At 37.7% G+C, this 144,179-nt stretch overlaps 1 protein-coding gene across 1 annotated transcript; it reads left to right on the plus strand.

Annotated features, from left to right (window-relative positions):
- The first annotated feature begins 10,531 nt into the window (after positions 1–10,531).
- On the plus strand, positions 10,532–117,590 carry LOC113099071 (NACHT, LRR and PYD domains-containing protein 3-like). The gene is made up of 15 exons (XM_026264149.1): positions 10,532–10,582; positions 10,684–12,514; positions 25,129–25,299; positions 27,563–27,730; positions 27,903–28,073; positions 28,290–28,457; positions 28,608–28,781; positions 29,481–29,654; positions 29,784–29,954; positions 42,625–42,798; positions 95,114–95,287; positions 103,710–103,883; positions 104,000–104,173; positions 112,944–113,117; positions 117,425–117,590. Exons 1-15 carry the CDS (start codon positions 10,549–10,551, stop codon positions 117,588–117,590), a joined length of 4,098 nt encoding a protein of 1,365 aa, XP_026119934.1. The 5' UTR covers positions 10,532–10,548.
- The last annotated feature ends 26,589 nt before the right edge of the window (positions 117,591–144,179 follow it).

The raw sequence follows: 144,179 nt of genomic DNA on the forward strand, positions 1-144,179 counted from the left end.
TTTCTGTGCTATGGTGGGGCCTAAAAGCTGACTGAAATTCTTCATACAAATCATTTTTGTGCAGGAAGGTGCTCAATTGAGCAGACACAACTTTTTCTAAAATTTTAGACATAAATGGAAGATTTGAAATAGGCCTATAATTTGCCAGTACACTAGGATCTAGTTTTGGTTTCTTAATAAGAGGCTTAATAACTGCCAGCTTGAATGGTTTTGAGACGTGACCTAAAGATAACAACGAGTTAATAATATTGAGAAGCAGTTCTTCGGCTACAGGTAACAACTCTTTCAGTAATTTAGTGGGTACAGGATCTAATAAACATGTTGTTGGTTTAGATACAGTGATAAGTTTATTTAGCTCTTCCTGTCCTATAGTTGTAAAGCACTGCAGTTTATCTTTGGGTGCGATGGATGAAACTGAAGTGTTAGTCGCTGTAGAATCTACATTCGCTATTGTATTTCTAATGTTATCTATTTTATCAGTGAAGAAATTCATAAAGTCATTACTATTTAACGTTGGTGGAATATTTGAATCGGGTGGCGTCTGGTAATTTGTTAATTTAGCCACTGTGCTAAACCAAAACAATCCAAGGTTTTTATTATTTTCAATGAGTTTGTGGATATGCTCTGCCCTAGCAGTTTTTAGAGCCTGTCTATAGCTGGACATACTGTCTAACTTCCAAGTTAGTTTTTCTCCATTTGCGTTCAAGACTACGAGTTTCTTTCTTGAGAGAGTGAGTATTACTGTTATACCATGGCACAGTACCTTTTTCTCTAACCTTTTTCAATTTGATGGGGGCAACAGTTTCTAATGTATCTAATGTATTAACTTTATGTAAACAATATGGAAACAAAAATACACAAATATACAATTAACCATCATAAATTGTGCAGGGCTTTTACTTTGAGGTTGATATACAGGGGGATGAATTCTCTTAAGAGTTCTCTCTCTCTCTCACACACACACACACACACACACAGAGAGAGAGAGAGAGAGAGCGAGAGAGATAGAGAACTCTGAAGAGAAGAGAGGGAGAGACTGAGTGAGTGAAGAATAATGCACAGTGCATGTGGACTGTATTTATGATAATACACCAGTGCAGGCAATTTGAGACTCCATGTTTTTGCCGTTTTAGGCGCGCCACCGAAGACAAGAAGAACATAAGAAGTGTTCAACTCAGAACTCGCACGCAGACAACATCCAGTCAGAAGCAGATTGAGTTCTGTTTTGCGGCTTTGAGTTTAATTAATTCTGTCTGTCCTTTTAATATCAAGCATGTTCTGCTCTTTACTGTATCATTCATAATGGCCCTACCCGCTGAAAGCTGTATGGAAAAAGTGAAAGTAACTGGCTAAATGTTTCATACTGGCTCTTTAAGTATATGTTTTCAGTCCTGTCTCTTTTTTTTCTGCTGTTAAAAACAATATTTTTTTCCTGCTATTACCACAAACTTACAAGCTACCTGGCAGCTTGAGTTTATCAGCTCTATGTTATCATAGATAAGTCAGTGGTTTGCTATCGTGACTCTCGCAAACAGCACTGAAGGCGCACTGAAATTTAATCGCTGATCTCTAGTGATGTATTATGTTTTTGTAATGGATCATTTGTTGGTAAAAGGTGAGAGATCTTGCGAGCCACATGATTTTTGTCAAAGAGCCAGGTGCAGCTCACGAGCCATAGGTTCCCAAACCCCGGGCTAGGGCTTATATTTGAGACCTGTGCAAGGCTCTAATCTACTTTATCCAACACCGTTTTGTTCTCTGTTGTTTTCTGTGAGCATGCTCTTAACATAAGCATTTATGTAACTTTCACTATCAAAAAAAGTGCAGTGTACTTTGCAGTCAATAGGACATTCACAAACCACATAAGAAGAAACCATCAGCGCTGTTTTACAACAGGGTCTGCAGCTTATACTAAACCTCTGTTTGTTTAGTTAAATGTGCGATACTTGCATTGCCTTGGTCATTGTACGAGTGTCTGGATGCAGTCTCAGATGAAAGTCTTGATGGTTGAAGGGTTTAGTGGTTTTGGGCTTGCAATCATGTTCTTCTGGGTTTAAAGAGTGATTTGTAAGTTTTTATTCAAACTTGTTGGGGATTGAGAAAGTTTTCTCCCAGATGAATGTGATGAGAGAAGAGCGCAGAGCTAGAGAGACATCAGCTGAAATATGAGGATTTTTGCTGAATGGAAAGACAAGGCACAACTTAGGGGTCCTTAGAAGACTTCTAGCTCAGCATTCTCATCTTCTCAAAAAAAAACAAAAAAACAGAAGAATCAAAGAACCATTGGAGATCTACACTTTTGGATGGAAATCTTACAACTCTTTGTCTTTGAGCAACTGGATTAGCTGTTGATGTACAAACTATTAACGATTCTTAGAACACTTTGTTGCATTGGTATCAACATATAATGTACACTCTCATTTATATAATAAAAAATATGAATTCAAAGAGAACAAACATGGTAGGGTAGATTACATGAACGAGTGGTTCGATCATAAGCATGCATAAAACAGTATACAATACAAAAGACAATATACAAGAACAGTAATAATATACACAATTACCTGGGGATATACATGATAGGAGGGTAAAATAATGGATTGTCTGTGAATGAATACGGGGGAGTCCATTTCTATGAGCATTATGTGTCTTTCATATCAAGTCAAGTCAAGTCACCTTTATGTAGCGCTTTAAACAAAACAGATTGTGTTAAAGCAACTGAACAACATTAATTAGGAAAACAGTGTGTCAATAATGTAAAAAGGACACTTAAAGGCAGTTCATCATTGAATTCAGTGATGTCATCATGCAGCTCAGTTCAGTTTAAATAGTATCTGTGCAATCATTTGCAATCCTATGGGTAAAGGAAGTGAGCATTGCTCTGCTCACATTCCTTTGAGCAATAAACCCATTGTTATCAGATGGTGGCCCTGGTAACTGAGCCTTTTGAGGTGTTATTTTCTTACGGGGGTTTGTCCACAGAACCCTAACACATAGCTGGCTTTTCTTTGAGTAAGGGGGTTTGCTGGACTATTAATTAAATATAATGCATCAATGTATGGCTGACTGGTCCAAATGCTACATGGAGTAGAATACAACAAGTGTAATTGTTTTTGGTTTTGACTAAACTTTTTGTGTAGCCCCATTCCAGACACGTATAATAAGTGACATAATAGTGATGCAGCAATTACGCCACCTTTTTGCTTGTAACTTCATAAAGCATGCACAGATTGTATACAATCACTCCATATTCCTCATGGGGTTATAACATAAAACCTCACAAATGCCCATGTAGCTAAGTAAAAAAAAAAAAAGGTTGCTTTCATGTAGCGTTTTTGCTCGTAACTTGAAGAAACGTGCTCAGATCTATATAAAAATGACACATAATTTGTGATGAGTGGGGCGGGGCTGAGAGCCATGGGAACGGGGCGGGAGCAGGCCGGTGGAGTGATTGGAAATGAGCGACACCTGCTCGACCCACCAGTCTCGAGTCCCACTGAGGAGATGGAAGGATATAAAAGAGGAGTGACGACAGTGAAGGACGAGAGAGGACCAGGCCTGGATTTTAGTTTGTGTTTTGGTTTTGGTTTTGTTTGTGTGCGCGGCGGTCATCCGTGAGGGGCTGTCATGCTGTTTTGTCTTTATTTTATTATTCAAGTCTTATTTGATTATCTGTCGATTCCTGTCTCCTCCTTCCCGTGAATATGAAGTTTGTACTGCATTACATAATTGTTTACAGCAGATTTTATGATTAGAAAGAGCCCAAGCTCAACATAATTCATCACTCAGATCTAATGATTTTCATTATGGAGTTTTATTACACGGCTCTGTGGAATATTTGATTCTGATTGGTCAGTCACCACAGTCACTTCCTTTGTGGAAGCTTTGCATTTGGTTTGCTAATAAAATATTACAAACCCGATTCCAAAAATTTTGGGACACTGAAGAAATTGTGAATAAAAAAGGAATGGAATAATTTACAAAACTCATAAACTTATATTTTATTCACAATAGACTATAGATAACATATCAAATGTTGAAAGTGAGACATTTTGAAATGTCATGACAAATATTGGCCTATTTTGGATTTCATGAGAGCAACATTCCAGAAAGTTGGGACAGGTTGCAATAAGAGGCCGGAAAAGTTAAATGTACATATAAGGAACAGCTGGAGGACCAATTTGCAACTTATTAGGTCAATTGGAAACATGATTGGGTATAAAAAGAGCCTCTCAGAGAAGCACTGTCTCTCAGAAGTCAAGAAGGGCAGAGGATCACCAATTTCCCCAATGCTGTGGTGAAAAATAGTTGAGCAATATCAGAAAGGGGTTTTTCAGAGAAATATTATAGAGTTTGAAGTTATCATCATCTACAGTGCATAATATCATCCAAAGATTCAGAGAATTTGGGACAGTCTCTGTGCGTAAGGGTCAAGGCCGGAAAACCATACTGAATGCCTGTGATCTTCGGGCCCTTAGACAGCACTGCATCACATACAGGAATGCTACTGTAATGGAAATCACAACATGGGCTCAGGAATACTTCCAGAAAACATTGTCGGTGAACACAATCCACCATGCCATTCACCCGTTGCCGGCTAAAAGTCTATAGGTCAAAAAAGAAACCATATCTAAACATGAACAGAAGCGCAGGCCTTTTCTCTGGGCCAAGGCTCATTTAAAATGGACTGTGGCAAAGTGGAAAATTGTTCTGTGGTCAGACGAATCAAAATTTGAAGTTCTTTTTGGAAAACATGTCAGCCAGACTGAAGAGAACAAGGATAACCCAAGTTGTTATCTGCTCTCAGTTCAGAAGCCTGCATCTCTGCATCTCAGACGTTTGCAGACTGTTATAAAAAGAAAAGGGGATGCCACACAGTGGTAAACATGGCCTTGTCCCAACTTTTTTGAGATGTGTTGATGCCATGAAATTGCCGGGCTTTATTCTGCGATAACAACCATTTGGATGTACATTATCCCTTACATAACAGGGCTGGTGACTAACAAAATACATGTAACGGCATTATGTATTTAAAATAAAAAATATAAGTAACTTTATTTTGTAATTACATTTTAAATAGGTGGTAATCAAATTACAGAAACATCTGAAAAGTATTTTAGATTACAATAGTGATTACTTGAATTTTTATGTAATTTCTTAATTTAATATTTAAGTAAGCAGTCTGAGGATTTTAACCAATAAGTCAACTGATTCTCAGTTTAAAAAAAAAAGAAATAAATACTGTGCGCAGATGGCTGTTAATTTGTTAATTTAGCAACTCCTACACTCTAAAAAACTTTCAACCCAACTTTGGGTCAGATATGGACAAACCCAATCATTGGGTTACATTTTTCATTTAAACTTTTAACTCAAAAGTTGGGTTAGTCCATATATGACCCAAAGTTGACCCAACCCAAAACTATTTATTAGAGCGCATACATGCTCGTCATCATGACACAAAAATGAACGACACAAAAGAAAGCTATTCGCATTATGCATTTCTCTCGTGAAAATACAAAGACTATTTTATTTATAAATTCGAAAAGGAATTTATGGCACATTTTCAATCTGAGTATGAACAGTTAACACAAACTATGGAGCATATAGTAAAAACAATTGCACAAATTGTCTTCAACAATACAGTGCAAAAACTGTGCAAATGATTCACAAACTGCACACAAAATGAGTGAGAAATATTCAGAGTGCAACAGTGCAACTATCTTTATGAACTGTATAATTATATAATGATTTACTTAGTATACATAATGTACATAATATAAATGATCGATCCGTTGGCTGTAATCTGTGTCAGAATCAATTTTACCGAGACATCGCCTAGCGACCCATGACATAAATCCAAGTGCTTTATCAGATATGTAATACTGTTTCATCCTTGTTTTTAATTTGTTTTATGTCAAAGTACTCTGTCGAGTGTTTTTTCTCATGCAAATGTGTTATTGTGTGTTTGTATTCATGCACTCAGGACAGTCTTTACTTTCACTTTGTTTTCATTCATTTTCTAAAGCAATATGTTTAGTAGTTCAAAAGACTACTTATTGGTTTAATATGGGACAGTTTGAACCAATCTGGCCACGGGGTGGGACTAAGCATCAACAATCATTTCTGTTTGGCTCAGAGGAACGAAAGCATTGGTTTCAGTGTTGTCAAAATACAATGACGTAATCACATACACTACATCGCCTCTGAATATCCAAAATTAGAGAAATAGGATATCTCTGAAACAAATCTCTGCTTTACATCACTTTTTAAAGCATTCAGATTGGATTAGTGATTCAAAAGTTATTTAACATTAAAGAATAACAGTTATTTTTAGCTGCGGGCGGCTGTCTCGGTCTTTGAGGTTTAAGCGCTAAGGTCAATTGTTATCGGGAAAGCCGGCCCAGAACTTTACACACAGGCAAACACGGCATGTGTAACGCAGGAAAGCACGTTCCTATAGCCTAATAAAGTATTGTAGTTACCAATATTATTAGTGTTATGCGTTACTTGACTTCATTACCCAAAAAAGTAATATAAATACTGTAATCCATTACTTTGTAACTCGTTACCCCCAACACTGTTACTTGCTTTGGCAAATGAGCCCTGTCAATATTGACTTCTGTGTAGATAGCTTCTCCATAGAGAGGATTATCAGTGAAGCAATCTCTTTAAGTTTGGTCCATTCTTTAAACAAATCTATTATATAACTTGATGAACTGTGCCAGTTGTTTTGGCTACTTTTATGATATGTTTGGTGTGTTTGGATCAGTGGCTTAGCCAGGATTTTATTTTTGGGCGGGCCTGGGTAAAAGTGAGCAGGGACTATGCTAACTAATGAACAGAGCCCCGAACTGCGAACTCAAGGGTGGATGGGGGCTGGTTATGTTGCAATATTGTAAATATTTGTTTTAAACAAGGAAGGCGAGCCAATGGATACCACACAAGCAATGTCCAAACTTTGCTCAAGTGTTAGGCTACACGACGATCTCAGTCCATTCACTAGAAAGTGAAAGTAAAAACTGATGGAGCTTTTGGCATCTAACGCTGTATTAATGCCGTATATTCTCTCAGAGACAACAAGAGACAAATCTCCTTCATATGCTGATAATGGTATAACCTATAGCTCAATGTTTTAATTTACTCCCCTAATATTTCTCTTATGTCTCGGAGTTAGGTTAGTGGGAAAAATAAAATAAATAAATAAAGAGAGAAGATACATGTTTCTGTTAACCAGGTTGTTTTTCTTTTTAAAAAAGTTGGTGCTTGAAATAAAAGTTGGTGCATGAACACATGAACACAAGGCAAGGGCACGACTGAATGACAGACATGAATTCACAAGGACTCCGTGACACATACAAAGACAGACTGGGTTAAATACACAGGGAGAGACAAACGCTATTGGAAAATTGACAGAGTGTAATGATAGATAACCAGTGACAGCTGGGTGCAATGATTTAGGCAGGGACGTGAGGAATGTGGTTAATGAAGTGACAGACACCGTGGGAAAGGAGGACATCTAGTGGAAACCCAGGAAACACAGCCCAGGCACTTTGACAATGAGGAGTAAGCTATCCTAATCATTTTTAAGTTTTTTTTTTTAATGAATAGGCCTGCAAGTTAGCAAACAGGTGCAGTTAATCGCCAGTGTCAGTCACAAAATTTATATAGACCTAGGCTATATATATCGTTATCCAGGCTGTTCCAGGCATGCATATATATATATATATATATATATATATATATATACACACACATATAAAATATTAGGGGTTGAAAGACTTTAGAATTTTTAAAGTCGACCTTTATGTGACGAAATTCGAGTCGAAGTCGACTAGTCGGTGATGGCGTCACTAATGAACAAATAAGTCTGGAGACAAACCCCTTGTGCACAGCTGTGGCATATGATACAGTGCTGCCCACATGGCTATTGCTCCTATAAGAACAAATTTTTATCAGTTCTTTTGCCTTCAGGTCATTTTATTTCTCACAGATTTCTGCTCATTATAAATCAGATATAGATAAAGTAGCACAGTAAAGATTACATTTATATGAATGCATTAATGTGATAGATATTGTGTGTGAATTAATTATACATTGCAGTGTCTCTATAGTAGCAGAGATGCTGTGGGATTAGGTATGCTTGAACTTTAAATTTCTATGTTATTTTATTGAGAAATCACAGAACAGTGTTGACAGATCATTTCCGCACTGAATGATTCTGTGTGTGCGTGATCTGCATGTGACGTACAATCTACTGTCTGTAGCCTATGTGTGTGCATTACAGTGCAGCAGTGCATTAGATTAGAACCGCGATTAACTTACCTCTACAATAAGCTGTTTAGAATGTGTATTCTCCTGTTCAATTTCCAGCTTCCAGTAATATAATCACACATGTCTTGTGGGGCTTTCGGAGTATACATTTATTTGTCATCTTAACTGTTTGGAAATGGAGCATAAATGTGGAAGTCCTTCAAAGATTTATTATCCTGTTAGCACTCCATAGGACCAGCAACTAGTCAATTAGTCTGTGTAACCAACCCCTAATATAAATACTACTTTGTGAGGATGACTGACAAGAGCTAGCCTGGTCTTAAATTCCTTAGACACCGCATACCAAACGAATATGAACACCGACTGAAAACATGCCTTCAAACGAGCCTTCAAAATGGTCTCTCAGTTTGATTCACTAGTCTACACAATCATGGGAAAGACTGCTGATCTGACAGTTGTCCGGAAGACAATCACTGACACCCTTCACAAGGAGGGTAAGCCACAAACATTCATTGCTAATAAAGCTGACTGTTCACAGTGCTGTATCCAAGCATGATAACAGACAGTTGATATTACAGATTCTTTCGAATCTGTAAAGACTACTTTTATTTGTGTGCACTCACAATAAGAACAAAAATGTGAATGTGCAAACAAAACGTGCTTTTATAAAATAATGAAAGCAAACAGGATGAAACAACTACTAGTCGACCAGAAAAATCTTCAGTTGAGGTAAGACCTAGAAGCTCTAACAATGAATTTTTGAGTCTATCAACACACAGTTTGATCCAGATGCAGTTCAAATGTAGGGGAAATTTATCAAAAATAATTTCCCTCCTACCTTATTTACTTCCTGAGAAAATTAAATTTCAATTAAATAAACAATTAATTTCAAGTTATTTTATATAACTCTTTTCATGATACAAATCCTGAAGCTTGTGTAATTCCTAGTTACCACGGGATGTCAAATGGCGCTTTTCCATTGCATGATATGGCACGGTACGGCTCACGGTACAGTTCACTTTTGAGGGGTTTTCCATTGGGTACAGTACCACGTACCTGGTACTTTTTTTAGAACCACCTCTGTTGAGGTTCCAAGTGAACCGTACCATTACCAAACCGTGACGTGTAAACTCAGCTGATCACTGATTGTCCGGAGAGAAACGTCACTACCTGCGTCACTTTTAGCTGTGTAATAAACGGGATAATATACATCCAGCCACTTTGCGTCTGGGTCCTGTTGGGTTTATTCTGAGATAACTGGCTGGATGTACATTATCTCTTATGTATGTCACGCAGAAAAACACAACTCTATAAAATGTCCTCAAACTTGCTTGAAAGTGTAGATTTAAGCTCTTGCAAAAGTGTTGCAATGTCCATTTTCAATGAACCAAGAAGTCTGGCATGTTGTTCTGAAAATTCACCTTGCTTACTTTTAATTTTTGGGTTGTAGTACTGTTAGCCACATCCTTCCAATAGTAGGCATATTGATGTAATCTTCTAGCTATTGACTGTAACTTGTAAGCTTGTGTAACTTGACGAAAAAGTGAAAACAAATATAACCAATGTATGTTGCTCTATATAGTGATCACACTGCCAAAAAGAAAAAATCACAAATATCACAAAATATTTTGATATACATTTCATACTAGCACCCCAAAACCTATGCCTCCCCACTGATAGCTACTGCTTTTTTCCTCCTTTTTTATGAAATGTTTCCATGTGATTTGTGTAGTATTATGTTTGAAAATGCATTATTCTATTTTATTTTATTTGCCAACAGGCTTCAATACGAGAAATCAGATTCAGATTTCCAGACTCCTCTGAACCACAGTAATTTCATTGACAATCTCTTAGGGATCTTCCAGGTAGGAAAAGCACATTTTCATAAATGTTATAACAAACACATATACTGAAAAGGAGTACCACTTTACATTTCCTTTTAAGAGCATAAAATAAATAAAATAATAAAAATGGAAGAAGAAATCTGTTTTTGTGTACATTTAGTGAAAATTTTGTTTGTTTTTATCTTGTTTCTTTTTCAAATATTTTACCAAATATGGATGTGGATTTGGTTACATTTTATTATTTCTCGTTTTTTTCTTACTTCATTTGTAGGACCTTGAGAGCAAAATATTTAAATTTCTGAAGAATGAGCTGGAAAGGTTTAAGAAAATATTAAAAAAAAATAACACACACAACTTTGTGAAGGAGTTTAATGAAAACAGATGCAGTATCAAAGAAGCAGCTCTTGATCTCGCACTCTACTTCCTGAGAGAGATGAAGCAAAATGAAGCTGCTGATACTCTAGAAGGTATGACCACCTGTCACATTGTTACTTATAAATGTAGGAAAAAAATAAAGACAGTTTTTTTGTTTGTTTGTTGCTGTTTGTTTGTTTGTTCCTGTGTTTAGATGAGCTCGTCTTCATTCACCACTTAAAATGTAATCTGAAGAAGAAGTATCAGTGTGTATTTGAAGGAATTGCAAAGCAAGGTGACTCCATACTTCTGAATAACATCTACACAGATCTCTATATCACTCAGGGTTGTAGTGAACAGGTCAATACTGAACATGAGGTAAGACAGATTGAAGTTGCTTCCAGGCGTCACAAATCACAAGAGATACCAATTGAGTGCAAAAATTTGTTTGAAACATCTGAAGAAGACAAGCAGATCAGAACTGTACTAACAAAAGGAGTTGCTGGCATTGGAAAATCAGTCTCTGTGCAAAAGTTTATTCTGGATTGGGCTGAAGGAAAAGAAAATCAGGATATCAGCTTCATATTTCCTCTTCCTTTTCGGGAGATGAACTTAAAGGATGAAGAAAAACAAAGTTTGATGGACCTTATAACTCAGTTTTTCCCTGAGACAAAAAGACTGAACCTTACAAGAAGAAATAAATTCAAAGTCCTGTTCATTCTTGATGGATTGGACGAATGTCGTCTTCCTCTAAACTTTGAGGGTAATGAAACATGGCGTGATGTATCGTCACCAGCCTCTCTGGATGTTCTCCTGACAAACCTCATCAAGGGAAATCTGCTTCCTTCTGCTCTCATCTGGATCACCACCAGACCAGCAGCTGCCAGTAAGATTCCTCCTGACTGTATCAACCAGGTGACAGAGATACGAGGATTCAATGATGCACAAAAGGAGGAGTACTTCAGAAAAAGATTCACAGATGAGAATCTGGGCAACAAAGTCATTGATCATGTTAAAAAATCTAAGAGTCTCTTTATCATGTGCCACATCCCAGTCTTCTGCTGGATTTCAGCCACTGTTCTCCAGAATATTTTAGAGAAGAAAATAAATAATGATCCTAAAAATAATCAGACTGATGAAGTCTCCAAAACACTGCAAGAATCAAACACCGAAGACACTCCCAAGACTCTGACACAAATGTACACACACTTTCTCCGCTTTCAGATCCAGCAGAGCAGACGAAAGTATGATGGAAAATACACACCAGATGTTTCGTGGGATAAAGATGCCATCCTTTCACTGGGAAAACTGGCATTTCATCAGTTGGAAAGAAACAACCTGCTTTTCTATGACACCGACCTGGAAGATTGTGGTATTGACATATCTAAAGCATCAGTGTATTCAGGCATGTGTACCCAGATCTTTAAGGAGGAAACGGGGATTATTCTTGGTACCATGTACTGCTTTGTTCACTTAAGCATTCAAGAGTTCATTGCAGCCCTTTATGCACATCTGTTTCTAGACATCAACAAGAAAAGTGTGTTTGTTCAGGACTGTAGAAAACAGGGAAACAAAAATAAAACCATGATTGATTTGCTCAAGACTGCAGTGGATAAGGCACTTGAGAGTGACAATGGACACCTGGACCTTTTCCTTCGCTTCCTTCTCGGTCTGTCACTCCAGTCCAATCGACAACTCTTACAAGGACTGTTGACCCAAAAAGATGTCAGTGACCAGAGCAAAAAGGAAATAGTTCAGTACATCAAGCAGAAATTTGAAGCTAATCTGTCTCCAGAGAGATCCATCAATCTGTTTTACTGTCTGAATGAACTGAATGACCAAACTCTGGTGAAAGAGATTCAGACTCACCTTAGCAATGGAAGTCTGTCATCTTCTGATCTTTCACCTGCCCAGTGGTCTGCTTTGACCTTTGTGTTGTTGACATCAGAGAAGGAGCTGGAGGAGTTTGAGCTTCAGAAATTCAAGAAATCAGATGAGTGTCTCATTAGATTATCAGCAGTCATCAAAACCTCCAAAAGAGCTCTGTAAGTAATTTAAGATTTTTAGTCATGTTTTTTATTTTTATTTATTTTATTTTTTTTTCATCAAAAAATAAATTTATTCACATTGATCTATGGTGATTCTTTATTTTACATTGAGGAGGTAACTTTTTGTAATGGTATTTTTTAATCTTTATCTTTTTTTTATAGAATGCAGTAAAGTGGATTTAAAGTGTAATGCTAATAATTGTTAGCATTTATATTAAGTGTTATTGATTTTTAATTTTAAACCTTCCTTGTTTACTAAGCTTGTAATATAAAAAAATTGAGTTTTTATAACAGCGAAGCAGATTACTTAAAATGCATTTGTAAAACAGATAGATCTTGTCATTTATTCTGGTTGGTTGAGCTGCATTTATAAATTACTCTACAAACATAAACCTTTGACCACTGTTCCATGTTTTATGTATCTCAGCATAAATTGACTGTTTGCTTGTTATTTAATTAATGAAGTATGAGTGACCCCTACCGACATTATGTTGCATACTTCACCTTTAATTTTAAAACCATACCCTTCCCCATCAAAGACACTTCTAATTGTGATAACTGATTTTTTGCTTATTCGGTTCTTTTGTGCATTGGTCCTTGTGTGCATTGTAAAGGCCAGATATATGAAAACTTGAAACCATCAGCAATGCAGCAACTGGCTGTCATCAAGACAGGAATGTAATGACATTATATAATTAAAACTGAAAATCATACACCTGACAAAAATGTAACAAATTTCTACGTTTTTATTAGGAAACAGACAAGCAACTAAAATGACAAGTTATAATATCGTCCCTGTGGAATTATAAGGTTCTACAGTAGCTGCATTCCGAGTAGTTTTGGAGATATTGAGCTTCAAAATGTATGTGTTCCATTCGACTGTGTATATAGAACCTTATTGTTTTTTAAATAAAAAGTCCTATAATGTACACAACATTAAACAATCTAACACCTAATGTAAATACGTTGACACAGAATGAGAATATGTGTATAACTCAATTTTGACAAAAATGCCATCAGATAGAACATTATAATTCCAAGGGGACAATATATAAATGAAATGTGTACTGCTTTTCTTTTTTTCTTTTTCTTTTTTTTTTACATGATTCATATTAAAAATTTTATTTGAATGTTGTAATTAGGAATTAATTTATTTAAATTTACCTGGGAAGCAGATTTGTTACGTTTTTCTGGTCTTGTCAACTTACGTACTTACCTGCCATTATCATTGGTCTGCTTCAGCCAGCTCCTCGATCTGCTCCTTCTGTGGATGTTCACCACCAAACTCTAAAGAAAATCCCAGTTATCTCAGCTAAATTGCCATTATACAAATCTCACCTACTTACCATCTTTTTCCCTTGCTCATTTTTCACAGTTTACAGTATTCAATAAACCTTGATATGTGGATTTTGCCTGTGTTGTCTCCTTCTGCTGACAGAAGACCAGACTAAAATGCAAAGCCCTGCAGAGGCCCACACCTTCTGTAACCCAGATCCTTTCACTGAACTTGTGGAAGCACTTCGGCACTCACTACTCGCATCGACCTCATTCACGTTACTCTGCCTCTGCCACTCCCATTTCCCGATCACCATTCAGGTGAGGTGGAACAATGCAGTGGGTATTTGCTTCAATGTTCCCTTTACTTTATAATGCAGTCCAAACTTTTCTCCAACGATCATGCAAAATTGCTTACATCATCTTGCTACTATCTGGGCACACCTTACAATGGGAAAGATCTATCTGGGATGCCAACGGCCCAGTTATCTGATCACTATCTGCCTTTTTCAGCCATTTTAAAGAGGTCTTTGGCCAAGCCACTACATCATAATATGTCCATGACCAACTCTTCAGGCTGTGCCATGGAAAATTCTCCATGAATACATGTGCTCTTAAGTTTTGCATGTTAGCGAAAAGGTCACCACCTGGAATAAGATGGCGCTCTTCACCACTTTTCGCCAGGGTCTCAATGTGACAATATGTAAACAAATGATTACTTATGAAAAATTAATCCAGAAAGCCATCCAAATTTCACAGCGTCTAACAGTCTGTTCCGTTTGACCAACCCACAATGATTCTTCCATCCACTTCACCATCTTTCGCCCCTCTAGCACCAAAACCCATTCACTCATTTGGAGCATAATCGAAGGATTATTAATCACCTTTGTCTCTATTGAGTTGAGGGAAATCTTTTACCTGCCTATCCAGTACTGCCACCATGACCAGTAGTGAGTGCTATACAACTTCCACCTATAATCTCATCTTAGACAAGAATTGTGGTAGTAGTAAATTCCAATCATCAATCTGTATCAGCACAAGCCATACTCGATTCCGGATCTGCATGGAGCTTCATATCCCTCAACCTCCATCAAAGACTCCAACTTAAGAAAAAGTACTGGTCCCAACCATTAAATATCCACACGATTCTTGGGACACAGTGGGGCAGTTGGCTCATTCGCGTTTGCTAACTTGTGCTGGAGGGATCCACTGGTGATATCATCCTGGGACGCCCTTGGCTCTCACAACATTTGCTGGTGGTAAACTAGATTACTGGGGAAATCCTTCAGTGGAGTGAGTACTGCACACAAAATTGTCTTCTATTCAAAAGCCATTATCTACCCACCTCAGTGAACCTTAATCATCAACCTCCATCATTAATGTTAACTCCACCACTTATTTGAGAACCCAGAGACCAACAATGCTCCTGAGATACCCGTTGAATAAAGGGCATTCCAGAATGTCTTTAGCAAGCAGTCAGCCACCCAACTACTACCTCACCAGCCATGGGACTACACTATTGACCTGCTGCATGGGGCTACCCTGCCAAAGGGAAAGCTCTATCTGCTGTCTGTCCCCGAACAATACTGCCATGCTGTGCTCTTTCACTGTTTGGAACACTCAAATGGATTTTAATTACGGTGAAGACAAACTAATTAGATAGAGCCCGATCTACCAAACAACTCCATACAACAAAGCACTGTAAAGACTAGATACCTTGGCAGCAATACATAATCGTGAATAACCTTTAAATATTTTTTTTTCTTTTTGTAAAGCAGATTATTCATTGGGCTGTCACTTCTTGTTGGATGCGTGTGGACTCGAATGCCGTAGCTAGCATGAATAATCCTAAAATCAGTAGCCTACTAACAGTTCGCAATTAAATCCATATCCTACCTTTCCTTGTTACCTGATAAAATCAATCCATGGCGATGAACATCATTGGAGATGTTTAATCCACAAGCATTCTGAACATTATTCCCATAAATTGTAGTTCACATCAATCCACAAGTCATTATTTTAGGTTAGGCTATTTTATACAAAATCAATATAAAAGCAATTATGCTATGTCTACCATTCTTTTACGTTACTGAGCATAGCAAATAAATTGGTATCCACGGTATCCACTCATGTTTAACTTTTAGTTTGCATTTTATGATAAAAATAAAAATAAAAATAAATAAATACTCAATACAGTCACATTACTTTATGCAATATCCTATATGAGACAGCCCATGATCACTAAATTTTATATGGATGTTACTATAATGATTTTGTAAAAGGTGATCAGCAGCCAAATATTGATTGGAAGTTATTGCCTTTTGCCTTGGTGTGACTTCTCATGTTTTGCAGACAATGCAAAGGCAGAGTACATTAACTTCAAAATACCTCACAATTTTTTAACCCCTTAACTGTCACTCACGTTTTTGAAGATAGATTTGAATGTGCATGATACAAACCTAAATTTTTATAATTCATGACTGAAAACATTTTGTAACATGATATTGATGTACCATCTACAGTAGGTAGAAAAAGGCCCCTTTTACCGCCGCACGTACCGCTGCCGCGGCGTCTGTAAAGCGCATTTGCAGCTTTTGACCACTAAGTGGCGCTTTAACCACAAGTTATCAAACAAGCACATCAAAACACATTTTCGCAAATAGACGTCAGTTTTGCCTCGAAATGGAAAATGAAAGAAAAACACTATAGTTAAAATATTTAATATTTAATATTCACAGATGAAAGTTTGGTACTTATGAAGTTATGCATTTCTTAGAATGAATTCAAGCAGGATAAATGTCAAGCCTGTGCCTGAGCCTGTGCTTATATTTTAAACTACATGGTATTAAACCATATTTTAGATTTGACACATTTAAAAGGTGTGCAGTGTTATTTATATTATATTAATTATGTGTTATTCAAAAGAAATTGTGGTTTACTTTGCATTGGAGCATTAAAAGTGGTAGCCTATTTTAGGGGGGTAGGCTACATGGATTAATATGCAAAATGACAATATTTTTATATATTATGCCTATATTTTAATTTATATTTTAAAATTCCTTTAATAAAACAACATGCATTTTTGTTATTCGTTACCTGTCCTTTATTTTGACATAACGTATTGGGAAATAGACATTTGTCTGTAAACTGATTAAGAAATTGTTGCATGTTTAGTAAAACGTGAAGCACTGTATAATTTCATTCCCATTATTTAGGCCTAATTAGCCTAAAACAAGAAACAAATTAATTAAACCTGCACAATTTAGCTAAATCTTTGAAACTCTTAAGAATGGACGGATTAATAAAACCTTCTTTACTTGCTTTTAGGGCTGGGTAATAGCATATGGCCTAAAAAAAATCCATTTTATTTTTATTTTATTTTTCAGAAAAAAAATCTGATTCATGATTTAAACCAATTTTTAAATCAATATTCAAATGACAAAGAAATTTGACAAAACAAGTTTTAATATAGTTCTTTATCATTCATTTAGCAGTCAAATTTATAACTGCAAAAAAAAAAACAGTAATGTTATTACCTTAATGCTGGAAAGACCTTTCTTTTTATTTATTTATTTATTTATTTATTTATTTAATACTAGCCCATCATGCATCTAACCATCCACTCGGCGTTAAGAGCTGTTCAGATTAAAACTACAGCTCCGCAGTGAGTCTATGTCATGGACGGAGGACAGAGCAAGTAAATATATTTTCTAGTCTATATTTCCATCTCGTTATGCCGCTGGTTTATTTATTTATTTATTTTTTTATTATTTAACTTATTTGTAAATAGAGCAGTCACTGTCTGTGTCTACACCGAACACGAAAGTTGTCATCTATGCCCCACTGCACTAAAAGTGTGTCTAAACTTGATGACATCACACTATAGTGTCAAATCATCTCTCAGTTCACTGATGGGGATCGTGTCCAGTGTATCCATCACTGTATTCTGTTGTCTTTTGTTGGATCATGCCACTCGTGCCGGTGTAGACCTGGCGTGCGTTTTTTAATGGGTTATGTTACAGTCCTGCTTGTTTTTAATGTTTTTATTAAATATCTGTATTGACTGAATGGTAATATTATCGTATTATTTACTGCCATGCGACCTACAAAAGTAAAGCTTGGCGAGTCGATCAACAAGCATTGCTGCAGGTTGATTTTTGGCGGATCTGCTGTGCTTGTGCTGCTGCGGTCGTCTTAATTTTGTCGGGTAAAACATCTCTCACTCGCAGCAGAGTCTGTGAGCAGCAACAACTTCCCCTCTGCGCTTAGAGCATCAGCTCCGCGTGCAGTAATACCAGAAACACCTCTCGTCTTCACTCAGTGGATAAACTATTTCAGTATGTTTGAAATGTTATGTTCATAACGTTAATAATAAAAATAACAGGAGAGTTTCAAAGTGGCTTAGGCTATTTTGTGTAAACTTTTTTCCATATCACATGCCAAACTAATAACATTGTAAGCATTGAATCTTTTATTGCTGCTTTCTGCTGTGCAAATTTTGTTTGTGATGAAAATAACAGTACATTTTTGTCAATTATTTTATCTAAACAGATCGATTCATTTCTTCAAGATTTCAAAATCAGATAGCCTACTGATAATGTAGTGCTGTATCTGTTTAAATCATGCTTTAACCCGAAAATAATCAGTAAAAGAAACAGACAAACTCTTATAGCCTGTAACATCCCACTCGACTATTGCAGTCATTGTAACCTTCTGATCAAGCTATATAGCTAAATATTTTTAACATTAATTCTTGCTGAATATGCAGTTATATTATGGGCTGTTGGCATGAATTGTACTCGTGATGGAGGCTCTTGGAGCGAGTGAAATCAACGGCGCTCAGACTCTTAATATCCGCTCCTTGCTCCAGTCAGAATCACTCCGCTCTGCTCATCCTCTGCTTGTCAGCGTGTCTCTGTCAGACTCGCAGGGTGGGTTGTGCCCTGAGTGGGGCGTCGTGGATGTTAAAAAGAAAACCGATTTTCCTACAAACAAACCGATGTAAATTACACATTCGAGTTAATCTATAAAATCGATTTATCACCCAGCCCTACTTACTTTTATATAATTTAATAAGAAAAAAAAATTGCAGCAGTTGTGTAAAATATGTGCAAAATTTGCACTGCGCGTGTGATGCCGGATGTGCAGCATTTATTCTTATTTGTTTTATCTTCATTACAAATATTGTTTGGTTTTATTTGGGATAATTGAATGTAAAAATAATTTACGTTGTAATGCATATGAAAAATGTGAATTAATATTCATATTCAAGTGTTTGTTGCAGCCGACAAGAAAACATTTGTTTATTAATAAATAATTAAAATGTCTAATTTTTCACAATTATTAGGCTACTTGTGCATGTGCTTTTTTTGCAAACTTAATGCATGTGCTTGAGTGTGGAATATATTAAGATTTGATTATGTAAATTTAATCTAAACCTCTGATTATTTGAATATAACAAATTAACAAACTAGAATCTTACGTGGGGGCAGACCATTTTTTAGTCTATAACCAAAACAACAGTCCTATATAAACCCTTCAGCAAGTTTGAAAGCCTCATAAGACACTGTCCATATGAAAGAGCAAGAGATTCACACCTTTATCTCGACCCCCACAAGCCTTACATAACTACCCCACAAAAACCCAACCCCCTCCAGCTGAACAGAATTTGGTCTGTTTTTTGGCTCTGAGGAATGGTGTGTTTCTCACAGCCCATATTATTATTTTCACAAGACCATAATGATAATAACAAATTATCAATTGATAATGCATCATTATTTTACTAAAATCATTGTTATTTGTGATCGTAGATATTTGCAGAAGGCTTTAAGACCAAGCGGAACTGATGCAGCTTCACCGTCTGCGGTTTGACTTTACTAAATCAGATTTAGGCGAATACAACTTATTGATCATGAGCCCAACATTTAGCAAGGCAGGAAAACAATCATTTTACCTGAAGGAAGACGTATTTCATTGAGCTAATGCTGTTAGAGAGAGAGAGAGAGAGAGAGAGAGAGAGAGAGAGAGAAATAGGGCTATTATTAAACTTGGAGCTCATTATATTGAAGTACAAATCCAAACACCAGAAACGTTATGCATTTTATGAATAATGAAATGTTATGAAAAGTATGCATTTTATTTTTGTATGGTTGAAATAATATTTTTAGAATTTAACTTCAAATTCCATTGTTTAAAAAAATGCTTTATTGGCTAACGTTTCATAAACCTTCAGTTCAAAATCCATGCCATTTGTAATTTCACAGTATTTTCACCTCCTAAATCACTAACCTTTAAAGTCACAATTCTATAATGGTCAAATTTACTCAGGCTGATGGTATTTTTTAATGACTTTATTTATTTATTTATTTATTTAGAATAATTGTAGCCTACATAAATAGGTGAAGCAAAACAAATATTTGGATCGTCCCTTATTTTTTCCCTTATTTTCTTAAAGAATAAACATTTTCTACAAGAATCAACATGATTAAATATTAATACATAGAAATAATTTAAGCAATTAAAACTTTTTTTTTAAACTTGAATTTAAATACTACAAAAATGTCACAGTGCATGTTAAATAGCCTAAATTAACTTGTGTTAACAATATAATTAGAACTAACAATATAATTATATTTTTTTTTTAAATGAACAATTCCTGTATAAAAGGGGACAGCAACCTTTATATCAAACATTTTTAAATCGTCCACAGCTGAGCAAAGTGAGAGGCAAATCTGCTCCAGAGCACGTGAAGTGAATGTGATGCACAAAGTCATTTTCAGATGCAAAAAAAAAAAAAAAAAACCCTGTATAGCCTAGATTAGGCCCAGGCTCTGTTCTGAAGTATATAATAATTATAATTACTGTTAACCCAGAGTAACAAATTTTAATGGATTAATCGCCTATTTTCATTTGCTGCATTTTTTCTTTATTTTTTCTTTTTTAAACACGCTAAAAAATAAATTACGTTTGTCAGAGGAGAAAAAATATAAGTTGTGTATAGGTTGCATTTTAATGGATTAATCACCTATTTTTGTTTGCTGCATGTTCTTTTTTTAAACACGCTAAAAAATAAATCAAGTTTGTGAGAGGAAAAAATATAAGTCATTTATAAGTTGCATTTTATTACATTTAGAAATAATAAAGGCTGGCCTAATAATGTTATAATGTACCAACAGGATATTTTTAGTTCCCTTCACTTTACAACAAATCCTTTAAATGTAACAAATTTATCAGAACAAAACAATAATTAAACATATATAATTCTAATGGATAAATATAATTGCAATATATAATAATATATGCTTAGCTATAATAATAATAATAATAATAATAATAATAATAATTTAAAGCTAAGCATAAGGTAAGGTTGGGCTTTCTCATTCAGGAGAAAACAAAACGTGTCCATATTCGTGATGTTTCCCATTTAAAGCTTAACTATTATTCATGAGGTAAAATAGGCTGTGTAGTTCACTCGTGTTTCAGTATCGATGGAAAAAAATCAGAATTAACAATATGTCAAAGTGCTCATGCCGAATGGCTGGTGATCGAATGCTGTTTCCAGTGAATATGTGCGCGAGGCACCAGCGCGATCTAACAGCTGAAACAAATAATACTTAATTTTTGGTCACACATAAGGCATAATTCAAAAATGCAAAGTGTTGGTAGTTTGAAAAATCAAGAATAATAACAGAGTTAATAATAATTATTGCTAAATGCTGGACAGTTCTCATTTCGCTCTGCATATGAAACTTGAAGATTTTTTTTAAACCAAGAATGAATCGAAATGAAAATGAAATCATTTAGCTATATATATATACCGTACAGACCAAAAGTTTGGACACACCTTCTCATTCAAAGAGTTTTCTTTATTTTCATGACTATGAAAATTGTAGATTCACACTGAAGGCATCAAAACTATGAATTAACACATGTGGAATTATATACATAACAAAAAAGTGTGAATCAACAAAGACCTCAACATATTCTAGGTTCTTCAAAGTAGCCACCTTTTGCTTTGATTACTGCTTTGCACACTCTTGGCATTCTCTTGATGAGCTTCGAGAGGTAGTCACCCGAAATGGTCTTCCAACAGTCTTGAAGGAGTTCCCAGAGATGCTTAGCACTTGTTGGCCCTTTTGCCTTCTGTCTGCGGTCCAGCTCACCCCTAAACCATCTCGATTGGGTTCAGGTCCGGTGACTGTGGAGGCCAGGTCATTAGTTGGACCATAAATTATGGTCCAACTAAACTCAACACGGATGGAATAGCATGCCGCTGCAAGATGCTGTGGTAGCCATGCTGGTTCAGTATGCCTTAAATTTTGAATAAATCCCCAACAGTGTCACCCACAAAGCACCCCCACACCATCACACCTCCTCCTCCATGCTTCAAGGTGGGAACCAGTCATGTAGAGTCCATCCGTTCACCTTTTCTGCGTCGCACAAAGACACGGTAGTTGGAACCAAAGATCTCAAATTTGGACTCATCAGACCAAAGCACAGATTTCCACTGGTCTAATGTCCATTCCTTGTGTTCTTTAGCCCAAACAAGTCTCTTCTGCTTGTTGCCTTTCTTTAACAGTGGTTTCCTAGCAGATTTTCTACCATGAAGGCCTGATTCACACAGTCTCCTCTTAACAGATGTTCTAGAGATGTGTCTGCTGCCAGAACTCCGTGTGCCATTGACCTGGTCTCTAATCTGAGCTGCTGTTAACCTGCGATTTCTGAGGCTTGTGACTCGGATGAACTTATCCTCCGCAGCAGAGGTGACTCTTGGTCTCCCTTTCCTGGGGCGGTCCGCATGTGAGCCAGTTTCTTTGTAGCGCTTGATGGTTTTTGTGACTGCACTTGGGGACACTTTCAAAGTTTTCCCCATTTTTCGGGCTGGCTGACCTTCATTTCTTAAAGTAATAATGTCCACTCGTTTTCCTGTACTTAGCTGCTTTTTTCTTGCCATAATTCTAACAGTCTATTCAGTAGGACTATCAGCTGTGTATCCAGCTGACTTCTGCACAACACAACTGATGGTCCCAACCCCATTTATAAGGCAAGAAATCACACTTATTAAACCTGACAGGGCACACCTGTGAAGTGAAAACAATAGCATGCATGTGATCCTTTGTGTAAGTTTCTGTCTAGTGTTTTATAATTGAGTGGTATGTTTACTGACTAAATAGTTTGTAGAAGCCTTCAATACTATTGGGAAATATATTTTCTTATATTTGGGGGGTGGGCAGTCTAGACATAGTCTCAGAAAAATATTGGCAGGAGTCTCATTTTTCATGATATCTTATTTAGGTTTGAAATAGAAACTCCTCAGACATGTGGCTTTCAACCCATTACTTTTCTAGATTGCTCCAGGAATCATTTCATGTATTTTTATATAAAATAAAAAATATTTAAGTGTGGTAAAAAAAATTCAAGGCACTTCAGTGTCTATAACTTTTAATATTTTTGAGCATTATCAAATCTGGTTGATAAAAAGTAAAGCCCAAAGTGTCTTCTTTCCAAAGACACCAAAATTATGTTTGTAACACACTGAAGTAGGAAACTGTTACAATTATAAGTTAGGTAGAGCACTTTCAGCTGTGAGTCCCATAATGGGGGGTGCTGGCTAACAGGTTAACAAAAAAACATTTTTAAGGGGTTAATGTAGATCATTTTCACTACTAAAACATCTAATTTTTACATTTCCAGTATCATACCTATAATTTAGCTGGACAAGTAAAACATTTTAAAGTTGTTTTTCTCTGTTTCACACCCTAGCGAGTTAAGGTCTTTTGCTTTTGTAGGGCAGAATAGGCCATAGAGGATTATATTGAAGAGGCTATCAAACAACAATTAATCTGTACATCTACATCCCCTGCTGCATCAAGTTTCTTATTTGTCAGCGAGAAGGACAGGGGCTTGTGGTCATGCATCGACTGCCGGGTCCTCAACTCCCAACTCCTAAACTTTCAATAAACCTTGCTGTATTGTCACTGATGGAGTATTTTTTTTTTTTTTTTTATTGGAAGGATGGTATTTCGTCCTCTTGGAATTATAAGGTTCTATCTGACATTTTTTTTTATCTACACAGTCGATTGGAACACAAAAACTTTGAAGCTCATCACTCAAAACTACTCGGAATACAGATAGAACCTTATAATTCCAAGGGGACAATTTGACTTTAAAAATATAACAACATTTATTTTGCATTTAGCATATGTATTGTGTGGAAACTGTTTTATTACTGAAGCTGTGGTTTACAGTGAATTTCTTTGTTGTGCATAACATACATTAACATACATTAATTATAATTAAACCACAGTATCCACAGTTGAAACGAAAACAGACGCGTCTGCACCGCATCGAGTTAAAGACATCTCAACTTTTCAGAATGCCACAAGCGCACCGTGGATCATGTGACAAGAACTAACCAATCAGTTTCATCCTTTCCCGTAACAACGTTGAAAGCTCAGCTAAGATGAAGGAAAAGCTGATCATAGCTGTATATGGATTGCCATTTTGAAATAAATTTAGTAACAGAGCTACTGCAAGCGATTTTTAGTGCTGCAAATCCATTTATCCTTTGCTGAAATTTCCGCGTCTTCATGGAGAGAGCACATCAGGGTTGCTTAGCAAAGGCAGATGCCCCAGGTGCGCAAGTGCCCGAGCGCCATGGAAAGGAGAAAGCAGCGCGACTAGCGTTTTCCACGCGTTTTCAGGCGCGATATGTGAACGGCCCCTAATGCGTCTTCGAAACCTGCGCCAACACAGACTTTATTTTTATTTCATCCTCACTTCAGCCGCTACGGGTGATCATACCAATAACTTGTCATCTTTACAAGAATAACAGAATCATGCAATGAGCAAGATTGCGTTTATTAGACACTTATTAATATCACACCAGTTTATAATTTTAGAATCGCCGAATCTGCTGCAGTCGTTCCATCACATCTGCAGCAGAGACCTGAACCAGGAAGTTGGTCACCAGATCACACGGTAACCAGTTAAACCGTAACACCGGAGACCGCCAGGATGTTTTCCTCTGAGGTGCTTGTGCATCGCAGTTGTGCTGCCGTGGTACACCATATCGGTTTTTCAAAGGGAACAAATGGCCATTTTATTTGGCCTCTGTTTGAAGTATTCCCATACTTTTGATAACAGTGGTCTCTGTTTTTGTGATAGAATGCAACTTTCTCCATTCCCAGTATGCCATTACGCGAGTTGTAAACAGTGTGACGCGTCGATGCATTTCACGCACGATGACGTCGACGCGTCGTTGCAGCACTAATATATATATATATATATATAGTAAATGTTCTAGTTAATTTTGTGATGTTTAATTTCTTTTGCAGACTAAATGATTGTAGCTTATCAGACAGAAGCTGTTCAGCTTTGGCTACAGTTATCAGATCAGATACCAATCTAAAAGACCTGAACATGAACAATAATAATCTGCAAGATTCAGGATTGATTAATCTCTGCATTGGACTAAGGGATATAAAGTGTAAATTGGAGATATTGAGGTAAGTTTTGTGACAACAAACAGATGATTTAGATGTTCTTTTCAAAGTGTGTGTATAACCAATGTGTTGAAATACCATATGTAAATGTTATGACTGATTACTGTTTAACTATACTATCTCATATGTTCAGAAACATGATAAATTGGCATCATTTTGCTTGACTGAGAGAAGAGTTTAATACTATTTCAGTATGATAAATTCATGATGATGATTTCCACTCCTTGAAGATTAACGCATTTGACAAAAAAAAAAGAAAAGAAAGAAAAATCAAATAAATTATACAATAATATAAAAATATATTATTTTTACTGCCTGTTGTAATATCTGATTGGCTTGTTGTTGTGGATTTGTCTGTTCTTTGCTTTTCTTTTATTGTGGAAAATACATTATATATCAAATGTTTTGTGGCAAAGCTCATATTGAGAGAAACAATGTATGAGAATCAGAAAACATTACCATACCCAACTAGGTTTATGTTAGCCAATCTTAAGGAGAGGCAAGCTATGAGACCATTAAAGACAATTGGAATAGAAAGTTAGTTGTTAGCACTAATATAGTTAGATATAGCATCTGCTTTGTGGTCTACTCGCTGATCAGATCACAGAGACAGAACCACAACAACCGGACTGTGTTTTAATCATTCTTGGGGATTTTAATAAAGCCAATCTCTCCCGAGAACTGCCAAAATACAGACAAACCATGGTTTACAGCAAAAGACTTTGAGGCCAAAGAGGATGTCTACAGAAATGGGGACAGAGTCTTATATAATCAGGCCAGGAACACACTGAACAAAGAGATTAGAGTGGCTAAAAGGACCCACGCTAAAAAGTTGGAAGACCAGTTCACTTCCAACAACTCAACTTCAGTGTGGAAAGGGCTGAGAGCCATCACAAACTACAAGATACATTCCCCCTGCACTGAGGCTAATCAACGACTTGCTAACGACCTGAATGAGTTTTACTGTAGATTTGAAACCCCCCACACCCATTCTGACCAGCTCCCTACACAACCGTTAACACCTCCTGCAATTCCCCTCTACCCCCTCCTGCACTTCAAATCAGTGAAAACGATGTGTGCCAGCTCTTCAGGAAGAACAAAAGAAGAAAAGCACCAGGCCCAGATGGTGTCACTCCAGCCTGTCTGAAAACCTGTGCTGACCAGCTGGCCCCCATCTTTTCACAGATATTCAACAGATCTCTGGAGTTGTGTGAAGTGCCTTCCTGTTTCAAACACTCCACCATCATCCCTGTTTCAAAGAAACCCAAGATAACAGGACTTAACGACCACAGACCTGTGGCTCTAACATCTGTCATCATGAAGTCATTTGAAAAACTGGTTCTGGCTTATTTGAAGGACATCACTGGACCCTAACTGGACCCCCTGCAGTTTGCTTACCGAGCAAACAGGTCCATGGACGATTCAATCAACATGGGATTGCACTTCATCCTGCAATATCTGGAAAAAACAGAGACTTATGTGAGGATCCTGTTTGTGGACTTTAGTTCGGCTTTGACCTGAAGTGGGACAATCGCATTGACTCCATTGTTATAAAGGCCAAACAAAGTATGTACTTCCTTCGCCAGCTGAGGAAGTTTACCCTGCCACAAGAGCTGCTGAAACAGTTCTACTCAGCCGTCATTGAGTCTGTCCTATGCACTTCAATAACTGTCTGGTTTGGCTCAGCTACAAAATCAGACATCAGCAGACTTCAGAGAACTGTTCAGACTGCTGAAATAATTATTGGTGCTCCCCTGTCCACCCTTCAATGACTGTATACATCCAGAATGAGGAACAGGGCTCAGAAAATCACTCTGGATCCCTCAAATTGAACTTTTGCCATCTGGCCGGCACTTCAGAGCCGCAAATACCAGGACAGTCAGGCACAAGAACAGTTTCTTCCCCCAGGCAATCTACCTCATGAACAGTTAAATGAAATATTCCTTATATTTATTTGTTACCCCTCCATCCAAGTACATCTCTACATCTTACTCTATTCTATTCCATTATCATCTATAGCACAACTGTTCATACAATTTATTTACATTTTTTTCTGTGTGTTGTTGTTGTCGCTGTGTACTGGAAACTTATGTCACTAAAACAAATTCCTTGTATGCAAAACCATACTTGGTCATAAAGCTCTTTCTGATTCTGGTTCTGATATCTGCAGAAAATGACCATTTAATCTGTCATTAAGCATTACAGCTGCATTACCACTACAGTAAACTTTTGAATTTGTAGTCATTGACAAGCTGTTTGTTTTCAGCCTTAGAAAGTGTGATTTAACAAAGGAAAGCTGTTCAGCTCTCGCTTCAGTTCTCAGCTCAGACTCCAGTCTGAAGGATCTTGACCTGAGCAATAATAATCTACAGGATTCAGGAGTGAAGCTGCTTTCTGATGGACTGAAAGAGAGCTGTAAACTGGAGATACTCAAGTGAGACAGTGTCTAACATTAAAGATCTCAGGATTTTAAGTTTGAGAATAAATGTTCAATATGTGAAAACAAAATAATTCACAAGTTGATACATTTTTGGGATATAATATTCAACATATTTTTAGAATAATTGATAAATCAGCTAAATGTTACATTTTTCTGTCTGGTCTAGACTTTCATTTTGCAGTATCACTGAAGAAGGTTATAAAGCTCTGGCTTCAGCTCTGAGATCAAACCCTTCACACCTGAAAGAGCTGGATCTCACAGGAAATGATCCTGGACAATCAGGAGTGAAAGAGCTCAGTGATTTACTGCAATATCAAAACTGCCAACTAAAACTGAGGTTGGTGAAACATGCTGAAAAAGTAAATACTACAAAAAAAGTGCTTAAGGAAATTACATGCAGTCTAATTATTTTTAGGTAAAAAAAATCCTGCTGGGATCTTTTGCTTTAAAGTAAATGCAAGATTAACTATTTCACACTTTTTTCTAAATTAGAGTCAGTTGCTACATCGAGTTTTGAAATCAAATTTAACTTACTTCATCTTTCCTTCTGCAGGTTGTTGGATCATGCTGCAGATGAAGCCTGTCAGTATGTGACTGGGGTTGTGGGTAAAAACCTGTTACTCCTGAGAGAGTTGAATCTGAGTGAACACAAACTAGACTCAAAATTAAAGCAGCTTGCTGCTCTATTGGCAGATAAACACTGCAAATTGAACAAACTGATGTAAGCTATTTATTGTGATGAAACCTTATAGCACTTTTGAACCTGCCCTAGGTCTCCTTTAAAGAGAGTAATGACTGAATCGCATACAGTGCTTTTGTTGCATAGTGAATGAAGTATCTAAAACTGAAAATTTGTTTTGTCTTTACACAGCCTGAATAATAGTGTTATCACAGAAGAAAATTGTTGTTCTCTGGTATCAGCTTTAAATTCAAACCCTTCAAATCTGAAAGAACTGGATTTGAGCGGAAGTAATCTCAGAGACTCAGGAATAAAGATAATCTCAACTCTGTTTGAGAATGGACAGTGTAGACTGGTAAAGCTGAAGTAAGTAATTATATATATATATATATATATATATATATATATATATATATATATATATGCAAGATAACCAATTGATGCAAAATGCAAATCTCATTAGTGAGTAAAAGTTATGTGCATAACTCAGATTTCGATTTTTTTTATCTCTCTTTTTTCTACAGGTCTAACTGCATCTATATAACAGCAGATGGTTGTGCTGCTCTGGCTAAAGCTTTCAATTCAAATCCCTCAAACCTCAGGGAGCTGGATCTGAGTGGAAACCCACTAAGAGACTCAGGAGTAATGAATGTATCCACTTTTCTGGCAAATTCACAATGTACACTGCAGATACTCAGGTTTGAATTTGATTTATCTAAGCATATACAATGTTATGTTAAAGCCACAGCTTTGCCTTTAAACAGGGTCTGAAATGAACACCCTCCAGTCTCAATGTGGATAAATGTATTATTTGTCCATATGATTATTTTTTGTTGGTTATACATTCTGTGGCAGCACACAAATCCAATTGTGTCAGTAACATCGCTTAGAATAGTTATACATAATTTGTGTAGAAACATACATTTATTGAAGAGCATTGTTTTAATGGTTTTGGGCATTATGAATACCAGTGTTGTAATTCTGATAATACATTTTAATTCATAAGTAGTGAATTACTTTATTTTGTATTTGTCTTTGTATGTATGTGTCTGTGTGTTCCTCTAGACTTTCAGACTGCTGTATCACTGAAGAAGGTTATAAAGCTCTGGCTTCAGCTCTGAGATCAAACCCTTCACACCTGATAGAGCTGGATCTCACAGGAAATGATCCTGGACTATCAGGAGTGAAGGAGATCAATGATTTACTACAGGATCAAAACTGTCAGCTGAAGACAATGAGGTATATATATATATATATATATATATATATAATATAAATTAATGCATATTATTTATATTATTATTTTTATTATTAATAGAAATACATACTACATTGAATTTAAATCCTGCTTAATCTTCCCCTCTGCAGGTTTTTGGGTCCTGTTGCATATCAAGCCTGTCGGTATGTGAATAGAGTTGTGGGTAAAAACCTGTTACTCCTAAGAGAGCTGAATCTGAGTGGACGTGAACTAGGAGACACACGAGTGAATCAGATCGCTGCTCTACTGCAGGATAAACACTGTAAACTAAACAAACTTATGTGAGTACTGGTTATTTAAAATGTTAAATTAATTTTAATCATAATACTACTGTAGCTGATAATTGGGCTACAGAGCACAATATATTGAAATAAAATCGATATTGTGATGTCACATCACACAGGCTGTGATTTAAATATATGCTGTGGAATTTACACACATGTAGTTCATAAATGATACAGTGATTCAGAGTCTGACAATAGGTTAGTGAATGGAGCTGTTGTAAGATGCTAATATCACAGCAGGACTTGACAGTATGGCCTGTGTTAACATAAAAGATCATCGTGAGAGCTTACTGGGATAGTGATGAGTTGTCACAAAAGTTAATCCTTTGCATGTGTTTTTCAGTCTTGTTAATGTAAACTTTCAAGTGGAAGAAGGCATGAAAAAGAATTGTATTCTGTTCCTGCATGCTGTTTTTTTGCACACACACTCAAAGTGCACATACAGAGAGTGGATGTGTATCAATACATTTAATCTGTGCATTAGTTTTTAAAGCAGTGGTTCTCAACTTTTTTTCTTTTTTTCACTGGGCCATACTATGGTTCAAGTGCAAGTCTCAAAGGTCATATTTCATTTACATATTACATCATCAACACAAACCAACCATATTTAATATGATTGTATAAGCAGATAATATCTTAAAAATGACATCTAAACAATTTCATTTATTCATATCAATAAATCTACTCACCATTAATGGGAGACACGAATTTGGTGAAATTCGGCTTGAAAGGAGTAATAACATAATGAAGTTGTGACTGTAAAATGGCAGCATCCTTTGTGGTAGGGCTGCTTCGGCTCCCAATAGCAATTTGCAAATCTTGTTAAATATATTATGCAACAAGATCCAGAGGTCTACACAGCAGCTTCCTACCACCACTAATCGACGCAGGGCGAGACACAAGCAGTCCGAAAGATGACCAAAATGTGGCACTTATGCTGGGATTAGCATCGGGCTAAAGCCTTACCCCTACAAGCCTGCGCTCCCATCTATTCTGTTGGCAAATGTCCACTCTCTGGAAAACAAAACCTATCACCTGAAATGTAGTCTAACTACTCAAGGCAAGGTAAGAGACTGGTTGATCCTTATTTTCACAGAGGCATGGCTAAACTCCGCTGTTCCCTATAGTGCTATTTGGGTTGATGGATCAGCAATATTCAAGTCTGCTTACAGACAGGAGGTTAAAGAGCTGGCTGTCTGGTGCAGTCTCAACAACCTGGAGTTCAACAGGCTCAAAACAGTAAAGATGATAGTGGACTTCAGGAGAATGGTTCAGGTTCCTGGGCACCACAATCTCTCAGGACCTGAAGTGGGACATTCACATTGGCTCCATTGTGAAAAAGCCCAGCAGAGGTTGTACTTCCTTCGCCAGCTGAGGAAATTCAATCTTCCACAAGAGCTGCTAAAACAATTCTTCTCCGCCATCAGCTACCAAATCTGACCTCAGAAGACTACAGAGGGTAGTCCGGACTGCTGAGCGAGTCATTGGTATAACCCTAGCTTCTATTCAAGAATTGTACTCATCCAGAGAGAGCAAAAGGGCTGGCAAAATCACTCTGGACCCCTCACATCCAGCACACTTCCACACTTCCACACTTCCTCCACTTCCACACTTCCGGCGCATCAAGATGGCGCCGCCGAGTCCGGTTGCCGTCCAGGTCGCTCCGCTTAGATTATGTTTTTATTTACTTTTTACCTACTTTTGCTTTCTCTTTTTACACACATTACCTCTGCAATGATCATATACGAAAAGGAAACACTTTTGGACATTGGACACCGCTTCACTGACCTGTTTCAGGACACTTTATCCTCCAACCCATCGTGGCCATCTGAGATTCTCCGGAACGCCGAGATGAACAATGGCCAACTGAATAACCAACCGAGGCGACGGATCAAGAAACACCGCGGGAAACGTGCTGGGATTCGCAACAGACTGAGGAAAAGAGCACACAGCCCTCCTTTACCGAGCATTTTGCTCGCCAATGTCCAGTCTCTGGAGAATAAGATGGACGATCTTAGAGCCAGGATAAGTTTCCAACGGGACATTAGGGACTGTAACATCCTTTGTTTGTCTGAAACGTGGCTCACGCCCTTGGTCCCGGACGCTGCTGTAACGCCGTCTGAAAACTTCTCTGTTTTACGGATGGACAGGACAGCCGAGGCCGGCAAATCCAAAGGCGGAGGAGTCTGTTTCATGATTAACAAGAAATGGTGCGACCCCAGGAATATCTCCACTCTGTCGCGCTCCTGCTCGCCTCATCTGGAACATTTATCCATTATTTGCCGCCCATTCTATCTGCCTCGGGAGTTTTCATCGATCATCATAACTGTTGTTTACATCCCTCCACAAGCAGACACTGGCTTGGCTTTGTCTGAGCTTCACGATGCGCTCAGCGGCAACATCAACAAACATCCTGACGCGGCTATTATCATCGCTGGGGACTTTAACAAAGCCAAACTCAGGCAAGTCATGCCTAATTTTTATCAACATGTATCCTGTCCAACCAGAGGACCGAATACACTGGATCATTGCTACACTCAGTTTAAGAATGCCTACAAAGCACGCTCACTACCGGCTTTCGGCAAATCGGACCATGCCGCCATTTTCCTCACACCGGAATATAAACAACGGCTCGTTCAAGATCCCCCGGTGAAGAGGGTGGTGACGCGATGGTCCGACCAATCAGAAGCAACGTTACAGGCGGCTCTTGATGACGTAGACTGGGACATGTTTCGCGCAAGTTCATCTGACGTCAGCGAGTTCACGGATGTAGCGTTAAGCTTTGTAAACACACTAGCCGAACAAGCTACAGATACAATAACTATAAGGACATTCTCAAATCAGAAACCATGGGTGGACAGATCAATCCGTGCAGCAGTAAACAAACGCACTGCTGCTTACAACGCCGGTCTTCTATCGGGAAACATGAGCGAGTACAAAGCATCGTGCTATGCTCTCCGGCACGCAGTAAGAGCCGCCAAACACAGACACAGGGAACGCATAGAGTCACATTTCCAGCTAAATGACTCCCGACGCATGTGGCAAGGACTAAGGACCATCTGTGACTTTGGAAATAAATCCTCTGCAGAGGCGAGAGCAGATCCGTCGCTGGCTGACGAGCTAAACACTTTCTACGGCTGCTTTGAAAGCAATCGAAGCAGTGCGAGTCTGCCGATCAGCGCGTCAGGAAGCAGCAGTCAGATCAGCGATCATCATGCGATCACCGTGTCGGAGGACGAGGTTCGGAGGGCACTAAAGAGAGTGAATGTAAGGAAAGCAGCTGGACCTGATGGGATTTCTGGCCGTGTTCTGCGGTCCTGCGCTGATCAGCTCGCTGGTTTGTTTACATCCATTTTTAATGAGTCTCTTGCTACATCGGTGGTTCCCACCTCATTCAAAAAATCAGTCATCATCCCTGTGCCTAAAAACAATAAACCCTCTTGTCTGAATGACTATCGTCCAGTTGCCCTCACATCAATAGTCATGAAGGTCTTTGAGGGACTGGTTAAAAACGTCATCTGCTCCTCCATCCCGGATACTTTGGACCCTCTTCAGTTTGCTTATCGCCCAAACAGATCAACAGATGATGCCATCTCTCACATCCTGCACTCTTCTCTCACACACATCGACAGCAATAACAGGAACTATGTAAGGCTGCTATTTATTGACTATAGCTCAGCTTTTAATACTATAGTCCCCATAAAGCTAGCTTCCAAACTCATAGACCTCGGACTGAATTCTTCACTCTGCGACTGGATCCTTGATTTCCTCACCGGCAGACCTCAAGTGGTGAAACTAGGCCAGTACACCTCCAGCTCCATCACCCTGAACGTAGGAGCCCCGCAGGGATGTGTCCTGAGTCCCCTGCTCTACTCTCTCTACATGCATGACTGCGTGTCTTTCCACAGCTCCACATCCATTATAAAATTTGCTGATGATACTGTGGTTCTGGGCCTCATTCACAACAATAATGAGACCGCATACTTGGATGAGATAGAGAAATTGACATCATGGTGCCAGGACAACTGTCTCTCTCTGAATGTGAGCAAAACTAAAGAACTGATTGTGGACTTCAGGAAGAGACAGCAGCAGCCCTATACTCCTCTTATGATCAGCGGGACCCCTGTGGAGAGGGTGAGCAGCTTCAAGTACCTTGGTGTAAACATCTCGGAGGACCTCACTTGGACTACTCACATTCAAACACAGGTTAATAAAGCCAGGCAAAGACTGTACCATCTGCGACAGCTGAGGAAATTCAGGGTCTCACCAGCAATCCTGAAAACTTTCTATTCTGGGGCTATAGAAAGCGTATTGACTCAGTGTATCTCAGTGTGGTATGGGAACAGCTCCAGCCAAGACTGCAAAGCCCTGCAGAGAGTTGTGCGCTTAGCTGAGCGCATTTCAGGGTCTGCTCTCTCCTCTCTGCAGGACATCTACCTCAAACGCTGCAGAAGTAGATCTGCAAAAATCATCAAAGACTCCACCCACCCCAGTAATCATTTTTTCACTTTGCTGCCATCTGGTAAGCGCTTCCGTAGCCTGATGGCAAAAACTGAGAGACTCAGGAGGAGTTTCTTCCCCCAGGCCATCAGGCTCTTAAACTCTAAACCAGCTTCTTAACATCCTCATGCCTCCACTTAATGTTCACTTTATCTTTTTACTATATTCACTACCTCACATAGACACACTGACAGTGTCGCCCTGTTTTGCACATTTGCTTCTTGTACATTCCTGGGTATCTTAATATTTAAGACTACAGTAAAATGCATATATGCACATTGTACATCCCTGTACATCTTAATATTTAAGACTACAGTTTACACTCATGCACATTATTTTGCGTTCTATATTTAATTCTACAATATACATTTTTTATATTTTATTCTTATATTTTTATTGTTTACTTTTATTTCATTCTTACATAGTTTTATTTATGTATATTTTCATCTGTGTTGTTTTCTTTAATAATTGCACTGTCCATGGAGCGGACCTGACTCACATTTCACTGCTGGTTATATATGCTATATATAATTTTGTATGTGACGAATAAAAATCTTGAATCTTGAATCTTGAATCTTTGAACTATTGCCATCTGGTCGACGCTACAGAGCTCTGAGCACCAGAATGACCAGACACAGGAACAGTTTCTTCACCCAGGCAATCCATCTAATGAACACTTGAAAATAACTTTGGAACGCACAACACTATTTATACACACATACACTTATGTTGTATGTATGAGGCTGCCACTGTCAATCAGCACATCAATCTAGGGGAGTTGGCTGAGTCGGTGATGGGATTTATATGTAAGTATGTGGCGGATGTTACTGTTGTTAAGAATATTACCACATGTGCCACCCAGAAATCCTGGTTTACTTGAGAGTAACATGATAACATCCTGAAGGCACGTAATACTGTCCTTTGTTTTTGGGATAAAGATTCACTGAATTGGCTAGGACCAACTTGAATCGGTGTGTGAGAGCAGCAAATCGTAATTATGGACAGAAAACCAAGAATCACTTTTCTGATAGGAAAAATTCCAGCTGCATGCTGCAAGGCACCAAGTCTATTACAGACTACAAGTACTCCCAAACATTCTGCACTGACAAAACACACTTCCTTAATACATTTAATACCTACTTCAGCAGGTTTGAGAAAAAAACGACACAGTTTAAATGATTTAATTTTGTAAGACGTATTGTGATAGTCACGCTTTATTGTGAGTAACTATAGGAATTATAGTTTAGGAAAAACCCAACTAGTAAATGTGTTCAAGTTTATGTGACACTAATAAAAAAAAAAAACATTACTTACTCATCAAATTGATCGCCTCTACTGGATGAAGCAGCACATCGCATCTGGTTCTTTTTCTGTGGTAAATTCTGTCTTATTCCTCTCATTGTGTAGTCTTCTGAGGTAAATTGTGTTATTCCTCTCAGCGCATTTACATGTGCGTTCGTCTCATTTGGATATTTACATATGAAGGGTGTGAGCCATGCGTAGGGGGTATCACATTAGAGATGATGGGTTTAGACGGAAAAGACTGAACATCTTGTTGGTTTCATACCATTACTTTATCACAGAATATTTGTTTTCGGACTTACTTCATTTAAAAGTAGACACTCCAAGCTTTCTGTAGATATGTCTCTCATATCTCTGTATAAAGTATTCATTTGAGTTCATTTTAATGACGTGTTTCAGATTAATATTTGCGGAGACAGAGAATGCATCATGTTTGTTTTCTTTATTTTACAAAAGCACAGTTTTCTTGTTTTTGTGAGATTAAAAGTAGACACTTAACAGTTTTGAATGATTTATAACACTTGTTTGTGTGACCAAAATCAACAGAGCATTTAGAGTGTCTTTCGCACTGATCTTAAAAAAGTGAGCTAGTCGGGCCGGCACAGCCGTTGACCCCTGGGAGTTTATTGGTGAGGTGATGGCAAAAAAATTTGTCTTTAGATGTCTTCCTCAAGGCTCAGTGCTTGGACCACTTTTTTTCTCCATCTAAATGTCATCTTTAGGATCCATCATTCAGAAGCAAAACTTTTCCTAACATTACTGTGCTGATGACACTCAATTCTACTTTTTATTCCAACTGGATGATCTTATAGTACCTGTTCACATTGCAGCCTGTCTGAAAAACATTTCTGGCTAGTTAATGGATCATTAACTTCAACTCAACCTTACTAAGACAGAACTGTTCGTGGTCTCAGCCAACCCATCACTTCATCACAACTTCTCTATACAGCTAGGTTCGTCAACCATAACTCCTACCAGGACAGCCAGGAACCTTGGAGTCATGATTAATAATCAGTTAAGTTTCACAGACCATATTGCTATGGCTCAGTCATGCAGATTTGCCTTATACAACATTATGAAGATCAGACCATTCCTATCAGAGCAGGATGCACAACTCCTTTTCCAAGCTCTTATTCTCTCCAGAATGGCCTATTGTAATGCTCTTTTGGCAGGCCTTCCCACTATCAAGTCTCTGCAACTGATCCAGAATGCAGCAGCGAGAGTGGTCTTCAACATTTAGCCAAATAAAGCTCAATTCACACCTCTTTTCATCAGCTTGCACTGGCTGCCAAAAGCTGCTCGCATCAAATTCAAGGTACTGATGTTTGCCTGCATGAATATACCTAAACTCGCTAGTTCAGACTTATGCGCCCTCCAGAAGCTTGCGTTCTGCAAGTGAATGACACCTTGTGGTGCCATCCCAAAGAGGCACAAAATCACTCTCACTGAACTTTTCCTGGACTGTTCCAAGCTTTCAAAAAAACGTCTAAAGAAATCTTTTTCATCAGCACCTGACCAAAGAACACTACCACTTACTGTACCTATTCTATTCTATTCATTTGGTGTAAATTAAAAAAAAAAAAAACTTGCTATATGTACTGTGCTAGACTAACTGAGACTTGTCAAAGCACTCATATACTGTTTCTTTCTCGTTTGTCTCATTGCTTCTATTGTTCTCATTTGTAAGTTGCTTTGGATAAAAGTGTCTGCTAAATTATTAAATGTAAATGTGATTTGTGAGACTAAAGTGATTTATGACAATAGTAAATAGACAATACTATTGTACAATTAGTCAAGCCAAGTCACCTTTATTTATATAGCTCTTTAAACAAAATACATTGCGTCCAAGCAACTGAACAACATTCATTAGGAAAACAGTGGGTCAATAATGCAAAATGACAGTTAAAGGCAGTTCATCATTGAATTCAGTGATGTCATCAGTTTAAATAGTGTCTGTGCAATCATTTGCAATCAAGTCAATGATATCGCTGTAGATGAAGTGACCCCAACTAAGCAATCCAGAGGCAACAGCGGCAAGGAACCAAAACTCCATCGGTGAAAGAATGGAGAAAAAAAAACCTTGGGAGGAAACCAGGCTCAGTTGGGGGGCCAGTTCTCCTCTGACCAGACGAAACCAGCAGTTCAATTCCAGGTTGCAGCAAAGTCAGATTGTGCAGAAGAAGACCACATTTTTCTGTGGTTTTGTCCTGGTGGTCGTCTGAGACAAGGTCTTTACAGGGGATCTGTATCTGGGGCTCTATTTGTCCTGGTCTCCGCTGTCTTTCAGGGCTGTAGAGGTCCTTTCTAGGTGCCGATCCACCATCTGGTCTGGATACGTACTGGATCCGGTTGACTGCAGTGACCCTGTGATCTGGATACAGACTGGATCTGGTGGCTACGGTGACCTCGGAATAAGAGAAAAACAGACTAATATTAGCGTAGATGCCATTCTTCTAATGATGTAGCAAGTACATTAGGTGTTATGGGAAGTGTTCCCGGTTTCGGTTTACCTAATTAATGCAGCCTAAAAAGGCTTTGTGGGAAATCTAGTGCCTGCGGTGAGGTGCCTATGGGGAAGTGAGACCACTAGAAGACCACCACAGCCGTGCGGTCGAGACAGAAGCCCATCAAGGCGGCGCAGAAGACCACCACAGCCGTGCGGTCGAGACAGAAGCCCACCAGGGCGGCGGAGAAGACCACCACAGCCGTGCGGTCGTGACAGAAGCCCACCAGGGCGGCGCAGAAGACCACCACAGCCGTGCGGTCGGGACAGAAGCCCACCAGGGCGGCGCAGAAGACCACCACAGCCGTGCGGTCGAGACAGAAGCCCACCAGGGCGGCGCAGAAGACCACCACAGCCGTGCGGTCAAGACAGAAGCCCACCAGGGCGGCGCAAAAGACCACCACAGCCGTGCGGTCGGGACAGAAGCCCACCAGGGCGGCGCAGAAGACCACCACAGCCGTGCGGTCGGGACAGGAGTCCACCAGGGCGGCGCCAAATACCACCACAATGGGATCGATGACACAGGAGAGCAAGTCTGGTTAGGCAAGTCTGAAACAGAAAGCATGAACAGGTTAAGGGTGGCCTCCGTGGTCTCTGCTCTGTAGTTCAGCAGAGACATGGAGAGGCTCTGGTAGTTCAGCAGTGACATGGAGAGAATCTGGTAGTTCAGCAGAGACGTGGAGAGACTCTGGTAGTTCAGCAGAGACGTGGAGAGACTCTGGTAGTTCAGCAGAGACGTGGAGACACTCTGGTAGATCCGTGGTGTTTTGACTGGATTCAGGAAGATCAATGGTGACTTGACCCTGCTCATGAAGATCAATGGTGACTTGCCTTTGCCCATGAAGAACACTGGTGACTTGCCTTTGCCCATGAAGAACACTGGTGACTTGACTTTGCCCATGAAGAACACTGTTGACTTGACTTTGCCCATGAAGAACACTGGTGACTTGACTAGACTCCTGAGGTCTAACTGTGGTAGTGCTTAACTCATGGGTGTTAATGGTGACTTGACCCGACTCTGGAGTGTTAACGGTGACCTGACTCGACTCTGGAGGGTCAACGGGAGCCTGACTCGACTCTGGAGGGTCACCTGTGGCTGTCATCTTGTGCAGTGGCACTGGACCGGCGGCCACCTTGTGCAGTGGTGCTGGGCTGGCGGCCATCTTGCGCAGTGTTGCTGGGCCTTGACTACAATGTTGAAGGTAACTGGTGAACCCCCAAAAGTCCAGGATCTCCAGCCCCTTCATCTCCCACCCAGGCAAAGGGTCATCGAGGCACCCATTAAATAGGTCCTTCAGGGCCTCATCATTATACCCCAATCCTACCACCAAAGTCCAGAACTCTTGTGCCACACCACCCACCTCATTCCCCCTTTGACGTTGGGTGGTTAATCTACTAAATCTTCTCCTCCGCTCCTCCATGCTGGCTGGGGAACAGAGACAAAATCCCACACCGCTGGATCTGATATGATGGAGTCCTTCTGTTACGACCGGACACAGGAGACAAGAGATCCAAGAGCAGTGTATTTATTAGGGAAATCCAAAAATCAAAATCCAGTAAGCAAAGGTCAGTATCCAGGTAAGCAGTCAGAACATGAACAAACAAGAAACAAGAAACTAGAACCACAAGGGAACGCAAGGAAACTGGGTGACGGAAACAAAGGACTCCATGACACAGACAGAAAACAGACTGGTTTATATAGACAGGGTAATGACGATGAAAGTGAAGACACCTGAGTGCAATTACCGTGATGAAGGGACAAGGCTTTTTGGGAAATGTAGTGCCTGCGGTGAGGTGCCTATGGGAAAGTGAGACCACTAGTGGACACCCAGGGAAACACAGACCAGACACCGTGACACTTTCTAAGGAAAGACTGCTATCAGATAGCACACCTAGGTTCCTAACTGATGACGAAGAATTGACAGAGCAGCCATCAAGTCTTAGACAGTGTTCTAGTTTATTACATGCAGAGTTTTAGGTCCTATAATTAACACCTCTGTTTTGTCAGAATTAAGCAGTAAGAAATTACTCGTCATCCAGTTTTTTATAATGACTATGCATTCCATTAGTTTTTCTTTAGTTTTTAATTAGTTTTTCTAGCTACTGAATAAATTAGTACTACAGTACAATTATTAGTGGTGCTTGCCGGAGGCAAAGCATCAATATCATTATCTCACATACTTATTATTCTTCTGCTTCTTCTTATAGATCCTTACAAATTTCAGCGTGAACTAGTCCCGCAGTTTTTGTCACAGACCAATGAAACAGGCATCAAATCGTGGGGCCTATTCAGGAATGGTGTGCTATGACTTTTATAAGCGACTGTACGATGTTCGCACACCGGGCGAAATATTGGGCGATAAATCGCATAGACAATGCATTGCGGCCAACTTTGACGAATCGTAGCTCTGAGAGAGAATTTCGCAGAAACATGTGAATCACCACATTTGGAGAGGCTATCAGGCTGTGCGAGAAAATACCCCGCAGAGTGGTATAAGTTGTATCCCTGGGGTGCTAGAGCCCCCCAAAATTTGCCCCATACTAAAACTATGGTGAGGGATCGCCCATGAAACAGTGTGTTTTTCCTACTATGGGGAATTACATAGGGATTTTGTGTTGAACATAACTCTGGATCACAATGTCATAGAGACAAGGCTCATTTTACTCAGCCAACCAATCAGTCTCTCTGGATCATTATGAAGCTATCAAGCCACGCCCTAGCAACCATATAGAGCACCATAGCAACAAGTTCTAACGACTTCCATTGAAAAATATCAAATTAATATCTTTGGATAGAAGTGTTATAAAAACATGAGGGTGGGCTCCTTTGACCCGGGCAGCAAACAGCCAATCACAAATCACCCAAATCCAAAGAGGCATATCTTAACACCTCAAAGACATAGAAGTATGGGGGTTGGTTTATATCATTCATATTGGCAAGTAGCCTTTGTTGTATCATCATTGGCAGCTGCCAGGGCACTCCCTAGCAACCAAACAGAGTACCCTAGCAATCGTTTTGCAAGAACTGTATCTTTGCATCAGAACATCTTACAAACATGGGCTTTGGTTTATATTGGCAAGCAGCCTTTGGAGTATCATCAGTGGCAGCTGCCAAGCCACTCCCTAGCAACCAAACAGAGTACCCTAGCAGCCAAATAGTAAGTCTTATATCTTTTCAACAGAAAATCATATAGACATGGGAGTTGGTTATTTTAACCCATGCTCGTAAACAGGAATTTCAACATGCTAGTCATGCTAGTAGTGTATAGCTACATGCTAATAGTGATTAGCCAAGTGCTATCTCAGGCTTAAAACATGTGATGAACTTCATAAAAACTACATAGTAACTATCTGTGACAACTACCAACCACCTAGTAACACAATAGCATCCACCCAGGTTACCATAGCAACCGCCTAGCAACCAGCCAGAACACCATAGCCACTACCCAAAGTACCCTAGCAACCTCATAGAAACACCCTAGCAACCACCCTAAGTACCTTAGCAACTGCCCTAGCAAACATCCCATGTACCCTAGCAACCACAACGAATACCCTAGCAACCACCCTGGGTTCCCTACCAATGGCCCTAGCAACCATCCTGGGGACCATAGCAACCACCCCGGGTATCCTAGCAACCACATAGCAACACCCCACCAACCACCCTGATTACCCTAGCAACCACCCTGGGTACCCTAGCAACCGCCCTAGCTACCATCCAGGGTACCCTAGCAACCTCATATCAACCACCCTGAGTACCCTAGCAACCACATGGCAACACCCTAGCAACCGCCTTAGCAACCATCCTGGGGACCATAGCAACCACCCTAGCAACCACCCCGATTACCCTAGCGACCACACTGGGGATCCTAACTACAGCCCTAGCAACCATCCTGGGGACTCTAGGAACCGCCCTAGCAACCACAAAAAGTAACCTAGAAACATCATAGCAACACCCTATTAACCACCCTGGGTACCCTAGCAATGGCCCTAGCAACCTCACCTTAGTAACCAAGGGGCGAGTTTTGCCACTGCAAGCACCACTCACATTTTCTTCAGGAAATGTACATTCTAGTTGTACAATTATTGTACATTGTTGATTCATTTTAATGCAATTAACCAATTTTAATTAATGCATTGCAAAAAGTTAGTGTGTAAAATGTGCCTGAGAACAACAGACCTAAACACATTTGACCCATTGAGCAAAACAAGTGTGATACTGACACAATATGCAGTCTTTATCCATGTTACCTGTACTCAGATATTCCTGTTTATTTGTCAACAAAAGTCTGCTGGATGACACAAAACATCTTAGTTAGTTGATCATGAATCTGAGCTATTGTCTTTTTCTCTTTCTGTCTTCAGTCTGTGTGATTGTAGCATTGCAGAGAAACAGTGTCTCACCCTGACTTCAGCTCTGAAATCAAACCCATCACACCTGAGAGAACTGGACCTCAGTGGGAATGAACTAAGGAACACTGGAGTGAATCACTTATGTGATGTACTGAAGGATTCACACTGTAAACTAGAGAGATTGAGGTCAGTAACATTCTTTTACAAAAATAAAAATGCTTAAAATCACTTTAACGGTTTAAACCAAAACACTTTATACTCAATTTTAGGGATGTGCACAAAGCTGAATACCAGAGGCAGACAGAGTACACAGCTTCATTACTTGAGTAAAAGTACAGATACCCCTTGCTAAATTTTACTCAAGTACAAGTACTACAGTCAGATGTCTACATAAGTAAAAGTACTGAAGTACTTGTTTTTAAAAGTACTTGAATATCAAGAGTACAAGAGTACATTTTCTAAATATTGCATTACTACTGTCACAGTGCTTACATTTATGTACAGAAATGTCCTACATGGAGTTATGAAAAATGTTAATAATAATACCTTGGAGAATGTAAAAGGAATTGAAAGTAAAATTAAGTCATTTTCATCTTTTTACCATGTTGCTTTATTTAACATTTCTCACTTGCCCACAATACAATAGCACAATGGCAATGCTCTGACAAACCTCTGCTAGAGTTTTAAATTGATTTTTTTGCACCCACATTTGAACCTGACTCTGTTAAACACACAGCATACTCAAGAACATCAAAGCAAATGCTCAGCTTACATTAATGTGTAATATCAGAAAAGAAAATTCAGCTAACAGTTGTGTGTAAATGTGAGTTTCTCTGTTTTTTCATCAATCAAATCAATAAACCTATACAAGCAAAGAAGGCAATATAGTAATGTTCTGACACACCTCTGAACCTGACCATGTTATACACGTAGCATAGAAGAGAGTGAATAAATTTGAAAACGCAGCCTTGGTGTTTTCGTCGGGACGGCGAATCCGTGTATTTTCTGAAATGATGACGTCATCAGCCCGTCTCACCCCGCTACATCACGTAACAGCAACAAAAACATGAACATACACCGAACGATTGTCTTTTTATTAACTAACATTAACACAGATTAATAAATGTGTTGTTCCATGTTGTGTACCACGCGTAAGGTTTATGAGCATAATCCATGTCTTCTCCGTTTTAAGTGCATCTCTGTGGCAGAATTACAGCACCACATGCACATGGTCTGGCATGTATACTACATTGTTTTGTGGTTTCGTGTGGATTTGGATATTTCTTGAGACGAGGAAAAAAAAAGATCGGAAGATTTATGGAAGCATATGGGTAGCAATATTCAATTTTGAATGTAATATGCAAAATGACTTATGGAATATTTAAAATGGCAATGCATATCTGTATTTACATTTACATTTTCCAATACATTTGTGCAACATTTGGTGCAAAACTAAAATTAAATTACATAATTTTAATTTGCCATTTCATACACTAGTTTTAATATGTAAAATTAATAGTACTTTTAACGATTTATAAGTTAAATAATGATTTTAAAATTAAAATCCTCTTGAGTCTTGAGTCTCTTGACTTTCTGCAAGCCTTGTTTGTTCATGCAGTGATTGACATGGCACTAGGGGGCGGAGACGCGATCAGCTCGCAATGCGTTTTCAATGTGCACATTGAATTTTGTACTTGAGTAAAGTCATGAGTACTCCCCAAAAATGAAACTCGAGTAAAGTACAGAAGAGAGAGTCCTGTGCACCTTGTCTCAAAAAATTTGATTGATGAGGGTCATAAAAGCCATCTGTTCTGGACACCTGTTTATACAAACCAGAAAAGTTGGTGTCGTCGCGATGTTAGAAAAAGTTAAAGCACAAGAAAAAAGAGGTATGCATTTACGCTGATCTCAAACAAAATACATCAGAACCCGTCTTTAAAACACCAGCACATGATACTTGTCAAAACTATGCTGTACTTTACCACTAACTACCATTTTAAAAATTGAGACTGTTACTGACAGAGAGTTAAACAAAATAAAAAAAGGTGTTACGATGTCTCCAGTAGATCGACTCAAACTAAAAAACAAGAAGCTAACGTAAAGCAGTGTTACAAACCAAGAAAGTTGGCGTTTGTCACGCGGGGTGAAAAGTTAAAACAAAAGAAAAATGAGGTACGCATTTATGCTGATCTCGAAGAAAATACATCAGACCCTGACTTTAAAACACCAGCACGAGATACTTGTCAAAACTATGTCGTACTCTACCACTAACTACCATTTTAAAAATCGAGACTTTTAGTGACAGAGAGTTAAACAAAAGAAAAAAAGACCCCCCAGCAGAGTTTGCGAAGCCTCCGGTAAAACAACCTCACAGCACCGCTGACACACTCAGAATGCTTACGTCCGGTCCCACTCAAATCACTTCTTCGTCTTCTTGACGCAAAGCTTTAGGTGCATTTATCGCCACCTACAGGGCAGGAGTGTGGAGCATTGACGTTAATGAAAACTAACTCAAACATAAGAGATAAAAGAAATAAAAAAATAAAATTAATAATAATAATAAACTTAGTAGTGATTCTTTAAATACTGTTTATCAACTCTTTGAGATACTTAATCATTGAAACATTTCTATAGTCACATCTTTATTTAACAATTTCTAAAATTAGATCTGGTTTATTTCTATATTAAGTGTAAGTAAATTGTAAACTTTCGTTGTCATATCTTTTACATTTTATTAAAATAGGTTGAACTGTTTCAGCAAGATCACATTTAACACAAAGTCCAGACACATGTTTTTCCTCTTATAAATAATGATTGATTAAGTGCAATGTGTCCAATTCTATGACGAGATCTTCCTTTCTATCCCCCAAATATCCCCTTTCATTTCCAATTGTTCTTTGAATATTTTATAAATGCCGTCCTTTATTCTCACCATCCCATTTAATTTGTCACGTATCTTTTTATTTATTTATTTTTTAATTAGCCCTTTTATTTCTAATTTACTCATTGGAGTATAAAATACGATGTCTGACATTTTAATGTTTTTATCTGATCCACTATTCATTTCCTTATATTCCTATATGTGCTGGTATCCATACAAAAAAAAATATTTGTTTTTATTTGTATTCTGAACAAACTCTGCAAAATTACTGACAAAATGTCTTGTCTAGTTGAAGATTCGCCACTCTTTAAACTTGATAGTGCTGAAAATGAGTCTGAACATATGACTACTTTAGGTATATTAATGTGTTCAACCCACTTAAGAGCCAAAACTATGGCAATCATTTCTGTAGTAAAAACTGACGGATGATTAGATGTTTTTTTCTGGTATTCTATACCTTACCCTTGGAACAGTTAAGAGTGCAACTAATGGAAACACTAAACACTGTTATGGTGACACACATTAAAGTTAAACCTTTGTTAATTCTAAATAAAAACTTATGTAGATGTCTAACAGAAATAAAGTCAGTCTGGTTAGTAATAAGTGAAGCTGGTAATGCAGTTTGTGGAGTTGTTTAATCCTCCTCTGGTGAGATCTCCAGACATTTAATGTCTTCTTGTATCATCAATTGATTTCATCTAAGGTTGTGGCTGAAGTCAGTTGTAGTTCTCTTTTCTGTTCTCTTCTTTCCTTCAGTGATTCTGATTGTTAACAGGCTTATTAAGGCTGAAATTACTTAATATTTAACATGTACACCAATTCTGTGGCTCAGATAAGGTCCAGTTGTGGTTAATTTCTTTACTCTTGGCTGACATCTGGCATTGCTATGGCCTGCTTGTGGCTCAAATCTGGCAAACAGGAGCAGTCCGCCCAAGTGCCATCATTCCATGCTGCATGTGGGCCAGATCATCTTTCCACGGGTGCCAGATGTGGGCCGGATCTGGGCCGATACAATAGCCGCATTTCCACTGTCGGGCCAGTGCGAGCCAGGGCTTAAAGCGGGCCGGGCGGGGCTCATAGCCTCGGGCCAGTAGCGCCGAGGCCAGAGTAGCGCAGGGTTTCCACAGGGGAGCTTGAAGCTCCGCTGCTCGTCACTAAAACACGCCCTTGACACGCCTCTCAGAACAACGTCATGCAACCTCATTATTTCACTAACAAAGAGAAGTTATCAGAAAACTAAGAAATAAGTCACTGGAACATGCGCGATCACAAAACGAACATGATAAAAGCGGCCGTTTGTTTGCATGCTTTGTTATTCAAATTCAAAAGCATGGATGTTTTAACTATAGAATAAGTGATACATTGATCATAATGATTTAATTTGTCAAGACTCAAAATTAATCGCACATAAATACACTTTATATTTTATTTATTTATTTTAACGCTTATGAAAATAGCCTGCTTATTCAGTAGAGTCTGTTTTTGTTTATTTGTAGTCACAGTGGCCTATACGTCACATTAAGAATGAATGATATCTTTATTTTTATAAAGGATCCTGAACAAAAACATTATTATATTTTTATAATAGGCAACATGAGCTAAACTCTCGAGACGAGGCTTGTGATAGATAAGTTAGTAAATACACGATTGTGATAGAGAATAAGAAGCTGACGTCTGATTTCTTCAAGCGGTCATATTTACCATGTTTAATGTTAATGCCCAGCGTGCATAGTCTTTTACATCGCTTATAAATATTTCTGCCCTGTATGGTGATTATAATCCACATTGGATCAAGTTATTTCAAACACTCGCTGCTGACTGAAAGTGAGTTTTGAGCTCAACTTATTTAAATAAAGTGTTTAATGCTGGCGTTATAGCGGCTATCTTTCTGAAATGATCCACAGCGCAGACTCTCTATTTTTATAAAAGCTCCCGAACAAAAATCATTATTATATTTTGATGATATGCAACATGGAGCTAAACTCACGAAACAAGACGACAGATAAAATGTTACTTAATAAATACACAATTGTGATAGAGAATAAGATGCTGACGTCTGATTTCTCCAAGCGGTCATATTTACCATGGTAATGTTAATGTTTATCGTGCATAGTCTTTTACATCGCTTATAAATATTTCTGCCTTGTTTAGTGATTGTAATCCACATCGGATCAAGTTATTTCAAACACTCGCTGCTGACTAAGAGTGAGTTTTGAGCACAACTGATTTTAAAAAGTCTTTAATGCTGGTGTTAAAGTTGTTTTCTTTCTGAAATGATCCGCGCTGACGCTCTCCACACACGGAGAAACTCCGCCTTTGTTCGTAACCCCTCCTCTAGCCCCAGCTGGCCCGCTTTGGCCCAAGGATTTCGTCGGGCCGAAAAAACCTGGCCGTTGCCCCCAAGGAAGCCCCGGCGAGGCACGATCAAGCCCCGGAAGTGACAGTGGAAACGCGACTGGCCCTGGCACGCACTAGCACGCCCGGTCCTAGCTCGATAGTGGAAACACGGCTAATGTTGCTATGTGGGATGTGTTTTTATTAAAAACGTTACTTTGTTTAATTATTTTAACATACATTTAAACTTTTGCGGCCAACGTTATTAGGGAGGTGTTAGGGGGAAGTGTTAGTGGGTGTTTTTTATTTTATTTTTATTTTTTTCAATGCTTTGAACATTAACACAGATGTACTGGTAGATATAGCATACAGTACTGGTAGATTTACAAATATGGTCTGAGATTACACTCAATTTTCGTTCACACTCTGTACATCATAAAACAAAATAAATGTAAAATAAATAAATAAAACAACACTGAAGAAAAAATAAAAATAAAATATATATATAAAGATAAGGAACGAAAACGTAGGGGAGTAACAGATTTTCACATTAAGAAAACAAAGTCCTCTAATGAAGGATACAAAAGTCTTGCTTTGGGACTTTTAACGTCTCCAAATACATCACAAATTCCTCTTGAAGTACCACTAAATGTGGGGGAATTTTGAAAAACATATATTTATGAATGTAGAATTTCATGCCAGAAGTTAATATTAACAAAATAAAAGACATATTCAAGGATTTAGGCTACTAAAGTAAGTGTGAGTGGCTTATTAAAATAAAATAAAACAACAAGGACTTTTGTTAAGATGAAAACAAAGAGCATATAGGCTAACCTAGTTTTAAAGTAACTCATATACAAAGATGTATCTAAAGATCCTGAAACAGTCCATACAGCAGCAGCAGCTATATATGTTCCAAGGGTTAGGTATAGAATACCAGAAAGAACATCTAATCATCCGTCAGTTTATACTACAGAAATGATTGCCATATTTTTGGCTCTTGAGTGGGTTGAACACATTAATATACCTAAAGTAGTCATATATTCACACTCATTTTCAGCACTATCAAGTTTAAAGAGTGGCGAATCTTAAACTAGACAAGACATTTTTTCAGTCATTTTACAGAGTTTGTTCAGAATACAAATAAAAACAAATATTTGTTTTGTATGGATACCCGCACATATAGGAATATAAGGAAATGAATAGTGGATCAGATAAAAACATTAAAATGTCAGACATCGTATTTAATACTCTAATGAGTAAATTAGAAATAAAAGGGCTTATTAAAAAATAAATAAATAAAAAGATACGTGACAAATTAAATGGGATGGTGAGAATAAAGGCATTTAATATTCAAAGAACAATTGGAAATGAAAGGAGAATTTTGGGGATAGAAAGGAAGATCTCGTCATAGAATTGGATACATTGCACTTAATCAATCATTATTTATAAGAGGAAAAACATGTGTCTGGACTTTGTGTTAAATGTGATCTTCCTGAAACAGTTGAACCTATTTTAATAAAATGTAAAAGATATGACAACGAAAGATTACAACTTACACTTAATATAGAAATAAACCAGATCTAATTTTAGAAATTGTTAAATAAAGATGTGACTATAAAAATGTTTCAATGATTAAGTATCTCAAAGAGTTGATAAACAGTATTTAAAGAATCACTACTAAGTTTATTATTATCATTAATTTTATTTTTGTATTTCTTTTATCTCTTATGTTTGAGTTAGTTTTCATTAACATCAATTCTCCACACTCCTGCCCTGTAGGTGGCGATAAATGCACCTAAAGCTTTGCATCAAGAAGATGAAGAAGTGGTTTGAGTGGGACCGGACGTAAGCATTCTGAGTGTGTTGGCTGTGCTGTGAGGTTGTTTTACCAGAGGCTTCGCAAATTCTGCTGGGGGGTCTTTTTTTTTTCTTTTGTTTAACTCTCTGTCAGTAACAGTCTCAATTTTTAAAATGGTAGTTAGTGGTAAAGTACAGCATAGTTTTGACAAGTATCTTGTGTTGGTGTTTTAAAGATGGGTTCTAAAGTATTTTCTTCGAGATCACATAAATGCATACCTCTTTTTTCTTTTGTTTTAACTTTTTCTAACATTGTGACAACACCAACTTTTCTTGGTTTGTATCGTTGCTTTACATTCGCTTCTTTTTTTAGTTTGAGGTAAGGTACAAATGCTTTAAAACTCTCTAACCTAGTTTTTTAACTGGTAACAAAACACCTTTTTAAATTGTAATACTACAAGCTCGAAACGTATCTGATAGTTTTTTGGCTTGTTTGGTTGTTTTAGATAAATAACCAGTAACCTAGTTTTCTTTTTATTTCATTTGTAACAACGTTTTCACACTTTTCCAACTACAAAAATGATCATTACATTGTTTCCATTTCGTCTATGTTCATAACCTTTTCCTTGAAATGCACTGTGTACTTAAAACATTAATAAAAACTTCCCTTATACCATTTTCACGATTTCACATTTTAATGTTTAAAAAAAAAGCACATACTTCCCAACACAGACACACACACACACACAAAAAAACATTTCCCTCCCACCAAAATTCCTCCTTAGGGTCATAAGTTCATATTTAGGTCTCTGGGCTTTACAGGGAGGGGAGGGGGGGGGGGTGTACAAACAGGTGTCCAGAACAGAAGGCTTTTATGACCCTCATCAAGAAATTTTTCGAGACAAGAAGCACAGGACTCTCTCTTATAGATCTCTCAAAATTGTACTTAAGTACTGTACTCAAGTAAATGTACTCTGTTACTGTCCAGCTCTGCTGAATACCATGCTCAGAAAATAAATTATGCATACAACAGGGCCCCAAAAAGGCTGAGGTGATGGAAAAAAAATTAAATGGGAGAGAAAAAAATATATATATTTCAAGGCTTTTGCTTTCTCTCCCAATTATATAGTTGAGTAATTATGTATATATTTTGCAGGCATCATGGAGCCACTATCAATATGCTTGGTACTGAACTTGCTTTTGAATGCACACTTGCTTTTTACGAATTCGAATTTTGATTTCGCCATCATACATTCTGTATGTATGGGGAGCAGCGGTACTAAATTTACAAGATAAGATGTTCATCAGTGACGCTCAGGATCTGTTGCACTTTAATTTGAATTCATCCTGTCAGTCATCTCTCCTTACTATCTTAAAATGAAATCTGATGTGCTGTAATATAGCCAACTACCTCAGCCAGCCTAACCATATCCCTTTAGGGGCTGCCTTTCTGAGTTTTTAATAAGGCTTCAGGCATATCCCTACTCAATATCTCATGAAGAGTTGAGTTCACATTATATTTCGGGAAAATTATTCATCTTAATATTTTGTAATTTGGTCAAGTAAAGATGATTTTCTATTTTTGTTGTCTGTCCTATTTGCTTATGAAGATAATGTGAATTCATAGCAAAAATAGTTATTTTATCTTCTGTCTTATTTTCTGCTTAATCTGTTTATCTCAATGTAGGCTAAGAATCTGTTTAATGACAGATAAAGGATGCTCTGCTCTGACTTCAGCTCTGAAAACAAACCCATCACACCTGAGAGAACTGGACCTCAGTGAGAATAAACTAGGAGACCCAGGAGTGAAAAACCTCAGTGATCTACTCAGGAAACCACAATGCAAGCTGGAGAAATTACAGTTAGTAATATGCAACATACAACAGTAATCAACAGTGATTAAAGGTCATTTTAAGACCGCAGGGCTTAAGTCACATCTTTGCGTTTCTCCATCAGAAGTAACAGAAATCTATTATTATTTTATGGGTTTGTACAACCTCAATTCCGAGAAATTAGGACATTTTGTAAAATGCAATAAAATCTGGAATCTGTGATTTATTAATTCTCTTCAACTTTTATTTAATTGAAGTATAAAGAAAATATTTCCAAAGTTTTCACTGACCGACGTAAATGTATTTTGTAAATATGAACAATTTTTTTTTTTTTATGGCTGCAGCACACTCCAAAAAGTGGGGCATAGACTAAATAAAAGTGAAACATTATAGAATATCCACGTTAAACTGTTTTGAAACAGTTCACAGTAAGCTGGTGAATTGGCAATAGGTCAAGGTATCATGTTTGGGTATAAAAGTATGGAAGCATATGGGTAGGAATATTCAATTTGGAATGTAATATGCAAAATGACAATGCAATATGTAAAATGGCAATGCATTTCTGTATTTACATTTACATTTTCCAATACAATTGTATAACGTTTGGTGCAAAATGAAAATTAAATTACATAATTTTAATTTGACATTTCATACACTAGTTTTAATATGTAAAATTAATACAAATTTTAATGCTTTATAAGTTGCAAAATTAAAATGAAAATATATTACATAAATTATTAGATATGTATAACATGTTCAAGCAAAAACTGTCAAAATTATCATTCAAATGCTATTTTTCTTAATTAACACTCACGGTCAAGACACTTACGATTGCATTTTCATTCAATGTCCCGCAATGAATGTAGCAAAATTCAATGTGCACATTGAAAATGCATTCCGAGCCGATCACGTCTCCGCCCCCTCGCGCCATGTCAATCACTGCGTGAACAAGGCGGGGCTTGCAGTGCTGAAACGCTGCTTTCATCTGATTGGTCAAATTGCTCCACCTTCAGCTCGGTCTTTGCATTCTTTCAGGCAGAATAAGAGTCAGTGCGAGTGCGGCACTGTAATGTCTGAAACCACCGTTCACTGTTAATTAGCATAATATTTGAACCAGATGTAGCTGGGCACATAATTCGTGCTGCTGCGACTTGCAAGAGACCCCGTTAAATTATTTCTAGGTTATAGTATTGCATAAATATTGTCCCAATGATAAAAACAGTGCAAATAGTTCTGTCTCATTGGATAACAGTGAAGTGGAAATAAATATAGTTAAATTTATGAAATGATTTTTATGATTTTTTGGGAAGGTAAGTCTGGCCATACAGCAACGCGAGTCAGACGAGTTATGTGCCCAGCTACATCTGGTTCAAATATTATGCTAATTAACAGTGAGCGGTGGTTTCAGACATTGCAGTGCCGCACTCGCACTGACTCTTGTTCTGCCTGAAAGAATGAAAAGAGCTGAAGGCGGAGCGATTCAACCAATCAGATGAAAGCAGCGTTTCAGCTCCACCCACAAGTGCGAATGAAATATTGAAGCCATAATTCGAAATGATCAAAACGTACGCGGACCAACTGTCTTGTCCATGTTCTCTAACTTGAATCCTCTCGAATCTTGAGTCTCTTGACCTTCTGCAAGCCCCGCCTTGTTCACGCAATGATTGACATGGCGCGAGAGGGTGGAGACGTGATCGGCTCGGAATGCATTTTCAATGTGCACATTGAATTTTGCTACATTCATTGCGGGACATTGAATGAAAATGCAGTCGTAAGTATCTTGACTGTGAGTGTTAATGCAATTAGGAAAAATAGCATTTGAATGATAATTTTGCCACAGTTTTTGTTTGAACATGTTATACATATCTAATCATTTATGTAATATATTTTCATTTTAAATTTGCAACTTATAAAGCGTTGAAATTCGTATTCATTTTACATATTGAAACTAGTGTGTGAAATGGCACATGGAAATTATGTAATTTAATTTTTATTTTGCACCAAACGTCACACAAATGTATTGGAAAATGTAAATGTAAATACAGAAATGCATTGCCATTTTACATATTGCATTGTAATTTTGCATATTACATTCCAAATTGAATATTGCTACCCATATGCTTCCATATAAAAGAAGCATCTCAGTCTTTGCAAACAAAGCTGTATTTATGCACTTTGTGCCAAATTTCACAAGATAAGTGTCAAACAAATAAAAAATAAAAAAATGCATATAGTTTAGGTCTCTCACCAAGTAACATACATAATATTGTGAAAAGATTCAGGGAATCCAGAGAAATCACAGTCCGTGTATAGAAAGGCAGGAAACATCAGTTGAATGTTGTTGATCTTTGAACCCTCAGATGGCATTGCATAAGAAACCATCACGATGCAGTGCTAAATATACAGTAGTCAAATTGAATGAGGAGTACTTCAGAAAACCACTGTCATTTACCACAGTCTGCTGCTGCATCAAATGCAACTTAAATCTCTGTTACTTTAGGAGAAAGCTAAACATCATTTTGCCGGGTTCTCTTTGCCAGAGTTCATCTCAGATATTCAAAAAGACAGTGGAAAGCTGTGTTCTACTCTGATGAGTCCACATTTCAACTTGTTTCAGTGAAAAATGGATTTTGAGTTCTCAGTCCAAAATACCAAAGAGACCATCCAGACTTTCATTAGCAACAGAAGCAAAAGCCAATGTCTGTCATGGTATGGGGTGCAGCAGAGCAGACGACATGGATGACCTACCTGCAGTCCACATCTGTCTCCAATTGAAAATGTATGACCAGTCATGAAAAGGAGAATCAGACAATGACAATCACAGACTGCTGAGCATCTGAAGTCTTGCATAAAGTGAGACTGGACAAAAATTTTGCTTGCAAAACATTAAAGGGATAGTTCACCCAAAAATCATAGTTATGTTATTAATAACTCACCCTCATGTCGTTCCAAACCAGTAAGACCTCCATTTATCTTCGGAACACAGATTAAGATATTTTAGATTTAGTCCTAGAGCTCTTAGTCCCTCCATTGAAACTGTGTGTATGGTATACTGTCCATGTTCAGAAAAGTATGAAAAACATCATCAAAGTAGTCCATTTGACATCAGAGGGTCAGTTAGAATTTTTTGAAGCATCGAAAATACATTTTGGTCCAAAAATAGCAAAAACTACGACTTTATTCATCATTGTCTTCTCTTCCGTGTCTGTTGTGAGAGAATTCAAAACAAAGCAGTTTGTCATATCCGGTTCGCGAACGAATCAATTAATGTAACCGGATCTATTTTGAACCAGTTCACCAAACGAACTGAATCGTTTTAAACAGTCCGTGTCTCCAATACGCATTAATCAACAAATGACCTAAGCTGTTAACTTTTTTAATGTGGCTGACGCTCCCTCTGAGTTAAAACAAACCAATATCCCGGAGTAATTAATTTACTCAAACAGTCCACTTACTGAACTGCTGTGAAGAGAGAACTGAAGATGAACACCCAGACGAGCCAGATAATGAACAAAAGTTTGACTCGTTCACGAGTCAAGAACCATTTCTGTCAGACGTGTCCGATTCGAGAACCGGGGAGCTGATGATACTGCGCATGTGTGATTCAGCATGAAACAGACCGACACACAGAGCGTCTGAACCAAACTGATTCTTTTGGTGATTGATTCTGAACTGATTCTGTGCTAATGTTATGAGCCCAGGTAAACCGAAGGCTTGAATCAAGGGCAATCATCACCAATGATGCAATTACGTTTTCTTCAACCGATTTATTGAATCGAACTGTCCGAAAGAACTACTGGTGAACCGAAAACTGATGCAACTGGTTCTTGACTCGTGAACGAGTCATTATCTGGCTCGACTCTGTGTTCATCTCTCTCTTCACATCTGTTCAGTCAGTGTACTGTTTGAGTACATGAATTTCTCCGGGATATTGGTTTGTTTTTTACTCAGAGGGAGTGTCAGCCAAATTTTAAAAGTTAACAGCTCAAGTCATTTGTGGATCAATGCGTATTGGAGACGCGAACCAATTAAAAAGATTCAGTTCAATTTGGTGAACTGGTTCAAAAAGATACAGTTACATCGAATGATTCGTTCGCGAACCGGATATGACAAAGTGCTTTGATTTGAACTCTCTCACAACAGACACGGAAGGGAAGACAATGATGAATAAAGTCGTAGTTTTTGCTATTTTTGGACCAAAATGTATTTTCGATGCTTCAAAATATTCTAACTGACCCTCTGATGTCACATGGACTACTTTGATGATGTTTTTCTTACCTTTCTGGACATGGACAGTATACCATACACACAGTTTCAATGGAGAGACTGAGAGCTCTCGGACTAAATCTAAAATATCTTAAACTGTGTTCCGAAGATAAATGGAGGTCTTACTGGTTTGGAACGACATGAGGGTGTTATTAATGACATAATTATGATTTTTGGGTGAACTATCCCTTTAACAATTAGTATCCTCAATTCCCAAACAATGAAACATTGTAATTAAAAGTAAGGTTTTATGACACACAGTGTTTAACGTGCCTCTGTCCCAACATTTTTGGAGTATGTTGCAGCTGTCAAAATCAAAATTTGTTAATATTTACAAAATACATAAATGTTGGTCAGTTAAAACTTTGGAAATCTTGCCTTTTAACTTTTTGTCCATTGAATAAATGTTAAAGAGAATGAACAAATCACAGATTTTTTTTATTTTATTGCATTTTACATAATGTCCCAACTTCTTTGTAATTGGAGTTGTATGTGCATTGGTAGAAACAACTGTTGTGTGGCTATAAAATTGTTTCATATACTGAAATCTGACAAATCTTTGCTGTGAATAAAGTAGTAAAACAAATCCACACCTTTTTGAGGTGGAAGTTAAAGGAGCAAACTAAATTAAAAGTTAACGTAGCAGATTCATTGAAGACAAAATGTAACTGCACTCTCAAACCATGCTTAAAGGAGTGTGCAGTTACATTTTGTCTTCATTAAATCTTGAAATCTTTCTAAACACAACAGAAATCAGAGAAGACTAAAAAACAGTGTAACAAATGACAGTTAATTATTCTGATAGTTACATTTATGATGGAACAATAGTACTTTTCACTGAATTTTTTTGTATTAAGCAAATGTTTGTTTAGAGATTGTAAACTACACTGCAAAATGACTTATGTTTGATTCATGTATTAATAATATTTAAATGTTTATTTCTCTGTTGTTTCTGTAGTGATCATACAGTCTTGTTCAAAATAATAGCAGTACAATGTGACTAACCAGAATAATCAAGGTTTTTAGTATATTTTTTATTGCTACGTGGCAAACAAGTTACCAGTAGGTTCAGTAGATTGTCAGAAAACAAACAAGACCCAGCATTCATGATATGCACGCTCTTAAGGCTGTGCAATTGGGCAATTAGTTGAAAGGGGTGTGTTCAAAAAAATAGCAGTGTCTACCTTTGACTGTACAAACTCAAAACTATTTTGTACAAACATTTTTTTTTCTGGGATTTAGCAATCCTGTGAATCACTAAACTAATATTTAGTTGTATGACCACAGTTTTTTAAAACTGCTTGACATCTGTGTGGCATGGAGTCAACCAACTTGTGGCACCTCTCAGCTGTTATTCCACTCCATGATTCTTTAACAACATTCCACAATTCATTCACATTTCTTGGTTTTGCTTCAGAAACAGCATTTTTGATATCACCCCACAAGTTCTCAATTGGATTAAGGTCTGGAGATTGGGCTGGCCACTCCATAACATTAATTTTGTTGGTTTGGAACCAAGACTTTGCCCGTTTACTAGTGTGTTTTGGGTCATTGTCTTGTTGAAACAACCATTTCAAGGGCATGTCCTCTTCAGCATAGGGCAACATGACCTCTTCAAGTATTTTAACACATGCAAACTGATCCATGATCCCTGGTATGCGATAAATAGGCCCAACACCATAGTAGGAGAAACATGCCCATATCATGATGCTTGCACCTCCATGCTTCACTGTCTTCACTGTGTACTGTGGCTTGAATTCAGAGTTTGGGGGTCGTCTCACAAACTGCCTGTGGCCCTTGGACCCAAAAAGAACAATTTTACTCTCATCAGTCCACAAAATGTTCCTCCATTTCTCTTTAGGCCAGTTGATGTGTTCTTTGGCAAATTGTAACCTCTTCTGCACATGCCTTTAACAGAGGGACTTTGCGGGGGATTCTTGAAAATAGATTAGCTTCACACAGACGTCTTCTAACTGTCACAGTACTTACAGGTAACTCCAGACTGTCTTTGATCATCCTGGAGGTGATCATTGGCTGAGCCTTTGCCATTCTGGTTATTCTTCTATCCATTTTGATGGTTGTCTTCCGTTTTCTTCCACGTCTCTCTGGTTTTGCTCTCCATTTTAAGGCATTGGAGATCATTTTAGCTGAACAGCCTATCATTTTTTGCACCTCTTTATAGGTTTTCCCCTCTCTTATCAACTTTTTAATCAAAGTACGCTGTTCTTCTGAACAATGTCTTGAACGACCCATTTTCCTCAGCTTTCAAATGCATGTTCAACAAGTGTTGGCTTCATCCTTAAATAGGGGCCACCTGATTCACACCTGTTTCTTCACAAAATTGATGACCTCAGTGATTGAATGCCACACTGCTATTTTTTTGAACACACCCCTTTCAACTAATTCAACTAATTGACCAATTGCACAGCCTTAAGAGCGTGCATATCATGAATGCTGGGTCTCATTTGTTTTCTGAGAATCTACTGAACCTACTGGTAACTTGTTTGCCACGTAGCAATAAAAAAATATACGAAAAACCTTGATTATTCTGGTTAGTCACATTGTACTGCTATTATTTTGAACAAGACTGTATATATTAATCAACACTAATAAATTAATTTACTTGATAAGATTTGGATTTTAACTATCCCCAAAGGTTCCTGTCTTGGTTTGTTCGTTCGTATAATTGTTCTAATATAAATTTCCATGATTTTTCTGCTGTTTTAGTGACTGTATGATGTTTATTAATGATGCATTTAAAGGGATAGTTCACCCAAAAATGAATATTACCCCATGATTTACTCACCCTCAAGCCATCCTAGGTGTATATGACTTTCTTTTTTCAGATGAATACAATGAGAGTTATTTTATAAAACCTTCTGGCTCTTCCAAGCTTTATAGTGGCAGTGAATGGGGGTCGAGATTTTGAAACACAAAAAAGTGCATCTCTCCATCATAAAAAATACTCCACATGGCTCCTTGGGGGTTAATAAATGTCTTCTGAAGTAAATCGATAAGTTTGTGTAACAAAAATATCCATATTTAAAACTTTATGAACTGTAATCTCTAGCTTCTACTAACTTTTTCACGAGAGAGTGGCGATCCAGTAGATGATGCAGCCATAGCCTAATATACTAATCTTGCGAGAACCAAGTTTTGTTTACAGCAAAGGAAAACCAGTCTCTTCATAACTCAAATTGAAATCTTCCAACAATGATTTATTTATTTTTTAATGTAACTGATTGTATTCGTCTAAAAAAAAAGAAAAAAGAAAAGAAAATCATATACACCTAGGCTGGGTTGAGGGTGAGTACATCATGGGGTTATTCTCATTTTTGGGTTAACTATCCCTTTAAAGGGTTAGTTCACCCAAATAGCAAAATTATGTCATTAATAACTTACCCTCATGTTGTTCCAAACCCGTAAGACCTCCGTTTATCTTTGCAACACACACTGTAAAAAATTAACTGTAGAATTTACAGGATTTTACTGGCAAAAAAGTTGCCAATAAAATCCTGTAAATATGATGTGATGTTAATTGCTGTAAAATGGATTACAGGACATTACTGCAAAGCAAATTACAGTTAATTGCTGTATGTGAAATACAGTAGTTTGTAGTATTTTTTACAGTAACATTGAATTTTACTAGTAGTTTATTTTACAGCATTTTTTTGTAATTTCATTAAATTACAGTATTTAACTGGCAACAAAAGTTGCCAATAAAATCATGTAAATACCCCTAAATACAATATGATGTTGTAATAATTGAACAATGAAACTGCTTTAAAGAATAATTTTAACAGTAAACTATAAAATACTGATATAAATGCATTATCATGAGCTCTGTCTTAATACATTTACAAATGAATAAAAACCAAGTCAATGAAGTTGCAAATAAGTATTTATTAAAACTGGCAGAAAGACATTATAAGGCTTTTACTGGTAAAATAACATTTTCAGTCTTTCAGCAGTTAAATCTTATCATAAAAATAGCATAGCATCACAAATAACTGTTTAAAAAAATTCTATAAAAATGAAGGTCAATCAACAGAATTTGTATAATTTTGGTAAAAAATATGTTTTAAAGAAAAGGATTAAAATAAAATCCTTTTAATCCATCAAGTTCTGAGATGAGCACACACACATGACGGTTGTCCCTCTTTTCTGAGACTTTTCCACTTGTTTTGCCTCTATGTGTCCGTCTTGTATCCAGTGAGTGTTGTGATTCCAAGAAAACATCTGCACATAAAACAAGCAAAAGCATCCAGATAAAGTTAAGTATTGAATGAAACTAGCTCAATAAAATAAATGTCAAAATGCCACTTATACAATACAATCAGCATTTAACAGTACTTAAAAGGTTACTCGACCCCAAAATGAAAATCTTGCCATTAAATCACTTACCTCCATGTCGTTCCAAACCCGTAAAAGCTTTGTTCGTCTTCGGAACACAATTTAAGATATTTTGAATGCAAACCGGGAAGCTTGTGACTGTCCCATAGACTCTCCAGTAAATACCACTGTCAAGGCCCAGAAAAGAATGAAAGACATCATCAGAATAGTCCATCAGTGGTTCAACCGTAACGTTATGAAGCGACGACAATACTTTTTGTATGCAAAGAAAACTAAAATTAGGATTTATTCAACAATTAGTCTCCTCTGCATCAGTGTAGTGCCATTTTTGGAGAGTATCTGTTGGACACACACTACATAGCCTGTTCTGTGTCAGCTGGGTCACATGGACACGCTTTCTATGTTTATTTACGCTTTGATTTGAACGAAAACAGCGTATCCGTGTGGTGCAGCTGACATAATAAAAAATAACGACTTTGTTGAGAAAAGTTGTTCTTTTTGTTTTCTTTGCATAAAAAAGTATTCTTGTAGCTTCGTAAAATTACAGTTGAATCACTGATGGCAGATGGACTATTCTGACAATCCTTTTCATACTTTTCTGGGGTTAGACATTGTTAATTGTTTGGCAGTCAGTGGGACAGACGAAAGCCTCCCGGTTCTCATATGAAATATCTTAAATTGTGTTCCGAAGATGAACATAGCTTTTACGGGTTTGGAACGACATTAATCACTGTTAACAGTTAACAGTGATGAATGACTACATTTTCATTATGGGGTGGAGTAACCCTTTAAATAAGTAACCTTTTTCGCAAATGAAATTACTTAAGTAAAACGAAATTAATGTGTGCAAAAGATGCCTGCTCCCGGGACGCACAATGTTGAGGTATGAATTCACAACCATCTGACCCTCAAATAGTCAAAAACCACTGGGTGGACCTGAAATGAATAAATATAAGTAATAATGTAACCTACACAGCAAAATCCCCAGTGTTAATTTAACACTCCCCACTCATAAACACTAAAGCAGTGTTAAAAGTAACACTGAAGCAGAGTTGAAGTTAATGAGATAATTAAGAAGTTAATTGAGTTATGATTGAGCATTATTGAAGACACCTGATGTTAACAAGCAGAATCACAAACGAGAAAAATCACAATGTGTGTGTCACCATTATAGTGTTCAGTGTTTGCTTTAGTTGGGATCTTGACCCTTCAGTTATTAACTTTAGATTTTATGTGGTTGTGGGTCAGTTAGAATTTTTTGAAACATCGAAAATACATTTTGGTCCAAAAATAGCAAAGACTACGACTTTATTCACCATTGTCTTCTCTTCTGTGTCTGTTGTGAGAGAGTTCAAAACAAAGCACTTTGTCATATCCGGTTCACGAAGGAATCATTCGATGTAACCGGATCTTTTTGAACCAGTTCACCAAATCGAAATGAATCGTTTTAAACGGTTCGCGTCTCCAATACGCATTAATTTAATGATTCGTTCGCAAACCAGATATCGCAAACTGCTTTGTTTTGAACTCTCTCTCACAACAGACACGGAAGAGAAAACAATGCTGAATAAAGTCATAGTTTTTGCTATTTTTGGACCAAAATGTATTTTTGATGCTTCAAAAAATTCTAACTGACCCTCTGATGTCACATGGGCTACTTTGATGATGTTTTTCTTACCTTTCTGGACATGGACAGTATACCGTTCACACATCTTCAATGTGAGAGCTGAGAGCTCTCGGACTAAATCTAAAATATCTTAAACTGTGTTCCAAAGATAAAAAGAGGTCTTACGGGTTTGGAACAACATGAGAGTAAGTTATGAATGACATAATTTTGCTATTTGGGTGAAATAACCCTTTAAGTTTGTGTGTTAGTTAAAAGGGATTATTGGGTGCTGGAAACACCAAAAAAATAAAAATAAATAGTGGTTTATCTGCATAACTGATGATGTATTCAACTACATCACATGATTTAGTCAAAGTTTGTGATTCAGACTATTAAGCAGTATTTTAATAGGCAGCTGTGTTTTAATTTTAAATTACATTTTTTAGACTTTCAGACTGCAGTATCACTGAAGAAGGTTATAAAGCTCTGGCTTCAGCTCTGAGATCAAACCCTTCACACCTGATAGAGCTGGATCTCACAGGAAATGATCCTGGACAATCAGGGGTGCAGCAGCTCAGTGATTTACTACAGAGTCAATGGTATTCATTGAAAACACTGAGGTGAGATGTGATAATATAATATTAAAATAAATATGCAGGCTAAATATTCATAAAATATTATTTGAGTTATACAATAAGCTAAAAATTATAAATATTATTAAGTTTAAAACAGAATCAGAATGAGCTTTGTTGCAAAGCATGCTTACTAGGGGTGGCACGATTCGCTGAAAAAATTCCGAACTGTTCGGTTCACCCCACACGGTTCGGCACGCGCTGGGACCGCGGTTCAACTTTCAAATCTGACAAGCATCTGTATGCTTTGCTGATTTGTTATAAATAGCACGTAAAACAAACTGGGTTCAACTAATATATGTTTCTGTTGATGGATGCGCATTCTGGATTCCCAGACATTACAACAATATCGATGAGAAAAAAGAAAAAAACCTGGACAAACAATTCACTCTTGATCATGAGAATTACTGCTGGAATATGAGCTGTCATTTATTCCGTCATCACCCGGGGACTGATAGCTGGCGCGCACATATGAGACCTGAACAGCACACGTTAATATGCGTTTAAACTAAACTCATTTAAGCTTTTCAGTTTAAACATTTAAGAGTCAAAGGACGCGAGCTCGCGCGCGCAGTGAGAAGATTTGTGCATGCCCGCAAACCCGCGCCTCAGAACGCACGCAAATGCTCTCTCTCTGAAGTATTGTTTAAATGGACAAATTCACACAAAAAATATCTAAAAATGTCCGTCTTGGTAAGTATCCTACAGCAGACATAGCCGGCTGAACGTATGCTACTGGATCTGTGCATTCTCTTAATGTGACAGACGGTCTTTATATTAATTGAACAGCAACAACAAAGAAATCACTCACTGCTCTTGATTAAAAAGCTTTAATAACTTTAATAAAGAATAAGTTTTAATTTATACAGTCCAATATACAATGCTGTTTTACATTTGATTACTTTATTAAATTTTTGTACTTAAAAACTTATGCTAGACCTGAAAAAAAAAAAAAAAAACGTGAAAAAGCTGAACTGTGCCACCCCTAATGCTTACATATACACAAAATGTGCCTTGCTTTCTTCATTGCTTGTGTGAACGGAGCTTTTGTGTATTTACCAGAAAATTATTTTTTCTTTTCTTTTTTATAGTAATTTATTGTGCTTAATGTGTGAAAGGATCTTATGAAAAACCATGTTCACAAACAAGCCAGTTCTCTGTTTTCTCAGTTTATGCTGACATTTCTCACTCCTCCATCTTAAAATCCAGAAAGATCTCGAGACCTTAATTTCAATCTCTGTATTCGTACTGAAACTCACTAGTGGGCTTTTGCTCTTCTGCTCTGTGGGACATTTCCATCCTATTTTGCTATAGGACTGAGTATTGCCAGTTTATTTTCAAATCTTTATATCTTTGTTTGTGTTTAAATTTTAATTTCATTATTGTTGTAAAGCATGTTTTAGAACAATAATTTCGTTTTTTTTTTTTTTTTTTAATCAATGGTCAATTAGTAGAGCATTTAATTTAATCCTGCTTCACCTTGCCTTTCTGCAGGTTTTTGGGTCCTGCTGCAGAGGAAGTCTATCAGTATGTGACTGGAGTTGTGAGCAAAAACCTGTTACTCTTGAAAGAACTGGATCTGAGTGAACGTAAACTAGGAGATACACGAGTGAATCAGATTGCTGCTCTGCTGCAGGATAAACACTGTAAACTCAACACACTGATGTAAGAATTTTTAATTTATCAAAAATTTTAATTTATCCGAAATTTTAATAGTAATTTTACTGTAGTATTTCAGACCGTTTTTTTCTTCTTCTCAGCATTACACTGACCCATAATAATTTGATGTAATTAAATTAAACTGGCAATTAAAAACACATTTAGAAAGGTGACATAAAGCTTTAAACAGTTGACCAAGCAAGAAAGTTTGATATGTAACATGAGAGAGAACAATGGTTTCTTTTCAGTCAGTCACTCTTGATGTCACGCAAGTTAAGGATGATTTGGGAATCTAACCAGAGAGACCAATCTACTTAGAGTATAAACAAAATGAGCCAATGCTCATTGGCATGCAGATATTACATCCAGTTGCAGCTGATCACAGTATGAGTATAAGTAGGCAGCTGGTGCAGCACATAATCAGCTTTCAGCTTTGGAACCTAGCGGTGTTATCGTTCTTCTCCCACCAAGCTTGTGTGTCAACGAGTCAGTGCTCTCAAAGGAGCTTCTCTGTGCGGGTGTCACGGCACGACAGCGGGTTGGTCAACCCTCGTTGAGTGGGTGCAAACTACAGGCTGCACTACCCCCTGTAGTGTTGAGGCAGACATCTCCTCTGTGTACTTCAGCACAACTAAGAGAGCAATCCTAAAAGAGCATTCACTTGCGTTTCTGGATGTGATAGTTACCTGGTGCTGGTTGATGGTCACGATCGCTGCGTCATGTTCCTGGGCATTAAAGATTGCTGAAGTAGCGTTCATGGATAAGTTATGATCCCCTTGTGGGAAGATTATCATCTTGGAGTTGTGGACCAGGCTCCACCACCTCGAAAGAGGTGGAGTTCAGTTGCCTCTGCCATGATCAAGGGCGTGTCTAGAGCATTTTCGTTCGGGGGGCCATGCTGGGGCACTGCCTCCATATGGGGTGGCCGCCAGTGACCAAAAAAAAAAAAAAAAAAACAAGCTAAATTCTACAGTATACAGTATATTACTTAAATCCCATTGATTTAGTTATTTTTTTTTAACTTGAATAAAGTTACTTGTAAACAGATGCAGTAATAAAGCACATTTTTCATGAATTTAGTTTTTTGTCATCCCTGTATATATCCATTAAGTTACATTTGAGAATAATTAGTTTTTTGTTTTGTTTTTTTTTTCTTGGAAAGAAACTCCCTATATCTTTACTTCTTTTCATGGCACTGCTCTCTTCCCTTCCTTCAAAAGAAACACTTATGTTTGTCTGTTATTCTCAATCTCAAAAAAAAAAAAAAATCACATTGTGAATGAAATGCACAGAATGCATCCATGTCATTTCACGTGTAAATGACTAAGTTAGGCCTGACAATTTAACTGACTATCTAACTGACTTACTCTCATGCATTAACAAGTAACGTGTCACCAGACAATTATTATTATGGAACCTTTTGTGCATATTGTCATTTGGTGCAATCTTGCTATGTGGTCACTGTCACAAAATAAACTGATACAAAATATGCAGATCACCATGACTGTTTATTGTTTGATAGCGCCCCAGCGTATTTTACTTTTGTATTAAACGTTAACTGAACATTTGCTTGAAATCAACCACGACCAACACGAGCAGAGCCTGACGGGGTAAAAACATTGATCTGAGAAAACCATAGAAACATATTAAACCATACATAAAGGTTACCTACCAGCTCTTTGTTTGGTGTCTTGTGATGTTCTTGAACAAATCTTTAATGTGACTAGGGAAGAACGAGTTGTCTCTATGATTGCGACATCACTTTGAATGTTTTTTTTTTTTTTTTTACAGTGGATTCTAATCTTCAAAAATTACCTTGTTGTATGATTTTTGTCTTTTGAGTTCACCCTTCAGATTAGACTATAGAACTGTAGTGTTTTTTGTTAAGGATTCAAAATTTGCTTTTAATTTATGTCATTATGTCCTTTTTGAGCAAGCATCTTATACATATATTTAGACCAATTTAAGCAATTATTATACCAGCAAACTCAAAATTGGATTAAAAATTAAACTAGGCTATATACCTGGATTTTTATATTATCATATAGCCTATAGTGTTTATTTACTGATAGACAGTCAAAATGACAAATTAATAAATATTTTATTTATAACAAGGATTTATTTATTTATAAAATAATAACACACCACAAATTCTCAAGAAACAGTAACAAAAACACAGTGACAGAAATGTCAGAAATAGCACATGGATCTGTCACGTGATTAAGGAATGATTTGAAGGCAAGGCAAGGCAAGTTTATTTACAGTCTTGTTCAAAATAATAGCAGTACAATGTGACTAACCAGAATAATCAAGGTTTTTAGTATATTTTTTATTGCTACGTGGCAAACAAGTTACCAGTAGGTTCAGTAGATTGTCAGAAAACAAACAAGACCCAGCATTCATGATATGCACGCTCTTAAGGCTGTGCAATTGGGCAATTAGTTGAAAGGGGTGTGTTCAAAAAAATAGCAGTGTCTACCTTTGACTGTACAAACTCAAAACTATTTTGTACAAACATTTTTTTTTTCTGGGATTTAGCAATCCTGTGAATCACTAAACTAATATTTAGTTGTATGACCACAGTTTTTTAAAACTGCTTGACATCTGTGTGGCATGGAGTCAACCAACTTGTGGCACCTCTCAGCTGTTATTCCACTCCATGATTCTTTAACAACATTCCACAATTCATTCACATTTCTTGGTTTTGCTTCAGAAACAGCATTTTTGATATCACCCCACAAGTTCTCAATTGGATTAAGGTCTGGAGATTGGGCTGGCCACTCCATAACATTAATTTTGTTGGTTTGGAACCAAGACTTTGCCCGTTTACTAGTGTGTTTTGGGTCATTGTCTTGTTGAAACAACCATTTCAAGGGCATGTCCTCTTCAGCATAGGGCAACATGACCTCTTAAAGTATTTTAACATATGCAAACTGATCCATGATCCCTGGTATGCGATAAATAGGCCCAACACCATAGTAGGAGAAACATGCCCATATCATGATGCTTGCACCTCCATGCTTCACTGTCTTCACTGTGTACTGTGGCTTGAATTCAGAGTTTGGGGGTCGTCTCACAAACTGCCTGTGGCCCTTGGACCCAAAAAGAACAATTTTACTCTCATCAGTCCACAAAATGTTCCTCCATTTCTCTTTAGGCCAGTTGATGTGTTCTTGGCAAATTGTAACCTCTTCTGCACATGCCTTTTTTTTTAACAGAGGGACTTTGCGGGGGATTCTTGAAAATAGATTAGCTTCACACAGACGTCTTCTAACTGTCACAGTACTTACAGGTAACTCCAGACTGTCTTTGATCATCCTGGAGGTGATCATTGGCTGAGCCTTTGCCATTCTGGTTATTCTTCTATCCATTTTGATGGTTGTCTTCCGTTTTCTTCCACGTCTCTCTGGTTTTGCTCTCCATTTTAAGGCATTGGAGATCATTTTAGTTGAACAGCCTATCATTTTTTGCACCTCTTTATAGGTTTTCCCCTCTCTAATCAACTTTTTAATCAAAGTACGCTGTTCTTCTGAACAATGTCTTGAACGACCCATTTTCCTCAGCTTTCAAATGCATGTTCAACAAGTGTTGGCTTCATCCTTAAATAGGGGCCACCTGATTCACACCTGTTTCTTCACAAAATTGATGACCTCAGTGATTGAATGCCACACTGCTATTTTTTTGAACACACACCTTTCAACTAATTCAACTAATTGCCCAATTGCACAGCCTTAAGAGCGTGCATATCATGAATGCTGGGTCTCATTTGTTTTCTGAGAATCTACTGAACCTACTGGTAACTTGTTTGCCACATAGCAATAAAAAATATACGAAAAACCTTGATTATTCTGGTTAGTCACATTGTACTGCTATTATTTTGAACAAGACTGTATATAGCACATTTCGTACACAATGGTAATTCAAAGTGCTTTACATAAAAGAAAGTAAAATAATAATGAAGAACAAGAATAAAACAAGCAATTTTAAAACTTTTAAAATTATTAAAAAATTGACTTATTTAAAATGAATTTAAAACAGTTAGAAAATGATTTCACATAAAATAAAATAAAAAAAAACAGTGAAAATATAGTGCAATCTGTTCGGACATTGCACAGTGCTCATTCAATAAATGCACAGCTAAACAGATGAGTTTTAAGTCTAGATTTAAATGTGACTAGTGTTTTAGCACATCTGATCTCTTCTGGAAGCTGATTCCAACTGCGGGCGGCATAATAACTAAAGGCAGACTCCCCTTGTTTTGTGTGAACCCTTGGTATTTCTAACTGACTCGATCCTAGTGATCTGAGTGCTCTGCACAGCAAAATCCCCAGTGTTAATTTAACACTCTTGAGTGTGGACTCATATAAACACTAAAGCAGTGTTAAAAGTAACACTGAAGCAGAGTTGAAGTTAATGAGATAATTAAGAAGTTAATTGAGTTATGATGGACCATTATTGAAGACACCTGATGTTAACAAGCAGAATCACCAACCGAGAAAATCACAATTTGTGTATCACCATTATAGTGGTCAATGTTTGCTTTAGTTGGGATCTTGACCCTTCAGTTATTAACTTTAGATTTTATGTGGCTGTAGTGACTGAATTATATCATACAGACAGACCACAGCAGAGGCAATCATGTGTGCTATTGATTGTGGTTTGAGCTATTTGTTATAGAGTGACCTGAATGCCTGAGTTTAGGTTTTTTTACTGCATACATAAATTAAGTGAAAAAGAAAAGTAAGCAACCCAGCATTTCTGACATAGTATGACATGTTTTTAATAGTTAGTTCTACGTAAAAAATAAATCTTTTGTTTAGACACACAGACATCAGGAATCAGCGTGAGCATCACAACAACGGTGACCATCAAAAAAGCATGTTGTAGCCAATAAAAACTCATCCATGGCTCCCATCATGCATTGCGGCATGAATAAATTATGAGCTGAACTGTCTTTTTAACTTTTTATTCTAACTATATTTTATTTTTGCTGTTTTTATGTTCATTTTTTGTATCTAGTTTTGTGATGTTCAGAGTTGGTCTGTTTATCTGAATATGTTGTTTGTCACCATTGTTGAGATTCATACACTGATTATTGTTATCTGTGTGTGCCTAAAATTAAAATTCTTTAATAAAAAAAAAAAAAAAATCAGAATCACTTGCAAGAGATACCTACAAAATGCATAGAAAATACAGATTTTTTCATTGTGGAATCAAAGCTGTGACAATCAATATGGAAGTTTTACTTTGAGAAAAGACTGTAAATGAGTTCAGTGACTCATGTCAAACAACGATTACATTAAAACATAATCATCAACACGCGATGATTTTTGCTTTTGGTTTGACAAACAAACTTTAAAAGTAAAAAGTTACAAGCCAAGATCCCAGCTAAAGCAAACACTGAACACTATAATGGTGACACACAAATTGTGATTTTTCTCGTTTGTGATTCTGCTTGTTAACATCAGGTGTCTTCAATAATGCTCAATCATAACTCAATTAACTTTTTAATTATCTCATTAACTTCAACTCTGCTTCAGTGTTACTTTTAACACTGCTTTAGTGTTTATATGAGTCCACACTCAGAGTGTTAAATTAACACTGGGGATTTTGCTGTGTGTTAGGTTTATATTCAGTGAGCATATCTGAAATATATTTCGGTCCTAGGTCATTTAGTAACTTATATACGAGTAAAAGTACTTTAAAATCAATCCTAAATGTTACTGGAAGCCAGTGTAGGGACCTGAGGACTGGTGTGATATGCTCAGATTTTCTGGTTCTAGTCAGAATCCTGGCAGCAGCGTTCTGGATGAGCTGCAGCTGTCTAATGGTCTTTTTGGGAAGGCCGGTGAGGAGCCCATTACAATAGTCCACCCTTGCAATGTTTTTTAAATGATAGTATGCTGATTTAGTTACTGCTTTGACATGACTACTGAAACTAAGGTCTGTCTCCAGAATCACACCAAGATTCCTGACTTGATTTTTAGTTGTTTGACCCCTAGAGTCAAGGTATGCATTCACCTTGAACACTTCATCTTTGTTTCCAAATGCAATGACTTCAGTTTTTTCCTTGTTTAACTCAAGAAAGTTCTGGCACATCCAACTATTAATTTCATCAATGCATTGGCAGAGGGAGTCAATTGGGGCTGTAGTCATTTGGAGATAAGGCTAGGTAAATCTGGGTATCATCAGCATAGCTGTGATAGGCAATTTGATTCTTTCTCATTATTTGACTTAGTGGGAGCATATGCAGGCTAAACAAGAGCGGTGCAAGAATTGACCCTTGTGGGACTCCGCATGTCATGGACGTCCACTTAGACTTATGCTCCCCTATACTCACATAATAGCCTCTCCCTTCTAAGTATGACCTGAACCATTCGAGTACCATCCCAGAAAGCCCGACCCAGTTTTCCAGTCTCTCTAGTAGTATCTTATGATCGACAGTGTCAGACGCAGCACTGAGATCTAGCAATACCAGCACCGATATTTTGCCAGTCACAATTTAAGCGAATATCATTTATTATCTTAATGAGTGCTGTCTCTGTGCTGTGATGCGGTCGAAAACCAGATTGAAAATTGTTCAGGTATCCATTTGAGTTTAAGTATTTGTTCAGCTGATTAAAAACTACCTTTTCTATAGTTTTGCCAGAGGTGGGTAGAGTACCCAAAAACTTTACTCAAGTAAAAGTAAAAGTAATTCTAGAAATATTTACTCAAGTAAAAGTAAAAGTACTAGTCTTGAATAGTTACTTGAGTAAGAGTAAAAGAGTATCGGATAAAAAATCTACTCAAGTAGTTAGTTACTAGTTACTTTGGGTCATATATACGGAGCCTATTTTATTTAAATATATAGATAAAATGTGTTTAATGCATGTGTGTGTATAAATGTATATATTTATAAATGTATATATTTCATCAGCCTTTACTCCAATTTATGTAATTTATTATAAAACCCTGTCTGTTTACTTAAGTAACAGATATAGGTGTCGTGCCATAACATATTTTTAATACGACTGACTTTATATTAAATGTGAATTTAAAATTGAAAGTTAATGTGATATAAATATTGCTACTAATCTTTCATTGTTCAGAAAGAGAGCAAATAACATTTACATTATTAAAGATCATTTTCACTGACAGTCTAGATTTCAATCACTCTCAGAAACTCCCATTAAAATCACTTAAACTGTTAACACTGTGAAATCAATATCTTAATTATAGATTCGTACACACATCTGCACTTTGTTGTTTCTGACGAGAGAATTCGCCAGAAAGAGGTGTTCAGTCAGTAAGCGAGGGAAGGAAACACCGGCATTTTAGCGATGACTCATCTGAACACCTCTGATTGGCCATTGCATTCAAAAGCTCAACAGAATCGTGTGTGATTAGTTATGCGCAGCGCTGTAAAAACGCGTCTGTCTCTGGCTCAGCGCCAGCAAGCAATCACATATCTGAATTTAGCAGCTGATGATATGACTTGCTAAACGTACCCACAATGGTGTGATTGTATTAAAATTAATAAAATCTTATCGGCTATTTTTTTGTCTTTTGGAAGCTGCATTCAACTTGACTCCCCTCTGTTATAAGCCACACACGTACAACAAACTAATGTCACAGTGGTATCGTGTACTGTAATCGAATGTAGCCCAAGTTATTACCTGTTAAAACAGTAGACAGCACACGCGTTCATCTAATAAGGATCTCCATCGCAAGCACATAACAGCCTTTGCAGATTTGCTTTCAATTCAGTGCAGTTCCATAGCCCCGTTTTCAACGCTGCTGAAGATCTTAAACTTTACATCTCTGAGTGAACCGCTTCAGACGCTCAGCGCGTGCAGCAGGGAACTGAACGACTCCTTCAAACTGATTCATGAACCAATTCACTCGTTTGCCAACTGGTTTGATCAAGCCTTTGAACAGAGTTGACTCAAAAGAATGAATCATTCGTGAATGGGCATCGCTCATTGCCCAGAGGAAAGTAGACGGTGCGTTTGGAATAAACTGAAGGATTTATAACATTTATTACATTAAGATAAAGTAACGAGAGGAGCGTTGCCCACAGTAACGAAGTAAAAGTACAGATTTTTCCCAAAAAATTTACTCAAGTAAGAGTATAAAGTACCCATCTTTAAATATACTCCGAAAAGTATTAGTTACCCCGAAAAATTACTCAAGTAAATGTAACGAAGTAAATGTAACTCGTTACTACCCACCTCTGAGTTTTGCCTATAAAAGGAAGATTAGATATTGGTCTAAAATTGCTCAAAATGGTGTTATCAAGATTGCTCTTTTTCAGGAGAGGCTTAAAAACTGTAGTTTTTAAGGAGTTTGGAAATGTCCCAGAAAGAAGTGAGGTGTTCACCACTTCTAAAAGATCTGCTTCTAAGCAGTTTAGCACACTTTTGAAAAAAAGATGTGGGAAGTGTGTCAAGATAGCAGGTTGATGATTATAGGTGCTGCACTATGTCTTCCAGAATTTTGCTATCAATTGCTTCAAAAATAGACATAGTATCTTTTTGATATTGTGGCCTAATCTGTCTGACCTCTGCATTTCTTGAGGATGTGCCAATCGCCTTCCTGATATTGATGATCTTCTCAAAAAAAGAAAAAAGGATGCAAACGCATTTGCTGTCTGAGAGCATTTCACTGGGAATCTGACTTGGGGGGGTTTGTCAGTCTCTCAACAGTGGGCAAAAGAGTACGAGTGTTATTTAAGTTACTGTTTATAAGGTTTGAGAAGAAATTCTGTCTAGATGTGGCTAGTTTCACATTAAAATCATGAAGGCTGTCTTTATAGATGCTATAGTGAATTTCAAGTTTTGTCTTCCGCCACATCCGCTCTGCTTTTCTGCATTGTCTTTTCATAGTCTGAACGTCTCAGGTTACGAATGTAACCATGGTTCCCTGAGTAGGGAACGAGACACTGCGTCCTCTAGGGGTCGCTATGGGGAACACCTCGTCATGACCCGTGTCTGAATCATACTTTGAAAAAACACCAACACTATAAATAAGCGACCGGAGAGCACGTAATTTATCTTCTTCGTGAAGCTTGCGTCCGAAGCATGGCAAGGGAGCTAGAGGACGCAGTGTCTCGTTCCCTACTCAGGGAACCATGGTTACATTCGTAACCTGAGACGTTCCCTTTCAAGGGAACTTCGAACTGCATCCTCTAGGGGTCGCTATGGGGAACAGTATACCCACGCCGCCATGCTGAGGGGAGCGCAGGCCAGAACATGGCAAACACTAAGTACCAACTCTACCATTTCCATGGGAGTTGCCCCTGGGACGTTTAGACGGCTGTCTGTGACACTATCCCTTACGGCCAAAGGCCTAAGCTACATACCCAACTTAATTGTTAGGGCCTCGGCCCGGTGTAGAGCTTAACCCCTTTCTAGGCACCTCCTTTTTTGGCATGGAGACAGAAATGACATACCCAAAATAAAAAGGTTTCTGCTCATGATTCTTTCTGACTAGATACATATTCAACATATGTTCACAAAGCTGACACTTTAAAGTTTACTGTTCAGGAATCAGAATCACTCAGACTGTTATGATAATAGAGATATATAAGCTCAAACATAAAAACAAAAATAAATATATTAAAAACATATTTTTTAAATGTATTTAAAAAATGTGTTGATGTAAGATATGAGTTTAGAAATTGAGTGTAGCTAAAGCCACAAGTCTTTCAAAACTTCATTAGAAATTTCATAATCTAATCTGTAAAACTGTGAATTTTATGAAATATTTTCTAAGGCTATGTCATGTGTGTTTTTTAGAGAAGGCTAATCAGATTGATTTATGGCCCTTGTCATCTCTGTAAGATCTCACATGTAAACTCTTCTGTTTATTTTGTATGTGTGTTGGCTTTGCAAAACTCCCCATTCATGATTGTTTTGTTCTCACCAAACGAGTCTTTCACACCTCCGCCAGGTACGACACATTATGCGCATTATTCTTTTATCATTATTCTTTTGTTTTTATTCCACCTTTATTAGCATTGATTGTGGTTTTTCAGGCTTTACAAAGCAACAAAGCAGCGATCTCACTTCAGTCTCTCTTTGCATTTAGCCCTTATTTATCAAAAGTCTTAATACAAAAATACAACAAAACATTTTCTTACGACATTGACGTGAATTATTGAGACAAAAATGCATTATGAAGAAGAAAAGCACCTGCTATTAGTAGCATCGGAGCTAACGTTAGCATCAAGCTACATCAGACAATTTATGAAATTATTAGTACACTTTTATACAAAACTCACTTTAAACCCCGATCTAGTGTTTATAATAACTTCCTTTAGCGATCAGGGGTGGAATTTGGTCGTTTACTATTGTAAAAATATGCTATTTGTAGCCTTTTTCATCGCTGCACAAGTTAGCATTTCCCATGTACATTTTTTTGTATATTTTATAAAATGCCCCAGATCTCAAGAAAATCTCATACCAAGCTTTTCTATCGTAATCGCGGGTTTATTATTCGGATATTTCGTGTATACAGAGGTGTTTCAGTGTTGTTGTGAGCAGATATGAACCAGGAACTGTTCACGAACCATGTGACACGATGTGACGCTGTCTGGTTTTGGGACTGTCAGATTGACAACCCAAACGTCCAATCAGAGTCTTTCTGGGTCACAGCTCGAGTACACGGAAGCAAACAAACAGAGACGGCTCTGGCAGAGGCTATTTATCATCAGATCGCGTAAATCAGTGGAAAATGAATAGAAATGACGATTCTGTCTGAAGAAATATGAAGTAAACATCAGTAAATATATCCATATATCTCCGCAGATATGCATCTTTGGTCTATAAATCCTTATTGACGCTGTTCAGTGAGTCTATGTGAACACAAATAAACCGCTCTTGACGTGACTGAATATGAGTGAGTGGTGAATTTCTATTAAAAATGGGGCATAATACGGATTTATTATTTTGCACTCCTAACATAAATCACTAAATATCTGTCACTGCAACAATGTTTTATCAAAATATTGGTCAAATATCGAAGCTAGAGTCTTTAAACTTTCAATGCACAGTTTGTCCAGATCAAGTAAGACAGTGATGTTTAATGTGGTGTGAAAGTGAAACAATAATAAACTGGGGCCGTCAGCGATGTTTGCACGTAAAGGGGTTAAAGGCTTGGAATAGGAAGGATTCCTTTAAAGGGATACGGCTAAGAAACCAGTATTTATACAAGGTCTTGCCTGCCACACAGGGGCTACCGCTTGCTCTTGCACAAGTTTGCCGAAGGAGCTGTCTCAACAGATCCGTGGTAGCAATACCCTGCTTAGATAGGTATTCAAAGATACATGAATGGAGTGGCGCCCAAGATGAACGGGGCTTTACACCAACTCAAGAAAGGGCACGAAGCAACCGCGCGAAGCCCTTACCATAAAGGATTTTTAGAAAGAACGCAGAGCATTAGCGTGCAAACTTACCACAGTGTGGATTTCAGAAAGTGCGCAAAGAATTCACGTGCACACTTACCATAGTATGGATTTTTTTTTTTAAATACTGTTCTAGGGAGGGGTTCTCGTGGCACTCTGAAGGGGAAAAACAGAGAACACAGTCTATATGAGAGGAAACTCTGAATTCAGAGTAGCGTACTTACACGTGACCCTTTCTGGAAAGGGGCCCGTTGTTAAACTACCGCGAGAACCGCCCCAATATCCCTTTAGGTTGAGGGAAGCAATGCTTGAAGTGTATAAACAAATGCACGGCAAATGCACGGCTGAAAGGAGCCAAAGGAACCAAGGTCTAATCATCTCGAAAAGGGAACGAAGCTGAGCGCGTAACCCTTACCATACAGGATTTCAGAAAAGTGTGCAGAGACCTGCGTGCACACTTACCACTTTAAGAAGTACACAGAGTGTAGCGTGTGTACTTAGAGGTTGCTAAGCATCGCAGAGGCGCTGAGCCACACGGGAGAGGCAAGCTCCGATCTTACAAACCTCTGGTCGAGGGGAGCATCACCTGAGGCAGTATATACAGGAAGAATTCCATAACTACCACCTCCACCTTCCCACTGGATGTGACAGTGCATATAAGCGGTCAGAAGGCCCCTCAGGGTGACCTGGCCATACATTCATGAAATCTCCTGCAGTGCCGTGCCAGTTCTGATGATCAGCGAGGCTCCCGCAGAAGCCCGTGATCTCGGCCGCCTAATACCAGAGCACGAGGCCGGAAGGTCGGTGCTGACGGGTGTTAGTAGATGCCATGTCTGAGCACTGTAAAAGAGACTCACAGAATGTTAGTAGACACATGACCACCAGCAATTTAACTCATAAGTATATACAGAAAAGGGTTACATACTCACCCATCTTCCTGTAGTGGAACCCCGCTCACGGGGCGCATCCTTATAGTCCGGACCATCAGTAAGGTGGTTATTATGAATATAGAACCAACCAAAAACATCATAGGTCCAGCATATGAGACTGTTATGAGAGAAATTTTTTCCCACCTAACCTCGATCAGGTGGAGAGCTGGTGGTTACAGGGGAATTAGGCAAGGGAGGAAAAGAGCAGAAGTTAAAAACATACAAAGTTGCTACCTTTTTCTCTAGGTATCGCTCCGATTCGGACGAGAACGCTGCCTCGTCTGAATCACATCCTTCAGGTCCTGCTTACCTCCATGTGACCCACGATTCCTCTTGCCCCTGCCCACAGGCGGGGGAGGAGCGCGAGCCGTGACACTAGCCTTCTGTGCCCGTCTTTGATCCTCAGAACGAGACGGGCCAGGACCCCTATGTTGTTCGGGCTCAGACCTGGACCTTCGTGGAATGAAGGATTTAAAAGCAGCTGAGTGCGCCCTTGCCTCCCTGAACTTCTCGACCACCGTCTCGACGGAGGTACCGAAAAGCTCAGAAGCTGAGACCGGAGCATCGAGAAGAAAGCCCCTTTCTTTCTTCCCGATGTCTGCCAGGTTCACCCACAGATGTCTCTCCGTTACTACCATGGCAGCCATAGACCTACCCATGGTGGAGGCGGCCTGTTTGGTAGCACGGAGAGAGAGGTCTGTGGTGCGGCGCAGCTCGGCCACCTGATCAGCTGAAAGGCCCTCGCCTTTATCCAGGTCCTTCAACAGGTCAGCCTGATAGGCCTGAAGCACTGCCATCGTGTGCAATGAAGCCACAGCCTGACCTGCTGCTGCGTATGCTCTGCCATTTAAGCGGGATGTATCCTGGAGGGGCTTAGATTGCAAAGAGGGAGATTTAAGAGAGGATGTTTCCCCCACAGAGAGATAGCTAGCCAGCGTCTCTTCTACAAGGGGCATCTTCTCATAGCCATTTTCGCGCATGCCCTCAATGTTAGCATAACTCGTATGCTGAAACTGATGGATGCGAGAAGAAAATGGCCTCTTCCATTCTTTTTCGATTTCTGCATGTAAATCAGGCAAGAATGGAAGGCTCACCTGGGCTGGAGGGCTATGGTCAGATAAATAACGCTCATCAAGGCGACCTCGCGGCGTTATTTTGCTGGTACGTTTCCATGGCAAATTTAACTTTGCTGTGGCACGATCCATAACCTCTAACAGCTCCTCATACGCAGGGCAGGAGGATTGAGAAGGCTCAGCCTCAGCTTCTTCGCCATCCTCAGACATCTCCTGCTCTTCCTGGGTAGAACCCAGCAGAGCACTAACTTCAGTATCAGAAAGGGTTAATGATAACACATCTTCCTCCTGAAGTTCACTCTCGTCTGCCGCCGAAGAGCGTGAAAGGGAAAGTCCCTCTCTAAACTCCTCAACGAGATCCACCTGTGATCCCCACGAGCTCATTCTCCTCCGTGCCTCAGCAGCGGCGGGTCCTGAGCCGCGGGAGACAGATGGCTGTCCCTCTTTCCTCGAAAAGAGAGACAAACGAGAGCGGAGCTTTTTTATAGGAAAACGCTCACAATGCACGCAGATCGCCCCCTCAAGGACATTGCGCGCGTGCTCTTCGCCCAAACAAGAGACGGAAAGACTGTGTGTGTCATCAGTTGTCAAATAACGCTGACACGGATGCACGCACTGTCTAAACGCCTTGCTAGTGGATGCCATGATAACAATTAGAAAGATCGCTCTTACCATGGTCGTTTCTCAGACGCACACTACAAACAAAACAGTCAATGAAGACGAAGAAGATAAATGACGTGCTCTCCGGTCGCTTATTTATAGTCGCGCCGGTAGTGACGTCAGAGGCTGTCGCCGGCCAACGCGTTGGCATTTTTTTAAAGTATGCTTCAGACACGGGTCACGACGAGGTGTTCCCCATAGCGATCCCTAGAGGACGCAGATCGAAGTTCCCTTGAAAGGGAACTGCTGTTGATCTTCTCCATACCGATTTCTGTCTGTTTGTTTTCTTACTGACTATTATTGGAGCAATATCATCAATAACATTATTAACTTTTGAGTTAAAGCAATCAAGGAGAGTATCAACAGAGTCTGCAGAAATGCTTGGTGTTAAAGATATAGCCTCCAGAAATAGTACACTTGTGTTCTCGTTAATGCATCTCCTTCTGACAGAGACCGATGTAGATTCAGTTGTAGCAGACATCAAAATATCAAAGAAAATACAGAAGTGATCAGATAGTGCTATGTCCTTAATAACAATGGATGAAATATTTAGACCCTTACTGATGATTAAGTCTAGAGTGTGTCCACCTTTGTGTGTGGGTCCATGCACATGCTGAGTCAAGTCAAAAGTGTTTAGAACCGTTATCATTTCTTTTGTAGTTTTGTTTTCTGTATTATCTATGTGAATATTAAAATCCGCTGCAATAGCAAAACAGTCAAACTCTGAGGAAATCATTGATAACATTTCTGTGACCTCTTCAACAAAGGCTGGAGAGTATTTTGGAGGCCTGTAAATAATAATAAACAGAATGCGTGGAGCACCTTTCAGCACAATCCCTAGATATTCAAAAGACAAGTACTGACCAAATGACACTTGCTTGCATTGATAGACATCTTTAAATAGAGCAGCTACACCCCCACCTCTCCTAACAGTCCTGCAGACACTCATGTAAGTGAAGTTAGGAAGGGCTGCTTCATTAAGGACTGATGCATTGCAGCTGTCTTCAAGCCATGTTTCGTTTAGAAACATAGAATCCAGATTGTTTGTGGTTATAAAGTAATTGATTAGAAATTATTTATTTTTTAGTGAGTGAATGTTTAAAGATGCTAACTTGATGGCTGTGCTTTGTGTGTCTTTACATCAATGTTAGTTTGATGCATAATAGGCCGCAGATTAGATGAGTTTGCCCTTCGGCTTGAGATGGCCTTAGACTTTCTATTACGTGATAAAACTGAAATAGAGAAAGCTACAGGCACACTGGGTCCCCGCTTGTTCTGTAGGCATTTGTGAATGTTGCTGTTATTATAGTGGGGACCCGACACCCGGCACCCGATATCACTGAGAGCTGCTATCAGTTGTTTTTGGTTCACCTTCAGCAGAAAGAGGGTTTGGGCCCTGGCGTTGAGGCAGTGGTAGAAGAGCTCTCGCAGGAGCAGGGACCACAGGCTTTGGTGGTTGTGGGGCTCGCCGTTTTTTTGTTGATATCTGCGGGCTTGCAGCAAATGAGTGAGAGAGTTTAGTCCCAGCATACACCAATTCCTCCATTTTCTGTGAAAAGCACAGAAGTGGAGATGCTGGAGAATAATGTGGGATAATGTGTCTGGTGAGATGGGCTGTGTCTCTGGTGTTTCCGGTGGCTGTGATATGTTGTCCCCTGGGTGCTGAATCTTGTAGCTGTTTTGATACATCACAGTCAGTCTGTGAGGAGCTCTGTGGGCAGGGCTCAGCCGGGATAGTGTCTATCAGCTGTGCTTGTTTTGGCTGCATGGTGTTATCAGTGTCCTTGTGGGATATGTCAACCACATGATGACTCCGACCCGGTGTGTGTGTGCTGAAAGGATTGACACACTCTGCTGAAGGATGATGGAGGGAAAAGTAGATATTGTCCTTAAACACTCTAGCAACAAGTTTGTTTGGGTGTAGGCCATCCGGTTTAAACAATTGTCTATGGCCCCAGAAAAGATTGAAGTTGTCAGTGAAATTCACTCCTTTTATATTACAAGATCTTTGTAGCCATGTGTTCAGCAGAAGCAACCGTGAAAACATATTTGTTCCCCTTGCTGGGAGTGGTCCACTGATGAACGACTGAACTTTGAGTCTTCTAAGTGTTTCAAAGAGTTCACTGAAGTCCTTCTTAAGGAGTTCTGACTGCTCTTTCCGAATATCATTCTTCCCCACATGGATGATGATTCGATTTGCAGTCTTGTGCTTCATCAGAATGTTCTGAAGTTCCTTGTTCACATCAGAGACCATTGCTTGATGAAGGCAGCATGTTGTTGTAGTTCTGCTATGGATGTTTCTGATAACAGAGTCACCCACTATCAGAGTCCTTGGCTCGGCTGCGCTCTGAGCTGAATGCCACTGTCTGCTCGACCTTGAGCTCCTGTTTGTAGCGGTGTTAGCTGCTGGCTGATCCAATAGATGTTTAATCACATTTGTGGATTCCTCACCCACATTCATTAATGCTTCAGATCTGTTCTCAAGATGTATATGGGGTGGTTGAATGCCAGTATTCACAAGCCTTGTCATAGTCGAATCTGGGGTAGAGGAAGCTACGGCAGCTATACGAGAAACTCGTGATAATCTGATGTCTCATGTTCCTTTGGGTCTCGCTCCCTGTTTGTGCCATCGATTAGTGTGCCGACCAGTTTCGGCTTGTTCCTCTACACTTGGTATAAACTGTTGAGATTCAGAAGATTCATGGGACTCACCGGCTGTATGCTGAGAGGGTCCATGACGACGGTCTGCTAAGTGTTCCGTCTGTTTTGGAAGTCCAGCAAGTAACTTTGTTTCAAGAATCACAATCCTTTGTAGAAGTTTGCAGCAGTTCATGCAACAAGTAGATCCAACAGGAGGCATTTTTTCTCTCTTCTGTTTGAATGTAGGCAGTTGTTTTCCCGTCTCCGGAATGTAAGCTGCTGGCAGTGGGAGGCAAAGTTTTCTTTTTGTAGTATTATTCCAGTCCCAAAGAGTTTTTGTTTTACCGTTTGTGCCAAAAATCTGTTGTTTGAGCACTGTGCTGATCTGATGATGTAGAAATCTTAGAAAAATCAGAGAAAAGTACAGAAATAAGAAGCAAAGCGCAGAGCAGTAAGCTAGAACGTCCGAACGGTAGCAAAGCCGGAAGTTTTATGAACCCGAAGACTTGTCAGACAAGAGGTGAGTTAATCACAGACTGAAGACCCAGGTAAAGAATTAATTAATCTTTTCTGTATTTTTATAGCATTTTAGTTTTGTATTGTTTGTAGTGTGATCAATGTTTGCTTAAGTACTAGATGTGTTGGGGAAGTAACACATAACATTTTAATTACATTTTGCTAAAATGAATGAAATGACTCGAAAAAAGATTCGTTCATTTTGCTCAAAAGTCAGAGTCGGTATAATGATCCGAACTTCCCATCACTAGTGTCTCGACTTCCCACACTTAAAAAAGTAAAAGTCCCAAGTCTACGACAAGCGTTGTTTCTCTGACGACGCTGCACTTCTTTGAATCGCGAACTTTAGTAGAGTCTATAAAATGACTGGCCATAAAATGAACCAATCACAAGACATCTAATGGGGGGGGCACCTGGGGTGGCCAATCGAGTTTCAGGGGGGGCTGGTGCCACTTTGAGCGAGGTCACAGCGTTCTCTAGGTCGTGCGATGGCCAGGCTTGTGGTCCAGGAGTGCCATCTCTGGCTGTGTCTGGTAGACACATGGGACACAGACAAAGTTTGGTACCTTAATTCCCCTGTGTCCCAGACTGGCCTCTTCGGCGATGCAGCCGAGAGCTTCACCCAGCAGTTCTCGGCTGCACAGAAGCAGACTGAGGCGATTCAACACAGCTGCTGCATGCACTTGTCCACTGGCAGCAGCACCCCAGAGTGCTTGTTGCCAAGGGCGAAACCCTGCCTCCGCAGGTGTCGATGCTCACGTCTTGCATGTGAAGATCAGCCTGCTGGCGAAGGATGTGAAAGAGACAGTCCCTCCAGCCCATATGAGGGCAGGGTTTTACTTCATTGTACCCAAGAAAGGCGGTGGATTACGATTGATCTTGGACCTGCGTGTCTTGAACCTGGCCCTTCACAGGCTCCCGTTGAAGATGTTAATGCAGAAACTCATCTTCGGGTGCATCCATCCCCTAGAATGTTTTGCAGTAATCAACCTGAAGGACGCATACTTTCATGTGTCAATCCTTCTGCACCGCATACCTTTTCTGCGGTTTGCATTTGAGGGACGGGCATATCAGTACATGTTCCTGCCCTTCAGGTTGTCCCTGTCCCCCTGTGCCTTCATGAAAGTTGTTGAGGGGGGTCATGTTCCCCTGAGAGAGCAAGGTGTTTGCATCTCAACTATTTCGACAACTGGCTCATACTAGCATAGTCTTGGGATCAGTTGTGCAAGCACAGGGATTTGGTGCTCAGGCATCTCAGCCTGTTGGGCCTTCAGGTCATCTGGGAAAAAAGCAAACTCTCCCCGATGCAAAGAATGTCTTTTCTCAGTCTGGAGTTGGACTTGGTTGAACAGACAACACAGAGGAATGTGCATGGTCGGTGCTTGAATTTATTCAAGGGAAGGACAACAGTCCCACTGAAACAATTTCAGAGGCTCATGAGGCATATGGCAGCTGCAGTGGCAGTTACCAGGTCCAAGTCACACTGGCCTTTGACCAGACCTTCACCCAGTGGTCAAATCTTGCGTTTCTTCAGGCAGGAGTGGCCCTAGACCAGGTCTCAAGGCATGCTGTGGTACACACGGATACCTCCAACACCAGCTGGGGTGCCATGTACAATGGCCAAGCAGTCTCAGTGGTGTGGTTGGGCACCTAACTGCAGTGGCATATCAATTGCCCCAAGTTGTTAGCAGTGCACCTTGCCTTGAACCGTCTCAGATGATGTTTACAAGGCAGGCACGTACTGGTCCATACGGACAACACTGTGACCGTTGCATAAATCAACTGACTAGGTGGTCTGCACTCCCGTCATATGTCATGTAAAGATGAAAGAACCTTAGATACTTTGATCTCCCGAGAAGCAGACAATACAAACACAGACAAGCACAGAAGTGGGCAACCAATGTTTGCTGGCCCACCCGATACAAATATATATATATATATATATATATATATATATATATATATATATATATATATATATATATTTTAAATGACGGAAATCATAATATTACATCTCTTTTCTATACAAATTAATGAGTGAGTTGATCGCGCGGCCGACAACTTTTTAAGTTGAGCCAATTCAAAAATTTTGGTCTGTAGAACTTAAAGGTCCCGTTTTTCGCGCCTTTTTGAAGCTTTGATTGTGTTTACAGTGTGCAATATAACATGTGTTCATGTTTCGCATGTAAAAAAACACAGTATTTTTCACACAATTCACCTATATGTATACCACTGTTTTCACTGTCATAAAAACGGGCTGATGACTTCCTTGTTCTATGAAGTCCCTCCTTCAGAAATACGTAACGAGTTCTGATTGGGCCAGCAATTCCTGTGTTGTATTTCGACAGCAGCTGAGCGCAGGCTGCCCTCCTGCAAATGCGATTGGGCTAGTTTTGGACTAGTTTTGAGAAGCAAGTGGGCAGGAGCATGTGCTGGAGATGTACTTATAATCACAGGAGCAATTTTACTGACGAGATGCGCATGAAAATCGCATTAGTTTTTTTGCACAGCCCTAACATCTAGTTAATAAAGCTAAACAGCGTTGCCCTTTGTGTAATAAGTTACAGAAACTGTTAAACGCACCAACTTAAATAATAAAATACACTTACCAGTTGTAGTCCAACGCCTTCTCCAGACAAAGAGGGAACTGCTCCATCTTTCAAGAATAATCTTTGTGCGAATCCGGCATTAAAATGATTGAGATTGATGAAGTTGTCCTCAGCAAGCGGTCCTCAGCAAAATGTGCTGCACATAGTTTTACATGTGGATTATAATTTTCAGGAACAGAGTTAAACATAAATTGTAGCCATTAATCTCCAAGTACAGCAAACAAAAACGTGTCGTATTTCTTAGTTTTATTGCGTGAGTCCCAACAGCCACACACCTCCATAAACTTCCCAGTCTCACCTTTATTCAACCAACCCACAGTGCCCCTTCTGGACAGGAACAATACTAAACCATGTAACACTGTTATGTAGTACACATTAGTTTCACTACATAGATTATCCCACATCTCCCCTTTTAACAAAAACATTAATAAAAACACAATGATATATTTTCTTTAGTAGACATCGCTTAGAGAACAACTCAACAATGAGCAATAAACAATATCTTTTGTAAAGATGAACATTACCTGAAAAACTGTTCATTCCAGCCTACGAAAAGTTATGAAAACACATCATCAACAGATACACATGTATATATATATTTTTAAATATACATAGCAACATTTCTCCCCCCCCCCGCCTTTTTTTTGGGGGGGGGGGGGGGGTAAACTGCTTGACTACTGTAAGAACAGTCTCCTAAGGCTACAATGGAGTGACTATAAATCCAGTCTTTTAGGTTTTATGACTGGCCTCCCAGATCTGGTTCTGGTTACTACTCCTGTTGGACTGACAGAATATGTTTGGGGTGCCAGTGCATTTTGTGTCTCTGTACTGTTCTCGGACAACTGGGAACCAGCATGGGTGTCACACCCACCCTCCTTTACATCTATAGGACAGAGGAAATGTCGGTTCCTACGAACAGTTCCATGAGGCACCTCAACCTGGTAAGAACGGGGTGTTGGATGTTCCCCCACCACAGTTCCAGTTACCTTTTGATCTGTGACCCACACCTTATCGCCAGGTGAGAGTTTATTCAGGTCATGCACTCTATGCCGTTTGTTGAAATATCTTGTATCTGCACTTTCTTTCTCTCTCTCTCGAGCACTTATGGCAGTGCCATCAGGTAACAAAGGGTCCAGCAGTCTTGGGAGGGTTGGTACCGTAGTACGAAGACGACGTCCCATGAGCAACTGGCTGGGCTGTACCCATTGCGAAGTGGAGTTGACCTATATGACAGTAAAGCAGGGTAGGAGTCATGCTCTTTTTTAAGGAGGTTTTTTTACGGTCCTGTACAGCCCGCTCAGCTTCTCCGTTGCTGCGTGGATGCTTTGGGCTACTGATGACATGTCTGAATCCATAAGCACCTGCAAACTCTGAGAAAGTGCTGGATGAGAACTGCGGCCCATTATCACTCACTAATGTCTCCGGGATGGCGTGGCGTGCAAAGATAGACTTTAGGTGCGTAGTGACATCTGCAGAGCTGGTGAGTGAAAGATTTGCCACCTCAACATAACGTGAATAGTAATCCACAACTAAAAGATATGTTTTCCCTTTCAGGACAAACAGATCTGCCCCTAGCTTTTGCCAGGGCCTCTCAGGGAGATCAGATTGGATCAATGGTTCAGTGTGATTAGTGCGCTCTTTAATGCAAGCATGACATTTCAGAACCAGCTCGTTCAACTGTTGGCTAAGTTCCGGCCACCACACACTTTGCCGTGCACGTGCTCTGCACTTAACTACACCTTGATGCCCTTCGTGGAGTCTGTCGAGGACATAATTTCGCAATGCAGAGGGAATGACGAGTCTTGTACCTTTCAGAAGAAGGCCGTCATGAACAGATAGGTAAGCTCGCTCGGACCAGTAAAGCCTCTCAGTCCCTGTACAACAACCTGACTCAGGCCATCCATCCTGACACATTTTCATGACATTTGAGCAAACACTGTCTGATTTGAGGTGTTCTCTCAGGTTGTCCAGGAAAGATTGACTTGCTGGAAGATGCTCCACAATACTGTCCACATAAATGTTAGTGCTCTCCATAAACTCGTCGTCCACGATTTCTTTATGAGCAGGTAGCGGAGCACGTGACAGAGTGTCGGCAGTCCATAAGCTCTTTCCATGAGAAACATGGAGAAATCTTGTATGAATAGCGCATCAGTCTCATACGGAAATGCTGGATGCGGGGAGGTAGGGCATCTAAGTCCTGGTCGCAGGAGATTCAACAGTGGTTTGTGATCGGTTTCCATATCAAAATGTTGACCAATCAAAAAGTCACGAAATCTCTCACATGCCCAGGTCAGCCCAAGGGCCTCCTTTTCCACTTGTGCATATTTTTGCTCAATAGGAGTAAGAGACCGTGACGCGTAGGCAACAGGTCTCCAATCGACACCGTCTTTTTGCAGCAGGACTGCTCCCAGTCCGTACGAGGATGTGTCTGCAGATACTTTGAGTTGCTTGTTTGCATCGTACAAGGCCAGCACTGGAGCAGATGACAAGTCTTCTTTCACGTTTTTAAAAGCTTTAACTTGTTCTTCCCCCCAAAACCAACAATTTTTCTTGGACAGGAGATCTCTGAGTGGTTTATCTTTTTTCGCCAGATGGGGAATGAATTTTCCCAGCTGGTTGACCATACCAAGAAAACTCCTCAGCTCACTGACGTTTGTTGGCTCTGGCATCTCCTGGACCGCTGCGGTCTTGGCTGGGTCTGGTTGCACTCCTCTGCCTGAGATAATGTGGCCAAGAAACTTGACTACGCTCTGTGACAAAGCACATTTGTCTAAGTTAAGGGTGATATCACCATGATATCACATCATGCTCCTCTTGAGAACATACCCACACCAGCACATCGTCCATGTGGCAGACCACACCATCCATGCCCTCAGTGACTTCAGTTACCATATGATTTTGGAAGTGCTCAGGTGCGATACTGAAGGGCAACCGATTGAAGAAATACCGCCCAAACAGAGTGATAAAAGTCGTCAACTTGGCATACTGTTTTGCTAGAGGTATTTGCCAAAATCCCATGTTTGCGTCTAACTTGCTAAAAACACAGGCTCCTGCTAGCAATCCAAGAGTCTGTTCAACTGAAGGAAGTATGAATTTCTCCCTTCGCACTGATTAGTTAAGCTTTTTTAAGTCAACACAAATGCGTGGACCCCCTGACTTTTTAGGCACCACGACAATGCCTGCACACCACTCTGTGGGTTCTTCCACCCTGCTTATGACTCCCATTCGCTCCATGCGTTGTAGTTCATCCTTTACTTTTGCCATGAGTGGAAGAGGAATGCGTCGTGGAGTTTTGAGAGAAAATGGAACTGCTCCTGGTTCAATGGTGTAAGGCCTCAGTAACAGCCCTAGCACACTGCACAGCTTTGGATAATGTAATGTGTCTTTCCTGTAATGTGTGAATGCTTACATCATCAACACGTGTGATAAGACCCAGTTTGGTAATGGCGGGTCTACCTAGTAATGGTGAATGAAGACCCTTAACAACATACACGTCCTCCAATATGTGCTTGTCTCCTTTCAGAAGCAGCATGTTTGATACTCCAATCACGCTAAGTGGTGAACATCCAGGTCCAAGTAAAGGCTTGGTCACACTCTGAAGTGCTGGTTTGTTGCCTTTAAATATCTTATGGAACACATGGTCTGGCATAACAGTGACGTCAGCGCCTGTGTCAATTTTGAACTGTACTTCACAGTCTTTTATTTTAATATCGATCATCCAGGGGTCACCCTCGGCAACCACCGTGCCTAAAAATATGCCAGTGTCTTGTTCTTGAATCTCATTCACCTTTCTGGATGAAGCGCACACTTTTTGATAATGTCCCCTCTTCCCACAGGCATGACAGAGTACATTATTTGCAGGGCAGTGCGCTTTTGGATGAAATGGGCTTTTTCCACATTTGTGACATCTTGACTGAGGCTGTTTAAATTTGTCTTTTGCTCCATGAGCATTTTTGACTCTCTGCCTGCTTTGAAATGGCTTACTTTTACTTATGACTCTATCAACAGAATCAGACGTTTTGGCATTAAAGCATTCACCATGCAAGTTATTCTGCTGCTGTTTCACTGCTTCAGTCTGTCTCGCCATATCAATGGCCTTTTCCAGCGTTAGATCTTTATCTAACTGCATTCGCTCTGACAGACGTATATCATTTAAACCAACGACTAACCTGTCTCTGATTAATTCGTCATGCAATGTCCCATATTTCCAGTGCTCAGCCAATGAATACAGTGCAGTCACGAAGGAGTCGACTGGTTCATTTTCTCCTTGTTTTCTCATGTTGAAACGTGCTCTTTCATAAATGACGTTTTTCTTCACAACAAAGAACGTGTGAAAACCCTCTTTCACTGCATTGTAACGTTCACTGTTTTCGTTCGTCAAATTTAGCCCCTTCAAAATGTCGTCCGCTTCATCACCCATACAGTACATGAGTGTATTTATTTGATTCGCTTGCGTGGAAGTATGGAGATTACTGGCCTGACGGAAACGTTCGAACCGTTGGATCCATTTTTCCCATTCGGTAGGTTTGGAGAAGTTAAATGGCTCGGGTGGCTGGATGCTGAACGTAGCACACGGGCTCGGCGCGGGCTGCTCTCTCCCCCCGGCAGCTGCATCACCACAAGCAGGTTGTCCTCCTGCCGCTTGTTCCATGAATTTGAGACTTTCTGCTTATAAAAACTTCACTCTCCACCGAAACAAAACTTCTTCCGAAAGCTTATTTGAGTATCCTACTCTGACACCATGTCGTATTTCTTAGTTTTATTGCGTGAGTCCCAACAGCCACACACCTCTGTAAACTTCCCAGTCTCACCTTTCTTCAACCAACCCACAGTGCCCCCTTCTGGACAGGAACAATACTAAACCATGTAACATTGTTATGTAGTACACATTAGTTTCACTACATAGATTATCCCACAAAACGCAGCTCTTCCTTCTTCTCCGCCGGAGCGTAACAAGACCACACCCCCCTTTTTGTGAATTCATGTGGGCGGAGGTTAGTCAAAAAACTGTTTTAGTGACGTCATTACTGCAGGACTAGTTCAAACAGTTCTTTTTTTGTAGGCAAATTCTGTTAATTAAAATATCTCGCTTGGCATTGAACTTTGAGCTTTAGAATTTTATAGATATTATTTATACTCTAACAACAACATTACACACTAACTAAAGTTTAAAACATGGGATCACGAAGAAGGGGACCTTTAATGTCAAAAGTTGAGTGAACAAAAAAATACTGTTGGAAATTGGTACTAAGAAATAATATGTTACAACTGGAAACTACAATAACATTGCCCAAGTTAAAAACTGAAAACAGTGAATCAATGTTAAACAAAACATTTATTCATGTTGAAGGCATATTGTGTAATTTTAATTTGCAACACTGCAAATTGAAATACTCCAATACAGTAAAACAGTTTTACAAACCCTGCCAGTGAACATATGAGGAACACAAACTTTCCAAATTTAAAAGACCATCCATTGACAAAGCAATGACTCACCTAAACATGAAACATTGAATTATCAAATGAAATTAACAAATAGTCTATCAAGTAAGCTAATAAGCATTTTACTTTTAGAGAAATCAAAACTATAAGTTAAAATTTCACCATTACACAATATAGAGTAACATCCTAACCAACACCATCATTATGCCATATATACCCACCTACACTAAAAGCATCTTAAATTCCCTATACAGTAAGTGTATTTTATTTATTTTGAATACTCAATGTTCAGCGCATAAAGAAGTCCAAAGAGTACCATGAAAGCAGTAGGAAAGTCAGCTAGGTCCTCCATGACCACAGTTTCCTCCAGAATGATGCTGCAGTTTAGGCATTTCTTTTTTGTCTGTGAGATATCGTCCTCCATGACTTCAAGGATGCCCAGTTTCACCCCTCTTGTGTAGGTCTCCTCCAAATCAGTGTCCTATGAATTATATAAATTTCATGAATAATTGTTGTGCATATGTACAAATAAAAAAAAAATGAATAAAAAAAACAATTTTGCAAAACAAAACATGGCACTGTGGCAAGCAGGAGAAGGCTAAGAGGCAGTGGGAACAAGCTCACCTGCAATGCGCACCTGTCGCACTGAAGGAGGTCCGGATGAATAAAAGGAGGAGCGGCGAAAAATCTAAAGTTAATAACTGAAGGGTCAAGATCCCAACTAAAGCAAACATTGACCACTATAATGGTGATACACAAATTGTGATTTTCTCGGTTGGTGATTCTGCTTGTTAACATCAGGTGTCTTCAATAATGGTCCATCATAACTCAATTAACTTCTTAATTATCTCATTAACTTCAACTCTGCTTCAGTGTTACTTTTAACACTGCTTTAGTGTTTATATGAGTCCACACTCAAGAGTGTTAAATTAACACTGGGGATTTTGCTGTATGTATATATAATATTATTATTATTCACACTATTTTTATTTTACAATAATGTTATTTTACAGTTAAACATGAGGCTCATTTAAGTTATTTTAAAAAATAAATAACTAAACCATTTTTTCTACACTGTCCCATGAACAAACGGTTGCATATTATCTTCCAAAATTTGCTATAGTGGGAGGGCAGTTTCTAACTTAAAAAAATAAGTTGGCACAAGTATTTTAGGATGAACTTGCAAAACCTTGTTCACAAAGCTAAACATTTTAATTTTATGGAAAGAAACTTGATTTAGGTTGAATAAATGCATTAAACATAGTTATACTGACTTTTCTATCGATTTTTGCTGAGCCAACACAACAAAACCAGTAATTTCAACCTTTTTCAAGTTGGGTTTTTTACAGTGTTGTTAAATACAGGTTTAAAATCATAACAAGATGTAGTTTGATAGCTATGATAGAGCTGTAATCGGGCCTTAAAAGTTAGGCCCTACAGGACCAGAGCCCGACCGGTTTTGGCCCGAGCCCGACAAGTAAATTTTGATTGACAGCTTTTTAAAAGCCCGAACCCGTTTACAGCCCGATATTATTCAAATGTGCCCACACAGCTCTTTTGCCTTTTTTCAAGTAAGAGTCATTTATGCATGTTTAACATAATTTATTCATAACTAACGTAGACTACACCACGTGGAAATTGCAATAAAGAAATAAAATATGTCCAATGTAACATCGTAACATACCAGCACTCTAAATAGGCCTTGGCTCATTTAGTCTATAGATCAACACACCAATAAAAACGAGTCTTTTTCAACAAATTAAATTAAGATATATTTTTTATTAAGATGGGTATTTGGCAATAACGAAATTAAGATAAAGGCACCGCCGGATTTGCTTCGCCACTAGCAGCTGACATTTAATAAAAGAATAATGCCAACATTAGCGTATATACTCTGTCCACATTATGCATTTAAGACTCAATGAATATTTAGTTATCATTTGAAAAACCTTTACTCACATAGTTTAGGCTAAGCCTTCATGTTTTTGTGGAGGAAAATGATTGAATCCACTGTAGATGGTTTCAGCGTGTTCCTGCGGTCACTGCATCATTATTCACTCATTATTTTCATTATAAACATGGTCAAAACTTTTCCACACCTCAGACTTTGCTTTAGTTGCTGGTGCAACCAAAACGTAATCGCCAGAGGCAAGCCTCCTTTTCACCTACTCAGCATTCATTTTCGCATCTTTCTCGCGCTAATCGAAACACATCACATGACCGCTCGTTTACCTCGCAAACCGGAGCGCAAGCCAGAGCCCGTGTAAAATGATATAAATTAAGCCCGAACTCGACCGAACCCGTCGGGTCCCATCAGGTCCAAAGATCTTCAGCTCTAAGCTATGATACTGTTTTTAAAATCAAATCTTTTCACAGCTATTACAGGAAACACTGGCATCTAACAATGTCTTTGGAGGAAAAAGCCAGTTAATCTTAAAGCATATGCATAATCCCAAATAAGAAATAAAACAGTTATTGAATAAGCATGCATCTTATTTTGTGTATAAACTCCTGAAACATTGGTGCCTTGTATTAGAGCAGTCAGTGCAATTAAGAAATAAATAAATAAAATCTGTATGTGTGTTTGTGTGAAAAAAATCAAATGCAACCCCCTTTGTAATTGTTAACATTTTCACATGTAACTGTAATTTAATTACACTTTTTTTTTCTCAGTAACTGTAACAGATTGCACATTTATTTTGTAATTAAATGACGTAATTCCATCACATGTAACTAGTTATACTCCCTAACCCTGGTGTTAGGGAATTGAATATATGAGGAGTATTAACACTATATGCCACCCCTCATTCTGTTCTTGCCCCCTCTTTGCCACCCCAAATATAAAATCCTGGACACGCCCCTGCTTTCACATCGTCTAATTTACAGGGATAGAGTTTTTATTGTTTTGTTTTGTTTCAATGGAAGATATCAGTTGCCCTATTGGTTAAAATCCCCAAACTGTATAGTTAAATATGAAATTAATAAATGACATCAAAACAGGGGTGGATGCGTTATGATGTGGTGGGCTGCTGTGAGCCAGAAAGTCCAGGGCCACTTTTTGGTCCCAGTCTGCCCCTGCCCTTACAAAAATTAACCATGGTTTTACTACAAATAAAACCAAAAAACCATGGTCACTGTAGTTAAACCATGGTAACCACAAATTAACCATGGTTTTGCTATATTAACCATAGTTTAACCATGGTATTTGTAGTAAATCTGTGGTTTTACAAATGGCAGTCAATACGCCAAAAAACCATGGGTTACTACAGTTTTACTATAATAAAACCATGGTTATTTTTCGTAAGGGTGGGTATTACTGTTGTACCATGGCACAGCGGCATTTACATTTACTGGGAGCGGAGTGATTATTTAATGCTCAGAGCATGGAAGGGAAATTGCTGCTGCTCCACTCTGCTCACATACTCTGATCTGAACGCATGTGCAGGATATTACCTACTTATCACAGGAGCGGCTTTACTGACGAGATGCACATGAAAATCACATTTGATTTTTTGCCCAGCCCTAAAGATGATACACAATGTCTTCCAAAGTGATGGGAATTTCCCCATCCACAGACTCCAGTTAAAAACGCTAATGAATGAAAAAATAAATTAATGAGGCATTTATATAGCATATTACTATGTACTACTGTACACCCAAAGTGCTTTACAGTCATAACCGGGGGTCTCTCCTCAACCACCATGAGAGTGCAATCAAACGTAAAAAATTAAATAAAATATATTGGTTGAATTGGTTAGCACCCTCTACACAGCTTGTGATGTTTTTCATGCCATCCTAAGCCTCCCCCAAGTTGTTGTCTTGTAGCTTCAGCTCCATCTTCCTTCAGTTTCAGTTCAGTTTTACTAATTTGTATAATTGCTTATTAATTTATTTGTTCTTTTTTTGCTGATTGTTTACTTTTCTTTAATAATGTTTTAAATTTATATTAGTTAGATTGAAGTTTTTGCCATAGAATTTTTGGTAAAACATTAGGTAAAAAGTTTCTCACGTGAGTGTTCTTTAGGCTGCTGATTATTGTTCTTTAGGCTGCTGATTTTTGTTTAGGATTTTCAGCTGCAACCATGGCCGCATTAACAAAAGGGCTATGTAGGTGCAATATGAAGACCCAATCAAGCTGGGGCTGACGATTGGCTGTGGAGTAGACTGACTGACCATTGGGTCAGTAGCTAAAACCCTACCATGCTAAAACTATACCCACACATTAAGCACTATTATTTAATGGAGCACAAGACCAAAGGCCAACTGATGAAACAGCTGTCTCATTAAAGGGGTCGTATGATGCGATTTCAATTTTTTCTTTCTCTTTGGAGTATTAGAAGCTTATGCTGAATCAGCAGAATCAGTTGATACATACAGTACTGGCAATACTGTTTTATATAACTTGCACAAATGTTTGACCATTAAAATAATTTTTACAATTATTGATCATTAAAAGTTTTATATATCCTTATGGCTTGGTGTGTGTATCTGTTTCACACTCTTTATTTTATAGAAGAGCAAAAAACACTCTTAGGGTTGAGTGCATGTGCCTACTGTGCACTTTGTGTTTTCTTTTTAAGCCACTCAGGTGGCAATGGTGCCGGGAATTGGTCCCGTCATCACTTCTTGCAGCTGTAATTGTTAATGTTACTATTATTAGCCTTATATTAGATATTGGACAAAAGAAAGACAAACAAGTCACCTTTTATAGATTACAAATGACATAGTTTAATATCTGTATTGTTGTTGTTGATATAGAAAAGAATAAGACCGTTTTAATAAGGAGTTTGGTTTTTGCATTGTCCTGATCTTACATTTAAGGTCTGGATTCTATGAAAGAACTATGGCAGCTTTTCAGGACAAAGCTGTTGTCTTGTTGGAAACGTTCAGTTCGGATAAACCTTACCTTGCAAAATAGTGCAATATTAATAGTTATAAATACATTTGCAGTATATTTAAAATATTATTTTTTCCATTCTTCATCCATCCATCTATTCATTCCAAATTAAAGCACTTACTCAAGCAAAACATCAATCAGGAAACATGGGCTAGGTGGGCTGAATTTTAGCCCCAGTCCAGCACTGATGATTCTCCTCTTCTGGGGACAGAAAAGAGACCATCTAATGATATTTATTTTAAACAATATCCAATCCTATTCGTGAGCTTCCAGTTTGAACTATCCTGAACACAGACACCAGACTCCACTTATTCTGCTAGTCATAATCAGTCAATATAATGTTTTATTGATCAAATAAAAATGCATCATGCAGTTACCTAATTCAACAATAAAAAGTACAAATGAAAAATATGTAACATCAATTGCTCAAATATGAATCTAGAGATGCATACCTGACAGCAGATTGGCACACGGCTGTATGTGTGTGTGTGTGTGTGTGTGTGTGTGTGTGTGTGTGTGTGTGTGTTTGTGTTCTCAATACAGAGCTCAGATGAATCACATAACACTGAACAAGGGTTTTCTGGTTACAAGTCCAAAATTTTAGGAATTTTTTTTGGGTCTATTTAATGTGCCCCAGCAAGTAACCTAATTTTGAAAGGCAAATGTGTTACTCGCATCATAGATCTGAGTCATTGTTCATTTCTCTTTCTGTCTTTAGTCTGTGTGGATGCAAAGTTACAGAGAAACAGTTTATCATCCTGACTTTAGCTCTAAAATCAAACCCATCACATCTGAAAGAGCTGGACCTGAGTGGGAATCAAATAAAAAACACAGGAGTCAATCATTTATGTGACTTGCTGGAGGATTCACACTTTAAATTGGAGAGACTGAGGTGAGGAAACTTAACATATAAAAAAGAAAGATGTGTTTTCAATATTTTAATGAAAGAGAATAAATGCAAATAAAATGTGTTTCTCCCATTGTAGGTTAGAATACTGTGATATGACAGATGAAGGTTGTTCCACTCTGACTTCAGCTCTGAAATCAAACCCATCACACCTGAGAGAACTGGCACTAAGCAGAAATAAACTAGGAGACTCTGCAGTGAAAAACCTCAGTGATCTACTGATAAACCCACAATGCAAGCTGGAGAAACTAAAGTTAGTATCTTTATACTGTACAGCAGTTACAGTGTGATTAATGTTAACTGGACTTAGGTTATGTTGCTTATACTGCACCATTGCATTTTTTGGCCTTTTTGTTATTGGTCAAAATAAAAAGCAGGGGTGTATTCCAGAAAGCAGGGTTAACTTACCGTGAACTAAACCCTGAACTTTCGGTTGATTAACCTCAAACCTTGCTTACTCGAGGTATGTGGTTCCAAAAACGCGTCCGGGAGTAAGTTCATTCAACTCAGAGTATGTTCCTGGTTAAGACATTCTCAACAGAGCGACGAATCGACGAGTCACTATAGAAACGGACGCTAAGAAAAAGCGCGCCAAGCTGTTTCTTTCTTCTTCTTTTGTTCATTAGTTGTTTACATGCTTAGTGCATATCACCACCTAATTAATGACTGTGCAATTTTTATTTATTTCCATTTAATCTTTAATCCTTAAATTAAAAGAATGTGAATTATATTGTTTGTTTTATGCTAATTTATATTAAGTCATATCAGATATGTATTTTGATTTAAATTTAGACATTATAGAAAATGCGATCCATCTGTGAGATAATATAAAATGTAATAAATAAAATAAATAAATATTATATATTTAAATATTTAATATACAAATATATATTAAGTTAAACATTACCTACATAGTATTTATACAGATAACTCTTATATATGCCAATAAAAGAAATAATATAATATATTGCCTTATTACTTATATTAGCGCTTCCTCATTAACATATCAAATATATATATATATATATATATATATATATATATATATATATATATATATATATATATATATATATATATATAAAAAATGTTGTGCGATATCTGTCACGCCCATTGAAAGCTCGCTGAAGTGAACTAACCCTGGAACATAACCTGCTCCAGTGCAGGTTATGTTCAGAGTGTGAGTTGCTATGACAACTAACATACCCCGAAAGTTACCTCCATTTTTGGAACCGAAAGTTGAGGTTATCCACTTACTTACTCTTAAACATACCCGGGTATGTCACATAACCTGCTTTCTGGAATACCCCCCAGGTGTCTAACTAGTAAATAATTGCATTTCAATTATATAAAGCAATGTACTGATTGTGTGCATGTTGTTCTGCAGAAATATCATTACATTTCCATCTGTTACAAAAAACAAAAGTGAAAATAGCAAAAAGTTTGAAAAAAAATGAAAGAAGAAACAAAAGTTGTCAGCACACAGCAGTAGTGACACGATTAAAAGCAGATTGTATGAACTATAGACTATATGACAGGCTCTTTAATTATATTATCATCATAGATCTAAAATTTCTGAGTGTCTTCAGTCTGTGTAGATGCAGTATTACAGAGAAATGTCTCATCCTGAAGTACTCAATCGTGAAGTACTGTACAAGCTCATAAATGCACGCATGTTTGATATGTTTTCCTCCCGGCAAAGAAATAAAAAATAACAAAAATAAAATCAAGAGCCAGATCATGTAAACTGTTAAGACTGGCTAAAATCAGTATCAGGTAAGATATTACTTGGGTTCATCTCTGCACTCAGTTACATAATGTTTTAATTACATGTACATATGTACCTTTATGAAAATTATAAAATACAAATACAGATAATAAATAAATTAAAAAAAGTTAAATTAAAGTAACCACACATAGCTTCACCATGGTATTTTTTGTAAAACTGTCGTTATACTATGGTAATCATTTAGAATGACTATACGCACTGTACACATACAGAGAGCGTGATCTCTGCAATGCCAAGATGTATAAAACAGACCCTCCCACCTCTGCAATAAACATGGAGATGTTAGTTCCATCCGAACTGGTCCATGATAATCGCAGACATCAGGTGATAAGAAACGAAACTCAAATGTCGTTTAAAAAAATAGTCCTGTCCGAATAGGACAGGACTAGTTGGTGTTGATATTTAAAGTTTTGCAAAGATACAGCCTCAGTTCCAGTTTGACATCATGCCATCACATTTGTTGATGCTGTATATAAAACTTTACTTACACAAAATCCATAAGTTTTGCTGGAAAGTCTGAGAAAGATTTAATTAGAATTTGATGAAAATTGCACCAACAGTCTAGGAAGAGTTTGAAAAAATTAGGTTTTCAAAGAAAATCTAAATGGCAGAAATAAAATTAGGCAGATTATGACATAATTGGTATCAGTGTTCTTTGCATGACTCAAGGAATCTATCAAGACTATTCTCATGACATAAGTTATCCTCACCATGAATCCACATGAAATTCCATTATTTTATTTTATTTTATTTTATTTTACATTTTGAGTACTTTCAGGGCATAATGCCAAAGACATACCAAGTTTTGTGATGATACACCAATGCATTCATAATATATTTAATATATAGATTTTTGGCCAAACCATTCAGAGGTTTTTAATATGCTGACCACTAGGTTGCACTGTGCAAAACTGTACAGATGCTCTCAGTTCATGTTTATTATAACAAACACCAAGTTTGGTTTGAATTCACTTAAGGGCAGGACACACCAAGCTGACTTCAAAGAACTAGCAGCGACAAAATCCGACAGTGTTGTCATTTTGTGTCGGCAGCATCTGGACCAAAAAGCTGCCCTTGAACAAACAACACTGACTACAACTGCCTGCAAACTAACACATGTGTTTTGTGCCTGCGTGAGAGGAATTAGCTGTCTAGATCAGCAGCTATCAGTGATATGCATTTGTCATTCTAAAGTAGAAACCGCAACAAGGATAAACAAGACAGGCAGACATACAAAGCAGCGCTCCTTACCATTTTTAATATCATGTTATGTTATCAACTTTCTTAATTTTAAGTGGATCATGTTGATATGAAAATATTTGCATATTGGAATGCTTGGTCAAGATCACTTAACATTAAAGGGATAGTTCACCCAAAAAATCATAATTATGTTATTAATAACTCACCCTCATGTCGTTCCAAACCAGTAAAACCTCCATTTATCTTCGGAATAAAGTTTAAGATATTTTAGATTTAGTCAGAGAGCTCTCAGTCCCTCCATTGAAACTGTGTGTATGGTATACTGTCCATGTCCAGAAAGGTAAGAAAAACGTCATTAAAGTAGTCCATGTGACATCAGAGGATCAGTTAGAATATTTTGAAGCATCGAAAATATATTTTGGTCCAAAAATAGCGAAAATTACGACCTTATTCAGCATTGTCTTCTCTTCACCAAACAAAATAGCCCGACAGATGCTCACTGATGGCCAACATCAGCTTGGTGTGTCGCGGACCTAAGGCATTGCAGAGATATAGCCTCACACCTATTTTGAAATGCACTTCTTAAAATTTATTTGTGCATTTTTGTTTGACCAATCAACTTGAAATCCATACATTTTTGCCAGCATGTTCTGAAGATGATCTGAAGATGATAAATTTTGGCTAATATCAGATAAACTGTCTAGGACAAGTAAAAAAAAACAAATATATATATATTTGTTTGACTTTTTTATGTTTCAAAGGTTCTTGGCATAACTAGCTGTTGGTGGGCTAGAGAGTTTGAGCTAGAGACTCCAAACTTACTATGGTTAATGTTGAGACTGTCCTCTATCGGTGTGCCAAATGTCATAACTTTCCCGCAATTAAGTTTAGGGTTAGTTCAAAATCATTGTCTTTTTTCTTTCTATCTTCAGTCTTTTTGAATGCAGTATTACAGAGAAACAGTGTCTCATACTGACTTCAGCCCTGAAATCAAACTCATTACACCTGAGAGAGCTGGACCTGAGCAAGAATGAAATAAACACAGGGGTGAATCATTTATGTGACGTACTAAAGGATTCACTCTGTAAACTGGAGAGATTGAGGTCAGTAACATTCATATACAACAATCAAAATGCTTAAAATCAATTCAACAGTTTAAACTAAAACACTTACATGTATACACTTTAACACTTATAACGTTCCCGGTTACTTAACTGTAACCTTGTTCCCTGAGAAAGCGGAACGAGATGCTGCGCTGCTCAGCGCACTGGGAAACGTCTTATTCGTGACCAGCTGTGAATAATGTGTTTAACACGTCGATAGAATTGACCCAGCGGTAATATAGCCTCTTTTGATGACGTCATTGGAGCGCGCCAGCAAACCGGGGCTATAAATAGATAAGCAACAGGTGCATCAACAGGACATTTTGTCTGAAGAGCAGTCCTGGGACATATTCAACATGGCAATGCAGCACTGCATCTCGTTCTGCTTTCTCTGGGAACAAGTTTACAGTTAAGTAACCGTGAATGTTCCCTTTCGAAAGCTTCAGTTGATGTCGTGCTGCTCAGCGCATTGGGAACGAGAATACCCACGCCACCGTGCTTGAAAATGTCTGGACCCCTAAGGTTGTCCAGTTGTGCTACCAAACCACAATAAGGCCTCAGACATTAGCTTGTGATGTTGACTCAAGGACATGAGAGCCCAGAGTAGCATGGACATCCAAACTATAAAATCTTATGAATGTGTGCGGAGAGGACCAATCTACCGCATCACAAACCTGTTGTAAGGGGGCACCCCTTGCTAAAGCACTACACAGCAAAATCCCCAGTGTTAATTTAACACTCCCCAGTGTTAATTTAACACTCTGAGTGTGGACTCATATAAACACTAAAGCAGTGTTAAAAGTAACACTGAAGCAGAGTTGAAGTTAATGAGATAATTAAGAAGTTAATTGAGTTATGATTGAGCATTATTGAAGACACCTGATGTTAACAAGCAGAATCACAAACGAGAAAAATCACAATTTGTGTGTCACCATTATAGTGTTCAGTGTTTGCTTTAGCTGGGATCTTGGCTTGTAACTTTTTACTTTTAAAGTTTGTTTATCAAACCAAGAGCAAAAATCATCGCGTGTTGATGATTATGTTTTAATGTAATCGTTGTTTGACATGAGTCACTGAACTCATTTACAGTCTTTTCTCAAAATAAAACTTCCGTATTGATTGTCACAGCTTTGATTCCACAATGAAAAAATCTGTGTTTTCTATACATTTTGTAGGTATCTCTTGCAAGTGATTCTGATTTTTTTTTTTTATTAAAGAATTTTAATTTTAGGCACACACAGATAACAATAATCAGTGTATGAATCTCAACAATGGTGACAAACAACATATTCAGATAAACAGACCAACTCTGAACATCACAAAACTAGATACAAAAAATGAACATAAAAACAGCAAAAATAAAATATAGTTAGAATAAAAAGTTAAAAAGACAGTTCAGCTCATAATTTATTCATGCCGCAATGCATGATGGGAGCCATGGATGAGTTTTTATTGGCTACAACATGCTTTTTTGATGGTCACCGTTGTTGTGATGCTCACGCTGATTCCTGATGTCTGTGTGTCTAAACAAAAGATTTATTTTTTACGTAGAACTAACTATTAAAAACATGTCATACTATGTCAGAAATGCTGGGTTGCTTACTTTACGAAGGCAGAGAAAATAGATGAGCTAACACAATGTCTCTGTTTTGTGGAATTTCCTGTGTTGTGGCAAAATTTCAATGTGAGAATATGCGTCCTTCAGGTCGATCATGATGAAACAATTGCGATGCCGAATTTATGACACGACCGTCTTGACTGTTAACATATTTCCCTTGAGTGCTTTGACTGTACGGTTTAAGCCTCAAAGATCCAAGATTGGGTGCACTCCCCCACCCTTCTTGGGAACCAGGAAGCCCGACTCTCTCCTTGGACGAGGAAAATGTTCTATGGCCTCTTTGCCCAGAAGAGTCTGTAGCTCTTGAGACAGTACCTGCATCAGCTCCAGTTTCACAGAAATGGAGACCACACCCTTGAAACGAGGAGGATGACGAATAAATTGGATCCTGTATCCTATCCGTACTGTGCTCAATACCCACGCAGAAATGCCCGGCAGAAGTTTCCACACTGACAGACTCTCTGAGAGTGGTACCAATTTTAACACTTCCTTTTGAGGGGATGTTAGATGTTCCATGTCCTGAATGACGGCAGGAATCACTGGAACATCTAACATGTCGCTGGAAACATCCGCCCCCCGAAGCACAAGAAGTGGTGGGGATGGAGGGACCAGCAGGGGATGACCGTACTAGCTGCTCTAGAGACCTCCGTGGATGTAGCGAGCCTCTTAGTACCACTACGTTTCCGGGCAGTAACTGAGAGAAGCACTCGCTGGAGATCACTGCACCCTGAAACACTGGCAGGGTTGGCAGAACGGTCTCCTGAGGGCACTGAGGTGTAATGTGGTGCCAATGGCCCCTCCCCTTGAGACAAATCCATGGCTCGATAAAGCTCAGCGGCCACTTCCTTGTGTGCCTAGAGCCATTAGCTCAGTACCCTGAAGCGGCGGACCAGCAGGGGACAACTGTACTAGCTGTTTTAGAGACCTCCATAGAGGTAGCGAGCCTCTTAGCACCGCTAGTTTCCAGGCGGTAACTGAGAGAATTACTCGCCGGAGACTGCTGCGCCCTGAAACACTGACAGGGTTGGCAGAACGATCTCCTGAGGGCACTGAGAAGAGATGGGCACCATGTAATGTGGTGCTGATGGCCCCTCCACTTAAGTGCAGTGAGGGAGGAACTGACGAATGCCTCTTCAATGCCCGTCAAATTAAGCCACAGATGCCTAAGCCCCGTGCTGACTAAAGCTGACATAGAATGGCCGATGACACGGGCCGTTTGCTTAGTCGCACAGGGAGACAAATTTGTGGCTCGACGAAGCTCAGGGAACACTTCCTCGTGCACCTAGAGCCACTAGCTTGGTGTCCTGAAGCGGCGGACCGGCAGGGGATGACCATGCTAGCCATTCTAGAGGCCTCCGTAGAGGTAGCGAGTCTCCTAGCACTGCTACGTTTCCGGGCGGTAACTGAAAGAAGCGCTCGCCGGAGATTGCTGTACCCTGGAACACCAGCAGGGTTGGCAGAAAGATCTCCTGAGGGCACTGAGGAGAGACGGGCACCATGTAATGCGGTGTACACCACTCTTCCCCAGAGATTGACTACTACCCACACTCAAGTCCTTCAACAGGTCAGCCTGGTATGCCTGTAACACTGCCATAGCCTGACCTGCAGCCTGGTATGCCCAAGAGTTATATCATCCCCATCATGAACTGAAGAAGCACCGGAGCGAGCTTCGAGATCACGAGAAAGGATGCGTGGATCAGGTAATGCAGCAAGTGAAAGGGACGGACCCGTCGGTCGCTCGTCACGCAGATCCCTACGAGAGTCCCACAATGATGGTGTGGGTGCGGTCTGGAAATAATTCAGACAAAAGCGTCCTTCACTGTGAACAGTTCACAATGCTTGCACTCGCCTTTCTCCTCAGCCAGAACCGCATGCTCTTCCCCAACAAACAAAACAGTAATCGTGTGTATCCAGTTCAGATATGGAAAGTGAGCATGGAGGAGCACAACACTTACTGTTTCGTTGACTCATCCTAACGAAGATTTTCCTGACGCACGCATGCACAGAATGATCTGAAGACAAAAGACCTGTTGATGCACCTGTGGCTTATCTATTTATCGCCCCGGTTTTCATGCGCGCTCCAATGATGTCATCAAACGAGTCTATATTACCACCGGGTCAATTTTATCAACGCGTTACACACATTATTCACAGCTGGTCACGAATAAGACATTTCCCAATTCCGCTGAGCAGCGCAGCATCGATTGAAGCTTTCGAAAGGGAACAGTTATACTCACTATCTCACAAAAGGTTTGTGTTCAAATTATTTGTTCAAAACAAGTATTTTGTTATATGCCGAAATATAAATAAGGATCTCTCTTCGCCTGTCTGTTTTATTGCCTGCTCTATCTCTTTCTGCCAATATAGGTTAACATACTGTTATATGACAGATAAAGGTTGTTCTGCGATGACTTCAGCTCTGAAATCAAACCCATCACACTTGAAAGTGCTAGACCTAAGTGGGAATGAACTAGGAAAATCTGGAGTGAAAAACCTCAGCGATCTACTGATGAACCCACAATTCAAACTGGAAAAACTAAAGTGAGTAACATTTACAGCAGTTACAATGTGATTAAAGTTCACTGTTTAGTTTAAGACAACTGTACCCAAGTTAAATTTTTATATCATATCATTGTGTCTTCTAGCTTTTGCCATTGCTTACAATTAAAAATTAGGTGTTTAATTAGTAAATAGTCACACTTTAAATGTTTTCAATAATTAACTGATTGTGTACATTCTGCAAAAAAAAATCATATGATACTTCTGCTACAATAAACAGAAGAGATTTCAAAAAGTTTAAAAAATGAAACATAAAACAAAGTTTAAAGCTACTAGATGTAGTGACTCAATTTAAAGCAGATTATGTGAACAACGGTATAGACTGTGACAGACTATACAACTACTATAGCTCTTTAAAAGGAGGATTATTTTAAATCTGGTCAATGTTCTTTCTCTTTGTCATCAGGCTGTTCCATTGCAGTATTAAAGAGAAACAGTGTCTCATCCTGACTTCAGCTCTGAAATCAAACCCATCACACTTGAGAGAACTGGACCTCAGCTGGAATAAAATAAAAAACACAGGAGGGAATCACTTATGTGACATACTGAAGGATTCACATTGTAAACTGGAGAGATTGAGGTTAAGGATATTCACAAACAAGTATTAAAATGCTTGAAATCACTTTTAACAGTTTAAACTAAAAAAATGTATACTAAATATGTAACTTATTTTTTGCTATTGTTCTCCAAATGTAGATTAAGATACTGTGATATGACAGACAAAGGTTGTTCTGCTCTGACTTCAGCTCTGAAATCAAACCCATCACACCTGAGAGAACTGGACCTGAGTGGAAATAAACCACGAGACTCTGGAGTCAAAAATCTCAGTGATCTACTGATGAACCCACAATGCAAGCTGGCAAAACTAGAGTTAGTATCATTATACTTTACAGCAATTACAGTGATTTAAATTTTATTTATTTTAAGAATTAATGTTTATTTAATTTTAAGACAACAAGGCTCAAGATACATAATTTATTGCACTGCACATTCTTCTGTTTCTCCATATGAAGAAGAATTCAGAAATATTAATAGCTAATAAATGTTTAGCAGTAGAAACTTTGAAGCATTTAAAACGTCATTTTTGTTTTGTTTTGTTTAAGAAACGGAAAAAAAATTGCTGAATTTTTTATACTTTTGTTCATGGGTTAAAAATTGGATTATGCTTTAATATTTGTTTTGAATGTGTGGGTGGCGCTGAAACGCCCCTTTCACCCTTCCACACCACACCGATATGTGGCAACTGTGAGCTCAGTTCATTTTCAACCGGAGAGAGGCGGCAGGTGAGCCGAGCTTATTAATCTCGCAGATTCTTTGCTAGCGGTTCTTACAAGAAAAAAATAATAAAAAACATATATATATATATATATATATATATATATATATATATATATATATAGAATGTTATGGAAAAGTTCATTTATTTCAGTAATTCAACTCAAATAGTGAAACTTGTGTATTAATTAAATGCAATGCACACAGACTGAAATTAATTATGTCTTCGTTTTTTTTAATTGTGATGATTTTTGCTCTCAACAAATTAGAATGACAATTAGAAATTAGACATGCCAATCAGCCTATCAACTCAAAACACCTGCAAAGCTTTCTTGAGCCTTCAAAATGGTCTCTCAGTTTGTTTCACTAGGCTACACAATCATGGGGAAGACTGCTGATCTGACAGTTGTCCAGAAGACAATCATTGACACCCAAAGAGGGTAAGCCACAAACATTCATTGCCAAAGAAGCTGGCTGTTCACAGAGTGCTGTATCCAAGCATGTTAACAGAAAGTTGAGTGGAAGGAAAACGTTTGGAAGAAAAAGATGCACAACATTAATATACTATTTGATGACAAACTTTTCACTTTCTCATTTTACTTATGTATTCATTTACATAAGTAAAACACATTCTTTGTATTATGTATTAAATACTTAAGTATTTGCATGTCTATAGATAGCTCAAAATGTCTGCTTATAAAAGAAACAATTTATATAGAAAAAATTATAATTTTATGTTTATGTAATTCACATGAAACCAACAAGAGGTGCAGTGTTTCCCGCCTGAACTCATTATCTGTAATGTGGTCACAGCCACACACTGTTCACTGTCATCATCCTCGGAATTCGTTAATTCAGTTCATAATTCCAAAGTATAACCTATAATTTGGATTTAAGAATTACAGTAAACTAATTATGATGAAAACTTAAGTAAAGATTTATTATTTAATATTAATATAAATTAATGACAGTCTTATTTTGCATCTCACAACCAGGTCATTACCCTTAACTTTAAATAAATGTCAGGTATTTACTCCCCATTCTCATATAAACCAAGTAGCTTGACTTTTTGTGTATTGCAAATTTTGGCAATGTGTAACCCCTAAGAGATGGTGAACCACATGTTTCTGAAAAGGGAGCTGAAAAGATTAACTAGTAGTATTGTTTTTAAATGTATAAGCATTAAATGTTAATTTTACATTCAGATAAGCATTTAAACAATAAAAATAAAGGGCCCATAACAATTTCAGCACTGGGAAGGGCTATATAGTGCTGATTGAAATTAACTGAGTGATGGCTTTTAGATGCTCCATAGTACTGAATATAAAGTAGACAGCAAACCGATACTTCTGGCATCTCTGTGTTATTGGTCAGTCACACATCCATTTTGATGCTAACTCTCCTTGCGATGAGTAGTCTTGACATCCTAAGATGGGGATACAACTCAGAGAAACATTTATTAGACCTATGGAGAGTACAGTACAATTAAATAAAATATTAAAACTTACTTGAATTAGAGAGGAGTGTGGCGTTTTCATTTGAATGTAGATGACCAAACAAGTAATGCTGCACTCCATAGTCCAGACCTGCAGTGACAGTGCAAAATATTTATTTCTTTATCAGTCAATCATAAGAACCTGCATGATAAAATGTGGAAAGTTGAAGAAAAGAAGATATCAGTAACTTAAGTTTCCCAAAGTTGGTACTGTGGGAAAAAGAAATAAGTAATGTACCTTTTGTGTTGTGTTGTAGCAAGTTGGTCATGTTTCCTCTGACTTACACTTTTCAGCATGCTGATTAGGTGGTGAAAAAACTTTAAAAGTGCTCTCTGATAGAGGAACATCTATATCAACCAAAAAAAGTGTGTTTAGAATAATTTACAATAACTTCAGTAAAACGAATAATTTACTATAACTGCAAACACTAAATACTCACAGTTAAAAAATAAATAAATAAATCAAACAAATCCGTTCGATTCAGTGAACTGGTTGAAGAAGATCCGGTTACATTCGATGATTCGTTCGCGAACTGGATATCACTACACTTCAGTGTTTTGAAATCTCACAACAGTCCGGAAGAGAAGACAATGCTGAATAAAGTCGTAGTTTTTGTTATTTTTGGACCAAAATGTATTTTTGATGCCTCAAAAAATTCTAACTGACCCTCTGATGTCACATAGACTACTTTGATGATGTTTTTCTTACCTTTCTGGACATGGACAGTATACCGTACACACAGTTTCAATGGAGGGACTGAGAGCTCTCGGACTAAATCTAAAATATCTTAAACTGTGTTCTGAAGAAGAACGGAGGTCTCACGGGTTTGGAACAACATGAGGGTAAATTTTTAATGACATAATTTTGATTACTGGGTGAACTAACTCTTTAAGTAAACCAGTTAATTTAGATGTTAGGCCTTTTTCAGCTGGTGTACAGGATCACATGGCAATTATTTTCTATTAAACTTTAGAGTGCAGTCGTAGCCTACATTTTAAGTATATTTTCTTCAGAATAAAGGTGTGTCAAAGTAAAATTGAAATAAACACATATAATTTAGTGTAATATTTTTAAATAGCCAAATGTTTAAAAATCTACTTAAAACATGGTTTAGCCCAAAGAACCCCTTTGGGTCAAAAAGGGTTCTTTCTCCATATATAGAACCTTTTTGGCATAAAGGGTTCTTTGGAGTTGAGTAAAATAACCCTAGGGTTCTATAAAGAACCTCAAATAAACTTTTTTTTTTCAAATACTGTATGACCAAAACTGATTGAGCTAAAGCTCTTTCTGCTGTTATCGGGATAGCGTGCGCGGATCGGAATCCACCAACTGAAGACGTGCAGTAGAATACCCTACTTGTTGCACTCTTCAAAATATAGCTTCTGTTGCTGTTGTTTGTGAGGTTTTTCTTAAATAGGAATAGAATAAACTGAGTAAGCTAAAAATTTGTAGGCTATCATAGGCCTATTCCATGTTGTTGTAGATCACATACAGTAAAATTCAAATGCCATTGAATAAAGTCATTTTTTGTTTTGTCAAGAACATGCACTATATACATATATAATCTTTTAAACGCCCCTAGCAAAGAATCCACAAGATTATAAAAACTCGGCTCACCTGCCGCTTTTCTCATGTTGAAAATGAACTGTGCTCACAGTTGCCATGTATCAGTGCGGTGCAGTACAGAAGGGATAAAAGGGGCGTTTCTGTCACAAACTAAACTCTCACGTAGTTCTTCCTGCTCGCCACTACAGGGAACTCTCACCCGAGTACTGATCTTTATTCGGACTAATCACATACACATACCCACACACCTATTCCTGATTACTCCGACATCTGACACCAATTAGGTGACTATATAAGCATCTCCCAGATCCTTTGTCATTGCGAAGTCTTGTATTGCCCAGGTCTACATTTCTGAGCGTTTTCCTCCCGTGCCTGATCTCTCTGTAAATTACCTTTGACTGTCTCTCTAATATTTCTGTCTCTGTCTTTTTCACCCATGAACAAAAGTATGAAAAATCCAGCTAATTGTTTTGTCTTTACACCCAGGGGTAGAACATGGATAAATAGCTTGAATATTCAATTTCCATGTGTGGAGGGGAATGTAATGCGTCTTTCTGTTTATTGGTCAAGCAAAGTTTAAATGATGTCGTCATCATCTCTACTTCAATTCTGCACTACTAAAAGTCCTCCGCTGCTATAGTTAAAATTTTTATTGCAATTACATTTAATCTTTCTCTCATCAAACAACCAGATTAACAAATGGCTTAACACAAACCGTACTGGGGCAACGCCTAGACAAGGCTTACTTCTGTGTAGGCATAGATTCTCTATGGCAAATATTAGATGTATGTTCCAGAAATATGAATGTACCATGCAGCTGCACCCAGATTAACCCACAGTTTATGTTTTTGGAGCGCTGCACATTTTATTTAGCACTGGACAGCACAGAATGACTGCATTTACATTATAGTGAAGCGTAGAATAGTATACACTACCGTTCAAAAGTTTGGGATCAGTAAGCCTTGTAATGTTTTCTAAAGAAGTCTCTTCTGCTCATCAAGGCTGCATTTATTTGATCCAAAATACAGAAATAAAACAGTAATCTTGCAAAATGTTATTACAATATAAAATAACGGTTTCTATTTTAATATACTTTAAATTATAATTTATTTCTGTGATGCAAAGCTGAATTTCCATCATCATTACTCCAGTTTAAAGTGTCACATGATCCTTCAGAAATCATTCTAATATGCTGATTTATTATTAGAATTATCAACAGTTGTGCTGACAAATGTTGTTTTTGGAAGCTGTGATACTTTATTCAGGATTCTTTGATGAATAAAAAGTTAAAAGAAACAGCATTTATTCAAAATATGAATCTTTTCTAACAATGTAAATCTTTGCTATCACTTCTTAACAATTTAGCACATCCTTGCTGAATAAAAGCTTTAATTTCTTTCAAAAGAAAAAGAAAATAGAAATTTACCGACCCCAAACATTTGAACAGTAGTGTCTATTTTAAATAAATGCTGTTCTTTTTAACTTTTTATTCATCAAAGAATCCTGAAAAAAAAAGCTTCCACACAGCTTCCAAAAAAATATTTGACTGTTGCCAACATTGAAAATTCTAATAATAAATCAGCATATTAGAATGATTTCTGAAGGACCATGTGACACTTTATACTTTTTTTTTTTTTCATCAAATAAATGCAGCCTTGATGAGCAGAAGAGACTTCTTTAAAAAACATTCCAAGTCTTACTGATCCCAGACTTTTGAACGGTAGTGTAGAATTTATTGTGAATACACAGCAGTCTTTTGTTTTGATTATTTTGAGTTTTTTTCATAGAGACGTTTATACAAATGCATCATATGTTTGAAAAAGACTGGCATGTTACACATATATAGAAATCAAGCTATTCATTCTTCAAATTGGTTGTTTCAGTGTTGTTGATTCAGTGATTGAATTTATTGGCATGAGAGTTTGACATAAAGTTTTATTGAATAAGTGAATAAGTTGAGATGCCAATTTGCAATACCACACATTAAAAAGGCAAAGAAAACATCTAACAAGTTATGTCTTAGGTGGCTGTGGTCTGGGTTTGAGTGTTTGGGCCTTACCTACTCTACAAATAACCTCAACTAGGACAACATATCATTATATGAAGTAACATTGACACAAACTACACAAAAAGATGAGGTTCCTAAAATGTTTTTTTTTTTCTAACTTTATTAAATATGTCTGTAATCTTTAATGCTAAATTCCTAAATTTAGTCAATATTAGAAAAATATAGCATTACAGGTGTTACCAATTAAATCAGTATCAACCAAAGCCATCTTTGCATGTGACACAAAAGCTGCATCTAAGTTGATTTTAGATGTATTTATTTACACAGTTAAAGCTGCTCAGAGGGCAGTAAATGCATTTGTACAGCAGTTAAAATGGCATAATATGTGATTACATTTTTTGAACAAAATAATTTTGAATACAGAAATATGAAATGAATGACAAAATAAAACGATAGGATACTTGAATTAGGAAAGTTACACCACCAGTAGGCAGTGGCACATCAATACAGTTGTGTTGCTGAATGAGTCGAGTCATCGATTCAACCTATAATGTATAATGTCACTATAATGTAAATGCATTCGCTCTGCACTATCTAGTGCATCACACAGCTTTACCGCACAGATTTTGATAAATGGACAGATAAATAAAATGTACAGTGCTCTAAAGAAGTAGTGGAATAATGTGGGTGCAGATACATTCATATTTCTGAAACATACACCCAATATTTGCCATAGAGAATCTATGCCTACACAGAAGTAAGGCTTGTCTAGGCGCTGCCCCAGTACAGTTTGTGTTAAGCCATTTGTTAGTCTGGTTGTTTGATGAGAGTAAGATGAAATGTAGTTGCAATAAAGCTTTAACTATAGTAGTGGAGAACTGTTATTCTGTAGCGCAGAACTGAGGGAAACTTGATAACTACATCATTTGAACTTTGCTAGACCAATCAGTGGAAAGGGGCATTTCATTCCTGCCCACACGTGGAAATCAAATATTCAAGTTATTTTTTCGTTTTTCTACCCCTGGATCTAAAAATGAAAAATCAAGGCAAATTCTTGTTTTTTAGTTTAAAAAAAAAAAAAAAATTAATAATAGTAATAATAATAATAAAAACAAGGAACGCAATGTGCACGGATCATCACAATGCTTTTGATGCTTTAGAAATGAGAAACGAGTTGATCTTGTTTTTTTTTTTTAAACAGAAAAATTAAAACTAAACTAGATTTTTCTTCTCTCTTTTTTTCATGTGTAAAAAATGATATGGTTTAATATGTGTTTTTCATGTGTGTGGGTGCCCCTAAAATGCCCCTTTTCAACTAATCCTGCCTTTACTGTCTGTGCCATCTTGCAGAAAAGAGCATGATGTACCGCTCTAAAAATTTGTAACATTAAAGTTTCTTCATATTTTTGGCGATTGCATATATTTCTTGCACATATACGCAAATCAGGCTGTATTCATACAAAAATTGCCCATTCATATTGATACAACAAAGCATAAAGTTTCATCAGCTATATCTACTTTTAATCATTTTTGTATTAATTTAGGCTTAAAAATAAGCCTTAATTTACCCCAGAAGAACACAATGCAATATAGATCCACTTGTCATTTCTGATGTGTAAATCATTAATTCACACTTAAATAATTAACAGTAAAGACATATGATGTTTCTTCAGTTATAATTACAAAGTATATCCTATAATTGGGCCATGTTTGTCTGTTTGTCCAGGACAAGTGGATTTTGTGAAGGGGCAAGTGTAAGAGAATTTCACCTGCCTACCGCACAAGTAACCTAATCAAAATTTTAATAACAAACTATAACTGCAGCACTGAAACTTTGGCGAGAATGATTCTGATTTTATTACTTTCAGTGTAAATGGTGACTAGTAATGGATAATGTATGGACAATATCAAAGTCTCGTCAATTGAGGCTTCATCAATGATTCACTCATTAAGACAGTCACTTTCCACCACCTACTGGAGGTTTAATTTCATATTTAAAAAATATCATTGCATTTTCCCAACATTTCATATTTGTCATGTCAAAAAAGTAAAACATTAATCTGATAAAATTATTTATGCATTTGCAATTTTGAGTAAATTAATTTATGGAAACTCTTATATTCATTAAACAGTCATTTAGTAAATACATCTAAATGGCACTTTCGATGCAGCTGCTATGTTTCCTCTGCAGTGGAAAGATGGAGTTTGTTGATACTGATTTAATTTGAATAGTAACAACCATATAGTGTCTTATTAACTTAATGTTTTGATCAAATTTAAGAATTTTAAGTAAATGGTGACGTACATTTAATCAGGTTAGGAAAATATTGTCCTTTATAAAGTTAAAAAGTGTAACAGCAATCAATTTAAGGCAAATATCACAAATATACTGATTAAAGTAATAACTGATAGAGCACTGATGAGACTTGCTTCAGAATAAAGAAATTTAAAAAAAAAACACATTGCTCCCGGACAAGTAACTTTTTACTCAGACAAGTGAATGACTGATGATTGATATAGATATATATATATATATATATATATATATATATATATATATATATATATATATATATATATATATATATATACATATATATATTCTGCTGTTGCTTGTTATAGCAAATGAAAATATAGCTGAGATTTTTCTTAAACAGGCCTTTTGTAAATGAGTAGGCTAAATTCAGCAACCTCGAGTATAATTTTCCTCCATGTTGTCTTAGGTCACATAAAAGTAAAATGTGTTTTTATTGGTTATGATCAAAGTCATCACTGATTTGTCAATAACATGTAGCAGCCATGAAAAGGTTTTGTTGTCTTGTAAGCAGGATTCACTTGAACAACCTTCTAAGCAACCCTTCTCTAAAAAGGCTCTCCTGCTGCATTTCTCCTATTGGAAATAAAATAAGCTTGTGGTTGCCACATATACCAGAAGACTGGGGAAGGTTGACTAATAAGACAAAATGGTTTTCACGGATCCCCACATGCAAACCTAAATATTAAAAGCATAATCTCATCTTGCACCCATGAACAAAAAATATGGAAAATCTTTATTCTTGTATTTTGTCTGTTTCTTTAAAAAAAAAAAAAAAAAAAAAAAAAAAAACATTGATAAATTTACTTGTCAAGTGAGGACGTCTCAAGACTTGTTTTTTCATGTCTTTATTGTTCCATGTTTAAATGTAATTGTTTTATCTGGTATTAGTGATTGTATGGCATATACTCATGATGCATTTAACTCACGCCATGAACATAACATAACTCTTGAGTCATTTTCTTTTATCTCTGTTTTCAGTCTGTGTGATTGCAGTATTACAGAGAAACAGTGTCTCATCCTGACATCAGCTCTGAAATCAAACCCATCACACCTGAGAGAACTGGACCTGAGTGGAAATGAAATAAAAAACACAGGAGTGAATCACTTATGTGACATACTGAAGGATTCACACTGTAAACTGGAGAGATTGAGGTGACATACAAATAGTTCACATACAAGAATCAAAATAATTAAAATCACTTCAAAAGTTTAAACCAAATCCTATACTCAATATCTTACAATGAGTAGCGTTGTTGTGGTATGAGATTTTCACAGTACTATAACTGTCTCAACAAATATCACAATTTCATGGTTACACAAATGGAAAAATGAACTAATGCTATAAACTATTTTAGGAACCCTCTCATTAGGTACATTAATAATATTACAATTATGAATCAATACTTTATATCAAGGCTCATTATAGTCATTTTATACTTATATTTAAAGTCATAACTTTTTTGGTTAAAATGATCCAAAATCAATATTTGAGCAAGTACATAACCAGCCAGTGTTCAAAACTACCGCCTTACTTTAGCCCGATTCACAATGGTTCGCTTATAATAATGTTTTCTAATTTGAGACGTACAGGTAGATTTTCACGGGAAATTCAAATATGCCACTGCATCAAGTCACGGCTGTAAATATAAAAAAGTTGTCCAGGCTACTAGGCTATCGCATATGAGAATCCTGCAGGTGGAGGATCGTTTATAGCCTTTTCTCACAGCAGCTAGAATAATTAAAATAATAATAAAAAAAATCGTTTTGATGGCGGATTGTAATCCAGAAAGGAATAAATGTTTATGAAACACATGTGAATGAAATTAAATTATATTTCAGTTTTAAATGTGCTTCTGATTAAAGATGGGATTACACAATATTTGTAATTTAAAAACTACCAGTTCAAAGGAAGCATTCTTTTTTCTTTTCTTTTCTTAAGAAATTTAATATTAAATTCAAATGATATGACAATTAGATAGACTGTACAGAAATTGAAATCTACACACTAATACACTGTACTCATAGTCACGCAATGCTGATGTTGTTAACATTGATAATTTGAGAATAAAGTAATAATCATTTGCACGGTTTGATGAGCTAAGAAACCTTTAGATTAAATCACCATAGGTAGCGCAATTTATTGTAATGCTTTTTTCCTCAGTTGGTCAAAATAAAAGTGCCAGACTTGTACTTACTCGTTCAGATGACAATATACAGTGAACATTTTCTTATTTGGGTAATATATTCCAAGAAGTAGACTAGAATCTGTGATTGCGAAGTGCCGTAAATAGTCACCCCTGAGTGTTTACAAGCGAGTCAGCTGGTGTTGGTGTGACGGCGCGATTCAGCGGTTCGTCTGGGTCTCCTGCGACAGCTCCCACGTTCCCCTGACGCTTCAACACCCCTGAAAGAGCTTTCTCTTTTCACAAAAGAGTAAATGGTCGATTTGAGTCTTTTTAAAGATGTCATTTCGCCCGTGTGTTTCTGGGTGCGGTCGATACATCACTCCTTTGATGGCCACGATCACTGTGTCACGTGTCTGGGCTTCCAGCATGCTGAGATTGCGTTTGTGGAGGGCTCATGTTCTCATTGCGGGGACATGACCATCTCGGCATTGAGATCGAGACTCAATTACCTTAAAAGGTATAGAGTCCCCTCTGCCACACCCCGTTCTAGCTCCTCTTCTCCTAAGAGGGCTACTTCGGCTGGTGGCAAGGGTGATCTAAGGGTTACTGTGTGGGCTTCCCCGACGAGCCAACCTCCTTGGGCCACATCCCCCTCACATACCATACGCTGCAGCCAGTTTCCGGATTAGTTTGCTGGACCCTCTCAGGCTCTTGATATCTCATTCGGGGCTCGCGAATAGGACCTTATGTCGATCGCTGCATCACAAGGCGGGCTTGAGTTCTCGGGAGATGAGGATTCGGCTGCGTTGCCTCCCTCGGGAGTGCCAGTGTTGACCGAGTCCGATCCCGAGCTGATGGTCATGCTTTCCCGGGCAGCGGAGAGCATCGGGCTTAAGTGGAATCCTCCACCCTGTCCCGATCGCTCGAGGTCGGATGATTGGTTCCTGGGGGCTGCTCAAGCGGATCGCAAGCACCCCCCTCTGGTTCCTTTCTTCCCAAAAGTGCACCAGGAAGTAACCAGTTCATGGAAGGCACCTTTAACTGCCTGAACCATTCTGGTACTGTCTCCCCATGTCTTTACGAAGGTCGCGGAGGGAGCCCTGGCTCCTCTCAGGGAACAAGGTGTCCGTATCCTCAACTACCTCAACAACTGGCTGATCCTAGCTCACTCTCGAGAGCGGTTGTGCGAGCACAGGGATCTTCAGGTCAACTGGGAAAAGAGCAAGCTCTCCCGTGTGCAGAGGATCTCTTTTCTCGGTATGGATATAGACTCAGTCGCCATGTTCGCGCGGCCTGAGACAATTCGAGGGCAAGAGAGCGGTTCCACTGAAACTGTTTCAGAGGCTCCTGGGGCATATGGCGTCCGCGGCGGCGGTCATACCGTTTGTGTTACTCCATATGAGATTGCTTCAGCACTGGCTTCACAACCGAGTCCTGAGATGGGCATGGCAACAGGGCACGCTCCGAGTGAGCATCTCTCTGGCCTGCCACTGAAACTTCACCCCGTGGTTCGACCCCTCCTTTCCAGTCTCGCCCCGGTGAATGGAGACTGTATCCGTATAGTAGCCTGTGCAGTCAGGTCAAGGCAGTAGGTTTAGTGTTTTTCTTTTTGCTAATATAGTTAATATAAACATCTTATATATTAAAGATGTTATATGACATAATAGCATTATGGAACATAAAAAATAAAGTCACAGTTACTTTGCTGAGTAACTAATTACTTTTACAATGTGGTAACTGAGTTACTTAGTTACATTTTAGGAGAAGTAATTTGTAACTGTAACAAATTACTTTTTACAGTACCATGACCAACACTGGTTATTATTATTTATTTTTATTATTATTAGGTATGAGGTATGTAGGGGGTTACTGTTTGCCCAACACTGTATGCTATGGGAGAAACAGTCAAACACAGAAGTAGGCTGCACGGGTCTGGATAAATTGATCACATTTTTTTTTTATTTGTTTGTTATCAAATAGAGATCATGATCCTCCTACAGATAACTAAACAGCTCTAAACAATAGCTTTTCTACTTGAGGGTCTAAAAAAAAAGGAATTGTTGCAGTATGTGTCATTTTTTACATTTTAATTATTTATTGCAAAATCTGCAAGTAAGAGAGTGATGTTTAACGTGCTGTGAAAGTGAAACAATAAACTGGGGCCGTCGGCGATGCTTGCAAGTAAAGGGCTTAAGGTAGAATTATGATGCAGTTTTTTCAACTAGCTAGTTTTCAACCTTTTTATTATTATTATTTACAAAATAATTGTGAAGAAAAAAAATGCTGCAGTTCTATTTTTAATTTAAAGTTTTAATTAAAAGGTCCCACTCGGTGGCCCCCTAGTTTGCCCTGGCCCATATGCACCTGCATTCCCTGTATACCCAAATTCTACACATCTGGGAGGCACTACAAATAATGTTTAGAGAATTTTTATTAACGCATCAACTGAAAATAGCATAGACTGAAAGATTTCGTGGTTTAACCTGTTAACTGTCACTCACGTTTTTGAAGATAGACATGAATGCGCATGATACAAACCTAAATTTTTATAATTCATGACTGAAAACATTTTGTAACATGATTTTGATGTACCATTTACATGGTAATGCAATGTCTGATTTTAAAATGGGTTTTGAAGGATGAATTTTGAGATTTTATGTTTTCAAGTGATATATAACTTCTGATGATTTCTAAAATGTGATAGAGAAAAAGGCAACGAGGAAGTCTTTTTTTTAAACAAAGGTCAAAGCTCCTTTTGTAATGTAGATTTCTGAGGGTGCACTCTTGTCATAAATTCATCTATTACTTTTCCTACATAATTTTTAACAAAAAATATTGGTAAAATATATATTTGGGAGTGTTAGACCTTTCCAATGATATATAGTTTGTCAAGATTAGATTAGATTTGATTGTAATATAGTATAGTCAACGTAGGCGTCCCGTATACGGGACGGGGTGACATTTAACAGGTTAAGAATCAATACAGAGAACTTTAAGCTAAAAGAAACATCTGAATGTTTTGGGGTTATCTAAAGTTAACTTCTCTTTGACATTTTCTCTGCTGCATGTGTATATCACAAGTTGAGACTCTTTACTGGCTGTAGAGAGGAAAAGAGATCCGCATGCGGAGGTGATATTCTCTGCCCTGTTGCATTTTTTTGAGAAAAAGTACAGGATATGAGAAATGATCAAGTTTAATATCATTATGTACTGACTTACTGGTATACTGCTACAACCCTAACAATGAGTCTGAGTTTGTATTATATTTGTGTAAAAGTCTTCACCTTAAGGATTTGTAAGATAATATCTGTTTCTCCATTTGTCTCTTTCTAGTCTAAATGACTGTGGCATTACAGATGTTTCTTCTTTAACTCAGTCTTTGACCAACACAAGAGCACTGCAGTTTTTAAAAGAGCTTGATCTGAGCAACAATATGATTGGTGACTCAAAGCAGCAGCTCATTGATGTGCTACAAGACTCAAACTGTAACCTGAGGTGAGTGAACATCACTTTGTTACATTATGGAGATCTTAATTTACCTCCGATATCTGAACAAATCTTTGAATTTTTTTTGTGAAAGGAAATTCTATCAAACCTTTACAATTAATTTAGAATGCAGCAGCAAGATTAATTTTTAATGAGCCAAAAAGAATACATGTCACACCTCTGTTTATCAATTTGCACTGGCTTCCAATTGCTGCTCGCATAAAATTCAAGGCATTGATGTCAAAATGATGACAAAACTCCCACTGGCTCTGCACCCATTTACCTAAATTTGTTACTTCAGACTTGTGTGCCCTCTAGAAGCTTGCGTTCTGCAAGTGAACATCGCTTGATTGTGCCATCCCAAAGAAGCACAAAGTCACTTTTACGGACTTTTAAATTAAATGTTCCCTCCTGGTGGAATTACATGCCCAACTTAATCCGAGCAGCTGAGTCCATAGCTATATTCAAGAATCGGCTTAAAACACATCTCTTCCATCTTTATTTGACTCTCTAACTTTAACACTCACTATTCTAATTCTATTCTTAAAAAAAAATCTAACTACCTTTCTAATCTTTTTGTATTCTATTTTCTTTCATTTATTATGCAATTGTATATGTATGTGTGTGTGTATATGTGTAAAGACCTCTAACTAGCTTGCTCTATTCTGTTTTCTTTTTATTTATTATATTATTTAAAATCCCATGATACGTGCACTGTGTTAACCTAACTGAGACTTGTTGTAGCACTTATATATCATTGCTCTTTTTGTTGTTTTTGATTGCTTCCACTGTCTTCATCTGTAAGTCGCTTTGGATAAAAGCGTCTGCTAAATGAATAAATGTAAATGTAAATTATCTTAACATCATTTTCATTGGGTTGGTGTCAGAACAAAATTTTAAGTTGATTAAAATGTTTAACATGAAGGAAATAGAACAAAAGCACACAGATTTATACAACAATACCTGCTTTATTAATTACATCAGTAGTAAGGAATCATTTCAATTTGAAAACAGATTTGGCCAGATTGTAGGTAAACGCTGGTAAAAATCAGTGCAGTTCCCAGCTTCAGCTTACAGTCGTACAGCATCACATGATCAATATATCTGTCTCTTCTGTCCTGATTTTACTTTGACAAGCAATATGTCACATTACTTTCAGTGTCTATGTCACATTTACTTTAAATTCTTTGCAAAAAAACAAAACAAAAACAAAGTTCAAACTAGTGGAAATTCAAGTACAAGGTTTTTTGTTTTAATTCAAAATAATATTTGTATTTGCTCCTTGTGTTTTATTACTTATGGTTTTAGGCCATACTCCTATCAGCATGCGTTTCCCCTTTACAGTGACTAAATAGGAGCCATGTTTAATGTTTTATATGTATTAAATGTATAAACACTAGTATTGTTTTAGAAACATCTGCGCAAGATAAAGTCAATAATTATTCTGATTAATCTGAACTTGAAATATAATGACTAATCTGCACTTTGTACAATTGAACACTGATTGTTTTCTGTTCTGTTCCACCTTACAGTCTAGATGATTGACTAAACTTCCCTGTTGGTTTGTTTACATCATAGTTTCAATCTTTGAAATCGTCATGGGAGGAGCAGTCCGGAGAGTATCTACAAGAGAGCATCACTATTGTGTCTATAAGGAGAAATGAATGTGATCCATACAGATGAAAGAGAATCAGACTTTCATATTAAATAATGCAGAATTTGTGTTAGCATGTGTTAGAAACATGTGATTCTGAATAATTAATATTGGTTTAGTATTCAACCTAATTACTATTTTGTTTTTAAGGTGATAAGGAGGAAAAAAAAATCTGATCAAAGCTCAGATGAGTCTGTAGTCAGCCTCTTTAAGAGGGCTGATCTCTGAGTAAACAGGACTTTTCTGGAAATTAACATTTGAACTTTCTCTTGAAAAACCAGCATTCTCCTCCAAGACATAATGAGACTGAGTAGATCAGACCTCTGCTGATTGTCTGCACCCATTCGGCTCTCCTCTCTCTACCTGCTGAGATCATCCGAATCTCACCCCAGATCTCTATAGTGTTTAACATGAACAAGTTACCATAGATATTTGGTATCATGTACTATATGTTTGTATGGTCTTCCATTCTCACTCAGTGCTGTGTATTTTTCAGATGTTAGGAAAAATACTTAGGAAAAATGTACTTCTTATTTCTGATCATTTGAAGTTTTGTATTATCTTTGAATTGTGAAATTGGCCTTATACTCATTTACCTAATAAAACATTACATTTTATTCTAAAATACTCTGAAATGTAGTAGATTGAGTCAATGTTACCACAAATCTGTGAGCTTTGCAGTGTTAAACAAAAATATTGTGTTGATAATGCAAAAGGACAATAGAGAAGTACTTTTCAGTTAAAGTAAGTTTATCATTGATTCAGTGATGTCATCATCCAGCTCACTTCAGTTCTCCTCAAATAGTGTCTGTGCAATCAAGTCAATAATATTGCCAGAGGTACAGAAGCCCTGAAAAAAAGACAACTTATTATTTATTATTATTATTCCTGTAAAATTTGACTAAAGCGCCTAAAAAAGGCATACCCTAAGTAATTTGCATGCTGTTCCTGAACCATTTGGAGTATATGCATGGTCTTTTTTGAAAGGTGACACTCTGGGGTGTTTTCCTCAACAGACAGAATCACTGAGTCTTATTGTTATTGAGTAATAGAACAAACAAGATGCCTGCAGATGACTATAGCTGGGAGCTATTAGCTAGAAAATACAATGGGATAGCAGAATGAAGCCTTACTGAGCCAAATTTCAAATTTGATAACAAAATCTTAGAAAATTAGTGTTTTACACATTTATCTAAATTTATGTATAGGAGCTCCCCAATAAAAAGCCATTCGGAAACCCCAAATGACCGTTTGTAACCAACAACACATAAAATGCTGCAATTCTTGAATGCTTTAAGGTACAGTCATAATTTTGGGCTCGAATGAAAGGTTACACTTAGACCTATTCAAATTCATATTCACTGTCAATAATTGTTGACAAATGGTAACTGAAGCATACACATATTATGTAGTGTATTTTAGAATTAGTGGGCTTAAGTCAGTCACACCTCGACTTTCTTCCAAATAACGCACATTTCATTCAAAATATTATAAATAAAGGCCTATAGTTCCTGCACATTTTTGTTTATCTGATTTGTGTGAAATGGCTAATAAAACTAGGTAATACAAAATGATTATGTGGTCACCAAGGTGAATGGGTATAGTCGTGACTTCTGGTCGTGAGTGACAGGGTTGGGGGGGGGTTCTGTTGATTGTCGAGTGCAAAATAAACAGAGATGGACAGGAAAAGGTCAAAGCCATCAGGTGCCCAATTTAGAAAAAAAAAAAAGAAAAGAGGAGAGACCAGGAAAAGATAAAAGGTATGCAACTATGTTCTCTCTGTATAATTATTATGGTATCCATGTCATGAATAAAGGGCTAATGTTAATTCTTAAGTTTGTTAGCCTTTTTGCAATGATGCTTGCTATGAAAGTCACCAGGCTGGAAGTCACCATATAGGAGGCACTCTGCATCACAACAAAGCACAGGCACTGAAGTATATCCCGAACGTCGTCAAGGAAAATGGTTAATTATTGCTGCGTTTCAGGTTGTACCAATAGGCCAGATCGAGAAAAACATTTGGAATATTATCGACTTCCAAAAGTTATTAAAAACCAGGGAGAGGAATGCCAGAGATTTTTAGAGGAAAGGAGGTGCTTGTGGTTGACAAAGCTCAACCAAGATCTACAAGGGAAAAATCTGGACAACATCCGGATTTGTTCGGCACATTTCTTGTCAGGTATTGTGAAATGTTGATTGCAGTGGCTCATAACAGATTTTCTATTGTAATGATAATATTTTTAATAGTAAAAACAATTATTGCTTTTATTTATTTTACTGTGTGCTTATTTTACTGTAAAGCACTTTGGTAGAACACTGTCTATTTTAAATTTGCTATATAAATAAAGACATAATATAATTCATATCAAGCTACTGAATGTGGCATTAATGACTTAATAGGTTATTCTTATCGTTCTTAATATGTAGAGTTAAAATGTGCTGTATTTTTCTCATTCTTTTCCAGGTAAAAAGTCTGACCTTTACCTAAAGGATGACCCAGATTGTGTGCCATCGGTTGGACTGACAGGTCAGCAAGGAGGTTCACCTCAGTCAATCAAAGAAACAGGGAACTCACGCTACAAGCGTCGCATGAACCGAACCCAGCAGAGACTGAAGGCTGAAGCTGCTGCTGAGACTGATGATGACCCTACCACAAGTTAATATGTCAGCGATAATCTTTGCTGCACAGGGACTCAAACTGAATTGACTGGTGAGGCCATTCAGGCGATGACCACTAAACCACTAAGTCTAAGAACTGAAAACATTCAGTTGAGCTATGATGTTGCACATGTGTCCACTTCCTATGACCAAAGTGCCTTAGTTGATAAGGATGAAAAGGTTTTATATTTCACTGGCCTACCTACATACCAGATACTGTTAGTGCTCTTCACATTCCTTAGTCCCGACCTCCCTGTGAGGAAGTCACTTGATAAGTTTAACCAGTTGATGCTGACATTGATGTGTCTTAGGCTTAATGTTTCCACAACCTTCCTGTCATATTCATTTCAACGTGCCAATAGCCACTTCTTCAAGGATAGTTACTGATGTCACTCTACTTCACAGCAGCCAACTAAAAAAAAAAAATATTTTTTGTTTTATTACTTTGAAGGTTTCTTTCCTTTTTTTTGTCAGAGACTGGGGTAGCTTTTGGCACTGTGGGCTATACCATTTTCCCTTTGGTGCAATCTTAACATTAATGCACAAGTAGTGAAACCACTTAATATGGCATTATCACAAAGAATCATCTTTCCAAACTCAACCAGACCACAGAAACACCAGGATTTTTCTTGGTCACTGGCACTTGCAGCACAATCAGAGGCATGTGATTCAGGCAAATATTCCAGGTTATGAGGACACAGTGGCCATGGTAGATGAAAGCCTTGTGTAAAACCCCAGAACTCTTCATCAAATAAAATTTGCTCAACATGCAAATCCTTTTCTGTCCAAACAACAAAATAGGCAGATTCCAGTTTGCACACCCCAAGTTGAGTTTGCACCTGGAGAAATACTGATGGTTTTAGTTAAGTGTCAGTTTCCCCTTCACTGTCCTTCTCCAAGTAATATACTCTCTAACTTGTCACTTTTCACGCAGAATGGACATTTCACTTCAATTACACTTGTAGCAGCATGGCCATAGGCAAACAGAAACTATAACACTAGACAAAGGACTACGCCACCCCAAGACTTGCACCCAGGGAAATACTACGCACTCACAGGTGCGAATCAAGGCAATGCAGGTTCGGTTCCACAAAATAGAGCGAGAGACATGGGTACCAAAATACAAAACTTTATTAATCCAAATAAATTACTAAAAAAAAAAAACCCACAAGTGGTGTGAAAATAGTTTCACACCACCTATTTAAATAATAATAATTATAATAACATGTAGGCTTATCTGCATCACTGATTCACAATTTGAGGCCCCCAGGCGTCTTTAACTGAAGGGTAGGCATATATAAGCTTGATAGCTTCAGCCTACTCTTTTTCAATCTAATAGTGTGTGGTTTGGGATGTCAGATTGTATGTGCATATATATGATATAATAAAATACTATGAAACTAACTTAGTGTACGGTGTAGATAGCAAACTGGGGGTCTTTGAAAAAAAAAAAAAAAACGATTGGGAGTCACAAGGCTACACATTGAGTATTGCAATGATATCATACAGTTAAGGTTAGGTTATTGCATTACTTACTTTGGCCAACACAACGGTCATTGATAACTTGGTACGTACTGTGTCTCCCTCACCCATCCACACACCATCTGGTTATAGGCCTCGAAACCTTTGTAGGATTTCCGCTGTGTAAGGGCTCGGCGAGAAAACCAGGTAGTTGACTATATCGGGATATGCAACTGAAGGAAGAATCACCGGGTCGTCATGGATCCAAGAAGAGGGAGATATCCAGGGTTCTAAATTAACACCCGCCAACCCGCCAAATGCGGGTTAAAATTCATTTTGGCGGGTGTTAATTAAAACTTACAAGCCAGTTTGGCTGGTGATGCATGACATGAGGCTCTGTTCTTGGTCATTTATCCCCCTGGCAGCACTTCCTACATTTCCCATGAACACTGTGCTGTAATGCTGCTCGATGACGTTTCATATGCCCATTGGCTGCACGCAGTTTGCAGTGAAACCAGCACGAAAAAACATGGAAATGAACAGAGCGTCCATCAGAAAACACAAGGAAGAAGAACGAATGGAGCCAGAGCAGGGAGCATAGACTGAAAGAGGAGGGAGTTAGCTATTAAAGAAAAAAATTAAGATTAAACTAAATGCGGCGGTGGTCGGGACAGATTTCTGGGGGCGAAAAGAGGAAAGAGGCAGGGGATGAGGATATCAACAGAGAAACAAAGAAAAGAAAATTTAATGCCAAATGGCTGACGGGTCATGAATGGCTTGTGTTTGATCACAAGAATGTCGTAATGGTTTGTCAGGATTGCCGCATGTAAGTTACGCGAAAGAAAAAAACAAAACAAGCAAATTCGTGATGGGAACTAATAATTTTAAATTTGAGTCAGTGTATATTTTGTTGTATGCATTGTACTTTATATGTGTTTCTCATGCCAACAATGTTAATAAAATGATCAAATGCATTCAGTGGCACTCATAATTTGTTATTTTTTACCACATTGGCTGGTGATCAAAGAAGTTAATTTAGAACCCTGGAGATAACTCGTAGAGATCTGCACCGCCAATAAATCATAATTTCTCGAAATATTGCGCCTTTTCTTGTGGTCCAAGTCCTTCCCTATATGCCTTTACATCTTGGATGCGTTTTTATGAGCTTTTCGGTTGTTTAGACATGGCTATATTCACTTAAAGTATCCAAAGCGCACATAGTCAGCTGAAAATGTCTTCACTCCAAAAAAGTTCTAACAAAAAGTTTCTCAGTGGTTTATAGTAGTATCAAATGTACTTAAAAACATATTAAAAGTTTACCAAAGTTTGACTCCAAGAAAGGCCCTGTTTTCGAAATGGCAGCCGCCAGGTCCTTAAAATGACTATTACTCCTTTGTATTCCTCCTAGACCAGAAATATTGGTGCCTGATACATGTTTTGGCCATGTAATTTTCTAATTAGCATGATAGATAAGTGATTACAAGTCCAATTATATAGTAAAGCAATTGGTTACAAGCATATTTATGGGAAAAATAAGTACAATTTCCCTTAAGTACAGGTACAAGTAAAACAATCAGAATATCATGGGAAAAGTTCTTTATTTATTTATTTATTTTGTAATTTAATTAAAAAAAGCAAACTTTTTTTATTTTCTAGATTCATTGCACACAAACTGAAATATTTAAAGAGTTTTTTGTTTGAGTTCTGATGGATTTACAGCTTCAGTATCTCAAAAATATTTTCTCAAAGATCAATAAAAAAAAAAAAAAAGATTTACTAAACAGAAATTTTCAAGATCTCCAAAGTAGGTTTAATTATGCACTCAATACTTGGTTAGGGCTCCTTTTGCAATTACTGGCTGTGGCACTGCAGGTTGCTTTGATGGGGCCTTCAGCTCCTCTGTATTGTTTTTTAGATGTTACTTATAATACCCCATAGATTCTTTGTGAGGTTCAGGTCAGGTGAGTTGGCTGGCCAATCGAGCACAGTAATATCATGGTCAGCAAATCACTTTAAAGTGGTTTTGGCACTGTGGGTAGGGGCTAAATTCCTGCTGCAAAATTAAATCAGCATCTCCATTAAACTTGTCAGCAGATGGAAGCATAAAGTGCTACAAAATCTACTGGTAGATGGCTGAATTGACTTTGGACTTGATAAAACACAATGAACCAACACCAGCAGACATCACGGCACTCAAATCATCACTGACTTCAGAAACTTCACATTGGACTTTGGATTCTGTGCCTCTCCAGTCTTCCTCCAGAATCCAGACCTTAATTTCCAAATGAAATGCAAAATTTACTTTCATCTGAAAAGAGGACTGTGGACCACTCTGCAACAGTCCAGTTCTTTTCCTCCTTATCCCAGGTGAAATGCTTCTGATGTTTTTTTCTAGTTCAGGAGTGGCTTGGTTTTAGGAATTTGACAGTTTAAGTCCTTGAAGATTTCTGAGCGTGCGACTCTTGATGCACTGACTCCGGCTTCAGTCCACTCCTTGTGATGGTCTCCCAAGTTCTCGAATCGGCTTTTCCTGACAATCTTCCCAAGGCTGAAGTCATTCCTGTTGCTTGTGCACCTTTTCCTACCACACTTTTTCTTTCCAGTCAACTTTCTATAAATATATTTTGATACAGCACTCTGTGAACAGCCAGCTCTTTCAGCAATGACCTTCTGTGGCTTACCTTCCTTGTAGAGGGTGTTGATGATTGTCTTCTGGACAACTGTCAAGTCAGTAGTCTTTCCCGTAATTGTGGTTGCATGTTCTGAACTAGCCCATGAGGTACCCAGTATTTATACTCATAATTAATAAAACTATCAAGCTCAAAATGGAATATTCAAATTCTTTTGAGAAACTGAATTTTTTATTTTCCTAAGCTGTAAGTTGTAACAAACAGAATTAAAACAAAAAACTCTTGAATTATTTCTGTCTGTTTGTGTGCAATTAATCTAAAATATACAAACGTTTATTTTTTTAAATTAAATTACAAAAAACAAAGAACATTTCTTTTTTTAAGTAGTCAAGGATGAATTTTGTTTGAGCAAAATCGTATACACTGTGCTGTCAACATTTCAATGAGTCTAGCAATATTAAATGTCAGTATTCTCTTCCACCATCTTCTGAATTGCTGAAAATTGTGAATTTAGTTTTGTTGGGTTTAGTATAATGCCACCTTTATACTCAAAAACATCTATAGAGAATGCATTACATATGTATTATCTTATTCAAATTGAAATAAGTGATTTTAGAGGTTTCACACACAGGCCTCTGTTCGGGCTAATTCAGGGTTGTTTATGTTCAAAGTTATCATCAAAGTTATACAACTCCAATTTAAGTTACTTTTGGGTGCAATAACTTTTACATTGAATGTAAAGTCTGTGTTTTAGCTAAATTGTTTACATCTCTGTTTCACCCCAAACAATGATAAAACCTTACAGTATTCTTACAAAATCATGTATTCCATAAGTATGTAATCATGTCAGTGCAATTTAGACAAGTCCCATGGATTCATAGACCCAGAAATCATGGGGTTAGACACCAAAATTACTTGACTAAGTCAAATAATGAAGGAGTTAGGATATTTTAAGGGCTCCCTGCCCATCTTGGACACCATCTTGAAAATTACACCTTTCTAGTAGTCAAACTTTGGTAAACTTTTAGTATGTTATTAAGGACACCTAATACTACAAAAAACAGCTGAGAAACCTTTTGTTAGAATTTTTTTAGGGTTAGGTGTTTTTTGTTTCATATATGCAGCCACCTACCAAGTTTGGGTTGAAAATTGGTCTCGATTTGAACCCAGCGGGGCTGGGTTGGAAACGCAGACGTGAAGGAGAGCATAAACGTCACGTTAAGATCGTACGTCTCCAGTGCAAGCAGCCACCATTTTCTCAGCGTGAAAGAAGCGAGAAGCGAGTGAAAGACATAATGGTAAGTAAATATTCAAAATTTAAAGTTATCGTTTATTGTTTACCCAGTTGTATGAAAGGCGGAAGGTTTTATGAAAGGCAGAAACAAAGGAGCTTAACGTTATATATAAAAAAAATACACACGGTTTTCGCTTCAGACACGGAGGTCTTAACGTCCTCCTTTAATGTTACTGAACAGAAGAGGTACTTTTAATATAACATCCGTGAATGTCTTTTGTCATATTTACATAAGATTTTACATTATCTGCACTTTTTGAGGTGTTAATAGATGGTTATGGTTATGGTTACACTCATGTTCATTTGTTATATAAGCTTCGCCTATAGGTCTTAGAGCTCACTCCACAAAGGGGGTCGCCTCCTCTAGTGCTTTAGCAAGGGGTGCCCCCTTACAACAGGTTTTTGATGCGGCGGGTTGGTCCTCTCCGCACACATTAATAAGATTTTATAGTTTGGATGTCCATGCAACTCTGGGCTCTTATGTCCTTGAGTAAACATCACAAGCTAATGTCTGAGGCCTTCTTGTGGTTTGGTAGCACACCTGCAAAACTTTAGGGGTCCAGACATTTTTCAATCACATCGGCGTGGGTATTCTCGTTCTCAATGTGCTGAGCAGCGCATCATCAACTGAAGCTTTCGAAAGGGAACATTCCCGTTTTAACTGTAACCTTGTTTCCCGAGAAAGCTTCAGTCGATGCTGTGCTGCATTGCCGTGCTGAATATGTCCCAGGACTTCTCTTCAGACAATATGTCCTGTTGATGCACCTGTGGCTTATCTGTTTATAGCCCTGTGTTCCGGGCGCACCCCGATGATGTCATCAACCAAGGCTATATTACTGCCTGGTCAATTCTATCGAAGTGTTACACACATTATTCACAGCTGGTAATGAATAAGACGTTTTCCAATGCGCTGAGCAGTGCAGCATCGACTGAAGCTTTCGAAAGAGAACTGAATAGAGCTTTCAGCATGGGAGCGTGGTCACATTAGAAGATAATGAAGGGAGATGTGAAAAACAGACATCGCATTGTTTTCATATGGATTACTTTATCACAGAATATCTGTTTTCGGCAGAACTTGCTTGGTTTAAAAGTAGACATGTCCGGCTTTCTATAGATATCTCTCTCATGTCTCTTCGTTGAGTATTCACGGAGTTACAGTTCATGTTAATGATGTGTTTGTAAATGAAGATCAGTGCAGACAAAGGCTGCAGACAGCACACCTTGGTTTTTTTATCTTTATTTTATAAGTGCACAAAATTTTGTTGTTATAATGTCTGTAAACAAAAAAGTAGACCCTTTACAGATTCAATTGATGTATTGCTCTTATCTGTACGATCAAAACTGAAAGTGTAATTTAAGTTCTTTTCGGGGTTATCAGGAGAAAATGACTCATAACGCGTATACAATAGAGATTGAGGTGATTGAAAACTCTTTTAAAATCTCTAGAACATAACCTTGGAACACTTGTCACTTGAATGCTAGTTTCATGGGAAAATTAGCTGTACATCTGCATCTGTGTCTGAATTGCTCAGTGGATCAACAAATTCAGGCCTGGAAACGTCTGGGTACAGGCTTTGAACTTGGGGTCTGAAATGTGAGGTGCTTGTTTGTTTACTGTAGCCTCCTGCTCTTCAAAACTTCTGAGCTCTTCACTACCATTCTCAATCGACCTGTTAGCAGATCAATAGCCTTTTGTAGCTTTTAAATTTCCCTGTCATGGGATTCTTTCAATACTTTCTTTTGTTGCTTGTCCATGATTCCCCTCAAATGTCTGCTTTTCAAACTTAGAACATGCACAGCTTAATCTGAAGGTTTCTTATTCATGGTTTCTTTGAAAACTTTCAGAAGTTCAAACAACTGTCCAAGCTTCCCCATAACTTTTATCTACCTCGAGCCACTTTGATGGCTTCTCTTCATGTTTCTGAATGTTCAAACTCTTTTCTAGATGTTCTAAACATTTCATTAGCACGTTACACTTTATAATAATCAGATCCCTCCACCTCCAGACTTACAGTGTTCAATACACAGAGAGAGATGAGCTCAAGTCGCAGTCAACATCACTGGATGAACATCAAGGCCGATGATCAATTGCACTTCAAGAATACAAAATTCAAATTTCTTTCAGTGCTTGAATACTGTAACATTCCAATGAGGTTCACAGGTTCTCTGCCTCTAAACAACAGCAACATGCCTATGTGTTGATAGGATTCATGTTCAAATGAGGATCACAGGTTCCATGCCTCTTAAAAACAGCAACATGCCGATGGGGTTACTATTCAGAGGAAGTTCTCTGCCTCTGGAAAACATCAAAGTGAAAATGAAGCAGGTTTAATTCTGTTTGTGATGCCAATAATGTTAAATCATGAATGAGGTGACATCAAGAACGCTGTTCATGGAATGAAGAGACAGGGATTCCAGGGTGGAGATAAAGAGTCTTTTATTAATTCCACTTTCTAGTCGAGTGTCAAAGGAGAAGTGGCCCATGAGAAGAGAGGAAGTGGTCTAGAAAACAGAAATCACTACTACATATCTCCCTCTCTGTTTGCTCAAGAATTAGCATAACTCCCAGTTCATGGCTGCACCATGTACTTATTGATCAGTTCTTTACAGAAACATAGGAGGTAGTTCAATCTTGCATATAAAACTATGATGACATGTTACACAGTATGAGAAGAATAAAGACTGAAAAGTATATATGACATTAACAATATGCCAATACATAATACAGTGCAATACAAAACAAAAAAAGATCATAACTGTTAAACAACGCTATACTATCTAGACTGCTGAAAGCAACAACTTCAAATATGAGGGATTTTGGGTACATAAATGCGGTCAACTGGCAATCCTAAAGATTACTTAGTCTGGGCTAATGTAGTGAACAGACTACATCTTATTTCAGTCAAAGCATTGTCTTAAATATGTGCAGACATAGGCTATTTGTTCATTATGAGACAGAAGGATACATAACTTAAAGGTGCTATGTGTAATATTTAGCAGGATCTATTGACAGAAATGCAATATAATATACATAACTATGTTTTCAGAGGTGTATAAAGACACATAATAAACCGTTATGTTTATTATTACCTTAGAATGAGTATTTTCTATGTAAATACACTGTGGGTCCCCTTGAAAGTCACCACCATGTTTCTACAGTAGGCTTAAACAGTGTTGCCAACTAAATTTTATGGGGAAGTTGCTAAAGGAAGGTCGATGTGTTGCTATAAGTTGCTAAATGATGTTGTGATGTCATTGCCGGATGACATCTTTAGGCTATGTAATCAGGATGTAAAATTGTGTTACTATATCAAATCTCATTTTATGTTAATTTAGATTTATTAATATAAATAATATAAATACACAATTTAATATTAAAATAGAAATAACAAATTTTAAACACAACATTGGATTATTGTACACTTACACATTTTTTGAACGATTACAATTAGTTTTTATTACCTAGTAAACTAGTAAAACTACACATTCTGAACAAGTCTAGTTTTAAACAGTGTATTAGTACTTAGTATGCTACACAGTCTGTACAAATAGGGCACAATCTACTATGTTAGTTCACAGGTTTTTTTATTTATTTATTTTTTTTATTTATTTATTTATTTATTTATTTATTTATTTGTTTGTTTGTTTGTTTGTTTGTTTGTTTGTTTATTTATTTATTTATATATTTATTTATATATTTATTTATTTTTTACCTGCATTTTAAATTACACATTATATTTTGTGTTTTCAGGTTACAGGCTTACAACAGATAATGGATAAATGATAACAGATAATGTCCTGGAAAATTACCTTTTCCATTTTTCCAGATACTTTTCTTACAGTGTACTAACTAATCATCAATCACTGGTACAAGCTACTAACATGGTGTATCATAAATTAACAATTATTAAACTATTATTATAATCATCAAATTGAACAATTCCAAATACCAATAACTTAATTAATGTGATGTATGTACTGCTAGGCATCTTTGGTTTCTTCTTTTTATGAGATTTAGATGGAAAATTTGTGCCTTTTTATTGTTTGAGTCACTTATCAAAAGTTGCTAAAAGTATCCAAATAAAAATTAAAAATAGCTAAATTTGTTGCTATGTGGTTTGGAAGAAAAATTTGCTAGGGTAGTCAGAATTGCTTAGTTGGCAACACTGGAAACAGACAAATTGCTCTACAAACCGTGTTTCGTCGCAATGTTGTCCTAGCGAGAGAGAAAAAACAAACACTGATACTATGAACAAGTAACAATAATATTTGTAATAACATAGGTTTATTGACTAAGTAAATATGATCCCTTAATTTACGTTTGTATAAAAACCTCTGCTGTCTCAGATGACAAAATAAACCCCATTCACACAACCAGCGACACACAGCGACAGAGCAACATGAGCCCATTCATTTTCAATGGAGAGCTGGCGACTTGCGTCGACACGGGCGACAGTGACCATTGGCGAATGAATGTGAGCATCAAACGATGCTAGTCAAGCGATAAAAGTTCAGAATTCTTCAACTTTATGCAAATAAGCAGCGATTTATGCGAGCGAAAACCAATGAGAGTGAAGTCCGTGGAGAGCACATGATTCATCTGCTGTAGTGAAGTGTTACAGGGTAACTAGGCAACCTGTAGTGGGAACGCCCAGTAGCGGCCTCAATTGCCAGCCACAAGTGACAAGAAGTGAAAAAGTCACTGGTGGTGTGAATTGGTAGTCCTGTATTCCCAACGTAGATTCTTGTATACTCTAGGCAATTTGCAACTTCAACTCTAGATGCTGCTAAAATTTTAACACTTCAACTTTACTTCAAATTTAAATCCATGCACTTGTAAGAAAAAATAGACATATGCAAAACAAATGTAACATTTTGTATAAAATTAAAAGTTCTTTGAAATTATTAAAAGTTCTTTGAATCTGTGTATATGTAGCCCACAATAATTACATTTTTATTTTTGACTTTCAGTTTGTATCATTTGATATCACAATTATGAGCAATTATTTTAAATTGCTTCATTATGGATGAGTTTAATCCAAACATTAAGATGTAGACTGAATACAAAACTAACAATAAAAATTAAACATTACTCACGTGTGCAGGTATGAAAGTGAAAGTGATGTGACATACAGCCAAGTATGGTGACCCATACTCAGAATTGGTGCTCTGCATTTGACCCATCCATGTGCACACACAGCAGTAAACACACACACACACACACACCGTGAACACACACCCGAAGCAGTGTGCAAACATTTATGCCATGACTTCCCCCTGTATGTTTCTATTAATACTGCATTATTTCTGAGCCTTTTCCACCTGTAAGCTTTTGATTTGTTCAGCAGCATAAAATCTCACTAAAATGACCACCACCCATATGGATTTATTACAGTACTAAATGGAGAACCTTCTGAAAATTCCTCATCTGAAGGTGACGTTTTATCGATTTGTTAAGCAGCTATTTGAAGTTGTAGTAGCTGTAAGTTTGGCATTTCATATTTCTTAATTGTGGTTTAGCAATATCTCTGTAAAATTACCACCACACATATAGATTTCTTACAGTACTAAATGGAGATCCTGCTGAGAATTCCTCATCTAACGGTGACCTTTTCTTGTTCTGTTGATTCCACAGGATCCTCCTGAGCTTTAGTCAAGGATGTTAACCACCCACCAAAACTACCAATGTAGTTCACACCAGCTCTCCAGCTGAGCAAATGCTCTTTCTCCAGACTGTAAAGAGGAACCAGCAGAGAACAAAGGTGTCGAGTAGAACAAGTTTGAAATAGTTACTATACTGTATTTCAGTTACTGTGAGTACAAAGTAGACTGTAACAAAGATTATGTTCCTGTGATCATTTTGGTTACTGATTTTAAACTACTTGACGCAGACATTTTAAAACAATATTTGTTTGAAATATGATACATTTAAAACAATTTACATGTTTGTTTGTGTTAGTGTGACTGCGACAAAAGGCCATTTACTCACCTCAGTTCACAGTTTGAGTCTCGTAGCACATCAATGATCTGCTGTTTTGAGTCTCCCATTTTATTGTTACTCAGATCAAGCTCTTTTAAAAATAGTAGAAGATTTGTTTTAACCAAAGTCTGAGCCAAACAAGCAACATCTGTAATGCCACAGTCATTTAGGCTAGAAAGACAGACAGGGGAAAAAAATTAAAAAATTACTTTCACCCATAGGGCACAGTTATCAGTGCATTTGCACTGTTGCTTCGGGAATGCATGTGTCACTCCCAGACAGTCAGTGAACCGCTGTGAGTGAAGGAGACAGACTGAATAAAAATGCAGTTCATTTTCTGACAGTAGATGGTGCTCACTGAACAGCATTTTCCCCGAAAACCCCCATAAACAAAATAGACTGCACTTTCTGTTTCTTCACAGAGAAGAAAGGAAGTCAAACTATATTTACGGTTTTCAAATGGCCATTCAGCTTTTTAGTATTCTCTATGATTTTTATTGAACAACACTAAATACAAACAGTTATTTTTTCATTTATCACTTGCCATATGTTTGGTACCTTTCAGGTGATTATTTTACACCCTGCTTCCATCAAACCACAAAACACAACAGGGATTTTCCACAAATATAATGTGAAGTCAGACTCTTTGTGATATATTGAGTAGAAGCGTTTTAGTTCAATTGCAATGTGGAAATGTTTTTATGCATTTTCTTGCTTGTATGTGAGTGTCACCGACCTCAATCTCTCCAGTTCACAGTGTGAATTATTCAGTAAGTCACACAGGATCTGCACTCCTTTGTTTTCTATTTTATTTCCACTCAGGTCCAGTTCTCTCAGGTGTGATGGGTTTAATTTCAGAGCTGATGTCAGGATGAGACACTGTTTCTCTGTAATACTGCATCCACACAGACTGAAGACAAGAGAAAAGACAATGAATCAGATCCATGTAAGTTTTATGTGTGAGTTAAATATATATTGACTAAATGTCATATACTGTAGCACACTAATACACCAACAAAACATGAAAACATAGTTATAGAACCATATAAAACTATTTTTATTCCCTTTTTTTCCCTTTTTTTCTATTTTCATAAACCTATTCCTAGCTATAGGATTAGCACTATATCAGTAGCACTTTATTTTACACTCCTGTTCCTCATATACATAGAGTACCATTACAATAACAAAGTAATAATTAGGTACTAACCCTGAACCTCCCCCAAAACCTAACCCTACCCCATGTAGTTACCTTATATTACAGTACTTTCTTAGGTAATTACACTGAAAGTACATGTAAGTTCATGTACTGTAAAATAAAGGGCGACCATTCTTTCATATCATTCCATTCAACTCCCACACATGTAGTGGAATGAAAATAAAGCTCGACTTGACTCGATTATTTATATAACGTATGTATGTATATATATATATATGTATATATATATATATATATATATATATATATGTATATATATATATATATATATATATATATGTGTATATATATATATATATATATATGTGTATATATATATATATACATATATATATATATATATATATACACATATATATATATATATATATATATATATATATATATATATACACACATCACACATATATATATATATATATATATATATATATATATATATATATATATATATATACACACACATATATATATATATATATATATATATATATATATATATATATATATATATATACACATACGTTATATAAATAATATTGTATTTCGGATTTGGGTTTAGGACAGCTTTGATTAAAGGATTTGATCCACTTCAAACGTTGACTACTGTATACACACACACACACACACACAAAGAAAACAAGCAGTTACAATATAAATATTTAGAATATATAAAGAAAGTGTTTTTTTTTTTTTTTTTATGAAAAACAAGTAGCCTGGATAGAAAACGAACAGAGAGCAGGTAAATGGTCAAGAGTTATCTTTATTTAAATGCAAACATGTAAACAAATATGTACAGAATTATGTGAAGTTACATATTTACATTATTTTTACAGTTACATTGTGTGACATAGGTAAGTAGTAGTTTTCAGATGTGAATGGGTGGGGGGGGGGGGGGTGGTATTTTCTTGACGTCATCAAACCAAAGTCACAGTAAGCGTATAGACTATAGAGTGGTGTATCATTCCTGACTCCTGATATGAATCAGTCTTTGAAAGACCCATTATAATAGACAATTCAGTGACAAATTATTTAACACAGACACTTGAATTTATTCCTGAAAGAATCTGAATCTTAGACGAATAGATTGAATAAAAGGCTTCTTTATTAACACAGTGACTTACCGACACCTAGTGGAGATATTAATTTCATAAGTATCATAAAGTAGGCCTATCATTTCATTTTGTCATTACATATTTCTGTGTTAAAAATGTTGTATTAAACATTAATCTCATTTCATTATACAGTTGTAATTGCTATGTAAAGACATGTACAGTCGCCTGATCAGCATTAAACTGTAAACAGGCCTAATACATCTAAAATCAACTTCAGATGCAGCTTTCTCTGAAGGCTTAATTAATACTGATTTAATTATTACATGTATTTCAATTTAACATGATCATTTAAGAATTTAACATTAAGCATGACATAAATACAAACCCGATTCCCAAAAATTTGGGACGCTGTACAAATTGTGAGTAAAAAAGGAATGGAATAATTTACAAATCTGATAAACTTATATTTTATTCACAGTAGAATATAGATAATATATCAAATGTTGAAAGTGAGACATTTTGAAATGTCATGCCCAATATTGGCTCATTTTGGTTTCATGAGAGCTACACATTCCAAAAAAGTTGGGACAGGTAGCAATAAGAGGCCGGAAAAGTTAAATGGAACAATTTGCAACTTATTAGGTCAATTGGCAACATGATTGGTTATAAAAAGACCCTCTCATGTGTCTCTCAGAAGTCAAGATGGGCCGAGGATCACCAATTCCCCCGATGCTGCAGTGAAAAATAGTGGAGCAATATCAGAAAGGAGTTTCTCAGAGAAAAATTGCAAAGAGTTTGAAGTTATCATCATCTACAGTGCATAATATCATCCAAAGATTCAAAGAATCTGGAACAATCTCTGTGCGTAAGGGTCAAGGCCGGAAAACCATACTGGATGCCATGATCTTCTGGCTCTTAGACGGCACTGCATCACATACAGGAATGCTACTGTAATGTAAATCACAACATGGGCTCAGGAATACTTCCAGAAAACTTTGTCGGTGAACACAATCCACCGTGCCATTCGCCGCTGCCGGTTAAAGGTCTATTGGTCAAAAAGAAGCCATATCTAAACATGATCCAGAAGTGCAGGCATTTTCTCTGAGCCAAGGCTCATTTAAAATGGACTGTGGCAAAGTGGAAAACTGTTCTGTGGTCAGACAAATCGAAATTTGAAGTTCTTTTTGGAAAACTGGGATGCCATGTCATCCGGACTAAAGAGGACAAGGACAAGCCAAGTTGTTATCAGCGCTCAGTTCAGAAGCCTGCATCTCTGATGGTATGGGGCTGCATAAGTGCGTGTGGCATGGGCAGCTTGCACATCTGGAAAGGCACCATCAATGCTGAAAGGTTTATCCAAGTTCTAGAACAACATATGCTTCCATCCAGACGTCGTCTCTTTCAGGGAAGACCTTGCATTTTCCAACATGACAATGCCAGACCACATACTGCATCAACTACAACATCATGGCTGCGTAGAAGGAGGATCCGGGTACTGAAAGGTCCAGCCTGCAGTCCAGATCTTTTTTGTCACATCATAAAGAGGAAGACCTAATTGAGCAACTAAAAGCCTGTACTAGACAAGAATGGGACAACATTCCTATTCCTAAACTTGTCCAACTTGTCTTCAGTCCCCAGACATTTGCAGACTGTTATAAAAAGAAGAGGGAATGCCTCACAGTGGTAAACATGGCCTTGTCCCAACTTTTTTTGAGATGTGTTTTTGAGTGTTGATGCCATGAAATTTAAAATCAACTTATTTTTCCCTTAAATTGATACATTTCCTCAGTTTAAACATTTGATATGTCATCTATGTTGTATTCTGAAGAAAAATGTAGAAATTTGAAACTTCCACATCATTGCATTCTGTTTTTATTCACAATGTCACAATTTTTTTGGAATCGGGTTTTATATTTAGGCCTAATATATGACATTCTGTTTAAATGGTTAATAAAAATGATTTGTGATAGAAAATGACACTGATAGAATAATTTCTGGTGAGTGCAGATTTGAAGTAAATTAATTTCATTTTTCAGATTTTAAAATGAAATAAAAAAAGATGGGGATGAAACCCTGATTTTTATGCTGATTCTTTACAAAAACGACAGTCTTCTTTATGTGAGAATTAAGAATAAAAGAATAAGAATAAGAATTTGGAAGAATAAAAATCATTAAAGCACAAAGATCTGCATTTATCTTAAAGTAATTAGTTATTTTCCTACATAGCTGCTAAATATAATTTTTCACTTGCTGCCTTTCCAACCTAAGGAAATAGGCAGCAGAATTCTGCTCACTTGTTGCCAATTCAGACGAGATCTGATAAAGTCATGGATTTACAGTAGGCCTACTAAGTGTATAGTTACTTCAACCCTGATACTACATCAATAATTTGATAACTGAAGAACGGCACACAGCAGTAGATAAGCTGATGCTAGGTTTAGACATAACACAAGTAATAAATTAATTTGTTTTATTTGTACAGATTGCAATGTAACTGTAAAATAATGTAAATATTTAACTTCGTATTTCTGTGCATACAGTATTTGTTTACATGTGCACTAGAACTGTTTGTAAGTGTGTATTGCTACTAGATCTTAAATTTCAAAGTGCATCTGTGCAATAAAGGTCTTCTATTCTATAAATTCAGTATAATGAAAGGGTGTAATATATTTAACTGATACAGTACTTGTCAGGTAGAATACTATTACAAACATTATACAGTATGTCAGCCATTGCCTTTTTAATTACATTGTTACATTTAAAATTGTTATATTGCAAAGCTAAATATATATTACATGCAGTACAAGCATCTTCAAGAAACATCTAAAAACACATCTCTTTCATCTTTGACCCTCGAACTCTAGCACTGTCTATTATAATTATATTTTATCTATTTTTTTTAATTTATTCTAACTGCTAGTTATATATATATAGATAGATAGATATAGATAGATAGATAGATAGTATTTAATAATTAATGATCTACTTAAAATGCCCCACATACCAAAACAAGTGGTTAGCGTGATTTCAAAGGACATTTAAACCATCTCAGATTTTTATTATAGCGTGTTGTATTGTTATTGGACATACTGTAACTATACTGCGCTCTGCTTTAATACTGGGTTTTGTAATAGGCATAAAACATAAATATTTGACTGAAACTTGTCAATTAAAATCTGTTTGCATGAACTTCAACTCTGAAATATTTTAAATGTTGCCCCGCCTTTTACTTCTCAAACCTCATATTTTCTATGATATAGTGCTGAGAAAACACGGAGGACCTTTGTGCTTCGTGAGTTACCCATCGTGTGTTGATAGAGTTGTGTACCACAGATTGCTTTGCCGATTGAGAAACGTGATTGGTAAACGGTTTGCCAGAATATACCCTGACCCCGCTCAGCGACCTACTCCTTTGAAACTATCCACTGCGCATGCGCAAAGCAAGCAGGACGGCACCGTGGGAAATAGTTAGACCTACTACAACAAATAAAGAAAAATTGAGACAACGTAAATTTGATCCGTTATTTCGTTTTGGTTTCCTTGTTTATTATATTTCCCGTTTCGAACTGAAAGCAATTAAACAAACGTCAGTTTTTCATATTTGGTTCATACAGAAAAACAGAAAAAACAAAATATTGATTCGTTATTTCGTTTTTGGTTTGCCAGATTAAATGGAATAATTTAATGATATGATAATCAGGGTATCTTTCGTCCATTCCAAATCAGTTTTAAATTAAAAAACAGAAAACAAAAGACTCAAGAGGATTCAAGTGAGAGAACATGAATTCAGTAACGGGAAATGGAAGAATGGCTCGTTTATTCGTTATTCCATCTAGGTTAACAAACGGAAAATGAGTTTTTGATTTGATTTCTCATTTTGTCGTTTGGGGTTTAAAAAACGGTTTATGGCTTCAATATTTCATTCGCACTTGTGGGCGGAGCTGAAGCGCTCCTTTCATCTGATTGGTCGAATCGCTCCGCCTTCAACTCGGTCTTACATTCTTTCTTGGATGGCCAGTGTCCTGCAAAGTTTAGATACCCCAAATAAACACACCTAAGCTAAGCAAGGTCTTCAGGATCAGTAGCAATGTCCAAGCAAGTGTGTTGAAACTGAACTCTGCAGAACATGGTTCTCCCGGTTCAGGACTGGGTTTTAAATCTATAAATGAATTTGTACAGTTGGGTGTCTGCATGCAGAGGTGTACTTCAGTAAGTACAATGTAAACTGTAATCTATAAAGACAAATCTTCAGATAAGCATTAAGGCCACTGCCTTGAGGTCTCCATCCATTGGTCAAAACAGACCTCGCACCCCACCACACTCCTGCTAGCTGTCAACATTAATTGCGGCTGGTGCCAAATAAAAATTATTATGTATCCCTTGTGCATTGTTCAAATTCACTACCCTTTCGTTATGTTCGGGATGAAAACATTCACTCAATTAAACTGCTATAAGCATTAGATAATTTTTTTTCCCCCTAATTTATTGTTGGTGGATGTTTTTTTTCACTGACTTCCATTATAATTACATTTTTGATTGCAAAGCCATGAAACATAATCATGCATTCTTGATTGTTTGTGGTTTTCCCTGTTGGGAAGAGGTAAAATTTGTTATTTTTTACAGTTGATCACTAGGTGGGACCATTAACCCTTAAGATAGGCCTGTGCAAAAAAAAGCTTAGTTTCTGACTTGTATATAGAGTTATGTGGAGTATAACAGCAAATTATATTGTGTGTATGTGTGTAGGAGAGAGAGAGAGAGAGAGAGAGAGAGAGAGAGAGAGACACTTTTGCGCACTTCCCTTGATGTATTTGAGAAAATCTAAATGTACACCTCAGCTCTCAGAACTACATGGAGTAAACAAAAGTGTATTTATGCACCTGCTGCCTTTTAATGGTGGTGATAAGTATAGACTAAACAAAAACAAAGTACATGGATTTAAACACTTGCATGCCATCCTTTTGGTCATTTGATGGTGAGAAGAGCAGCAAGCAATACGAGAAAGGGCTTGACTTGAACCAGAGTTTTAGAAATGATTATGCAGCTTGACCCCTCCAGCGAGTTGCTGCTTATTTGAAGTTGGTATTGCATTTTGGTCCATAATCAATTATGTTCAAAGTAGTTTTTTTTATAAGATTTAAAGGTTTTAAACTGGCTTCACCATCAAGAAAAGACAAGCATTTCACACATAGGCCCTCCGTTCTTTTCACCATCAAAAGTCAGCAGGTGCATAAACACACTTCTTTTTTTTATTGTTTAGTCCATGTAGTTCTGAGAGCATGAGGTGCATATTTGGATTTTTTCAGATACATCAAGGTAAGTAAACAAAGGTCTCTCTCTCTCTCTCTCTCTCTCAAACACACACACACACACACACACACACACACACTATAATTTGCTGTTAAACTCCATATAACTCTATATACAGGCCAGAAACTAAGCCTTTTTTTGCACAGGCCTAAAGGGTTAATGGTCCCACCTAGTGATCAACTGTAAAAATAACAAATGTTACCTCTTTCCAACAGGGAAAACCACCAACAATCAAGAGTGCATGATTATATGGTGTCATGGCTTTGCAATCAAAAAATGTCGTTATAATGGAAGTCAATGGGGCATTGACAACAAACAAAGGGGGTATTATGTAACAGCAAGTCATTTGTGCAAGTACATTTGACTTGCAGTTTTCCAAAACGTAATCATTTTTATTTGGTACCAGCTGCAGTAGTTAATGTTGTTTTATATTATACAGCTATCATTGAGCTAAGGTATACCCCCCTACCACCCCATCTATCATTGAAGAACCTGTGTTACACAGATATGGCATATTCATGGTAATGTTTTTATCTGTCATTTAAACTTACGTAAATAGAATTCCTGTCTCCCCCTCTAGTGGACATTAAGTGGAAGACCTTCATTGCTCAGATAATGAAAGTCACTAGGATTTATTGAGAAGGAAAAAGTCTGACCATTTACAGCAACGAGTCAAACGAGTCTGAAGATCTGAGTTGAATTTGGTGAAACACTAAAATTTTAGTCATTGTCAATTACTCTCATAATAAATGATAATAATGTTCAAATATATGTTGGCTTTCTCAAGGCCAACAAAGAAGACTAAAAGAAAACCACCATTCAATTTAGTATGTAATAAAACTAATATTACAAATTTATTTCATAAATTGAACTATATAAATTTTCCCAATTAATTATTAATGTCACACACACACCTACCTAGTGCCTTTTGACTTAAAAGACGAGAGTGGTAAATGTTACAGACATATTATCATGGAACTGTTCAGTCTATTATTGATTTTTATTTCCGATTCACTTTTATCCAATGAGACAAAACTATTTGCACTGTATTTACAGTGGGGCAATATTCATACAATACTATAACCTAGAAATAATTTAAAGGGGTGACTTGCAAGTCACAGCAGCACGAATTATGTGCGCAGCAACATCTGACTCAAATATTATTTTAATTATAGTGAGCGGTGGACGGAAGATACCCTAAATCAGGGTATCTTCCGTCCATTCCAAATCCGTTTCAAATTAAAAAACAGAAAACGAAAGACTCAAGAGGATTCAAGTGAGAGAACATGAATTCAATAACGAGAAATGGAAAAATTACTCGTTTATTCGTTATTCCATCTAGGTTAACAAACGGAAAACGAGTTTTTGACTTGATTTCTCATTTTGTCGTTTGGGGTTTAAAAAACGGTTTATGGCTTCAATATTTCATTCGCACTTGTGGGCGGAGCTGAAACACTCCTTTCATGTGATTGGTCGAATCGCTCCGCCTTCAACACTGTCTCCTCAGTCTTTCAGAATAAGAGTCTTATAAGAGTAGTGTCTGAAACCACCGCTCACTATAATTAAAATAATATTTGAGTCAGATGTTGCTGCGCACATAATTCGTGCTGCTGTGACTTGCAAGTCACCCCCAATTATTTCTAGGTTATAGTATTGTATGAATATTGTCCCACTGTAAATACAGTGCAAATAGTTCTGTCTCCTTGGATAAAAGTGAAGTGGAAATAAAAATCAAAAATAGACTGAACAGTTCCATGTTAATATGTCTGTAACATTTACCACTCTCATCTTTTAAGTCAAAAGGCACTAGGTAGGTGTGTGTGTGACATTAAAAATTAATTGGGAAAATTAATATAGTTACATTTATTAAATAAATTAGTAGCCTAATATTAGTTTTATTACATACTAAATTGAATGATGTTTTTCTTTTAGTCTTCTTTGTTGGCCTTGAGAAAGCCAACATATATTTGAACATTATTATCATTTATTATGAGAGTAATTGACAACGACTAAAATTTTAATGTTTCACCAAATTTCCTTCTCAAAAAATCTTAGTGACTTTCATTATCTGAGCAATTAAGATCTTACACTTAATGTCCACTAGAGGGGGAGACAGGATTTCTATTTACGTAAAATGGCAAATAAATACATGAATTTCATGTGTACTACCATGAATATGCCATATCTGTGTACAAGAATAAACTTCACACTTCAAGTTGTACTTAAAACTTCCCATTCTGGCTTTTTCAACGTACCTCCAAATTTATTTTAAGAATTATTTTTTATTGACACTGGTTTATGCATTTAATGTTTGTCCATCTGGAACTTTTATTTTTCATGAGGTGTACATTTTAAGATGTACTCGGTGTTGATAAATCACATGTAATCTATAAAGACAAAATCTTCAGATCAGCATTTAGGCCACTGCCTTGAGGTCTCCATCCATTGGTCAAAACAGACCTTGCACCCCACCACACTCCTGCTAGCTGTCAACATTAACTGCGGCTGGTGCCAAATAAAAATTATTATGTATCCCTTGTGCATTGTTCAAATTCACTACCCTTTCATTATGTTCGGGATGAAAACATCCACTGAATTAAACTGCTAGAAGCATTAGATTAAATCCCCCCCCCCCCCCTAATTTATTGTTGGTGGCTGTTTTTTTCACTGACTTCCATTATAATGACATTTTTGATTGCAAAGCCATGACACATAATCATGCATTCTTGATTGTTTGTGGTTTTCCCTGTTGGGAAGTTGTAAAATTTGTTAATATTTTACAGTTGATCACTAGGTGGGACCATAGATAGGCCTGTGCAAAAAAAGCTTAGTTTCTGACTTGTCAATCAATCAATCAATCAATCACCTTTATTTATATAGTGCTTTAAACAAAATGCATTGCGTCAAAGCACTGAACAACATTCATTTGGAAAACAGTGTCTCAATAATAATGCATAATAATGCAAAATTATAGTTAAAGGCAGTTCATCATTGAATTCAGTTATGTCATCTCTGTTCAGTTAAATAGTGTCTGTGCATTTATTTGCAATCAAGTCAATGATATCGCTGTAGATGAAGTGACCCCAACTAAGCAAGCCAGAGGCGACAGCGGCAAGGAACCGAAACTCCATCGGTGACAGAATGGAGAAAAAAACCTTGGGAGAAACCAGGCTCAGTTGGGGGTCAGTTCTCCTCTGACCAGACGAAACCAGTAGTTCAATTCCAGGCTGTAGCAAAGTCAGATTGTGCAGAAGAATCATCTGTTTCCTGTGGTCTTGTCCTGGTGGTCCTCTGAGACAAGGTCTTTACAGGGGATCTGTATCTGGGGCTCTAGTTGTCCTGGT

Source organism: Carassius auratus, unplaced genomic scaffold, assembly GCF_003368295.1.
Source record: "Carassius auratus strain Wakin unplaced genomic scaffold, ASM336829v1 scaf_tig00216852, whole genome shotgun sequence".
NCBI classification, from domain to species: domain Eukaryota; kingdom Metazoa; phylum Chordata; class Actinopteri; order Cypriniformes; family Cyprinidae; genus Carassius; species Carassius auratus.

What these genes read in the sequence shown, in the direction of transcription:
- LOC113099071 (XM_026264149.1), top strand. Translation starts at nt 10,549, where the DNA reads ATGAAGCAAAATGAAGCTGCTGATACTCTAGAAG. An exon ending in TGTAAATTGGAGATATTGAG is followed by an intron (nt 25,300 to 27,562) that starts GTAAGTTTTGTG and finishes GTTTGTTTTCAG; the next exon opens with CCTTAGAAAGTGTGATTTAA. An exon ending in TGTAAACTGGAGAGATTGAG is followed by an intron (nt 113,118 to 117,424) that starts GTGACATACAAA and finishes GTCTCTTTCTAG; the next exon opens with TCTAAATGACTGTGGCATTA.